General features: G+C 48.1%; 1 protein-coding gene across 2 annotated transcripts; it reads right to left on the reverse strand.

The window, feature by feature from the left end:
- Positions 1-27,533: 27,533 nt before the first annotated feature.
- On the reverse strand, positions 27,534-93,402 carry FUBP3 (far upstream element binding protein 3). 2 transcript variants are annotated; one of them, XM_054997595.1, is made up of 19 exons: positions 93,185-93,402; positions 81,175-81,280; positions 70,301-70,351; positions 69,736-69,769; positions 67,343-67,392; positions 65,837-65,908; positions 63,548-63,605; positions 60,604-60,766; positions 59,916-60,014; positions 58,738-58,842; positions 57,031-57,133; positions 56,186-56,286; positions 53,852-53,993; positions 46,867-47,027; positions 46,555-46,625; positions 43,116-43,192; positions 35,884-35,955; positions 34,503-34,630; positions 27,534-29,066 (listed from the first exon to the last, which is right to left on the reverse strand). In XM_054997595.1, the coding sequence occupies exons 1-19, from the start codon at positions 93,272-93,274 to the stop codon at positions 29,058-29,060; spliced, it is 1,692 nt and encodes a 563-aa protein (XP_054853570.1). In that variant the 5' UTR covers positions 93,275-93,402; the 3' UTR covers positions 27,534-29,057. The 2 variants fall into 2 exon arrangements, with proteins under 2 accessions (XP_054853570.1, XP_054853571.1); XM_054997596.1 differs by lacking the exon at positions 70,301-70,351.
- Positions 93,403-102,601: the final 9,199 nt, after the last annotated feature.

The following is a 102,601-nucleotide window of genomic DNA, read 5'->3' on the forward strand; positions in this document are numbered from 1 at the left end:
TGGGGCCACCTGACATGTGACCTCTTTGTGGAACTGCGGGAACTGCGTTCTTGCACGTTCCCCCTCAAAACGAGTCCTGATAATAACTATACAGAATCATGCAATAAAAATGCATGATCCCAAGTCCTGGCGGTAGAAATACCTGCTCTGTTCATCCTTTATGGAGTTCAGAAAATTAAAATTGGTACTTTCCACTCATACTATTGGGAGGGGGGATGTCATTATAGAAAGTAAACCCTGGGTCCTATTGCATCTTTGCCATTGGCTAAGTTAACCTCAGCAAAGGGCCCTCAGTTACAAACTGATCATGGTTAGATGAGGGGCAGATTTCAGCTTCGTTGTTAGTATTGGGTCTTATCAGGTGCAGGATAAATATCTCCTTCATTCAGAACATAGAGGGCCAGCTATGAAATAACACCACAAAACTACTACTCTACGGGCATCACAAATACACCTTTTGAGAACATCTCTGCTTGGGTCATCTAGTCCAACCCCCTGCACAATGCAGGAAATTCACAAATACCTCCCCCCCACACACACACACCCAGTGCCCCTTGCTCCATGCCCAGAAGATGGCAAAACACCATCGGGATCCCTAAGCAACCTGGTTTGGGGGAAATTGCTTCTCGACCCCAAACTGGCAATTGGCCTTGCCCTGGGCATGTAAGAAGGGGCCACAAGAACAAAGCACTGATGTAACCCTTCCTGCCCTCCCTCTCATGGTCTGCCCAGGTTGACAGGACCATCATTGCTGATTCCATTTTTAAAGGTGCCATCACAGTCCATAACCTCAGGTTGGAGCTCTCCACACCCCTTCCTTTTCAACCCTTTACCCTGGTTCCATCCTCCCCTCTGCTCAGCCAATGGGATAAGGCCAGCATGTCCACAATGCCTGTAAATTTGGAGCAGACCCAACAGGCTGTGAATCAGCCTTGATCAGCCTTCATGTGTGGCCTGTGGAATTCTGATCTATGCTTGTGGTGCTGAACCATACATGTGACTGGGTCAACTGCAATGCTCTTTGAGCATGGATTGAAAACAAGGGGTGCACGAATCAGGTCTCCCTCTGGTGTAGCGCCTCCCACCCCCCAAAAGTTGCTGGTTCTGGAATCTCTCTTTGGTTTGTACGGACCATTCCCCCCCCCCCTGTATCTAGTTTCAAGTGGGTAGCTGTCATGTTCTGCAGCATAACAGTCGGATTCATGTCCAGCCGCACCTTCAAGAGCAACAAGATCCTTCGTACCTAATGAAGGAAGCTTTGGCTCTTGCAAGCTTATGTGCCGCTGGACTCGAATCCTGCTGTTCCCTGTATCTGGGTGACCTTTTAAACCTGTGGCCCAAATTTGCGCACTCCCTCTTTCTGTCTCCCACTCCAACCTCTCTGCCTGTTCTTTCATCCCCCACCCCTCCTTAGCTCTTCCTTTCTCCAAAGATTTCGGAGGAAACCAGTTTAATATTCATGGCCCTTAATAGAGCAGCCGTTTTCTTGGGAGCTCATTGTTTGCTTGCTATTTTCCTGTCTATAGTAGTTCTTTCTGAAGGACTTTAATATTCATGGGTGTTAATAAAGAGCCCCTGAGTATATTGGGCCATTGTCCAAAGGTGTACATATTGCGAAGGACTCAATAGCCACAGTTCCCCTTTTTCTTTTCTTTTTTCCCCCCTCCTGCCTTTTTTTCGCTCTGGATTTTGATGGACCTCCCGCCTCCCGTTCTCCTCTTTTCTCCTATAGAAAGAAAACATCTTTATTCCATCTTTAGACTTTCTGGTTTCCTATTCAGAAGCCCTCTGAAATAATGCCAAGGAGAAGAACAGTGGAGCAAATCAATCTTGCATGGTCTTTTGGCGAGCAATTTGACATTCGGGGAGTCGCCTCTCTCTCTCTCTCTCTCTCTCTCCACCCCCTGCCCTACAAGAGGATGGGCAGAGGGAGGGGGGAGGCTAGGGGGAAAATGGACACATTTGGGGGGTGACGTGGAAGAGAAGGATGCGAGGGAAAAGAGTGAGAGACCAGGGATGGAGGGATGGGGGAGGAAAATGAGGAGAGATGTCAGTGCAAGAAAGGAGATTAGCCCCCAACAGCTGCTTTTAGGGGGGGTGAGCTGAGAGGGGAGGGGTCCTTTGCAAGCTCCTTTCAGCCCCCTGGTGCATGAATAGGGGTGGAAGAGAGGGAAGATTGATTTATGGCTCTTGTGCCTGAACATTTATTGCGCTTAAAGAGCACAGGGGAGACAAGAGAAAAGAGGGCCACGGAAAGCCCCCTTTTGTATTAAAGGGGTATCAAATGAAGACCGCAGAGATAATCTACACAGGCCGATGAGGATTTGATTGGCTGCAAAAAAAATTTTTTTTTCAGCTCCTGTGTGTGTGTGGGGGGGGGGGGGGGAAGGGGGCAGAGCTGGTTGGTTCGGCAGCTGAGGGACACGTTTAGAAATGGAACACTGGGGGGAAGTGGGCGCTTTTCTTCCTCTCCGCTCTTGTTTTGGGAGGGGGAAGTCCTCAATAGCTCTTGAACGTCTCTCCCTGGCTACAATGGCCATTTTGTGAATGGGGAGGAAAGAAGGGGGAAGGGGGGGGGTGCCTGGACTGCCCCCTCCCGATCCATAAAACACCATCTGAACGATGCCAGATTAACTTTTGCTAGCCAGTGGCAGCTTGGGCAGACGAGCTCCCCAAAGGGGAACAGAGAAAATACAAGAAAGAAAGAAAGAAAGAAAGAAAGAAAGAAAGAAAGAAAGAAAGAAAGAAAGAAAGAAAGAAAGAAAGAAAGAAAGAAAGAAAGAAAGAAAGAAAGAAAGAAAGAAAGAAAGAAAGAAAGAAAGACAGGCTTTCGTTCCCGCTTTCCTCTGCCTGTCCTCCACTTGTTTAGGAAATTAACAGTGCCCTCCTGGGTAGATACACCATTCCGTTTAAGTTAATGGGCTTTAGCATGGGGCTGGTCTATCCAGAATCTTTCTCAGGTCTATTTAGTGGGGCTCTCTTGGAGGAAAGCGATTTTAGGATTGCGCCGGCAGTCCTGCAAGATCTGTAGGAAAATTGCCTCTGGAGAGCAAGAAAAGCCGTTCCAAGCAGGTCTGCAGGCAGTGAGGTCTGCGGGCATCTCTGGACAGGAGCTGCGTGCGAAGGAGCCAGGCCAGGGGTCCAGCAGCCCACTTCCTACGGCTGGTCCCGATTTCAGAGGTCTCCCTCACCCTCAACCGCGGGACAGGCTAGACACGTGAACTGGAGCATATGCGCCACAGTAACCTTATTCTCGCGGGGCTTCTGAGGTCAGCGCGGTTTACTCCCGAGCAAGGGAATGAAGGAGCCTAGGCGGGCCTCGAATGGGCATCAGCGCAGCCTTGACTCGCAAGCGGCCGTCGCCAGAGTCTTTCATTCCCACATAGTAAAAAGTCCAGTAGCACCTTTAAGACTAACCAACTTTATTGTTGCATAAGTTTTCGAGAACCACCGCTCTCTTCGTCAGATGCATCTGACCAAGAGAGCTGTGGTTCTCGAAAATTACAGTAAAGTTGGTTAGTCTCGAAGGTGTTACTGGACTCTTTACTATTTTACAACTACAGACTAACATGGCTAACCGGATCTACTTTCATTCCCACATTACGCGTGTTCCTGTAACTCCTCAGCCATAAGCCAGGAGGGCCACGTGCATGTTGGAAATACATTCCTGTAGCCCTGACTAAAAAGTCCCCCTTTCTGGTATTCTCTTTGGGTCGAGACGGGAGCGAAGAAGCGGTTCAGACCGGAGCAAATTCAAGCGGGTGGAGGCGGCGGCGCAGGAAGCCCCCTCTGCGGCCGGGCTGGTTTGGAAGCCCCCCGGCAGAGTTTGGTGCCTTTTGCTTCCCCGAAATCGATCGTGTCCCGGGTCAGAAGGAGGCTCATTGTTAAGAAGGCAGGAATACGTTTTTAAGCAGCGCCTGAAAGCCTCCTTTGAACTCCCCCCCCCCCCGCCGCCGCCCCCCCGGTCCCGCGGCCCGGCCGGCGCTGCCCTCGCAACATCTGCCGGCGAAATCCAGGCTGGAGGGCAGCTCGGAGGCGCGCTAAGCTCCCAAGTCATTAAAAAGATATTAGGCGGGGCGTCGGCGAGCGGAGGGGGCGACCTGGGCGCCGCTTCGGGGGCTGCTCGGGGCCGCGGCGGGGCAGGAAATTCCGGGTTCGGCCCCTTTCCAGCTCCCGCGCGCCTGAAAAGGAAGGGGGCGTTGCTGGGGACGCCCACGCGGGAAGGGACCCCCGCGCACGTCTGGATGCCGGCGACGCGTGTCGGGCGCGGCCCACTCCGGACAAATGCCCGCTTCTCTCCCGAGCCGGATTCGAACCCCGAACTCCCGCCCCTCCGTTCCCGCAAGAGCCTCCCAGAGGCCCCGGCCGCCCCGCCCTGCAAGCGCACCAAGGGCCCAGCCGCTCGGGGAGCCTTTGCTGCCTGCGAGAGCCCCCAAACGACGGAGCCCCCCCCCCCCCCGCCTTGCCAGTCCAGCTGCCCGGCGGCTCCCGCGGAAGGCGCTCCGGACGAGGCCGCCCAGGCAGACGCGCTGCGCTCCGGCTCCGATCCGAAGCGCGTTTGGAGAGGGAAAAGGCGCGCGGGGAGGGCCCGCCGGGGAGCGGCACGCGGGGCAGCGCCAGGCCCGCCGGAGGACGCCGAGCGCCTGCAGGGGCGCGGCCAACTGTTGGGCCGCCGCGACGCCCGGCGGGGACAAAGCCTGCCCGGGGAAGGGGCGCGCGAGGGCGCGCGCGCCTCGGACGACGCCGGGAGTCGAGCCCGGGCAGGGGAGCGCGGCCGGGGCGCCCCCGCACAGCCCTGCAGCTCCGGCTGCTAGGGCGCGCGGCCACGACTCGAGCAAGGGCGCCTGAGCATGTGCAAAACTCCTGCCGCGGGCCCCAGGAGGCAGCATCCGGCCCAGGCTGCCCCGACCTCAGGCTGGGGGCTTCCAGCCCCTTCCCAGTCCCTAACAAACGGCCCATGCTTCGTGAAGCCCACCAAGGATCCCCAAACGGATGGCATTGCCCCTCACTCCTGAAAGTTAGGTGCCTGGGCTGTGGGTTCTTCTAGCAAGATTCATCGCCCACCCACCAACCCAATATGGGGAGTTTTGGGGACAAGTGAACCAGGAGTAAAAATACACCAGAACATGTGCAGAGTGTTGACCACTTAGAGCCAAACTACAAGTGACATCTTACACAGGTTGGACACTAGTCGGCTTCCCTCAAGTTTTGATGGGAAATGTAGGCATCCTGGTCTTGCAGCTGTAATGGAGAGCCAAGCTGTAAAACCAGGACGCCTACATTTCCCATCAAAACTTGAGGGAAGCTGACAAGTGTCCAACCTGTGTAAGGCGTCACTTGTAGTTTGGCTCTGAGTAATCGTAGCCTCATGCATAGGATGAACCATATATAGATTTTAAAAGAAAAATTGGTATCTAAAGTCACAAAACATCCATATGGGGGAAAAAAGAGAAAACACTGGTGGATTTATTCTTGGCAATCAACAGAGTTAGAAATGTGCAGAACTGAACGAAGCCCAGTTCAAATGATGAGTAGCCCACTGCAAGATCCTTAGCTGTGAAGCTGAAGAGCCAGGGCTTTTTTCCAGCAGGGACGCAGTGGAATGGAGTTCCAGCACCTCTTGAAAATGGTCCCATGGCTGGTGGCCCCGCCCCCTGATCTCCAGACAGAGGAGAGTTTAGATTGCCCGCTGCGCTACGGCACGGACGGCAATCTAAACTCCCCTCTGTCTGGAGATCAGGGGGCGGGGCTGCCGGCCATGTGACCATTTTTGCCTAGGGTGATTTAAACTTTAAAAAACTGTTCCAGCTGGCCCAAAGTGACGTCATTGTGCAGTCCTGAGAGTATGCACACACTTTGCGTGCGTGCGTGTGGTACCGGGGGCACCACCTTCCGCCAGGAGTTGCCCCCTGTGCTGGCAATCCACTGAGTTCCACCACCTCTTTTCCCAGAAAAAAAGCCCTGTTGAGAGCCAAATCCTAGACTCTCCAGAATCCCTATGCACCCATACGGTTTCAAAGGTCAATGCTATGCTAGAGATCATTAGGAAAGGGACCGATGATAAAGCAGCCAGTACTATCATGCTCTATAGTGTGGCCACGTTCAGAATCCTTTCAGTCAATCCAACTACAACATGTTAGCTTGAAAAGGCACAGAAACGGGGAACTGAAATAATCAACAGGCAGAAATACCTTCCCCGCAAGAAAGTCTAACGAGGATTTTTAAATCTAGAAAAAAGGGCAGGGGAGGGAGACGACAGACGTTTATAACATGATGCACGGTTTGGAGAAAGTTGATAGAGAATGCTTTTTCCTCCTATTATACGAGAAGTTGGAAGCTCCCAATAAAATTGATGGGTAATAGATTCAGGAGAGGTAAAAGTAAACACGTCTTTACACAATGAATTTGTAGGACTCTCTGACACAGGATGCAGTGAAGGTTTGCAATTTAAATGGTTTTGAAAGGAGCTAGAGAAGTTCATGGACATTGAGTCCATCTGCGGCTATGAGAACTAAGTAGAACCTCTAGATTCAGGGGCAATAAACCAGTTCCTAGACAGCAGGAATCTAGAATCTATACTATATTGCAAATAGCATAAGGGAAATCCTAAAATACAGGCCAGTTCAAACACTCCCCACTCACGCACACACTGCAGAACTATTGCAGCTGGTTCCAAATGAAATAACAACATTCGATTTATATACCACCCTTCAGGACAACTCAATGCCCACTTAAATGGGTTTACAAAATATGTTGTTATTATCCCCACAACAATCACCCCATGAGGTGGGTGGGGCTGAGAAAGCACTTAGAGAGCTGTGACTGACCCAAAGTCACCCAGCTGGCTTCAAGTGGAGAAGTGGGGAGTCAAACCTGGCTCTCCAGATTAGATTCCTGCCTCTCTTAACTGCTACACCAAACTGGCTCTACAAAGACTCCACTCTAGGACTCGTGGAGAGGGAATTTCAGAGAGCTCTTACCAGTGCCGAGAAAATCCTGAATCTCAAACACCACCGCCACTACTACAACCTGGACATTCTGAGATTTGCAATAGGGCCACTCCAAGAGATCTGATTATCCCCAGACCCCCCCATTAAATGTTGCCCCCCCCCATTCCTCAACTAATGCTTTTGATCTGAGATGGCCTCTATTTCATCAAATGGTGCTCTGATCTCCAAATAGTGCCTCAAGGAACAGGCATCTGTACTGACTGCAAAGAGAGCCTCTTCAAAAGTATTCTTTAATCAAATGAAATATGACCCCACTTTCTGCCATTTTGTTCCTTATGGTATCTTAAAAGTAAAACGATAGAAAATATTTGCCTTAGCAGTCTTATATCATCCTAAATGCAGATTTACTCAGTAACAAGTTGGGTACAAAACGGCAGGCATCCCTTGACATGTAACTCTAACAGTTGCAAAATTGACAGGTTTGAGAGTCCCATAATCTGGCTGTCAGCATTCAAAAGGCCCTACTTGCCCCATCACTGAAGGGGGAACACAGGGCAGACGGCTCCCCACAAGCAGGGCTTTTTTTCTGGGAAAAGAGGTGGTGGGACTCAGTGGGTTGCCAGCACAAGGGGCAACTCTTGGCGGGAGGTGGTTCCCCTGGTACCACATGCATGTGTGCAAAGGGCGCGCGTGATCCCAGGACCGCACAATGATGTCACTTTGGGTCAGCTGGAACAAGGGGGGAGTTCTTTAAAGTTTAAATCACCTCGGCAAAAAATGGTTTAGATTGCCCTCTGCACCGCTCCAGTAGCACGGGGGACAATCTAAACTCCCCTCTATCTGGAGACAAGGGGGCGGGGGCACCGGCCATGTGACCATTTTTAAGAGGTGCCAGAACTCCGTTCCACTGCATTCCAGCTGAAAAAACGCCCTGCCCACAAGTGACCTCAATGGGATAGGCAGATCAGAAAAGGCTTCAGATATCCTGGTGCTAAGTCAAATGCAGTCGTACTTGAAAACAAACCATAAGCCAACAAGGATTCTTCAGTGTCGTCATCACAGTAAAGCTCCAGTTCGTAAACTGGCTGCCATATTTGGAACCCACACACTTCTCAGGAGCAATCGTGTGTGTCTATAAGGGAGTCTTGCCTCCACTCCACAAGTAATGTGATGGATGAAGGAGACAGTATTCTATCAACAGCCTTATCCACCTTGTCTGGAGATAGACTAACATGGCTACCCATCTTGATCTGTCTGTATCAGTAGAAAAGCGCAAGAGTCCAGTAGCACCTGTAAGACTAACAAAATTTGTAGTAGGGTATGAGCTTTCATGAGTCACAGCTCACTTATTCAGATACAGCTAGAATGTGAGTCCATCTGTCCTTAGAGAGGAGTGATTGCAGAAGCGGAATGATATGCAGCGGGGTAGTGGGTGTGGAGAAATCAGCACTGGTAATAACGAAGCTCAAGGCAATGCATCTACCTGGACTGAATCAAGACATTGGCTTCCGGGTTCATTACCAATACTGATTTCTCAACAACACCCACTACCCCTCTGCATACCCCACCCTATTCAATCACACCTGCTATTGTCATTCATCAGCTATTATCATTCAGCTTCTATAATCATTCCGTTCTCCAAGATATAAGGACAGATCAGGGCCAAATCTAGTGCTCCCGGCACCCGGGGCAACGCTTGCCGGCCCTTGCGCACACAGCGCGCACGCACTCCTGACGCGGCGTGATGACGTCATTTTGATGACGTCATCATGCCTCACGCCGGAGGCAGCGCGGGGGGCTGGGAAGCCGCCCGCACCATTCACTTCAGAAGCGAATGGCGCGGTCGGCTTTGCAGCCCCCCAAGCTGTCTTTCGCCTGCCCCGTGGGACAGGGGGCGACCGGCTTGCCGCGCGCCCTCTGTCCTGCGAAGCAAGCAAAAGGCAGTGCGGGGGGCTGTGAGGCTGCCCACGCCATGCGCCTGCCCCGTGGGACAGGGGCCGGCCGGCTGCCCCCTCTCCTGTGGGGCAAGCGAGTGGCGTGGGCGGCCGCGCTGCCCTTTTCCTGCCCTGCAAGACAGGAGGTGCGCGGCAAGCTGGCAGCCCCCTGTCCCGCGGGGCAAGCAAAAGGCAGCATGGGAGCCTGTGAGGCTGCCCACGCCATGCACCTGCCCCGCGGGACAGGGGGCGGCCGGCTGCCCCCTCTCCTGCAGGGCAAGCAAAAGGCAGCGCGGCTGCCCATGCTGCCGCCTGCACGCTCTGGGAGCTGCTTCCGGCGCCCCCTCCCTGGTGGCGCCGGGGGCAGACTACCCCCCTGCCTCCCCCTAGATCCGGCCCTGGGACAGACGGACTACATTCTAGCTGTATCTGAAGAAGTGAGCTGTGGCTCATGAAAGCTTATACCCTACCACGAATGTTGTTAGTCTCATAGGTGCTCCTGGACTCCTGCTCTTTTCCCTCTTGTCTGGATTGAGCTATGGTTCTGTACAACCCGTTCAGCCCCATTATTGACCCCAGCACCTATTCAGGATACCCTGAGCTACACCTGGACCAGGTGAACAGCTGCATCCCATTGTTTCAAGGGTTGGAATAGTTCAACAGGCATTTGGTTGGCCATCCCTGCTTTAACACTGCTGGCCCTCTCTGCCAATCAAAGCCTGTGGCCTTCATGCATACCAAAACTGGGCACGAAAACTTTGCCAATGCAAAGTGTTTTTTAAATCATTTTTTAAAATTAATTGCAGACTTCAAGGACTCAGAAACTCTAACGAGCAGCAAAATAATCGATCGCAAGTTGCATTGTGTGCTAATGGCTTCAGCTTTGAAAGATGGCACTCAAAGGACTTTGAAATGCATCCACGTGGTGCCGGCCATCTAGCAGTCTGGTATCGAAGCCGCTTCGATATCTAAAAGGAGCGCTTTGTTTCCAGGGTCTTGACTTCTCTGCAGTATCACAGCTCCTGTGTAAACACATTCCAGTACTGCCAAATTGTAAACAGTCCAATAATAATAGTTGAACAGGAGTTGTGGCCATTGTGAGTGCCTCTTTGCTCTGCAGGCGTCCCAGTAAGTAGAGTGAGATAGTTACGTTGCCTTTCTCTCTCCAAATGATGTTTTGTACATTACTCTGGCAAATAGTCACATGCGTTAAGATAGCAGCAAGTAGGGAGGGGAAGAAAGAGGTTTGTGCGGAAGATACGAAGCTGCTGTAGCAAAGGACTGTCGACTCGGTCGTGAGATCTTCTGCATGCAGAACAGACGTTCCACCACCGCACCGTGGCCTCTCCCATAAGAAGCTGCCCTGTACCAAGTCCAACTCTTCCGGATCTATCAAGGCCAGTATTGTCTGCTCTGACGAAGAGCTGCTCTCCGGGGTCTCAGGTTGAGGTTTTTCTCATCATCTACTGCCGTCTATCTGGAGATGCCATTATTCAACCTGGGACCTTCTGCGTGCAAACCAGATGTTTTACCACTGAGCCATGACCCAGTCGGACCACTGGTCCATCTAACTCAGTTTTGGCTACAATGACTGGCAGCGGAGCTCGAGGGGAGCAGGCAAAGAAGGTCTCTCCCTGCCACCAGAGATGCCCTAAGTAAAGATGCCAGTGACTGAACCTGGACCCTTCTGCATGCAAACTTCTGCCGCTGAGCTATGGCCCACCTGCATGGTTGCTGTTTCTTTTCAAACTATACAAATGCCTTTTCTTATCAGACAATACCTGTGAATATCACTAGGGACTAAGGTGACATACAGAACACTGGCCAGAATGTTACGGGGAGCACAGCTGGATGTGTGCATGAGCACACGTGTGCAATATATACCCTAAGGCCCGTTGGACCCCACCCTGGGGGAGGTCATGGAAGCAAGAGTCAAGGGCTGATTCCGCACACGTTGGATAATGCACTTCCAGTCCTCTTTAGAGACCATTTGGAACTGAATTTTTCGAGTGTGAAACAAAAAATCCACTTCCAAACGATTGCTGAAGTGCATTGAAAGTGCATTATCCGACGTGTGCGGAATCAGCCCTGGAGGAGCAGGTTGATTTATTTGGAGAAGTAAGATTTGAAAGGTCACTTACTGCCTCAGTCCATGAGATGAGATCATCCAAACAAAGTTGCTTGACTGATTCAGTCAGAGCACAGTGGTCCGAAAGGACTCTTTGGTGTTTTTTCTTCCCCATAGGAGTTCATGCGCTTTCTTTGAATTTCAAGGATGTCTTTCTGAACAGAACTGTAAACTTCTCAGGAACTTCAGGCTTGCTGTGCTAATCAAATCTCAGTTGTTGAGGTAGAGTAAATAGTATAACCACAACAAAGGCGGGAGTGTTGTGCCAGTGTCTACTCAGGACGCCATCTTTTCTCTGCAGGCTTTGTCCCCAGGATATTTATTTATTAAAATATTTATACCCTGCCTTTCCTTATGGCTCCAGGCAGCTCTCAGAGCACAAATTCAAGACATATAGACTCAAGCAAAGCTCCAAATAACACCTTCCACCATAAGAGTTACCTGTAAGCTCTACCTATGTAAAACCCTGGAAAATAGGCCTTACAGAGCATCTAGACATTTTCTAGAGAAAGCACCACCTGAAGGAGACTGTTCCACAGAGTGGGCGCTGCAACAGCGAAAGCTCAAGCTCTAGTTGATGCCAGCCGGGCAACCGTAAGGGGAGGGATAACTAGGAGATGGCAGCCTGAGGCCTGAACCAGAAGGGAGCTGGCACACAAGGCCATATGGTTACACACACAACTTTTTTTTCAGCAGGAACACAGTGGAACGGAGTTCTGGCGCCTCTTGAAAATGGTCACATGGCTGGTGGCCCCGCCCCCTGATCTCCAGACAGAGGGGAGTTGAGATTGCCCTCCGCACTGCTCAGCGGTGCAGAGGGCAATCTCAACTCCCCTCTGTCTGGAGATCAGGGGGCGGGGCCACCAGCCATGTGACCATTTTCTCCGAGGGCAACCCACTGAGTTTCACCACCTCTTTTCCCAGAAAAAAGCCCTGGCTACACATGAACACAAGCATGTCTCTGAGCGCATCCCTTTACCGTCTACCTTCATAGCACTAGTCACCACTCACATACATGGCCAAATTACAAATGGGTACAGCTAAGAGGCAACCTAAATGTGCCCACCTCCTCAGCAAAAGGGGAAGAGAGGAGGTTTGGACCTGATGCCAATTAAATTCTATTTAATTCCTCACATGGAACTTCACGGGAGCCACGGAGGACCAAGGCTGCTCAGGTCTTAATTTGTGTAGGACTTACCAGGCTTTTCCATCTGTTTTCGATTCCTGGTCGTAACCCAGGAACATATGCAGTAAAGAAAAATGAAAAAAAAATCCTTGAACTGGTGCAACATGCATTTCTTGCCCCTCTAACAATGCAATCTTATGCAGTCACTCCAGAGAGTCTCCACCTAGCACAAATTCGGCCTCAGCAACATTTTTTCCAGAAATTAAATACCAAGCCTTCTAATGTGTGCATAAGTTTGTATTTCTTGATCACCTTCAAAGTGCCGAAGAGACTCACAGGTGTTCTACTACTACAGGCTAACATGGCTGCCCACCTGTAACTACCTATTTCTTTTATTTATTGAAATCATTTTGTTCTCTGTGCTCCAAATTTAAAAAAAATTACAGAACTTTTTTTTTTTTTTAGGTAGTGGCTGAATCCCTTCTTCCCTCACCTTCTTCATTCTGTTCTGGCTTGTCTTTTATATGTGGAACCCAGAAAGAAATTCCTGGCCAAGACTCTTAATAAACATACACTCCTTCTACGACTCTGATAAATTAGTTCACGCAGTATCTGATACAGATGCTTCAGTGTCCTATAAAGTGGCGCTTTTTGTCTTGGCCGCTAGGAAAATAAGAGCAAATGCCGCATCTAAGAAAGCATCTCATAATTCAGAGCAGTAAATGTGGGTCTTGCTTATGATTTGAATAATTTTAATGTCTGTCTTTTTAGAATTTTTTAAAAATTTTATGGTTGTAAACAGGGCTTTTTTCCTGGGAAAAGAGGTGGTGGAACTCAGTGGGTGGCCCTCGGAGAAAATGGTCACATGGCTGGTGGCCCCGCCCCCTGATCTCCAGACAGAGGGGGGTTTAGATTGCCCTCCGCGCCGCATGGCGCGGAGGGCAATCTCAACTCCCCTCTGTCTGGAGATCAGGGGGCGGGGCCACCAGCCATGTGACCATTTTCAAGAGGTTCCAGAACTCCGTTCCACTGCGTTCCTGCTGAAAAAAACCCTGGTTGTAAATTGGCTATATACATTTTGTTTTGTAAAGGCCAATGGCCATATACAACACATTTACCTACCTACCATAAATTTACCTACCTACCACTTACAGTGGCGCGCACACACAGCCTGCTATTACATACCAGTGCTGATAACTGGAATATCAATCTCAATAGTACCATAGGAAGAAGCATTGAAGGCCAATATGAGATGTGCAAGGAATCACAAGCAGAATGAGAGATGTTTAACTCCCGCCAGTCCCCCTTCCGGGGTTCAGTTTGCCCCTAACCATCAGAGGACATCTAGGACCAAGGTACACCTGGAACTTGCCCATTAAGTTAAAGGTCCGGTCCGCCCCTCCTGTTAAAAAAATGAGTCTCTGTTTATTTTTTCCAGAGAAAGCATGAAACAGAAAGTCAAAGAAAAAAGTAAGCAAGACCTTCCCAGTAATTTTTACTGCTGACCAGACCCTGGAGATGCAGCTGACATTCTCGCCTTCTGGTGCCATTAGCAATCTCTCTTCCTTTAGAAGTCAGTCAAAATCCATTTCGATACAAAATCAGCTCTGGGGAATCAACAACAGTAATAAAAATAGAAATGAAAGAGGAGATAAAATGGGGGAGGAGTATACAGTGCAATGAGCCCCAATTGTGGGAGATGGAGAGCAAGTGCCTTCCTCCGACAAAGTAAAACTATTGAAGTTCAGCCAGCCACTTCTGTATCCCACACACCCGAAGACAAAATTTAGCAACTTTTTTGGTTATCTCCTGGGAAGAAACTGCAAGAAGGAGGGAGACATGAAGTTGTTCAGATTTTCCTGGTAAAGTTGACCGAATTGGGACTATATATTGAGATCGGATGTCGTTATAGAAAAGTGCAGTGCTGCAGATCACGTTTAATAGATTTTCCCTGTACGACATGGACAGAGCTGCTGGGGGGTGGGTGGGACAAAATGGTATCTGCCTTACAGAACACAAACCTAGCAGAAGGACTTCGGGAAGTCTGCAGCTCTGGCTTGGCTGTGGGTCAGTTTCATACCTCTCCCCCCACCTCCAGTCCAGCAGGGCAGTGCAGATGAGCAAGCAAAGGGCAAGACAATGGGGAGGCCCGGCTTGGCTCAGCACCACAGGGCCCAAACACCTGCATGGGAGCCTGGCTTGGATTAAAGAGGCGGCCCAGGGAGAAGGATAATGAGAGAGATCAGAGGGTTTGTTTTGCTAAAAGTCCTTGAAAGAGGATTTCCTTAAGAGAGAAGGGAAGGAATGAGACGATCATTTCAGCAGCAGGAGGTTCATCACTGGAGAAGGACACTGCAGCCCAGTCCGCTTAATAACCAGCTCTGATTCCCAAGGGGAAGTAAGATCTTGTGTGGATGGCTGGGGCCAGCTCCAAGGCATCAGTGGGCCCGGCTGCAGCTGGCAGGTGCAGCTCAGATCGAGGGCGGCTGCTCTGGCCTGGTGCTTTCGGGATGTCTGTTGCCCTGACTGAATGCGGCGCACTCCACGTCCTCAGCCCCTCCACAGGAAGGTGGTGGAAAAGGTTTGCTCAGAGGTACTGAGGCAGAGCCACAGAAAGGTCCATCGGGATCCATTGCAGGCCAGCTGGGAAACCTGACTTCCAAGATGAAGCATCAGCATACTGTAAAGGATTCTTGGGGCACGTTCTAGGATAGAAGTGGGCTGACTTCTATTTTGCATGGTCAGCCTTTTCAAGTACTAGAACCTCTGTATCCTACCAACATACTTTAAAGTGACAAGCAAGTCAGGATCACTTAACTATTATGGCACAAGTGAGCCACATTCAGTGATGTTGGATATTGCGTTTCATACACTCCAAATGTCCCCTTTTTTCAGGGATTCACCATATTTTCTGGTCCTATCCCAGGTAAATCACTGTCCTTATTTTGTCCTTTTGGGGATGCCTTACTAAAAACATTTACATGCATGAGTTGCTACCTTTGTCATTCTTCAAGGCTGAGGCCCTCTCATCTCATCCCTAGCAGGCAATTCTTTTAATTGGGCTGGAGGTAGAGGTGGAGTAGGTAAAGGTAAAGGTAGTCCCCTGTGCAAGCACTGAGTCATTACTGACCCATGGGGGGACGTCGCATCACGAGGTGGTTTGCCATTGCCTTCCCCAGTCATCTACACTTTACCCCCAGGAAACTGGGTACTCATTTTACCGACCTCAGAAGGATGGAAGGCTGAGTCAACCTTGAGCCGGCTACTTGAACCCGGCTTCCGCCAGGATCGAACTCAGGTCGTGAGCAGAGCGTGGGCTGCAGTACTGCAGCTTACCACTCTGCGCCGCAGGGCTCTTCACAGAGGTGGAGTAGGATGGACTATGCAATCCTCAACCTGCCATTTCACATGCTGATGAGGAATATTTGGAAGGATCACATATTGTAGGATGATTTCATTTTCCCTCTACTGTATCTTTAAGCCAAAGAACAAAGCCCGTCCTGGCAATTAAAGGATAAATTTATACAGCCTTCATCTATTTGGACATGTTTAGGTATTGACATTTCAGTCCTCGAATACCAGTTTCCATGTGCAAGATGCAAGATTCGAGAGCGTGGGCATGAATCAATCAACCCCGTGTCCGCTTTCACTATGACACCACCTCCTTCCTTAGAATCCAGCAGAAGTGGTTCCATTTAATTATAAAGTGCATGAAAGCATTGGTCGAGAAGCAAGTGTTTGTGAATGGGCTGGGTTCTCCCCCCTCCCCAATAAATTATAAATGCAGTGAAGGGAAATCTGTTCCCAATAAATCAGTGTATTGTCAAATAAAGAGGACTTTGGAGTTAAATGCCTGGGCCACCAGCAGCTAATTTCCCTCTGCTAATACAAATTACTGTAAATACACTATAACGAGAGGGAGGGAGGGAGAATAGAAGACTCACCCTGCTGGCGGGGGGAGAGATGCAGCCCTTTGGTTTAAGCAGCAGAGAAGGTGATGTATTTAAATGCTACATCAAGCTTGAGTAGCAACATTTTGCATTATTTTAAGATATCAAAGCTTTGATCCAGAACTAAACAAATGCAACTGTAAGCTGCAGGATCGGTATTGCTGGCAAATCAGTGCGGAAGGAACATTTTTACTGCTTTGGAAGGGTCGAACATCCTTCTCTGAGCTCAGTCCCCAAAACGGAGGAGAAGAGGAAAAAGTGACCCCTGTAAATGGTGAACAGGGCACTGTAAAGAGACCATCACTCATGTGCCCATGAAGACATGACTGTACCACAGAACAGTGGGGCCGTCTGGCCGAGCTTTGGGTGAAAGTCCAGGCCCCCAAGTCACGGGCTCAGCAGGGGTTCAGTGTGGGAGGGCGGTACTTAGCAAACCCTCCAGAGTACAATAGGACTTACCTGAGTAACGTAAGCAGAGAATCAGGTGCAACATAATATGTTTATCTGTGGAAACAGTGGAATGGGATGAAACAAGCTTGTTGGATTTTGATTGGGTTCTTTGCATTTGAAGTATTGAAATTGCCTGACCGCCACTGCCACGGAGCCTATTTCCAAGGAGTCTAACATTGCAGGGGGCAAGAAACAGTGAGGAGGGGAAAGGAGAGACTGGAAGAGCAGAACAGGAGACACAAGAGAGCCAATTGTTAAGAAAAATGCACTTGGAAACAGATCATATGGCGACCAAGAAGTGGGCAGGTTATATTGTCACAAGATACTTTTATTATACAAATGCTGAATATGAATTTGAAACCTAAAAAGTTGACTATAAATGTATTCTAACATAAACAAGTATTATTGTACTCAGATGGTGTCTTAAATTTTTTTGAAAGGGATGCTGAGAAGAAATATTTTTTGTTTAAAATATTTTGTTATATATACATTATTTTGATTCATATAGACATTTTGTATAATTCTCTTTTCCTCTTTTCTGTACCTCCTTGTACTATTACTTTGTCATTTCAGTTTTTTAAAAGTTATTGTTATTGTTATTCAAATTCAAGTCAGTGAAGGACCAAAAAATTCCAGCCCAAACATCACAAAATGATATCCTAGAATGATGACGCAACCAAAGAATAGCATGCAGTAATCGGTAAGGAAGGCTGGCAAGAGAAAACACAAAATATACAAATACAAAAAGCCAGATGTAGGCTTCCCTGTGTCTAAGGAAGCAAACTGACTCACAAATATTCATACTGAAATACATTTTGCTAATTGTTAAGCTGCTACTGAACTTCTGCGTAAAAAACATCATGGCGCTGATGACTAAAAATGTCAGTCCAGTCTGGCTGTAGGATTGCTCACAAACCCATGAGTAGAGATGTGATATTTCTAAAAGTTTTGACTAAGGGCCAAATGAGATGTGATATTGTGACCTAAACCAGATGTGTACAGGAGCTCCAAATTCAGGGCTCCTGGTGTAAATCTGGAGCTTCCAGCAGATTTGAATATCAGAATAAATCTTAACAGAAGTCCAGGTGTATTGAATCTCTTTAAGTCATTTTTGTTTGCAGAAAACATACAGTGGCTGTTTTCACACTGCTTACTGGCCACGGGGCATCGCTCCAAGCTCCCAGAACAACAGTGTCTTCCTGGCGCAGTGTTCATATATGCGATGTTCCTGACACTGTCATTCTGGGAGCTTGGTGCGATGTTCCGTGGTGGGCAAGCAGTGTGAAAATGGCCCTTGTGAAGCAAAAACATCCATCCCTGGGACTCACTGATAAATCAGTGGCAATATTCCAAGGATGGCAAAGGGCAAGGTGGCTCCATAGCATTTCATTCCCTCTTTGCATGGAGCATCCAGGGGAGAACTTCTGAGCTGGTGCACCATGTCTCTTCTTGGTTATGAGGGCCTACCCTGAGTGTGTTGTGCCCCCAAATCTGGGAACTGGCTATGAATTTGGGACCCCACGATGAGTGACAGAGCAGACAGAATGGCCTAACTGTTGGGCTCAACTCATTGAGAAATTCTGAACCCCAATGAAATGAAGAGCTAGCATTGGGGGCCATTTTTACCAAATCGGCCCCTGGTGTGACCCTATGCTTCCGCATCACACCAGGAATGAGATTAGTACCCCGGTGGGGGACCTGCCACCCCCAGCGTCCAACACCTCTCACCTCTCCAACAGGGGAGGGGAAGCTGCGAGAACTTGGGGGGCAACGCAAGCTCCCACATGCTTCAGAGTGCCACCACGTCATGTCAGGAACGACGTCATTCCTGGCATGACACAGAAGTAATGGGTTGTGCTGAGGGCCGACTGAGTAAAAATTACCCCCCACTTTAGTGTTTTGGACCATTTTTACTCAATCAGCCCCTGGCACAAGTCATTACTTCCACCTTGCAGCAGAAATGACGTCATGCCCGGCATGATGGAGGGTGTTCTGGAGCACACGTGAACTCCGTACACACAGGAGATAAGCAACCCCCCCATCTCCCACTTTGGCCCCCAAGGGACCTGGCAACCCTAGACAGAAGCCATGCTGGGCAAGTGCCCCCCCAGCCCCCCCCACACTTGGAGTGCCCCAGGAAAGGTGTCAACAAACACCATGGCACCCTGGGCGCCATGTTGGAGACTCTTAATCTGGCCATTTGGATGTCTGAGTCTTTGTTCCTTGGATCATCGTAGAGTTGCCAGCCTCCAGGTGGGGCCTGGAGATCTTCCAGAATGACGACTGATTTCTAGATGACAGAAGTCGGTTCCCCTGCAGAAAATGGCTGCTTTGGAGGATGGGCTCTATGTCATTATCGCCTGCTGTGCTCCTGCTCTTCCCCAAATCCTGCCCTCCTCTGGCTTCACCCCCCAAATCTCCAGGTATTTCCCAACCTGGAGCTGGCAACCCTACTTGGGTTTGATATTCTTAAAAGGTGTGAGATGGTAAACCTATTATTCTACTTAGGCCAGAGCCACTAACACTTGAAAGCAGGTGTTAATGGAGAGGGCCAGTTTGGTATAGTAGTGAAGAGCAGCAGGACTCTAATCTGGAGAGCCGGGTTTGATTCCCCGCTCCTCCACTTGAAGCCAGCTCAGTGACCTTGGGTCAGTCACAGCTTCTCGGAGCTCTCTCAGCCCCACCCACCTCACAGGGTGATTGTTGTGGGGATAATAATAACATACTTTGTAAACAGCTCTGAGTGGGCATTAAGTTGTCCTGAAGGGTGGTATATAAAACTGTTGTCGTTTGTTTGTTGTTGTTGTTGTTGTGGGGTTTTGTGTTTGTTCTTGTGGTTGTGGGTTGGTGGTTGTGGGTGGTGATTGTTGGTTATGGTGGTTGGTGATTGTTGGGGAGTGTAATGGTTTCAAGTAAATGTGTGCATATATCTTTAAATGCTTGGTGAGATAGGTGAAGAGTGGGGTTGAAAGAGGGATGAGTGAGTGATATAACATAACAGGGTCATAACAGGGTTTTTGTTTGTTACTGTTATTGTTATTGTTATTGTTATTAACAACAACAACAACACATCCTACTCGGGGCTTGATGGCTCATTTTTCCAGCCCCTTCTTTCTGCCCGCTATGAGTTTACAGCCAGTTTGTCTTCATAGGGAGGGACTTGCTAGCGGTGGGGAGTTAAAGGCGAGACCAACTTGGCCGACAGCCTGCAATGACACCCCTTGCTGAGGAGGCAAACAGGAGGCCAGCCCGAGAGGGTGGAGCACCCCTCCCTTTGGCCTAAAGGAGCAACCTCCATTTACCTGGAAGTTTCTAGCTGAAAAGTTATTCAATGAATCCACAGCACAGAACTCCCAAGTCATTCAAAGCAGAACTCAAGAAAATGAACAGTGCTGCAGAATATCAAAACCCAGATGAAGCAGCTAAACACTTAAGAAACAAAGTACAGATGAAGTGAACATATAGCCCAAGAAGCTTGAAACGCTTGCAGGTATTTCTACACAAACACATATAGTTTCTGCCAGACAACACAAACCTAGGGGCAAATAGTGATGCGTAGTACTCTTTGTCCCTTCCCTCATTTCTCTCTCTCTCTCTCTCTCTCTTTCTGGCTGAGGAGATACCAGGAGAGAAAGAGAAGCTCACTTTCGAGGCATAGAAAAGCCTCCACGGAAAAGGAGAGTAAAATTCTCCTACAAAGCTAGTCTGTGAAGTTCTTAGGCTAAGTACAGAAAATTTCTCAAGGCACGAAACAGTCAAACCCAACATTTCTCCAAGTCCCTCCTTTATTATCAGATAAACAAGATATGTGGGAAATGGCCAGCGGGGACAGAATCTGGCCTTGTCAGTGGAAAACTAGCTAGCTAGCAACTTTAGTTTGAGAAATGGCTGGTCATCCCTTTTTTAATCTCCTCAGGAAATATAATAGCACCTCCTAACAAGAGAAACAAGCAATTGCTCCAGAGTTAACCACAACTCAGCCAGTAACTAGTTTAAAAAACCATTGTTGACCAATAATGGATCTAAATTCTGAATTACAGCCAGAGCTTTAGATTTCACACTATAACCTTTCCCTGAGCCTTAAGATAAAAAAAAAACCCTAAATAAAAATAAAATAATGGTACAAACCTTTAATTAAACAAGACAATTTACATTAATAGACTTAGTCAATAACTGAGCAGAATTGCGCATTACGATGACAGGCACTTCAACAATCCTTACTAGAGTAAAAAGAAAAAGAAACCTATTAAAGAAAAGAGAACAAAAGAAACTGAATTTAGCCATGAAAAATTCAAAGAATATGCAAGTCCCAACAAAAGGAGTACTTCCAGAAAGTCCTTTCTCTGGCAAGAATTACCAAATGTACCCAATTTGCAAATGAAAAAGCTACAAAAGCTGAGGTACCAGAATACGACCAAGGCTACACACACACATTAAAAAAGTGTGCATATATGTCTGAGGTAGTTGATCTTGATTTCTAAACATGGGCGTCTTCTCACGAGATTTATTTTAGAATTAATAGTATTTTATGAGCATGGGAAAAGACAGTCCCCCCCCTTCACCTCTGGTAGGCACCAGAGATGGCAAAAAAAGACAATTAGTCCCATGGATAGACCTCCTGAAGATCAGGGCAGGATGTCGGCTGCCCTTTGGCTAGTGGGGTGGCTTTGGGATGCTGGGATCCTGAGAATGAATTTGTACATTGAGCCTGTTAGAGTTAATTTTAAAAATGCAACAAGTGATACGATGACTGATGGTTTCAGATGCAATTAAGCAGTCTCAGGTCATGGAAGCTAGTAGGCCCAAGGGACTAAGAGCTGTGAGCAAGAAAACCCTCCTTCAAATCCAGCCCCTTCCACAGACTCGCCTGGTGGCCCTTAAGCATGCCGTTCTCTCTCTGCCTCCTGCCTGAAGTAATACTCACCTGCCTTACAGTTCTGTCATAAATGTACTTCCTGAAAGTGCTTTATGTGGAGGAATTACCTAATGTAGCCCCATTTGCAAATGGAAAATGTACAAAAGATTTCATTTTCTGACGACTACTCACGTTTTTGCCATGCCAAAGGTCTGTTCCATTCCCAGCATCTCCATTTGAAAGGATCAGGTGTTGTGGAAGACTTTTACCTGAGACCCCCTAGAGAGCTGCTGACCATCTGAGAAGGCAGTACTACTGACCCTGAGGGAGCAAGAGTCTGAGTTAGAGGAAGGCAGGCGCGTGTGTTCACAGGCCTGTTTTCGTCTGAAATGCTGGAAGGTGTGGTGTAGCAGGCTTAAAACAAGCTAATGTAGGGAAACATTGGGAAATTAGAAAAAAGCCCAGTAGCACCTTTAAGACGAACCAACAGATGCATCTGACAAAGAGAACTGTGGTCCTCGAAAGCTTATGCCTCAATAAAGTTGGTTAGTCTTAAAGGTGCTACTGGACTTCTTACTATTTTTGCAACTACAGACTAACACGGCTAACTCCTCTGGATTGGGAAGTTAGACAATCCCTCGAGCAAATTGCATAGTATTCCACTTTTCATTATTGTTCATGTTCTGTTTCTGAAAATTGCCCTGACCAATATGCCCAGTTGTGCTGTTTTCCTGTAGTTGTTCACAAGAAAATCATCCATAAGGAATTTTTTGATACAAGATCCTTTTGGGGTTGTGACATTTTTGCTGTGTATTATGTCAAATCTGTACATTTCTTTCTTGAGCAATAATATTGATTATGGTGCTCCCCATATGTAATTTAACAGTAAACTGTAAAATAAAAAAATATTTTTCAAAACATGAAACTGACATGCATGATGAAATTAAAATAGTTTCTTTCTAGATTTTCTAGGCGTAAAACACTCCACCATACGCACCAACACCACAGTCCCTCTCGCCATTCATAGTCTCATGAACAATGAAAAAGAGTTTATGAAATTACTGTTACATATTCTACACTCCTGAAAAATGCTCGCTTTTGCAACTTGTTTAATAACAGAACCCAGCCTAAGAGTCCTACAAGTTTGCTAATTAAATTATTCCTCCCCCTGCCCCAGGCTCAAGGCCACATAGACTGAGAGGTCAACCCCACAAACAACTGTTATCTTGGTTGTTGTGGGTTTTCCGGGCTGTATTGCCATGGTCTTGGCATTGTAGTTCCTGACGTTTCGCCAGCAGCTGTGGCTGGCATCTTCAGAGGTGTAGTGACACTGAGAGATCTCTGTCTTTTGGTGCTACACCTCTGAAGATGCCAGCCACAGCTGCTGGCGAAACGTCAGGAACTACAATGCCAAGACCACGGCAATACAGCCCGGACAACCCACAACAACCATCGTTCTCCGGCCGTGAAAGCCTTCGACAATACAACTGTTATCTTGCTTCCAAGGAGCTCTGGCCTCGGGTTTGCAGCATATACTATATGCTCTTTGGCTTCCTTGCCAGTTGAAATATCCCCCTAGGCAGCCTAGGCTTTCAATACACACATCTTACCTGCCTGTGGAACATCGCATGGAAGACAGCGTCTTCTCACATGAAATCGCGCCAGGAAGACGCTGTCATCTGGGAGTTTTGCGCAAAATGTGCAAAACTCCCGGATAACAGCGTCTTCCTGGCGTGATTTCGCGCAAGAAGTCGCGGTCTTCCGAGTCTTTCGTGCGAAGTTTCGCAGGCAGGTAAGACGTGTGGAAACGGCCATGGTGGTGTAGGCATTAGAATGTCAGACTAGGATCTGGAAGATCTTGCTGGGTGCTTTTGGGCAAGTCACACTCTCTCAGCCTAAGCTACCTCACAGGGTTGTTGTGAGGCTAAAATGGAGGAGAAGAAACTGACGTAAGCCACTTTAGGTCCTCCCTGTGGAGAAAGGCATATTATAAATGAAGTAAATAAATAGCTCGGCAGCAAGGAGCAATTCGTGTGTGCGCAACACCCAGCTTGCAGTTGTGAGGAAGATAGAAGTTTCAGTGGCATGGTTTTGGGTTAAATATTATGTGTCTCCGTCACTGCTACAGGTCATCTCCCCTATTCCCTCACCCCACCCCAGTGGTGGGCTTGCCCTCTGCTTCCAGAGGCTCCTTTCAAAGGCTATAAACACAGGGCCAATAACTTTATACAATACTTTGATCAAATCGATTTATTGGTAAGGAGGTTGGGCTTTGGAAGTTCGAAGTCAAACCCTTCCGTCCCTCTAATGTGACGGAACAACTGGAACCCCTCCAAACTTCTGAGATGCCGCAGCTGGAGAATCTGCCCCATTAGGGCACCATTGCACCACTATGTCAAGAAAAGCTCTGCTAACTCTTGATGCAACTGAGGACTACAGGGTGGGCCTCTTATGCTTCATGGTGCCATTTGGACTTGCGTTTCCTGCTTTTGTATCCCCTTTTGTTATTTCGCATGTCTTTCTCTGTCCTTTATTCTAAGTCACTTGGGGACTCGTCCTATTGGCTGCAAAGAGGTGTGATGAAAATACCTGCAGCATCTTGTTTCCCAGGTGTGCATGGAGGTCACCACTTCCAGAAGAGCAGACAGCTCACAACCCCTTACGATCTGAAAACAAAGACAAGCTCTAACAAAGGTGGCTAGCCACACTCGCACACCTCCCAGTGAAGACAAATCAGGATGGGTAATGTGTTGGATAAGTATTGTTGCTGAGTAGAATATTTGCACACCAGATTTAAGAATCACAGACACATGTGTGTTCAGCTTCTAGAACAAATGTTTACTACATATAGGGGAAAATAGGGTACATTGGAGATAAAATAAAGAATACTTAACTTAGCTCCTACATCCTTATGATCTAAAGGGAATGGTCTAACTAACTGGATCAATGGTGCCCCAAGAATAGGAAAGAATGTCAAATGCTCCCCAATAAAACTGGTCAGCCAATAATCAATCTTAGTTCCGTTCATTAAGCATTAAGCAATAATCTTTTCATCAGCCATCGGCTGAGGGCTCACAGATTATTCCCTGGTGGGAAGAACAACTTGACATCTAACTGGTCTCAGGCAAACTAGTTGTCTCTAACTAAACAAACAGGTTAACTCTTTCATGACTGAAGAGAATGACACTTGTAAAAATCCCAGCATAATGCTTCCAATGACTGGTGGAAGTAGTTATGAGCAGAAGGGGGCTCCACCCAGCAGCCCAGCACCCTTAAACTGGGCACAGGTCGAGCTCCAGCGAAGTGGCCCATCTTTCCTGTTGGCAACTGTCAGCATCCGACCTGTACCTGTTCCTCTCTGAACAAAGCCAGTTGACGCAAACAGCTCTGGGAGCTGATGTTTTGGCTGAAAACAGGGAAATAGACACAAAAGCACAAGTTCTAGGTGGGTCTCGAAAACAAGATCCTTGTTCCCTTGTGAGCAGCTCGTGGTCATTCTCATCGAAAGGCTTTCCAGCAAGAGCTGCAAAATGCTATCACAGATCACCCAATCCATGTACAGCATCACCGAACATTCGTTTCTGGAAGCCCACGCCAGAGGACCACACCCCCCAGAGTGAATTACACACACCCATCACAGAATCCTCAGCCAAAGCCACCAACGTTCTATCCCGAAACCATGCTGGGATTTCCATCTTTCACAACTTCAGCCTGGAGTGCTTGATCTACGGTTTGTCATGCACATACCCGTCAGAAGACGTAAATGAGTGATGGGTGATCTTGCTTTTACCTCTGCATCAAAAAAGGTTAAAACAGCAGGCTAGATTCCCCTCCCCGCCATCCATGCTGCTAGTAGAGATGTCTTCTGGCTGAAGCCTCCCTTCTGACTCTAGAGAAAGTCATCTCTGCTACTGGAATGGATGCCAGGAACCAAACCTTGCTTAGCTTCTGAGATCTGATGAGATCAGGCTCACCTGGGCTATCCAGGTCAGGGCACCCTATAGCAGTAGACATGGTGAATTCATTGCATCAGCCATTGGGCAACACACACTATGGCCATTTTCAACCGAATTAATTCAAACTCATAGTAACCAACCCTATGACTATTAGCCACAAGTGCTAGGGGGCCTCCATATTCAGCAGCAGTATACCTCTGAATGCCTGCTGCTGCCACCGTCACACTCTGTGCCTGAGCTTCCCAGAGGCATTTAGCTTGGTGGCGATTCTGTGTCCAGTGTTGGACTTGAAAGCAGCAGTCTTGGCTTCTATGCCCCCTTTGTTTGGTCCTCAAGGGCAACTAGTTGGCCATTGCGTGAACCAGGATGCTGGGCCAGACGGACCACTGGCCTGATTCAGATGGCTTGGGAATTTTTGTTTCATGCAATGGGACAATTTCTTTCCTTAGTAGGGGAGGAGGAGTTGGGCACCTGAGCACTGGCTGAAGATGTCGAGTGAAAAGACAGAGGGGGGCAATGAGGTGTAGGGCTAAATATAGTTAACTTCCAGCAAACTGGATCGAGCGCACAACCGATCTTGAGTGTGAGTCAACAGCAATTCTGGTAATGACAAAGCCTGTTCTACGTATCTGGCTGTTATCCAAAGAGCCAACACAGATGGAAAGATACAGCGCTGCAGAAGAAACCCAGATTGCTTTCGGACTCCCCATGCTTTCTGCCAATAATTCTGCAGGTCTAATGCGAGAGGGGGTGGCGGGAAAGAAGCGGGGGCAGGGAATCAATTGCTAGATTTGGTAACTTTTCAAGCACTTAAGACTTCTTCCCCGACACCAGACTGCTGATGAAAAAACCAGCTTTGCAAGGCGCCATTCCTTAATGGCTGGCCCAGTTTCAAGGGCCTTTGCGAACTCTGATGCCCCACCCACTCAATATTAAAAACAAACAAACAAACGAAGGTTGCATCAGAGTCGAGCTCCATAATTCATATTACGGGTATTTCACTAGGGAGTCACTCATCTGTACTTACAGATACATTTAAGAAAATGCATCCTCTCCTCTTCTCTCCCGCACCATTTATGGCTCTTGGTCTGATGGGCAACAATACTCTGTCTTCAATTAAGGGACACCTTAGGGTTCATCATCACACAATTGCTCCCAGAGACCCATGCCAAATGCTCTTTTGGCACCGAGCTCGGAAGATGAATTAGAAGGAAGTCTTCTCCGTAATGCCCCCTCCCTAATTCCCATCCCCATCATCAGCATTTATACCTCCTCTGCCTCTTCCATTTTTCCCCCCTCTTCTCTGCCCAAGTGGCTTTTACCATCCCATCTTTCATGCGTGTGCCTGTCTTGATTCTCTGGAGGTGTATTTAAGAGATGCCATATCCCCCCTTCTTCTTCCGGCTTTCAATAGGCCTTCAAGTCGCCACTTTTGCAGATGGGGTCGTCTTTGAAAAAAAAGTTCCAGCAGATGCCAGGGTGTTCAGGGGGGTAAATGGGTGGAGGTGGTGGGTGGGAAAGGAACCTAGATTGTAGACTGCACCGTTATCACAGGGTATGAATGAGATCAGGTTGGGAGCAACTACTGAAAGTTTCTTTGCATGGGGGAGGAGACAGAAAACACATAAGGAAGGGATTTGCACAATATATTGGTTGACTATTGAGTCCGAGACATGGATTTGGCAGAGGGGAAATAATTGGAAAGAGGACAAGAGAAACCTAATTCCTGCCCCCTCAAAAGGACTACACCATGAGAAGTTTGTGGAGGCAAAAATATTGTTAGGAGCATAGTGGATTAAAAAAAAAACATGGGAAAGAGTCATAATCCAAGAGTGTGAAGGATTGAGATGCAACAGAACCAAGAGAGCAGGCCAGCAGAGGAAGCCCTAGGAGATTCCTTTCACTGGATGATCTTTTGGCCCCGGATTGTTATTTAACTATCACAGCACCTCACTTGGGGGGGGGGGAGGCTCTTTGCAGTGACACAGAGGGAGCACTTTGACACGACATAATAGGGTTCAACAGAGGCAGACTGGGCAACAATGGAAACTGTGAGCCACACCGTCCAATAAAACTTTGCAAGTGAATCTGCCCAAACCAACCAAGCTAGCTGAGAACACATTCGTTTCAAGGCTGCTTCTTCTACGGGCTGTCTCGAAGGAAAAGGAGTAGGGACCAAACAGATTTAATACTTAAACCCACAAGACACCTTGTGGGATTTTTTTTATTATAGAGAGAGTGTAAAATGCAACTGTCAGTCAAATAAAAAGAACAATTTCTTTGTTTAAAACACATCATGCTCAACATTATCCAATTGTGTCTCTGTATAGTTAGACATTTCAAGCATTATAAAGAAATAAAGGGGGGGGAGGATCTTAGAACAGTCACTTCAGTACATTTCAAAACGGAATGTCCCAGGAGGTCAATTAAAAATGTCAAGAAAAAATAGCTTTACTTCTGGGTTTTTTTTCTCCTTTAAAAATACACTGTTATCTGTACAAGAAAACACTACAGTAAACATTGGAAACCATATTATCCCTTTTATTAAATCAAAAAAATTATTTAGCGCATACCTGTGGTTAATACTAGATTTTCATTTTATTTCTCTAGGTAAATTTTGACAAATATTAAGGTAAGAAAATACTTAAAAAGAAAAAAAAACAAAACTGAAACAAATGATGGGGGGAGAAAGCCAACACACACCCTGGAATTAAAAAATAGCTACTACTATTTTATATGTTTTAATGTTCCACAGTGTTTGTTAAAGGTACTAATAGCAGTTTCTTCTTAATATTAAAAATAACAGTATTTATTTCTGAAATAGACAAAAGGTATTTTGTTTGTTTTTTTTCTATTTTTTAAGACGAGCTTGGAGGTCTTAGATACACAAATGCAACCAACAACGGAGACATGGAAAAAAATAGTATCGCTAAAAAATTAAACAGTTTTTTATATTAACCCTTTAGATCTCTAGAAATTATACAACCCCTACAAAATTCCCCCCCTCAATAACCTGCCTGACAGCAAGACAGCAACTGCCTTGATAAAGTCACATAATTACAATACATACCATAATTCAGTTTTTTTTAAAAAATGCAATAAAATCAAAAGACAGCCAAGATACAAGAAATTAGAAGTAAAATATTTAATGAATTTACATATTTAAGAATATTTAAATACTGTTTTTTAAAAATTTATCTTTTTTTAGAATTTGTTACATACCACCTAAGACTTCCAAGCCTCTTTCTGTTACAACAGAAAAGATTTAAAATTAAAAACACAAGGAAGGGGGAAAAACACACAAAACCCACTTGTTGAAATGTCACAGCTCTGGGGTACATTTTGGTGCCGGCTGTACTCTGGCTTCCCTCCAAAAAGAATCCCAGAGATTTGCTTTGTTTTTCTCTCTTTTTTTCCTTACAAATTTGGAAACAAAAAAGCCAAAGGGGGGGGGGGAGAAGAAAATTAGCCCCCCAAATTACCCAGCATGTCCATGAAGTTTAGTACATTACTAATTGTTCCTGATTCTTAGAAAAGTTCAGTATAGATTATCCTAACAACTAGTGTTTCACAAAAAAACAAACAAAAAGTCTTCATCAAAATGCTGCAAATCTAGAAACCTCTGTTACAAAAAGGTTTACTTCCACATTGATTCCAAGAGAAAGAGAAGGGGGTGAGGAGGAAAAAAAAAGTCACACAGACGTTGTCCTACTGCTCCTGCAAGAGAAAGGAGAAAGAAAATCAGTTAACATTTCTCAGCAAAGCTCTATAATGGAAGAGCAGCCTAGTGGAATCGGACCTCTGCATTTCCTATTGTGGTTAACCAGGGACACCCAAAAACTGGTCATGAAGAAAACTGCCCCCCCCTTTATCTTTGCTCCCCAGCATCTGGTATCTAGGCATAGAACCTCCTTGTGCAGAAGCAGAATACCTTTACAAAGTCAGACAACAGCATGCTTTGAGTCTTCCCAGAGTTATCTGGCTGGTCATTCTCGGAAGCAGGATGTTGGACTAGGTGGCCTCCTCTGTTCTGGTCTAGCACAGGTCTTGTATTCTTTCAAAAATCATTAGATGAATTCACAGATAACAGGACTCAATAGCTATTCACCACGAACCCCCTGCCAAACAAACTCCCAAGCGCAGGGGCGGTCTATTTTCTTATCGTGGCTAACAGCCATTTATGGGCCTTGCCCTCCATGCACAGGTCTAATGCGTTTAACACAAGCACCCCGCCCCCGCCCCAGATCAGACCGAGCCCCCCATCCTGCTTCCATCAGTGGCCTGTCAGGGACCTTCCAAGGTCACAGGTGTGCTGGCCAGAAGCCAATCACCCCACACCCCACATACATCTGAGGGGAGCAAGCGCCTGACCCATCTGGCATGGTGCTGCTAACCCCACGCCCCTTTTGTGAAAGACAATTTCCCTAGTCCATGTGTCTGGAGTTAAAAATAATAATGGTGATGTTGTCGTTGTTATCATCATCATCATCATCATCATCATCATCATCATCATCATCATCATCAACAACAACAGCACATATATACCGCTCTTGTAGACAGATTAGTGCCTCACCCAGAGCAGTGAACAAGTTAGGTGTGATTATTATCCCCACAATGCAGCTGGGGCTAAGAAAAGTGGCTGACCCAAGGCCACGTACTGAGCTCAAGGCAGTCATGGGATTCGAACCAGCAGAGTGCTAATTCGCAGCCCAACCACTTAACCACTGTGCTACAGCAGTTGTGTGTATGCAATTCAGCAAGAGCCCAGAAACACTGGGAGAACGCAAAATTTGTACTCTGTGTCTCCAAGAAGGATGTCATATGCTCAGGGCTCATTTCAAGGGGGAACCCATCGGAATGGCATTCTGGCAGTTCCCAAAGTCAAGTGGCCCTGACCATCTAACTTTAGGGTCATTTAGGCCTCAACTGGGGCCCAAACAGCCCAAATCTGGGCCAAAACGGCTGGGGCTGGGTTAGTGCTTGGCAGGGGAGGCTTCACCCACCCAGCACCGATCTGATCCCAGCCATTTCGTCCCCAATCCGGGCATAAACGGGCCCAAAATGGCCATTTTTGGCCATTTTGGGGCAGAAACAGCCCTGATCGGGTCGGTGACAGGTGGGTGAAGCCTCCTCCGCCCAGCACCAACCTGGTCCTGGCTGCTTCGGCTCTGATGCAGGCCAAAACAGGTCCCAAATGACCATTTTCGGCAATTTTGGGCCCGTTTCAGGGCAGAAAGGGCCCGGATCGGGGCCAAAAAGGCCCAGATCTGGCCAGTGCCAGGCAGGGGAAGGACCCCCTCCCAGAACCAATTCGGTCCCAGCCATTTCGGCCCATACTAGGGGTGAAACGGGCCGCAAATGGCCATTTGGGGCCCGTTTCGGGGCCAGAAAAGCCCGTATCGGGCTGGTGCTGGGCGGGGGAAGCCTCCCCCACCCAGCGCAAACCCGGTCCCAGCCATTTCAGCCCTGATACGGGCTGAAACTGCCCCAAATGGCCATTTTAGGCTCGCTTCGTGGCCGAAGTGGCCTGGATCGGGGCCAAAACGGCCCGGATTGGGTTGGTGCCAGGTGGGGGAAACCTTCCCCGCCAGGTACTGACCCGGTCCTGGACATTTCGGTCCTGATTTGGGCCGATATGGGCCCCAAATGGCAATTTATCTCCCGTTTCGGCCTGGATAAGGCAAGACACAGTCCAGATCGTAGGTGAAATGGCCAGGATCGGGCTGGTGCCGGATGGTGAACCCTCCCTCACCCAGCACCGACCAGGTCCCAGCCATTTTGGCCCCAAAATGGCCATTTTTGGCCCATTTCGGCTCAGATAGTGGCCGTAACGGCTGGGATCGGGTTGGTGCCGGGTGGGGGAACCTTCCCTCACCCAGCACCGATGCGATCCCGGCTGCTCCGTCCCCAAACTGGGGCAAAACGAGCCTCAAATGGCCATTTTGTCCCTGTTTTGGCCTGGATAAGGGCCGACACGGCCTGGATCGGGGCCAAAACGGCCAGGTTCAGGTTGGTGCCGGGTGGGGGAAGCCTCACCTACTGGGCACCAACTAAGTCCTAGCCATTGCCGAAATGGGCCCAATATGGCCATCTGGGGGCATTTTGGGCCTGTTTCGGGGCTGAACGGGCCCATTTCAGGGCCAAATGGGCCCAGATTGGGTCATTGTAAGGTGGGAAAAGCCTCTCCCGCCCAGCAGTGACCCAGCCCCGGTCATTTCAGCTCAATTGTGGCCCAAAAGGGTCATTTTCAGCCATTTTGGGCCCGGGTCAGGGCCAAAACAGCCCGGGCCGGGTCAGTACCAGGCAGGGAAGGTTTCCCCCACCCGACTCCGACCCAATCCAGGCCATTTCGGCCTGGATCTGGGCCTGAAAGGCCCCAAATGACCACTTTCGGCTATTTTGGCCCCATTGCCGCTGGGATCGGTGCAGGAACAGCCGGGATCAGGTTGGTGCCGGGTGGGGGAATCCTTCCCTGCCTGGCACTGACCTGGTCCTGGCTCTTTCCGCCCTAATCCAGGCCCAAATGCACCCCAAATGGCCACTTTTGGCCCTTTTCGGCCGGGATCAGGACTGAAACCACCAGGATTGGGTCAGTGCCTGGTGGAGGACCCCTCCCCTGCCCAGCAATGACCCGATGTGGGCCGTTTTTTTGCCCAATCCAGGCCAAAACGTGCCCAAAATGGCCATTTTGAGCCATTCTGGGCCTGTTTCGGCCTGGATTGGGGCCAAAAGGGCCCTGATCGGGCCACTGCCAGGAGGGGGAACACTCCCCCATCTGGCAGCAGCCAATTCCTGGCCATTTTGGCCCACTCAAGGGGTGTGGCATATGCTAATGAGTTATGCTAATGAGTTCCTGCAGCTCTTTTTCTACTAAATGACCCCTCCATATGCTAAATTAAATCAAAAGTCTGTGCTAAGGGTAAGCCAGAGTTGGTAGCAATAAAACTTTACAACAAGAATCAAGCATCTCTCATTTTCTTTGATTTTTCTTAAATTTTCTGTCTCTAGAAACTGCCAGAGGGGGCTGCAGGGCCATCTTATTTGCCAGGGCTTCGAATGGGGTATAAGCTACAGGCATCTTTTGGGTCGAGGAGGCACATATTCGGTGTTTTATTTTGTTGCTTTTAAATTGTGATTCTTTAAAATTATGATTTGTAACCCACCTTGAGCTTCAAGAAAAGGCAGGATATAATTGATGTGATACATAAATACATTTTTGGTTTTTGCTAACCACAGAACTGCTGACTCTCTGAACACCCTTGAAGTCGCCTTCTATGGAACAAGATCCCTTGGCCCATCCAAATTAGTCTGCTCTTCTCTACTGGCGGCAACTCTCCAGGGTCTCAGGCTGAGGTTTTCCACACATCACCCCCTGCTGGAGCCTTTTTTCACTCGGAAGATGCCGGGGATTGAATTCAGGGCGGTTTGCACGCCAGGCAGGTCCTCTCTACCACTTGGCCATGCCCCCTTCCCGGTCTGCTGTTGGACCATCAGAAGTCGCATTCAAGCACTCTCGATATTTTGATCACCCACATGCTTTGGAGCGCATTGGCACCTTCATACAGGTGAGAAGCTTGTACTTTCTGGGATATTTTTAAAGCAAAGCAGAGATTTTTTGCTTGTATTTTGGAATCAACAAGGCGGCTGCTGTTCACGAGCCACACGGAAACACTCCCTTTTCAAACGGCTCGCCGCTACAGAGCAGACGTATCAAAACCACAAGCCTGGCCCTTCTCTAGGGTCACTTTCAACTTCCTCGCCAAGGCTATATTGGGTCAGGAAGCCGATGCACTTTGGGCTTCTGAATTTGTGTACACGTAAGGCGGGGGGGGGGGGGGGCGGGGAGCTCTGAAGGGCTGCTATCCCTCTTATTTGCTTGTTGGCGCAGCTGATTTATTTGAGAAGGCAAATCTACAGAAACCCTTCAGCCTAACACCTGCAAGTGCACCGGGTTCCAGAAAACTAGCCACAGTGCCAGCTACTAACCTACTCAAGGGCAACGGTAGTATCGTTATGCCACAGCATAGGGATGGCAACTGGCAGCTTGTCAATGCCCTGCGAAACTGATTGAGAAGACACGGAGGCAGATGTCAGAGCAGGAAACCTCCTCTCCTCTAAGCCTTCCCAACAGTTGCTGGGGCAGGTTGGAAAAGGAAGTCAAAACTTAAGCCTCCTGCCTCCGTCATGGCCAGGATCAAAAAGCTGGGAAGGCTGAAGATTCAGAATCTGCATCACGTCAGATCATCATTTACGCAATTCAAGGCTTGAGGGGAGGCTGCTGGAGGGTAGGCACCATGCTCCGACGTCTCTGTAGAAGGCCAAGGAACGCACAAAAGCTATGTATGCTTTTTTAAAAAAAAAACTGCAAGTGGTGATGAGGGCCCAGCTTTCTAAAATATATATTTCAATTATTTATGAATGTGTGGTTATACGGATTTGACCTCTGGTTAGCGATTTTGTCGGTCGGGAGCTCCAACAGTGGTTCGCCAAACCTCTCTGCAAGCAGGTTAGAAAGATAACAACCACCCTCTGCTTCCAGCATCTGAGACTTAGACTTCAGAACTGCATGCCAGAACACAGTAGTGTGGCTTGCGAGAACGGCTAATGCTCCGTAAGACATAAAAGCTCCTGTGAACGTGAGGCGAGTTTGCCGATTTACTGATCTTGACCTCTCAGAGAGCCGCTGCTGGAAGACGACAGAGGATAAGTCCTATTGTGCAGACAAGGCAAAGTTGCCTCTCAGAGCACAATGCCTCTTGCATGTCTACACGGGTCACTTCCAAAGGTATCTGATTAAGATGATTCACGCAGGGTGCAGAGGGCGGGGGCTCCTGCGATGGTGGGTAATTCAAAAATAAAATACACGGCTAGGATTATGAGTAACTCCATGAAATATTATCATCATTTCTGTGCTGTGCTAGCAGCTAGCCAACCCACCATGGATAAGCGACATCCGCTTGCCTAGGTTGATTTAGATCACTACTAAGTAACTAGGCAGGGAAACGTTTGGGAAACGAGAGTTGGGTCTTTTTCCCTTTCAGTTCAAATGTCTGGACATTCCGGGAGACACCTGTGAGACTGAACAGAGAACACAGGACAGTCGGCCAGGAAAGCAGGCTGTGGTAGGGATGGAGGCAAGAGCAGAAGACCTACCTGGCTGTGGGCCTGAGCTTGCCCTAATGTCTGCCCGTAATATGCCGCTTGCTGTCTGTAATACTCTGCCCAGGCCATTGTGTAGTCTGGCTGGGAGCTTGCTTGAGAAGCAGCAGTAGCGGCGTGACCTGGAGAAAGAGAAACACACACGAAGAATCAAGAGACAGGAAGCTTGCTCACAGCCACCAAGCCCGCTCCCAATACAGACACAACTTTCAACCGTGATTAGTGCTAATTGGGGCTTATTGCCTTAACCCTGGCTAATAACGTATGCACGTTATGTCCCTTATGGGTGTGTGGGCTCCAGAGGCCTGCTGAGCTCCTTGTCATCGGCAGGCTGGACAGGAAAGGATTCTGCCTTAGTCATGGATGCTTGGTGTAGATTCACTACTTAACTACACTTAAGGCAGACGGGTCATAAGCTGGCTGCCGACAACAATTTCACATCCTGCAGCCGACCCCTAATCATGGTTTAGGCATTCAGCTGCGGCGCTTAACCTTGGTCAAGAAGAAACCACAGTTAACCATTATGCTAGCACAGAGCGAGGGACTGTCTAATTGACAGAAGGCACAAGAAGACTTGATGTCTCAAGTGTCTGGGAGAAAAAAGAAGCTTCTGAAGCCTCCTCCTCCTTGCATCAAACTCTCGCTGCCGTACAAAGCTAGAAGGCCAGGAAGGGGGGGATATTCTAGTCTAGGGTTTCCCTACACAGCAGAAACTTCAGGCCAAAAGGGCTTGTCGTGAACGTTGTGACCAACTGAACACGGGGTGGGGGTTTTGCAGCAGTGACTCTTCTGGGGGGACAGCCTGATCTGCAGGCACAAGCCACACTCTATCTAGCCTTGGCAAGATAGGGAAATGGGTGAAGCCAAGACGCAGCAAGCCGAAATGGCTGCTTTGCACTGGCCCCCCTCCGAAGATCAGACCCCCCCCGTTCCAATATGCAAAGTGGCTTTTCCCCTTCTACCAGGGCAACTCGTAGCGTCCCACTTGTGGGCCCTGGTAACTGCCCACTTCTGTTCCCTACTTAAGACCCGGCCCATGACACCCCGTGCCTTTTAACTTGACTCCCCCTGCCTCGACCATGCTCTCTCTGCACACAACCACATTTTTTTATCTGAAATTACAGAATCGGAAGACCCCTCCCCCTTTGGAGCAAACAAAGAATGGGGGCAGCAGCCCCCAATCCGGTCCCCCAAGGATGTCAATGCTTGTGATGCCAAAAAGATAACTGTGGGGAGAAACCGATGTGGGTGACAAACAGAATTTGCTGGCCAGCCCTCGCCCAGGCGTGGAGCCGACTCATCAGGCCTCCACTCCGCTGTCCAGGAAACACGGTCTCTGCTCACTCTTCCGCTCCCGCAGCTCAGTTCGACTCACTCTGTTTCTTGTAATAATCCTCCCACGCCTTGCTGTAATCCGGTTGGCTGTTCTGCGGCTGGGTCTGTTGACCTACACAAAGACAACACAGGAAAGATGGCCACCGGGGCAGGGAACTGTTTTGCCCAACGACCAACGACTCTGCAGGATAGTGGAGCAGATGCCCTGATCTACGCTGCCCTTCCCCTGGCATCGCTCTCGCTCCTGAATGAGCTGCGGGAGGCAAGGCATCTCTTTGTGGTAAGGAGCCGACTGGTCCGGACTGCAGCTTCCTCTGTTCAAGCTGTAGCGGGAAAGCCACGGCGGAAGCAGAGACAGAACAGCACTTGGGAGAAGAAGGCGGCAGGGTGATCTTGGCACCGGGCTCTCCGAAGCAGATTCCTCTATGCTCACAAGGCCAAGGGAAAAGGGATCAGGACAAACAAGCACGTTTCTGGACGTGGAACTCCAGGAACACCTATGGCTGCTTCTCCCATCTCCCCTCCCCACCACACACACTCCATTTATTTCTCTTTCCGGTTTGCCCCCCAGTTCTGCAGCAGCACCGGGGACCACTTCTGCCTAATTTCCACTCTGCAAAGGAAAAAGAGGCTCCTGCCGAGCTCCACACAACTGGTAGCAGGGATGGCAGCGGTCTGGCACGTCTCCCAACATCAGCTGTGCATGCACCCGTCCCATTTGCATCCCTTGCTGAAGTGCTCTGGAGACAAAAAGGGAAGCTTCAATCACCTTTGAAGGTGGGAAACACCCACAGTCTTTTAGGGGAGAGCTCTTCGGGTCCCATCACAGGCCTGGGCGCAGATTGCTTTAACACCATGCTCAGAGGTTGCAGGGCTACAAGTTTGTCAACCTTCAAAGGACTCCCCATATCCAGAGAGCTACCATGTCAGAAAGAAGGGTGCTAACCTAACCTTCTACCCTCCTCCTGGCACCTGCATCTTGTGTGTGGAGGGAACTTGGCTGGTCCTTAGAACTGTATCACTCAAGCCTCTGTCTGCAAATCCCAGACTTACCAGCCTGGAGGGAATTAGGCCACAGTTTGGTAAGAAAGCTTTCAGCAACCTTTCCTCTTCTGCCCCGTGTGGCTCCTCGTGGATCCTAAGCAGGTTTCTGAACAGCCACAAACACACTTCTTTCTAACACAGCCTTCACAGCCCATGAAGGCTTAGCAACTCAGTTCTGTGTCAAAAAGGCCATTTTCCAAGCCTAGGCAAGGGCAAGAGCAGGATACGCTCAGCACCACCTCTAACTTAGGGTTCAGAAGTTGGTATCAACCTCAGGTATGTTCGTCAAGGTTTTCAATTCCATCCCTCTAATAACAGAAGATGCATTAGTCTTCTGCTAATGGTGACAGTTCCCCCTGCTGCCCCCTCCAAAGCCTTCCACTGATGTAAGAGGCTCTGATTTACAGGATCCAACCTAACAGCAGCTCAGTCTTCCAAGCATCTCCTCCTTCGATCAAAAGTGGGGCAACATTTCACTTCTCTACCAGAAAAACCTTATGGCAACACACCAGAGTGAGATTTACTCATTCTCTTCCATGTTTCTGAGCAAGTCACTGGTGCAGTTCAAACCCTCCTGGTTTGTTGTGATGTGCTTGGGGGACCCTGTGCCCCCTCCCTCCCCTCGTGCATGGCTCAAAAAATTTGAACACTTCTGCAGCAAGCTCATTTTGTCTGAATCAAAACAACTGTTGAGTTCTTCTCTCTCCAAACTGGAATTCCAAAGCACAGGTCCATTTTACTTAAAACATTTCCACCCCACCCCAGAAATGCTCAAGGCAGTTTACACTCACGTATTGAGATGACATTTCAAAATGAACAGAAAACCTGGGTACAAGCAAGGCCTTTTAGCCTGTGCCTGAAATTTTGCATCTTCCGCACCAGCTGAGTATTGGTGGGACGTGTTCCATAACTGAGCTGCCATCAGAGAAAAAGCCCCACCTTACATGGCCACCCACCTTATTTCAGATACAGATGGCATATGGAATAGGGCTTCAGGTGATGATCACAGCAATCAGGTATGTCTACACAGGAGCAGGCAGGCCTTCATATACCCTGGACCCAGACCACGCAGGGCCAAGTCATAATAAGCACTATGAATTCAGCCCAGAAGCCGATCAGTAGCCAATGCAGATTCTTTAGCAGAAGGGAGAGGGGGCACCGTAAATATATACCCAAGGTTTCATCCTGGTACGGAGGGAAGAGAACAGGCCACAGCTTGTGACCGTCACAGAATGATGGTTTGCCAAAAAAGCAAAAGTGCTCCAGAGTTTCAGCCCTGCACAAGGGGAGGCCGGAGGGGCTCAAGGATCCTCCAGACTCCATCATGTAATGAAAAGCCAAGGCCAGAGACGGTGTTGCATCTGAACTGCACCAGTGGCCTGTACAGAAGCTCAGCCAAGGTCGTGCTCTTCGGAGAATACCTTACATGGGTAGTGAGGTCTGAACCCAGACTGCTGTAGGCATGCTTCCTGACTGGGGGGCGGGAAGGACACTGGGGGAGGGCTGCTTCCGGGTTTTCGGGCCACAGTCAGCAGGAGGCTAGTTCTGTCTCTGCACTGGGATGCACGAGAGCGAGAGGCTTCTCCCCCCACTTGAAAAAAGAACCACGTAATAAAAATTATAAGCCAGGAGACAGAGATTCAGGGGAGGGCAAATGAAAATGCACACGAGGAAAGTAACACACGTTTAAGGAAAGTGGGGGGGGGGCAGAAATGCAAAGCAGGAACACTATGAAGGAGAAGAGCCTTCTGACCATCCGGGGAGACCGACTGCAAGAGCCGCTCTGGAGAGGGTGTTTTGAAGCAAGGACAGCTGGGAGGAAAGGAGCAAAGATCACGCGCTGCAAGTGTGAAGTGGGTGGAGGAGGGCATCGGAGGCCTGGCTGGGGGAGGCGTTGGAGGCACTTAAAAGGCTCGACCAAGGCTAGAAGTCAGGAACTTGCCTTGCGAGGGGTCAGGGCCAGCATGGCAGCTCCGCCTGCTAAGGCCAACAAAGGCCTCCTTCAAGGCCTTTTCTTCCAAGCAGAATCAGAGGCTCCAAGTAGGCCAGGCCGAAAGGACACAGTGGGGGGGGAAAGGGGTCTCAAGGCGAAGTGTTTTCACCCTGGGGGCGGCTAATTTATTGAAGGTGGGGAAGTAATTAAAAACTAAGATGACATTGGGGGGGGGAGTAAGAAGAGAAAACAGACTGCTCCTCTCTCCCCACGAGCAAAATGGGAAGAGGACGTCGCTAGAAATTATTGGGAGAAGGGTAATGGGAAACCATACACTTTCTAAGGAGAACAGTCCTCCTTCAGAGCGAACTTGATTTTTTGGCACATGCTCACATTCCTTCTGTCGCAAGAGATTTAATTTGCAAAGAAAACCCAGCTCTGTTACACATGGGTTCATGCACACTCAGTTGGGTGTTTTTAAGATCACAAGTTTCATGCCAATCCTATACCCAGTGTAAATGATGGCATTAGGTCAGGTTGCCCTCTTCTTGCACCTTTCAGAGACTCGTTTTACTCTTTCCTTCTGATTTTGCTGATCACAGGGAAGGACAAGGAACAATTCATCTCACATGGGAGTCTATCCCCCCAACAACTCTGGCTGCTGAGATTCCAGCATGCGCCACTCAACATGTTTTCAGGGATAAGGGCAGGAACTGGCTCATGACTTTAAACACCAAACCCAAGAAGCAGCACTGTGCGGAGAGGGCATGGCGTCATGCAGGTGTTCCGGAACCGCACAAAGCGCGCAGCACCCCGAGCTACACGGCACAATGGAAGGTGGAAGTGCTGAAGGTGCGCAAAAGTCTCAAGCCATATGAAATGGAGCCTGACGGCGTGTATTTGTGATGAAAAATAAAGCGAATAAATGAACAAAGGCCATGAGGAGGTTTGTAGGAGTTAGGTTATTTACCTAGTTTCTTATAATAATCCTCCCATGCTTTGGTAAACTCCACCTGGCCTGACTGGGTGCCATTGTGATCTGCAGCGGGAGGAGAAGAAACCCATGAACCCCACCTGAAGCCCAGGTGCCTTGGGCTCGTCCCTTTGCCCTGCCCCCCCCCCCCCACCAAGTCCATGACCACCACAGGAGCCTGTAGTTTGGCTGCAGCGAAGAACAGCCAAGAGGATGCCAAGAGGCAGCAGCCCCCCCCCCCCCCCGATCATCATCAGTAGGGTCAAAGACACCAGCATCAAAAACTTCTTACGCCACTGGCTGCCAATTTCATTGCATCAATGTCATTTGCAGTACTCACCCATGGGCCAAGAGGAGCGTGGTTTATTTTAAGGGCTATTTAGGGATATTTAGATTGGTGGGTGTTCAGAAGGTTTTGAACCCCCAATCCTGCTATTACGTAAGAAGCGATTTTCAGTCTGCAGTCTACAGAAAATCGAAGCGTGGCACAACCACTGTCGCAGGACACAGCAAGTCCTGAGCGCCTGCCTATGGCTCAGAGAGGAACTACCTTCAGTCCTAAGCACGGATTTCAGAGTAATGTTGCTCAGAGACACACAGCAAGGCACAGGCACTGCCTGGCTCGCTGCAACATGCAATGGCACAGGCAGGTCTTCAAACCCCTGGGTTGGGGTGAGCCACAAAGCCCCTCTGCTGCCCAGAGAAAGGGATGTCACGCCTCCTGCCCCTCTGTGCTCGCATGCTGGGGGAAGCAGCAGGACCACAAGGTGAAATCACTCAGCGGGGGAGCGGATTCCTCCTTGGCTTCCAGACTACAGCTGCTGGTATCCTGACTACAGCTTGAGCTTCCGGCCCTGACCGCTTTTGGTCTGCTGGCCTTGACAATGAAGGAAGCATAACTAGGAGGGTGGCGTTGGCTATTCCAACCTGATAAAATGCCAGGTATTTCTGGTATCAGATCAGCCATATCAAAGTTTGCAGGAACCCCTCCTCCTGATAATTCCCGATTCTGATATTTCCACTCCCAATGATATTGGAATCAGGAATTGTGTCAGGGAGGCAGGTGGTGTGGGGTGTGGGGCGCTGCGTGCGCATGTAGGGCCAGCTCTTCCACCTGCAAGGAATAGCCGAGGGTTAGGGCATGCTTCCTCGCCCTCTCTGCACCCTTGGGGGCGGAGTGTAAGGAGGCCCTTCAAAAACTGTTTTAATTTCCTTTAGAAAGAGCATGATTACCATTTTACACTAAATGGAAGTTTTACTCCAATACCTATTAAAACAAACTTTTCTCAACACGACTTTTTGGAACAATAACAATACTCCCAATATTTAATGAAAAGGATAATCATGCTCTTCCTGACGTGTGGATATGAAATGAAAATCAAAATGTTTGAACTGTGCACCTGTGTCATAACTTCTCCTCCCTTCCCGCCACGTAACACTGGCTTGCAATTCAGTGGGTTCCAGATCGGGAAAGGTTGGAAGGAGCACGGCACTAGATCACAGCCATCTCTCACAGCCCTGCTGGGATCTGTCCAACAGACAGGCAGGCGCTTTCCAAAAAGCCACGAGCAGGAGAGGATAGCCTCGCCCCTCCCACGGGTCTTCCAGATAACTGTTACTCAGAGATATACTGCATCTGTACATGGAAGCTGTACTTAACTATCTTGGCTCATCGCCCTCAATAGCTGTACCCTCCTTGAATTGGCCCTGATGTTTTAAAAAAGCCATCTTCCAATCTAATCTACATTTTGGACTTGCCTCATGGTGGTGGCAGCCTGCCCGTCTGGCAAGAGCCGAACACCGTCACAACAGCACCTTAACAAGAAGCATGTATCGAACTGGGAGTTCAGTGTTGCTTGAGCTCTGGCTGGCAATACTCCCACTTCCACAGCTACCCAGACAGGAAGATCAGCTAAGCGGAAGAGGCCAGCACCAGAAGGAAGAAACAGAAAGAGAGGAAGCCGGGCAGCCACTGGTGCTAGTCTGAAGTCTTGCAAGCTAGTTAGAGGCAGGGCAGCAGAAGGGACCTGGAAGGCAGCACACGAACAGCAGCGCATGGGAGGGAAGATGCTCTGACATGCTGAAAATCGAAGCTAGCTTTGTTTAGAGGAGAGGCGAGAAGCAGCAAAGTGGGGCTCAACAAGACTATGTTGCTGCACCTTCTCAGTCTGAGAGCTGGCACAGGGCAGTTAAGAGCAAGCTGCGTGCCAGGGAGCTCTGGGCTCCACCACGCTGGCTCAAGCATGCTCCTCAGCCACCCCATGGCTTGTCTCCCATCTGGCAGCAATACTGGCCTAATTTACAGCAGGGTTACTGGGAGGGCACGTATGATAGCACCCAGCAAGGGCGGCCTTTATCCTTGGCCAGAACCTTGCCCTCTGTTTGCACCACGGAGACCTCACAGCCCAACTAGGTGTGGTTTGGTGGTGGAATTCCACCCACTGCTGCTAGCAAGCAAACTGCGTATTCAGCCTGCCAGACTGGTGGTCCCCAACTAACGCGTTTCCTAGGGCTTCCGTCTTTCTAAAATGTTGTGATTGCTTCACCAGCTGGAGTAGCCATCTTATGACTGGCACAGCAGAAATTTTGTGGTGCGTTCAGAAAACTAAGCGGATCTGTTTGTTGCTTGCCGTGTACGTCAGCAGCCTCAAGAAGGAGGGGGTCTCTTTTCCTACCCTTTGCATCAGGAACACGGCTCTTTTGCTAAGTGCACACCGTTCTTAGCCGTGCCCCTCTCTCTTCCTCTGGCCCTCAACAGAGTAAGAACATAGCAGCTGCTCTGCAGGATCAGACCCGGCTCTGCCCTGGAGCCCTTTCACCCATCTGGCAGCGTGAGAGGTTGTGACACGGGACGGCACCACTTCAGACGCCGATGAAGTTATCCTAATTGATAATACTCCCAGCATGTTGCAAAGTTAGCACACTGGGAATCATGGAGCAAAAAACAAATGCAGGGACAACAGTCCATATCCCCAAATCTGCAACCGGAAGACCGGAATTCCAGCACTCAGCCTGTGCTGCGTGGGCTTTCCACATTCAGCGGCCAAATGCAAGTGGGATCTCACAAGGGATCTCACAAAGATGACAGAGGTACACAGAGGTAGTGTACATCTGAACAGGGAGATGCCACTGAGCTGCCTAAACCAGTGCTGGAGTTGCTGGATTCCATTCAGCCCAGCAGCCAACAGAGCATCCTGCAGCAGTGAATTCCATGCACTGCAGGGGGGAAAAGGACTTGGCGTAATTTCGTCCAGATTCTGCTCCCGCTCAATAGCTCGCCGCCTCCCTCCCCCCTTAGTTCCATTCCCCCCGAGACACTTACTTGGAACCTGCTGTCCAGGCTGCTGCCACGTCTGATAGGTGCCACCCCAACTCTGCGTCATGAACGCCTGAGGCCCACTGTGGACAACAAAGCAAGAGGGTTGGTGATGCAGGACCAACGGCAGGTGTTACATCTATGCTGGGCTACGCAGCGGATGATCATTAGCTCTCACTGGGGTGGAAGACGGTCACCGTAGCATCCGTGCATAACACAAGCACCACGGTCAGATCTGTTCCAAGCACTGGCTGGGCCAGCAGGAGTACATTGGTCTGGACAGATTATGGAAACAAAGAAGCGCGTCCATCTAAATATAGGAAAGACTCCAGTAGCACCTTTAAGACTAATCAACTTTACTGTAGCATAAGCTTTCAAGAACCACAACTCTCTTCGTCAGATAGTTAGTCTTAAAGGTGCTACTGGACTCTTTACTATTTTGCAACTACAGACTCACACGGCCAACTCCTCTGCATCTAAATATACTCTCTCCCCGCTTCAAGAAAGTCTGCCTGGCAGGAATGAATGCATTTATGTCCGACCTGCACGGCTTGCCTTCCTTCTTTGTCTGCAGATGGGCTCACTTGCTCACTTAGCCTCACGGAGCCCACTCTGCTTAAAAGGCTACGGACAAGAAACAGCAGGCTACCGGTCGGGTTGGCTGAGCCCTATTCCCCGGAGTGACATCATGCAAGTCAGTAAGCGGCACAGAAGGACAGGCAACCAGATGCATTTCTCAGACACTGGTGCAAGAAACAAATCAGATGCCTACCTTGCCCTCCCCGCTCCCAAAAAACTAGGCACAGCTGGAAGCTGCCTGCCCTACGCCCCCTCCCCTGCCCCAGATAGGCCCGCAGACCATTCACCATAACCACACGGGCAGAAGCTCTACGTTACTGGAGCTTGCACTGAGCTAGCCACGGAGGCGGCATCTATTCTCAGACACCACCCCCCCCGGTGTGGCTTTCACTCTCCATGATCAAGAGGATCTCTCAAACCAACTCTTCCCCATTGCATTTATTTCCCTTAAAAAGAGAGTCTCTCTTACTGTACGGCTCGCAAAAAGTAAACAGTGATATTAACAAACACAACACACCAGCAATAACATACATCCACCCCACTTATCAAAGACCAGCCACACTGGAAGGATTCAGACCAAAACACAGAAACAATTAAAGTCTCAGACCTGTCAGCCCTTCAGAGGCCATCATGGTGTATCTCCCCCCCCCCACCTCGCCAAATTCCATGCTCTGTTTCCAGCCTCACATTCACCTCCTCTGGGGGGGGGGGGGCTACTTTAAAGGGAGAGGGCAGCCACTAAGGCAGCCGTGGATCTCAAATGTCAGGTAAGCCTCCAGAAAAGAAGGTACCTAAAGCAGGTGGTGACACGCTGATCTCAGCTGGCTATCCACCATAATCCTACCTTGAGCAAAGCCCATCTCTCAGCAAAGGTGGCCTCTCCCCTTTTCACTCCAGTCCTCTGTCTTGTCCCTACCCCAGATTATCGTAGACCTTTCTGTTTCTACATCCCATTCTTTGAATGTCTGCTTGCAGTATGGTAATTTGTGAATGGAGCCAGTTGTGTGCAAGATCCCTCCAGGGCTGGTCACAGGAGACTCTCGTTTCTGTGTCTGCATGTGAGGTTGTTCAGAGATTCCACTTCCTGGCTCTTAAGCACAGGGGAGTTTCAACTAGAACGTTATTCTCCAAGCACGATCTGTTAAAATTCACATGCACTTGGTTCATACAGTATCCTCCCACATGGATTAAACACAAATTAAACCCTCATGTATTGGTGCACCCCAGTCCAACTAAGAGGGCCGTGTTAAATTCCTGCATAATTCAAAAGCTAGTTTTTTAAAAAAACCTACAGGTTGCTCACACAAGGGTAGGGTGCAAACCTATATGGAGCAAGGAATCTTCAAGGTTACCACTGGCTCACCCAGCCCTCAGAAAAACATTTCTCCGTGTTCCTCAAATATGGGTACCAAGTAGACAGAGCCAAAAGCACCCCTCCCCATCCAATTCTCTTCAGAATTTTAATGGTGGACACTCCCTAAGCAGTCCAGAGACACAATGCAAATAGTGGCTATTCAATATCAGCACTTGATACGAAATGATTTCAAGCTATACGCAATGTTGTTCACTTGCAATAATATTGAGTAAATTTGTGCACTAGCTACATTCCTTTTCCAAACCAGGAAACACCTCTCTGAACATGTTAACATTTTTATAAAAATCTAGCTTTGATGTCAAATTCCAAACATGCAATTGAGACAACAATTTTAAAATAGTAAACTGCCTGTGTTAGAGTCCAAGCAGGAGCAAAACTGACTGTTAGCCCACAGCCGGTAACCAAAAAGATTCAGGTGAACTGCCACCTGGAAATTAGGCAGCGATATGTCATTATCTTCAAGCCCTCTCCCCTCAATATCATTTCTTCAGCGCCACTACTCTCAGATGACTGAAGCTCTCCTGCTTTCTTAAATAACTCCACACCTTTCCCTTACTGCCTCTTATGGTTAAAACTCTCGCCCAGAACATCGATGTGGTGCCATCTCTCTCTGCCCATCTGCCAATCTCACCCCTTTTCAGCACTAACCCTTTATCCCCACCCACTGCTGAAATTAAGTCTCCATCCTAGGGGAGAGGCTGTGGCTCTGAAGAGTACACACTCTTCGAGCAGTAAGGTCTCAGGTTCATTCTCTGGCATCTCCAGTTAAAGGATCGCCAGTAATGGTGGCTGGAGAAGACCGTTCTCTGCCCAAGACCCTGCTGCTACCAGTAAGAGCAGAAAATACCAAGCTAGGTGAACCCACTCAGAATACTGGACAGTATGCCCATAGATTACGGCCCTTGGTTTAGTGAATGCAGAAGGTCCTAAGTTCAATTCCCATGTTCTCAGTTAACAAGCACTAGGGAAGACCCCTCTATTCCTCAGCAGCTGCCAGTCAGAGTAGACAATACTGAGCTAGATGGACTAATTGTCTGAAATGATATAAAGAAGCTTCTTATGTTTTTTAAAGAAGGAACTATGTCCAGATGCACGGGAGGGTGCGCAGTTTAAGAGCAGAACCCACCTGCTCTGCATTCGGGAATCCTTAGGTTCAATACCCAGCCAGCACCTCTAGTTAAAGGATTCCAGGTCTGCCCGAGATCTACTTCCAGTTAAGAGTAGACACTGCTAATTTCGATGAAGCAATGAACTGAATGCACAGTTTCCCCCTATTTACTCTGCTTCTCTCCCCTCTCCCGTAGTTCCCCTCTTGAAATGGTACATTGTAAACCCTATTCCAAGGCAGAGACTGCTTGGCTTATTTGTTATACTGTAAGCCACCAGGCACAAGGAAAATGCTACGAAAAAGCTAACAAAAAAATTGGTGGGGTGGGGGGTGGGGGGGACAACTGCATTACACTGCGTAAGAAGCCAAGCAAGAAAGCTTACTTTTGATGAGTAGCAGGTGGCTGGCTGAAGGGGCTCTGACCAAAGCCTCCAGGACCCCCCAGGCTGGTACCCTGTAAAAAGAAAGGTGGGAGGGATTATGCTTTGAGGAATGGTCCCAATATCCATTTTTTTAAAATCCAAAAGGTGATCTGGGGTTTTGGATTTCTCTCAGACCCAGCCTTTGCTGAAACTCTTCCCATCTTTGCTCCCCAAAGCATCAAGGAGAGGCGTTTGCTCTCTAGCAGCAGTTTCGGGAGTTAAGACGTCAGAACTGGGTGGGCTGAGAAACCTGAGTGCGCTTGTCGTACTCACACCAACTTTCTCATCTATGAGATGTCTTGCAAGCTCGATCTGCTGGGGAACTCCCCGAATGGTGAATACCCGTACATTGGGGTCTGTGTTGGGAGGTGGATTCCTTTGGAGTTCCACATGGGCTCCAGACTGCTGGTTTATGCTCTTGATGTTCTCGCCACCTGCAGAAGAAGAGAGAAAAGGGCAAGGAAAGAAAAGAGAGCGAGAATTAAAATTTGCTTTGGCCGTTTGTTTTGTTTTACGTTTAGTCGATCATCGTTTGGAGGAGGAGGACCTATTGTGGTGTGAGCCAGATGCTGCTGCCTCCCACAAAGACATCAAGAAAGGACTGGAAAGGAAGGAACTGGAACAGCTGCCTTGTAGCTCACCCTCTGCATTCTTCTTGCAGGTAACCTTTCAGAGCCTGAACTGGCTCCGAGGCACAACGAGCTCTCTGGCTTGGAGCTGGGAAGATGATCTGCTGGCAGAGAGGAAAAGACCCACTTCCACTGGGGAGAAAAGTGGTACCTATATGAGTCTGACCCTACAAGTCTGATCTGCCACCTCATGTAGATTTTACGCACGCGTGCACAGGTGATAAAGTCCTTAGTAAAAAGTTAGACAAGACCACTTCAGTTTGGCAGTCGATGATCATATTTTAACGGTCCTAAACGGAAAAAAACCCTTACCAGGTAAAAAATAATAGCACAATACCAAGAGGGATGGGGCTAGAACATCCTCCCCAATGTGCTAGTTCTAATCGCAGGCAGAGTGCACGGTCAAAAGTAGTATGCCTCGACCTCTGTATCATTTTCTCTGCATCCTTCTACAGCACGAGCAGACCCACAGTAAACAAGTGAAATGAGCAGTGTGTGAACAAGCACAAGAGTTATGCGAGAAAAAGGGTGCTTCATTTGGAACACTTCAGTAGGAGTGTCACCACAGAACTTTCAGTGGCCATGAGTAAACAAACTGCTGGGAGGAAGGAAATGCCCTCCACGGTCCTCCACCACAATCTTACCAAAGGGGTTATCACTGAACGACTGCAGCAGTGCTTCCCATCTTCTGATGGGTGGAGAGTAGAGATGGGCACAAAACGAACTACGGAACAAAATTCTGTATGGAACGGCTGGTTTGTAGTCAAAGAACCATGTGTTCCATGGGACCACGTTTTTCTGAACCAAACAAACTTATCTTACCATTCCATTGCCGGTTCGGACACTTTTGGCACCAAACACTCCCTCGCCCAGGCAACGGTGGCAGTCTTTAGCTTGCCCCCAATCTGAGGCCTCCAGGTTTGATTGGCAGATGTCCCTGCCAACTAGAGAGCTCCCACTCTGGCCTATCCAGCCAGGAAAAGGGGGGGAGGGTTAGAATCTCCAAGGCAACTGAGGAGATGGGCCTTCAGCAGCCATGGTAACACCAATCTCTTCCTTCCAAAACCATGTTAGGCAGGTTTTTCTGCCAACCAGAGTGCTTCTGAGTTGTTCAGTCTCTTGGCTTTTTCCATAAATAGGGGAAGCCATGTAATTCCTGGTTTCAGTTTCTCTAGAGTGGGAGAGGGAGGAGAGCTTGGCGGCTGGCTGTGGTGTTGGGATTGGGATTGAAACTTGGATCTTTGGCCTGCACTTCTGGCTGCTGGAAAAGGGGCTGAAAAGCCTCTTTTCTTCTTGCTTTCTTGTTTTTCTTACTGACTGGGGCCTGGGGAGGTTTTTTGGAAAAGGGTGCTTTTTTCCTTTCTTCCCCCTCCCCATCCTAGTTTTAGCTTTTCACACACACACACCCAAGCTTTGGGGCTCTATAACTCAAGAGATCCATATTGCAATCTTCTTCATGAAACGGAGGGTGGCTGGAGGAGAACCTACTGAAAACTCGCTGTGAGTTTGGGCTCTCTGAGCATGAAGAGGGCCGTCCTGCCATCCTGCCCCCCAAACCGGATCGGAAATTGGGTAAGTTCTTTAAGTTCGTGTTCAGTGGAAATTAACGAACCACGAACTGAGCAGTTCTTTTTTTTCCATTCCGTGCCCATCTCTAGTGGAGAGTGAGAATTGCCTAAGTTAAAACTGGAGGCACGTTTCACTCCTACCTTGCTTGCTGCTGGAATGTGTGCAACTGTGGAAATTACTAACCTCAGCAGAGCACACCCCCTGGGCATGCATTCAAATTGGAACGGGGCAGACTTAGAGCCTTAGCATGACTTTGTATAGACACACAACAGGTAGCATTCTCAAGAGGGAAGACAGTTCTGTTGCGTCTACATTGGGAAAAACTGGAAGGGATAGGATGCAAGTGGATCACTATGCGGAGTCACACATCAACACATAAAGAGGCCTTCCACTGGCCAGACCCCTGGTCCATCAGGGTCAGTATTGTCTAAGATAGGCAGCAGTTCTCCAGGTAAAGGTCTTCCACATCACCCAATCCTTTTAAATGGACACTGAGACCTGAACCTGGGACTTTCTGCATACCAAACAGATGGCCTGCCACTGAGCCATGACACTACCCGAGTCTCTGCATGAAATGAGCATCACCAGTGAACTGAGTAGACGTGAGGCGGGTATCCTTCTAGGATGTTTGGGAGAGGGCATTCTAAGACTGCAGGAAACATTAACAGTTTCAATCATTTCTCACAGGACAATAATATGCCCCCTCCCCCCCCCCCCCGAGTTTAGTCCACCAGCTTCAAAGAAAACTGGCATGCATCTGCTTTGAACAAGACCCCTGCCTCCAGCAATGTGCTTTAAAATGAGCACGCAGGAGCAGTTCGTAATAGAGAGTAGCAAGACTCATTAAAAACTGACTTGGTTTGAGTTGGCAGCCAAAAAGGGAACAAGCAAAAGACACACACAATGGGTTGTGTGTGAGTGTGTCTTGGTCTCTTAATGAAATTTGCCTAACAAAGGTTCCATAGCAGCTACAATGGCTGAATTCTCTCTCTCTTTCACAATTTCACACATTAGAGGTTAGCCTCCCTGTAGCAGAGCAAAGGGGCGGGGAGCCACCAAACATGGCATGACTCCCCCGCCCAGTCCTCGATGGGGCCACCAGCTGAAATCTAAGACCAGCGGAGCAAAGAGGGCAATCTGTCGAGGGAGTGGACAGAACCAATTAGGAAGCATCTGCAACGACTTGCCTTTCCAGTGGGTATATGTAGGCAAACAATTTAAGATATTCCTTCCTGGTTACTGCTCCCCCTCCCCGCCCCAATGCATTAATAGGCAACAGGCAATTCCTTCTCGTTCAGAACAGACAGCAGTTGCTGACCTGGTCCAGGAGAACATAATCTGGTCTATTCAAAGAGCAAATCACATGGCGGGGGAGGGGGGGGAGAACAGGACACCGACTGACTGTACTGGGAAGAAAAGCAACACCTAAGTAAGTAGCTTGTCTACAATTCTGATCTGCCCTCTCATTTCCCACTGCAGGTACGCACACATGCTCAAACCTCTAACACAGAAATTAGCATGTCAGGGTGGAGGATTCTAGCAAAGCCTCCCCCCCTCCATGCACGTGACAGATTTTCATAGAGAGGATACATTCAAGCATACTGTTTGAAGAGTCACCATCTAGGAGAAAGGTGACCACACAACGAGCCATTTGTCTAGAGGCTAGGAAAAATAGGTTTACTAGAGGATACAAAAGTATTCTCATTGGGCCAACTCTTGTCAATGGGGAAAAAATGAGCTTGAGGACCAAAGTTGAGGATTTGAACCCAGGTCCCTCAAGCTGAACTCTGTAAGTCATGACACCTTACTGGGGCTCAGATATAGGGGAGCGGGGGAAAAAAAAGCTTTAACACAAATGATGATGGAGAATTTATATAGTGCTTTATTCATTCTCCCCCTAGCCCCACCAAGGATCATATTATTTCACAAGTCTCTTCACAGCAACAACCTAAACCATTCAGTAACATGTAATAATGTGAAGCACTTTCAGCAATTAGGACTTATACTGCACAGTTTCTTGAAATGCTCTACAACAAATCATAACACACTATTAAGGATTTGGTTTATCGCTATCTGCGGTGGTGAGGCTGGCCGGCCTTCATGCCAATTGGGAAAGCAGAAAACCAGGTCAATAGAACTCCTTGAAAAAATGACACGCTGTAAATGAACCAGAAACGAGGACGGAGCATGCTCCAGAGAGGCATGAAACACGGAGAGCGGCTGAGAGTCAAAGGATGAAACGGCAAAAGAACCAGGTTGGCCTACTCAACGCCCCCAAGAGCAAACCCAACCCTGGGGCGGGGGGGGGGGGGGAGGTGTTCTTGAGAATGGAATGGGGAACGCACAAACTGTCCCCTCCACAATTAATGCCGTGAAAACTGAAAACATCATACCTGTGAAAAGCTGCCAAAGAAATGCAACACCACTGTATTCTGCGGTTTGAATTATGAATTAAAAATTATTACGCTAGTAGCAATCATTTTTCCAGTCTCATTTATGCTAAAAATGGAACAATGGATTAGCCTGGATTTGAAATATGTTGCCAACAAGGTGCCAATCAGCGGAAAGGAGAAGCTTAAACCTCATTAACCTCTTTGCAGCCAACAAAACATTTTCTACTGAAAGCGAGCAGCGAGTAATCTTCTCTCTCTGGCCCTGGAAAGGTCCAGTTGTCTGTCCTCCAGCCTTGACGCTGAAACCTCTGCCCTCCAAGAAGCATCCAGGAAGAGTCTAAAACCAAGCCATTTCCTTGAGGAATAAGAACAGGGAATTGATAAATAGCTGTTTACTCAACAATTCCTGCTCTTCTAGCGCCACGCCAATTTAATTTTTGGACATGTCTTGCTGAAAGGGAGGTTGTGTGGTCCTGCCCCCACCCTCCAATTATAAGTAAATCCTTACTCGTGACCCCACACAGAAGATCCATCGCTTTGGTTGGAAACAGTCTACAGCTTTGTCCCAGAGATACAAAAGCAGCATCGTTTCCTGCGGTGCAGAATGCGTTCCTTTTGTTGCCACTAGTCAAAACAGGTTTTGCAGGTTTTTTAAGCACTACAAAAAGGAAAACGAGCAAAGCCTCCATGGAGACAATAGCGAGGGCAGCGTTTGCACACCACTGTCTTCTCTCCAGCTCTGGCCCCAACACCCCAAAAGTCCTTTCCTTCTGAACGCAGGGAAATCCCCTTCAGGTTAGGCCTCCAGAGAAGGCAACACGGAAAAGCAGATGTGATGCCAGCCAGCGTCAGAAGACATTTGCCCCTTTCCGTGAACAAGATCACCCGCTCAGCACAAGGCCGCAGGAGTCACTCAACAGGCGCACTCGATTCTTGGAAGGGAGGGGGAAGTGTCTGAACAGGAGGGCCCCAGCTGGATGCAAAATTGTAAAGTAATTAATCAAACAGCACTAAAAGGCAGAGTTGACAAGAGCAGGGCTGGCCACATTATTTGTCAAGATTGGTGCATTTATCATGGAAATCCAACAGGGGCCCAAGGAGGCTGCAGTCTGTTTTCAAGCGCTGGCATGCAAGGAGAGCACAGGAGAACTGCCCCCCCAATCTCACAATCCCCTCTTTCTTAAGAAAGGAAAGCTGCACCCACAGCCATCTCCAGAGTGACTTTGCACAGGGGAGGGGGGAGAATTGGAGACCCACCAACAGTTCAATGAGTCAACCAAAGACTAAAGTTCACTCATTTTGGGGGGGGCAGGCAGAGAAAGCACCTGAGGGTCCAGACTTAGGTTTTTAAGACACAGATCGCTCCTGCACAGGTGTACCAGTCCCATGTGCCAACCGTTTCTGTAAACGACCGAGCGCTCAACAGACATGCAAACTGTGAAGTTCAGTTCACAAGTATGTGACGGCTAGATCATAAAAATCCACTAGCAGAAGTGCTTTTCTGGCGCAGAAGGAGCCTTCCTCTGGCACGAGAGGCAAAGCCACCTTTACCTCTTCGCTTGCCCTCCAGGATTATTTAAACAATTACAACACAAAAAGTCAATGTAACAGTAGGAAGAACATGGTTGGATCAGACCAAAAGACCATTTAATCAGGTACCTTGTTCCCCACAGTAGGCAGGCAGGTCCTTCCGCAAGCAGAACATAAAGCAGCTTTCCCTTGCTGTCCCCCGCCCCTGCGCCTTGCATTCAAAGGTATACTGTTTCGGATCATGGAGGTTCCATTTGAATTTGTATCTCTCCTTTGAAAAAATATTTTTCCAGAGAGATTTCCAACAAATTTAATACTCCATAAAAGTCATACTGAAAAGCAATTGTGGAATAAAGTAGCTGACAAGTGAAAAACTAAGACAGTGAGCAATGTATTGAATAAATAGTTATTTGAGTAAATTATTTATTTGATTTATACCCCACCCTCCCCACAAATGGGCTCAGGGAAGCTCTCAACATCCAATAGCAAAGCAACCACCGTAACAGATCAGAGAATCAAAATGGCTTTCTCCAAAATTCAGGAGAAGGAATTGTCAAACAAGTTTCTTTAGAATCCAAAGTGTCACCGCTGAGCCACCACAGCTGGCAGCTGCTGCCAGACCCATGAATTTGCCAAATGCCCTTTTGAAGCTAAGCCAATGGCTGGTTTTGCATCTAGTGGCTGTGAATTATGCAAAGATTACGTGTTGTGTGAAGAAATATTCTCGTGTCTATCGTGACAAAATTAACACGCTATCCACCACGAGTCCCTGGGATGGGGGGAGCTCTAAACCTACCTGAAGCCTCAAGATGCAGATTACTTTGTGTGTTTTGGGCCCGAGAAATACACAGCAGCATCAGGTAGTGAACCTGCAAACTGGCAGACTAACTAGTGCTGAAGAATTTCTGGCTGCCGAGCACCCACTTGCCAGAGGTTATCGCAAAATCCCGCTAGCAACACGGACTCAGATCAGGGACATGTAAAGGGATTGGGCACGGGAAAGGGATGCGCAAAAGATGTTCCGTGGGAAGAGACCACAGATCAGGTGTGATCCTTCCTAAGTCCTAGAAGTAAGAGCTCAAATAATGTCCCTTAATAGGCTCGCGCGGAGGAGGCTCCAATGCCCACACTGCTCACCTTTGCCAATGACCAGGCCACACTTATCAGCTGGCACCGTGTAGGTGATTTCCTGCACGCCTCCAGGAGTCCCGACACTCCAGTCCCCACGACCACGGCCTCTCCCCCGGGCCACAGCGAGGCTTCCAAAACCATCACGTTCCTTCAAGGGAAAAACATGGCATACATCAACACACGGTCAGGCTCCTGCACTTCCTGTTGGTTGCCTTGCAGGAGATGGCTGCCCAAGGAGCTACAGTGGAAACTAAGACATAGTTAGATCAGAGGGCCAAAGCCCTCTGATCTAACATGACAACACAGCCAGATTCAAGTTTCTATCCGTGAACAAGGGAAGCAACGAAAGAAGAGCCCTTCTGTACTGCTACTAAAAGGCCTGTTTTCTGGAGGATGCATTTTATTTGATAAATTTCACAGAAAACAGGAAGCCAACTAGGGTGCACTGCGCTTCTGTTCTTCAGACAGAATTTTTAGCAGTATTTTAATTATGAGATGCTATACTTGATCAAATCAAGCCTGAATTCTCCCTAGAAGCTAAAATGCCAAAAGTGAGGCTATCGTACTTTGGTCACATTATGAGAAGACAAGATTCTCTGGAAAAGTCAACAACGCTAGGAAAAGTAGAAGGCAGTAGGAAAAAAGGAAGACCTAAAACGAGGCGGCTTGACTCAATCAAAGAAGCCACGTCCTCCAGTTTGCAGGATCTGAGCAAGTGTGTTAACGAGAGGACGTTTTGGATGTCTCTCATTCATAGGGTTGCCATAGGTCGGAGGCGACTTGACGGCACGTAACACACTCACATACTATGAATATATGAAACCAATTTATACAGAGTCAGACAACTGGCCCGTCCAGCTCAGGATGGTTTACTCTGACAGGCAGCAGACAAAACAGGTCTGTCTCAACACTTGCCACCTTGGACCAGAGCCACAGCCACCCTCCAATGCATCGCCCCACTGACAGCCAGCTCAATCAGTAAATTCCTTTAACTTAAAGAGAACTCATGGCAAGTGGGCAGTACACAGAATAGATACTGAACCTTCATCCCCCAAACTCTCCCTGCAAGGTAAGTCAAAGCATGGAGGCAGATCAACACAGACACCCATTCAGTGGGGTGAGAACCTCATCACTAAAACCACAGAGGTGCATCATTACCACCATCACAAAATATACGGGGCTGGAACCCAGGGACTGCTCTGCCTATACTGGTGCTTTCCAGTACTTCAAGGAGTGTTCCCCCACCACAGAAGGCTGCCTCCTGCACCAAAGGGAGTCAGGGAAAGGCATCCATCAGATCCAACCCCAACATTAAACCCTAAGAAGAATTATCCTAAGGTGCAACTTACTTAGGCCTGCACCACCAGTCTCTCCTCAGGCTCACTCTCTTGATGGGAGTTGCTTAGCTTGCTTGCAATTTGGTGAGAGGAAGGGGGCTCCCATCCACAAAGCTTCAGAAACCCTGGCCTGGACAAGGCTGTTTTGGGGAGCTAGCTGGTTTATTAGGGAAGGGAAGAAAAAGTAGCTGCAGCCACTGCCCATCAACCCGCCACCCTTTCTGGGAGTAGCAGATCTCTGAAGACAGAGCTGCTCAAGAGGATGGGATGATGCAGCTGCTTCTTTTACTTCCTCTCTTTGCAAGCTCAAGCAGATGCAAGGCCAGCGCAGCTAAAGCCAGGCCACATGGAATGTCTGCTTTATGATCACGGGGGAAGTTTTAGAGTGTAGCATTGCAGGGAGGGAACCTAAATTGCTTTTCCTTTTTAAAACAGTTTCTCCTCTAGCACAGAACCCCCCACCACTGAAAGAGAAACTGCTTGAGAAGTTTTTGGGGGTGGGTGGGAAGTTGTGAGCGGAGAGAGGGCTCAGCTCCTCTTCTCTCCCCGTCCCCGTCCAGCAGGGACTTAGTAGCCACCTGATTCTATCAAGACAGGTCTTGCAGCCACCACGTCTAGCTTGGGATATCCACAAAGCAACCCCCAAGGCACTCCCTGCAATGCAAATTGATGGCTCGACCCTGCCCTCATTCCAAACAAGCCACAAGGATCTCCATCCTGGGCCGCCCAAAGTGCATCCGGACAAAGCTGATGGGCAACGAGTGCCATCACAGTCTGCACTGTGGCCTTCTCTGGCTCTCTCAGAGCAAGCCCAAGCAGTGTGTCTTGATGGGTGGCAGACGCTGCAACACTTAGAGGAGACACCGATTCTGCACACTGGCACAAGCTCTTCCAGCAGCTGACACAAGCCATGCAAAGGTGCAGCCCCAGGGCCGTGCCCCCGGCTTCCGCTGGAGCACTTCAGCCCACACACTGTGGAGATGCTGGAGGTCACCCCGCTCACCTGTGCGGTGAGAATGAGCTCATTGATTATGTGAGCTGCGTGTTGACACCGATCCGGAAGACCCATAACCTGTGCGATTCGTTCTGGACTAATCCCATCATCTGTGGAGCAAGAGGAGACAGGCAAAACTGAAGCAGAAGCGGTCATGCTACAGGCTCCCCTGTATAAGAAAAGTGCCCTGCAGCTCTACTGGAAGGAGGAAAGGCATCTTTACGGTGCTTTGCAAAAGACTCAAATGCTAAAGGGTAAAGGTCTCCAATCAGACCACCCGTATCTGCATAACCACAGGAGGAAGCGAAGCTGTATCTGAGCTGACAGTGAGAAGGGCAGAGTCCAGGGAAGGGCCTGCCCCCCACCCCCAAGTGTCTTCCTGAGACTTACCCTGAATTTTTGGCTTTCATTTTTTTTTTTAAAGTCCATAGGTTTACAGCTACAATAAAATTGGTTAGTCTTAAAGGTGCTACTGGACTCTTTTTGATTTTGCTACTACAGACTAACACGGCTAACTCCTCTGGATCAGAGACACACACAGGTACTGCTCTTCCAAGACGTCGTACCCCCACCTTCCAGTACTGTGTCCAATTAATGCAAGGACCTGGAGATGACTGAAAGATACTTGCGAATCTGGCCCCTGATTTCTAAGTGTATCGTTTTATTCTTATTACGTTTAATAGATTTCTTATTTTGATGTGTACATGCATTCACATTTCTGCCAATTTACACTGATTTGTGGTGCTTCTTCCCCCCAAACATACCCTTCTGCTCCCCCCGACCCATTTATTATGGGTTTGCATCAAAAAGAAAGAGACCAAGACTGCTACCGGCCAACCACAAGGTCTACAAACCTGGTTTAAACTGAATTCTAACGCCAGCATCATTCTGGATTTTTTTAATCATTTCTCCATTTCTTCCTATTACGATTCCCACAGCAAACCTGGGCACAGACACCTGCCAAGGAAGGGAAAGCAGTGAGAGGGGGGGGGGGCAACTGGAGAGGTGGTACAGAGACTAGCTAAGTAAGCAAGTGTGCCACCAAGGCAGAAACACAAAGCCCAGTAGCACGCACTGGGACTCAAAGGTTGCCCTCCAATCTGAGGTGGCGGCATCCAATCTGACATATTTCTCAGAGGCTGCACTACAAAGTAAGTAGGGATTAAGTAAGATTTTTCCCCCTACCCTCGTCAAGTTTGAAGGGGAAGAAACAAAACAGCCCAAGTGATGCCTGAACTGGTTGCTCTAGTTCCCAAACAGAAACAGATCAACTGTCTCCAGTCTCCCATCAAGCTTCTTCATACACAAGAGATAAAGTGCCAAACTGTTGGTACCTGGTGGACCACGTTGCCATGATTTAACCTTTTCTCTGTTGTATGTTACCTGCATGCTATTTTTATGATTTTCAGGACTGGCTTTGGTTACATCATACTAGATAGATGCATATAATTAGGAAGTCAATAAAACTGGTCCTTGGTTATGTTTTCCAGTGCTCTCTCTGGTTTTGTTAGCACAGCCCTTTCTGCCAACCAAGACCTCACTGCTCCCCATGCATAGGTAAGCTCACTGGCTGAACAGGGCATGGCAGCTAAACCCCCACCCCCACCGCAGCTGTACTCCTCCAACAGTATTGCACAGTTGCCCAAGATCAAGTACTTGCTTGTTTTATTAATTTCCTAGGTTGCTTTCCATCACATAGTAGTTGAAGCCAGTATTACATATTGGTTAGAGCATCTGACTAGGATCTGAAAGAGCCAAGTTCGAATCCCCACTGTGCCATGGAAGCCAACTGGATCACCGTTCACGCACTCTCAGTCTAACCTATCTCAGGGGGTTGTTCTGGGGATAAAATGGAGGACAGAAGAATGGTGTAAACCACTTTGCGTCCCCATTGGAGAAAAAGGCGCAGTATAAATGAAGGAAATAGAAAAGAACCACATAATAATTCCATCAGAGAAAGCGGGAGGGAACGAGGGAACCACTGGCCACTTTTCTTTATCCATCATTCATTTGGACTTTGCTTGTCCTTTCTTTCGCTACTTACCTTACCCTTCGGGTTGGGGAAGGAGCCAGGGTGCTTTTGGGCACAGTGACACCTAGATCACATTGCCACGGGGGCCAACCATTTATTTATTCTTCCTCTAAATTGTATTAAAAAGGGCCATCTTCTTGCAGCTACAGGATCTCAACTTTCATGTCCAGAGGCAGAACACAAGGTTCAGCCCTGGCATTGCTAGTCAAAGTAACCCCAGGTTATATGGAAAAGGCCCTGAAGAGCCACTGCTGGAGAAAGCAGTTATGAGGATGAGCCAGAACTCTGTGTCAGCACGCATGTGTTGTATGCAAAACGCTCCAGGTTCACCTGTTGAAAGAACCTTTGGCAACTGGGAAGTCCCTTGCCCTTGGGCCTGGAGAACCTCTGCCATTCAGAGCAGATGGGGGCAAGAGGTCTGACTCCAAATCCTGACTGCCCTTCTGCTATTGTTTAACTAGACGCAACACAATGCCCACCCATGCCCCCTCCATTAAAAATTCATGCACAGGAAATAAACAGTACACACCTCTATGCTGCCTCCTCCCATCCTGGAGGTGAAGTCATTGCGTACACCGCGGAAATCTGCCTGATCTTTCTCTCGGATGATTTCCAGTACCATCTCTCTCGCTTGCTATATGTGTGTGAGGATGAAAGATGGTTTGAAATGAGAATTAAGCAGTACTGCTGCCCCCATATCCTTTTGCCTGGGGTGACACTGCCATCTTTTCCACCTGCTAAGCTCCACCCCTTTAACTCCTCACGCCTTTGAAAGGACCTGCAACCTGGAGGGGCTGGGGGCACTATATCATTTAATAGTTAATTATTTGATGTATTATTATAATTGGATGTTTCGTATTTGTTAGCTGCCTCAGATGCTGAACAGAAAGACGGGGTATAAAATAAATAAAAATCCACCAGAGGCATCAAGCCTCTGGCAAACTTGATTTGAACCTGGTATCTGGCCAGAAATACAGCCTCCTGAACTTTCATAGGTTTCATTTTCATAGACTGACAAAAGGCAAACTTTTAGATTTGGCAAAGGCAGGTTTTAAAATAAACACAGCATCTTATAAAACAAACACAAAACGTGCAGTGTTTAGGAATGGAACCCATGAGACCTTCTGTCATAACTCCCTGTTCCACCTTTCTACTACTAACATGTCCCTAATTCCTTTTTGTACCTTGCTTCCGAGTTAAAAAAATAAAAGGACTCCAAAATACAACATGTCAATTATGCTAACTTTCCAAAGTATGAAGAATGTTTGCTAATGAAGGCATAATCTGAATACAGCATTTACTTCCACCAGAATGCCCACTTTACTTTAAGAGTAATCTATGGGCTGCCTTGTATTCCCTCCTTCAAAAATGTCCTCCACCAAGTGAAGACAGCTTCCATTTTATTGTGATTTTAAGAAGCACCGAGTAGATAGCTTCACTTTCTTTTCTTTTTCCCCAATATAGGAATTTGCACGCCTTTCTGGTTTCCTTTACTTGGCAGAACTCAGTTGGGGAGGGGGCTAACGTCGGGGAACCAGATGTGAATAAGGAGAGGACTGTTCGGCCTGCAGACTTCAGCGTCTCCCCCCCCCCCCCAAAACACGCACGCACAAGAGAGTGGCTCACGACCACCGCCAACTGTGCCATTGTTCCAAATCCCCCTAAAACTCTTTATCAGCACGACTGCATATCTTCTTTGATACACACCTGTACTTTAAAAGCATCTCCAGTAATCCGAAGAGGTTTATCCGCTCCAGTCGGTAAAGGGCCATCTTGGATCATAATCATTTTCACGCCTGTTCGTTCCTGCACATGCACCATGCAGACAATGGAAAGCAAGAATAAATGGAATGCCAAAACAGGCAGAAGGCCATGGAAAGGAGAGGGGGGGGGTGGAATACAGGAGCCCGAAAGTGCTGGTCAATAATCTGTTAAGCAGCTTGATCCATTTAGTTTTTCCTGACAGCTCCATAAAGACAGGCAAAAATCAGAAGAGAGCTAGCAAGATGTTTGTGCACACCATGTTGCTTTATACAAATAACCTCTTAGTGCACTTGGGGGCGGGGGGGGGATCTTTGACCCAAAAAGCCATCCACCAGAAGACTGCTGCAACTCTCTGGGCGTGCAGATCAAAAGTGGTACTAGCCAGAGGTTTCAGCTTGCCAACTGCAGCACTAAACATTAAACAAAACACAGGGCCTCTATTTCTCTAGGAGAGATGCAGAAATGCATATAATTAGGAAGACTTCCACTGCAGGAAACTGCCTATCCTAATGAAAAAGACCCATGTGCCTCAACCCTCTGGCTGCAACCGCCACTGAGCATAAAGCATCCTCATCTGCCACAAGGTGGAAGCGGAGGTGAGCGATGCAGGGAGACGTGGTATTCCACCCACCTGCAGCTGCTTTATCGTCTCTCCACCTTTGCCGATGACCAGGCCCACTTTGGATGCCGGGATGAGGATCTCCTGGATTGTGCTGTTGCCATCCACGTCATTGTGGAAGCCAGGCCCGTTCCGACAGCGGTCCACAATCTGTCCCAGTAGCCGTTTCGCTTGTCTTTGAGAGGGGGAAAAAGCCGTAAAGAGAAAACTCAAGGAAAAACAGCTATTGGACTGCACTCTTCCCATCTGGATGGGTCCAGGCGAAACAGTATCACTGGGGGTGCAGGAAGTTTGGGGAAGAAGAAAGAGAGAAAGGAGGAGAGAGAGAAACAAGAAGGTAACCGGCAGTCTCTATGGCAACTCTGCATTTGGGATCAGGCTTCCTTGCACGTTTTAACTCTGGAGTAAGGGAGTGGGGGGAAGAGGGTAACAAAGATGCCGTGAGCAGCTCATATGCCTTGTCCTCACTTGGTGTTTTGGAAAGGCTCTTTCCACTCAGCCCCTCCCTCACCCCCCCATCAGGCTTTTCCCTTGCCAATGTCATTCCCCCGCTCCCTCCAACACATGTACAGTTTTCAGAAACCTGCAGGGTCCTGCTTGGATGGAGGCTGGCTACCACCCTCTGCAAACAGGGGGAAGGGAACACACCCATCTGGTCTGCTGCTAGGTCCAGACGGACTACGTAACGCCCAACGCGAGCATCAGGGCAGCATCGCTGTAAAGCCTGCTGCAGGACCGCTCTCTTTGTACTTCCTGTTCACTCGCTGACGACTGGCTGGTGCAAGGTCAGGAAATGCCTTTCGTTTATCCTCTGACGACATTAACTAGACTTGAGGGCCAGCGCACCAAGGAAGACCCAGGTTCAAATTCCCGCTCAGCCACTTACTGGCCAGGGGCTGCTCAGCCACTCAGGTCAGTATCCTGCAGAGTTGTTGTAAGGATGAAAAGGGAGAAGGGGAAAACACGTACACCACCCCAAACCCTTTTAAGGAAGGGAAGAAAATAAAAAACACTCAGCTGGAACTAATGGGGACAAGGTTTCTGGCTGAAGCACCACAAATCTATGAAGTATGAGGCCACCCTCAAGATGTAGGACAGGACCTATGTGGGCCTACAGCGCCCTGGGCTACTGCTGCAGGTGAGGCCAGCAAGAATGCAAAGTCCAGGCTTTGTGCTATAGCAAGCCCCACCGGTTCTCCTGCTCCTGTGCAGGAACCTCCCACCCTCCCAGATGACTGTACCACTTGTACTTCCTGCAGCTGAGGTTAATAGCGGACTAACCAGTGCCTTCCCTCAGACACTCCTGTGCACAGCAATATTTTATTTTAAGTATCTACCAATGCACGTGTAGAACAGCATAAAGCCAAGCGTCACCCTGAACGTTAAGATGGACCATCAGGCAACAAAGCTGTCCCTTTCCCTGCCTTGGGGTCCTACCTGGCTCAAAAGAGCCTGGTTTTTAAGCAGAAGCCAGCCAGGAGGCCCAATGCCACTGTACAAGGCAGGGACAGAAATGTAAGCATCCCCTCCCCCACCAGCAGGCGCACACATAAAAAAAAAAAGATCTTACAGCTTTTCATTATTTTCTTTCTTGCTCCAAAACATCCATTTACAGCAAAAGGAGGGGGAGAAGCCCACCTCAATACTAGCAAAAACCCTCATATTGCTTGCCCTATAACATGCACCTGTCAATCATACTTATTCTGCTTCAATGGTTGCAGAATGATGGCCCTACAAGACCTTCAAATACAGAAACAAAGAAGCTTTTTTTTTTAAAAGCACAAACTCCAAGGCCTGGGCGAGAATTTTAAGGGTTCTTCCTTGATGTTTCTGCAAACCATCAAAATGCAACTCTTTACGAAAAAAAAGAAGAAGATTCTGGGATGGATTTGGAAAAAACCCACCTACCCCAAAGGCTGGGGGACAGAAAGAGCCGCTCCGTTTTGTTAAGTGGGTTCCTGTAAGCCTGAGGCTCGTGGCTCCAAGTCCGAGCAGGGAGGTCCTCAAAATGGCTTGGGAGAGGCAAACTCAGCTCCTGGGAAGGGGGAGGGAGGAAAGACTGTCCCTAAAGTTTCTACAGGGCTAGAGAGAGAGCGCACAGAAACCCCCCACTGGGCTGTCATGTGGTAGAATCTTACAAGGAGCTTGGGGAGAGCCGCCAGCACTTGGGTGAGGTTATGCCAAACTGAGGGCGGTGATAGGAAAACTCACTGACATGCATGGATCCAATGAAAAGATCTGGGTAAGGCTCAGGTCTGTAGGGGGGCTTTCTGCTGCACCACCACCCAAGTTTATTCAGGTGTCGCTGATAAGACTTGGGACAGCCTTCTCAAGCAATCCTCGCTCATACTGAAGTGGAAGGGACGGTCAGCTCAAAAGATTTGGGAAGACTGTAAGGGGTGGGGGCGGGGAGAGGGCACTGGAGACATTCTGAGCAGTTGGGAAACCCAGTCTTGTAAACAGCCACCAGCAAGTTCACCTGTGGTGACTTAAGTACTTATACCAGGCAACCAAAATATGGAAGATTCTACAAAGCGCAGGAGAGCTCTTGTTTTGGACTGTCAGGGTGTCACTGATGACTAACATACGTGGATGTCGGTAGGCAGGATTTCTTTGGGGTGTGTCCATTTGGTGCTGTTATTTACAAGGCTGGGGTAATCAGACAGGCCTCAGGTGCCCTCAAAAGATACTTCTGTACAGGAGACCCGTCTAAATTAGGAAAGGGGGGGGGGAGGTAAAATTGAACGCAGCCTTGGGACAGGTAAACTCAGAATAAGAGGCTCTGGAGAAGACTGTGGCTGGGCAAGGGTCAGCCCTCATTTGGAGTGGCTAAAAACAGAAGCAGCAACAGAGAAGAAAAAGCATTAAGGTGGGGGGGGGGTGAATGGAAGAGGAAAGAGGACAGAAGGGAAGGGAGGGGTTTAAAGCAAATAATACATTTTAATAAAGGACTCACTCAATGCTCTCTGGTGTCCCAGTGAGCACACAGGGTCTCTCAGCCATCCCGCCACTATCTACAAAGATAAAGAAGAAGATGACACGCGTATGGGGGCCATCCCACAGTTCTCAACCTGCTGTCCTTCACCAAGCTTGCGAATTTTGTTTTAATTCAGATTTGCAGCCAGGAACAAGGTTTGCTATCTGCACCATTAAAAAGTTTGATTCTGCACCTGGTTCAGATTGCACAAGACAACAACATTAGCATAACTGCGCATACTTTGCATAATTCATTCCTGCTTCTTGTAGCTATACGGGAGGAGGAGCTACACGGGGCACTGCATTCCCCCCCCCGCCCCAATCTCAACCAGAAACCTTTCTGCATTCAGAGATCTCAGCAGGCATTAGCCACCTGCTACTTCACCAACTGCGCAAGGCCTAGAAAACAGATTTTTATGAGTTCAGAGTGCACCAGGTTGCTCAGTTCTGCATCTAACGCAATGCACTGGTGCCTGCCTGGAACTGCAGGATATAGTTATTATTATTATTATTAATTAAATTTATTTATATACAGCCCCTGAATATCAGAAAACCAATGGGAGCCAAACAGTGCTAGGAATTCAATGTTAACAAGGCTCAAAAGTTCGTATGCCACCCAGCTCCTCAGACATGGTTTCTGGGGAGAGCTTTCAGACACACAGCTTAACCCCAGGGCTGGAGATTTAAGAAAGGGGACATGTAAATATGACCTCTTGAGTGCTGTGGAGGAAGAGTGGAATATATAGGAAGACCACCGGTCCCTCAACCTCAGCAGTGTCTATCCTGACTGGCAGCAGCTCCCCAGGGTCAAGGGTCTTCTAAAAGCTGAGAGATCCTTTAACTGGGGATATCAGGGACGTTCTGCAAGCAATACAGGTGCTCAGCACCCGAGCCACAGTCCCTCTCTTCCTCCTCCCTCCTATTATTTAATTAACCACTGAATGTGTGTGTTTTTATCAATTAAGTGTGTGTGTAAAAGTTAAACACTAATTTAAACGCAAAAAAGCATCGTTATTAGATAATCTTACAAATCTTGAGATTTGGGAGAACCAACATGCTACAGCAGTCGGTGTCAGACTAGGCTGCCAAGTGGCCAGGATCAAATCCCCAGCTAGGCATGGAAGCTCAGGGGATAACCCTGGGCCAATCACACTTGCTCTCAGCACATCTACTCTGCAGAGTTGTTGTAAAAATTAAAAGGCAGCTTCCAGGAGGACGTGGAGGGAGGGGCAGGATAAAAATCGAGCAAAGATAGGAAAGGGTCACCATAGCAATGGCCTTTCTGAAGTCACTAAGGGAATATCATCTCAGCCACAACAGCAGCAGCAGAGAGCTTGGAATATCAGGAAGGAAGAAAAGGAGCAGCTAAGAGGGCTGTAAAGTGCTTTGAGGACCTTACAGTCAAAAGGCAGGTTATAAAAAACCAACCAAATAAGCGATGCACTCATGTGACATAGCAGGTACCCACACGGAAGAGGCGTTCGTTTGTGTGACAGAAGAGGAAATGCCTCTTCCGTGACGGAGCTTGCTGTCAGCTGCTTGTATCAGTTTAAAAAAATGTTAAGAAAAATTGCTGCCCAGTAAGTCAGAAGGCATCATTTTGGTTGATCGCAAGTTTTTAAAAAACAGATTAAACCCTGCAGCCCTTTAATAGGCATATTCCCCCCGCCCCCCCCACCCCAGAAACCACCCAGCTCTTTAGGCGTTGAGCTTTCAACCTCCCTTATGTACCTGCATCAGGAATCTATACACTCATCAATAAAAAGGAGCAGCTTGGCCATTTAAATATCCCAGCAGGCTGTTGCCCAGGAGGGCCACTGTTGGCTAGTTTGTAGCACGGTCAGGCCACTCAACTTTGCTTGCTCCAAGGCCATTTTAACTTTCCCGCCCACTCTGGCCAACAATTTATTGTAATGGAAACTATTGCATTCTATGAACACCGCAGGTTGATTTCAGAACACAGAAATGATGTTTGCAGCAATCAATTGAGAGACACATTCTGTTAGGAAAGAGCCAGTGTGCCCATTTCAGCCAAACCGAGGGCAAATCTTTTCCTGGGTTATACACCTTTTTGGGCTGAAGGCAGCTGACGTTCATGCTTGAATTACCTGGGAGTACACAGAAGTTAAGCTTTCCCAGTCTGCCTGGGGGCCTTCTCAACTGAGCTTCCAGGCAACAAAATGTGTATTGCTCAGCCAAAGGCCGACAGTCACACTGCAACAGCAATCTGCTCCACAGGCAGGCAACGGAAGAGGAAAATATCTCATACCTGGAGCAATCTGAATTTTGCAGCCTGACTCTGCCTGGATCCGGGAGATCTGCTCACCGCCCCTGCCAATAACTGAAACAAAATGTAGGATTTAACTACTGTTTGTCTCGAGAAGATCAGAACGAGTTTGGCTTTCAAGAGCAGGCTGGCATGTTCCAGATTAAAGGTTAGCATGGAATGTGGGTGCAGTGTAACCAACCCTGGCTTTGAGGAAGGAGTAAGAGGAGGAGAGGCATCCTGACCAGCGAGTTCCCTGAACTGTCCAAAAACACCCCACCACACTCAATGCAATGGTTGCTGTGGATTAACTGCAACAGGTAAGCACATCCTCATCTCTACAGGTAGAAAGGAGGGCTCAAGCACTCTCCCCGGGGCAGCCTTTCCATTCTGGACTACTGGCCTCTGCTTTGGCCATGCCCCACCTAACTGCAATACAAGCACAGAGAGATGCCAACCAGTACGTTCTATAGTGTATAAGGTGTGCTTCTTGGCATTGTTGTTGTCTGGATCACCGTGGCATCTGGAGTACTGAAGATGGCAGCCCAAAGCAGGGAAACCAACAGGTGGGGGTAGCAGCACAAGAGCAACTGGTGCAGCCAAGAGGAAAAAAATGTCTCACGTGAGGGCAAAGGGGAAGCAACGCATCGAAGACAGGGCACGCAGAGAGTGCTTTTAGGGAAGGGAAGGCAGCAGCAACGAAACCTAATGGTTAACAAGCCCAGACAAAATTTGGTGTATACCAAAAAATTAAGTGGCTTGGGGGAAGGGGGAACCCACGGAACATTAGGACAACTTGTCAAGGTGAACGATGTACTATGAAGGTCACAAACCCTGGCCAAGGAAAGAGCTACTAAAACAGGAAGCAAGGCCAGAAGCCACCAGGTACAGAGACCACCATTTCCGATCCAGCCAAGGAGCAAAATGCAGAGTGGCGGTTCCACTAGTGCCCTTCTTTCTGGAATTCCTGAAGTGACCATGCTGTGCCTCTTGTACTGAGCAAGCAGCTTGGTCCAGCCAGTGCCGCCTCTAACCAGGCACTGGTTCTCTGCCACCTGAGCAGCATCTCTCTCTTTGACAAGCCACCAGGGTCCTTTTATTTGGAGCTGACAAGGATTGAAGCAGAAGCTTGGGACGTGCAAAGGAATGCCAGGGGCTCTCTCTTTAAATGGGATACGCTCCCTCACCCACATACTGGCCTCCACACCACTGTTTTCCATACACTCACCACCTAGGCACAGTTATCAGTAAAGTTTGCCATCTGGCCCTTTACAACAGGCTGCTGTAGCAGGCAGGAAATAACTAAATTATCCTCGATTTTAAAGTTCACAGAGGGAAAAAAATGCGTTTTCCCCACCCAAATTGCCTCGTTTTTAACAGCACTAATCGGACTCGTGCTGTTACACCCAACAACTGCCTATCATAATACAGATTAGGCTGAAGCAGGGTAACTATTCACCGAGCCACGAATGCAGCGAAATGAACAATCACCTAAGCTGGAATACTTACTGAATCCAACCATCTTGTCAGGCACTTTAAATTCTTCAGTTATTACTGCCCTGAAAAAGAAGAGAAAGGAAGACTCATTATCATGGGCTTAAATTCTAGCCTTTCCTCAGATATCAACGGTCATGGAATATGACAATTTGGAAGCTCGTTTAGTTCCAAGACAGTGAACCGGGGAGAGAAAACTGCAGCACCACAGTCATTCCTATAATGACAAACGGGGCTTTTGGCCAGCGAGCCAATCTTGTTCTCGGAGGCCAGACTTTGTTTTCAAACACACTTGCTAAAAAGAATATGGTTTCTAATGGAACTCACATTCGCATCACTTCAAGTAAGGATTCCTTACAGGAAATGAGCTTGTTGGGATGCTGTCAATCAACACCACCTTATGATGTGGGGCAAAGGAAGGCAGGGAAGGTCATTTGGAGAGCTGGGCACTTCCTGCCCTTATCTGTAGGGCTGCAGTAAAGGCAGTAAACAGAAGATTTCAAAGCAAGTCTACAGCTGATCTTCTAGTCTGCCAAAAGGTGGGTTCTGATTACCCACATCCCCCTCTCTCACACAATTTTCCCCTCTCATAAATCTAGGCCTCAGGGATACTCAGTGAAGCTGACGCACGTATAGAAGTTGTATTTCACAAAGCACATAAATATCTTCTAGAATTCACCACCGAGACAGGCAGCAAAGGCTACCAGCTTAGACAAGCCAACACAATTTTATCTCATCTATAGCTATTCCCCCATGAATGCAAAATAGAGCCTCCATGGTCAGAAGCAGTACACCTGCAATGCTGGGGACAAACAGAGCGGCTTCTGCACCCAGTTTGTATGCTTTCCATAGTCATATAGGTGGCCTCTATTGTAACAGAACACTGGACAAGAGAAAACCCCTCAGTTTCCCCCCAGGTAGACAATTGTTGCATTCCAGGTCACTGCCTCGATACCGTTGGTATCCCAGGAATCCTGCTGCTGTTGTTGAGGACGCTGGACAATGATCCTGAAAAGGAACATAGACTTCAAGGGTACCCACAAGCAGTTAGGGGACACAACACATTTCACAGCCTGTAAGAAGTCAGAGTTCCAAGAAGTTTCCTGCTTCCATCTTTCAACCTCAGCTCACTGAGTTCTCCAAAAAGCTGCTCCTGGGAGCTAGGGTACCCTCAGAACATCGCCGGAGGATACAGTGGGAAATTAGCTGATATCCCCCACTCCACACTTTATGCGCATGGAAAATGACCTTTGGATCCAACTCCATGTTGGATATTCTTGTACTTGACAATGACGGCACCTCACCATCAATTCAAGCCCCGTGAAAATTGGACAGCAGAGAACCAACCCACAAAACTGAGCTGTGAGCCACAAGTTCCAGGTTCAAACCCTGCCCCAGACAGGATGGTCGCCAGGGTGGCCTCAGGCCACTGGGCAGATGGGGGAGGAGGCACACCAACAAGGCTCTTCCTTTACAGGACTGCTCCCAGCCGGGTTTTTTATAGTTTATAAACCACCACGGGCAGGTTCCATGGACAGGCAGCACATACATTAAACAAGCTGCTGCCCTGAGAGCTGCCCTGACCCAACAGACCAAACAAAAGCGCCATCCAGACGGGCATCCCCCTTCTCAGCGGCCAAGGTGACTCCAAGAAGCCCCAAAGCAGGCAAGAAGGCAGCAGCTCTCCCCTTATTGCCTGCAAGAGGGCTCCAGTGCCCCGGAACGTGACGTGATGAATCCATTAATCTGCCGTGGCTAAAGAGTATGTGCCTGCCACAATGGCCCTTCAGTTACCTGTTCCAGGGGCAGGGCAAATGAATGGGGCAGATGATCCTAGGCATTCAAAGGGGCTGGCTGCAAAACACCACCACAAGCTGCTTTGGGGACTAGGAAAGGCAAGCCGTGATAAGATGCAAGGATCTGCTGCTCAAAAAAAGAAAAACGCACGGCTGTCCAAAGTAGATCTTCAGATCCTGGCCTAAGATGTTGGAAGAGATCTGCGGGATCCAGCCTACTGACAGGAGAAGGAGGCTTTCCCTGTCACAAGACGATCAGGAAGGTTCCTTCCACCAGAGGAATGGACCTTTGCTAGCAGAACGGAGCCACAGAATCCAACCCACCAGCTTAATTCAGCCCAGCCTCCCACCCCACTTAAGCATAACCGGTATTCACACTGGGCCTGGCAGCCCCTGCCTCTTTTCCTGGAAATGCAGCCACTCTCTAGGAGCACAGGCCAAGAACTTCTGCCTGCAAAGAGGACTCGGGGGGGGTGTGGGGGGGAGAGAAAGTGAGTCTTCAGAGTTTCACCACGTCCTCAACCTCTGACTTCCTAACACTCCAGTACAGATGGCGGATCAATAAACAATTAGAAGTGATCAATAAATAATAAAACATAACCCACTGCTTACCTTTGATGTACCAGGGCCCCTAACTGGTTACCTACTGTGGCAGAGAAGAGAGAAAAAAGAAAAATCAAAGCATTAGCACGGATAAACTAACTTCGCCTCTATAGAAGAGTTCTTACCATTTTCATCAAGGGGAGAGAGAAAAAACCAAAACACAAACAAAAGGAGAAAAGAAGCGGCGGCGGCGGCAGCAGAGGAGCACAAACAGCAATTTAGGTTCAGTGGCTGAAATGAATGTGTTACGTGGGACGAGAACAGGAGGGGATTTCTTGATCAACAACAGCCTAGAAGCAGTGTCCAGCTGAACACAGGATAGGAAATTGATCCGGCTCACCCTCATGCTGAGAGGCACGGGAGAGAACCCTGCCTGCCCCCTCCCCATCCCTGGAACGTGTTGCCATCCACTCCCCCCCCGCATCCCAACTGCCACAAAGCAACCCCCCCAAATTAAACCAGATGTAAAAGATCAAGCGGATTGGTATTCATTTTAAAAAAAGAAGCCAAAACACAGAGATTTGGGGAGATTTAGTTTAATCAACAAAGCATTGAGAGAGGGCTGATGACATACTTCTCTGGGTCTCTCTTATCTGTGCTCCATGGAGCCAACTTAAACGAAGACCTGTTAAAGGAATAGGTCTGTTAAAAACTGTGTGCCGCCAAGTTGCAGGTGTAATCATATTTCTACTCAACAAGACCAGATTACTGGATGGCATTGCAGTCCCCCCCCCCATCCGAATGCTTCCATTTGCAGGGTGTGCTTGGTCCTCCCCTCCCCGAGGCATGTTAACCTCTCTTGTGCTAGGAAACTTAAGTACAATTGGGGGGGACGGGGACAAAAGAAGAGGCTACACATGACATCCTTCTGAACTGTGTGCCCAGTGAAATGGGACACACACTTTGAAACGTTTCGTGCCCCTACCAGGTCAAACCTTTCACTTTTTTCTGGTGTGCAAATTCAGAGTGTTGTGGAGGGATGTCTTCAGCTTATTACATGCCAACATGATGCCAAAATCGGGGGGGGGGGGGTTCCTAAGTTTTACTTCTACAACAAAGGGATAGTGAGAGGGGTAATGAAGGCCAAGGGAATCCAGTCAGCTGGCTTGAACTAGCAAAACAGAATAAATCTCATGCACCTTAAAAGACTGACAACTTTTATTTCAATATGAGTTTCGCGGGTCAAAGCCTATTTTGTCAGAAAGCAGCCATCTTGAAATTAGCTAGGGGATAACATGAACTGCTTGAGAGGTTGTACTTTGAATGTTTTCTTGAATAGGAATCATTGACCTTGGTCTGAGAAGTTTGGTTATTCACCTCTTAGAAGCCCCTGGTCTTGGGTACCAGAGCCCATATTACCTTTATGGCCCACGAGTGGAGGACCAGGTAGCAGAGGGGAAAAAATGAGTGTATGCGGCAAGAACCCATGCAAATGATGAAGCTGTAGAGTACATAGAAGATACATCTTTGATTCAGAAAAACCTTTCCAACCGGAAATTGATTCCGTAGATTTTTCAGAGTCCAAGTTTAAGCTAGGATCTAGGAGACCTCGGTTCAAGTCTCCACGCTGCCATGACAGCTTGCTGGGTGACCATGGTCCAGGCATATTCTCTTAGCCTAGCCTAGCCTTAAGGTGTTGCTGTGAAGATATAATGACAGATGGGAGAACAAATGTATACCCCTTGATCACCTTCGGAAAAGTGGGGGGAGGGAGGAGAGACAGTAAATATTGCTTTTCTATACCGCAACTTGCCAACATGACGACGACATTGGATCTTGCAGATCTGTTGTAGTTAACAGCAGAACTTACCCTAGAGCAGCGAGCCTTCCGCTCTGAAGCCCATCGTCAGAAAGCGCTGCCATTCGCATAACACATCCACAGGATCCAGCATTATGCTCTCAGCATGACCAGATCATGAAAGGGCAGGGGCCCATCCCAGTGACAAGGGATGTAGCGAAACAAAAGGGCTTCAGCAACTCGAGACTGCCTGGTCCGGCCGATGGCGGATGCTGCCAAAAATACTGCCACTTCTTTTGAAAGCTGCACTGGAGTCGCACACGTCCATGGCGCAAGGACTCCTCCAGCACATACAGCGCTGTGCAAACAGTGGAAGACGCTCGGCTCACAAAGAACCGCCACGGAACTACCTAGTGCAACTCACTTTGCCCGTGCAAGCTGGAGCTGAACATTATACAAAAATGAGCCATTCAGATCTAACAACCAGTTGAAACCCATTTCAATTACCTCATATTGCTGAGGGGCAGAGAAGGCAAGCGTCACGGGAAAATGAGCAAGCAGCTATAAGAGAACGTTTTTCTGAGCTCTGCTCTGAGCCACCTACAGATTTCTTTTTGACCTGAAACAGAAGTAGCCACTCCAGGATGGAGTCAACACGGGGAACCAAAATGAGGGACGCAGTAAGAACCACAAGCCCCCCAACATGCCTTGTAGAGAAATAAACACAGACGAAGAGGGCTAATCTATTTCTGTTCTACATCAATAGCTTCATAATGACCCAGGCCCTAAAGTATTGACCGATGACTTATGTTTTTATTACTCTCCACCCCAGAGAAGGGGACTGCTGCTTTGCTACGGATGCCCAGATCCCCCCCCCCCCCCGGTCATGTTTTTGCTAGGAGGAGGAGCAGTCCCGTATTGGCAACGGTTATCAGTACAGAAGAATGGGTGTGGGCCAGAAAGAGGCACACAAGTGGCCATCGCTTGGGGAGCCGGGCAAACCCAATACAGCCTTGAAAGCTGGCAGGGAAGGAGAAGGGTGGAGCTCAGTGGGGAGTGAGGCACATTCACGGCACATACATTATTAGTCACCTGCTGCTCCGTGGTTTCTCCCTGGATGTCAGAAGACCCCGCTGTCCCCTCCTTGGCTTAACTCCTCCTGCTTAGGCCCTTTTGCTTTTTCTACAGTCCGTTATGCTGCCCAACTCACAAGCTCCTCCCCCCCCCCCCGCCACTCCGCTGCCCAGCCAACCAGTTTTCAAAGTCCATTCTGGCTGCTGTGGTCCTCCTCCCACCCAGTGGTAGGGCCAATAATAAAACCTGCCATCCCGTTACGGCAATCCAAATGGAGACACCCAATACACTGCTCTCCCCAAATTATTCTTTGGAGGCAGGGGGCGAATAGATATTCTGAAGTTTGGCATATACGTGCTTTTCACAATGGGTCATATCCAAAGGCAGCTCATCACATGGTGAAAGGTATTTATTATGCCGATGGGGGGGGGCAGCAGTGGTGTTCTTTATGAATTCCCATATTCCACAGTGGGCGCGTACACTGAAATGCTGGCCTGAGAGCGTTCTGAGCAGGCAGCAGGGGAGGGGAGGTGGGAACGTTCCACTTTGTTTCTGCTGGGCTGGACACCACCCCATCTATCATGTGTTTTATCCTACCCTTCCGCTTCCAAGGTTTTCCCCTCATCCATTCTATTTATGAGAATACTCATGAGACAGCAAGCTTGTTCTTGAAAAAACAAAGTTCCTTGTCATACTTTCAATATGATTCCATTTATATCGCCCCCATCCATGCCACTATTTGATGCTGACCTGTTGTTCTGAACCAATGTTTCATGCTATAACTTGATGTCATACTGCCAATGCCATAACTGTTTCCTTTCACAGGCTTATTGAGGCTCCAGGTGCCTTATCTAACGGACTGTAGAAACTTTGTATACTGCTCACTTCCATGCACTGCTGTGTCTCAACTCTGATCTCTTGCTTTCTCAGTGTCTCGACTTGAGAGTACAAATATGTGAGACGCTCTCAGGACGAGTTCGCGCCAAAAGTCCTGTTTTACTGTTGGGAGGGGGAAGGAGCAAATGTGTGTGTTAAGAGGAAGGATTTTCCCACATGTTACTATTCCTGTCAATTTGCTCTTACTGCTTAGATGCTTACCTTGCTTCTGATCTGTGGAAATGATCTGATTTCTGAATAAAGCCATTTAACCAAGAGCCTGGATTTCTTGCTGCAATGGTACAGGGATCTATCTGCCATAGCCTGTCATCCATAGCCTGACACCACCCAGCCACTTTGTCCTCCTATAGTCCTGTTAAGCAGAGTAGGTGCTAACCAGAAGGTTTTACAGCTAACTGGGGATCTGAACTCAGGGCTCCTTAGTCCAAGTCCAAAGCAGAGCCTGCCTGGTGGGGAGGGCGGACTAAAAATCTAATATAATAAATAAATAAATAAATAAATACAAGGCACTAGCTCTTCCACACAGAAAAATGTAGCGCAAGTATGCTGTAGTGCACAAGATCTTGCAAAGGAATGGGCAGTATTATTCAGGCAAGAAAAATATTCACTCTCCTTCAAGGCACCCAACTCTTTTATATGATGCCATGTAAACCATGCACAACCAGGGTTTTTTCCCTAGTCATGGTTAAATGGTATGCTCCGATACTGAAACCATGGATAAGGACTGCCTGCAAACCAAGGTGTGAAGTTTTGCACTGCACCAATAAGCCAACAAGCACACTTATGTATTTGCAGAGACTGCTAACCATCTCCCTGTGTAGCCACTATGAATACAGCGAGATCAGCTCAGCCAAGCTCAAGATGAAACCGCCTGTGTGTTTGATATCTTAACCAGGGTTAAATCATCTACAGACAACACCAGCCATGGTTAAGTGTTTTGTTTGCATGGGGATGTAGCAATGTAATCTCCCCATGACATCTTAAATCAGGTTAAATCAGGTTAGGCAAGGCTGCTAAGAACACACACACACACAAAATTACAGGGTGTCAATTCAGGATTTCCTGAAGGATGCAGAGTCTCTTCAGAACAAAACAGAAATGAGGTTTGAATACCACACAGCACCCCAAAACACCACTTATGGGTATGCAATAGGCAATAGCAACTGTGGACGGAAGGGCATTCTGAAAAAGAGCTCCAGGCACTGGGGCTAGTATACTGGAGAATATACTATACTAATACACTGGGATTAGTATACTGGGGAAGTCACACAGCCACGGTTGATACTTTTACAGGTCAGTGTAATACGCGTTTACTTGGGCACAAATCCCACTAAATTCACTGCAGCTTACTCCCAGGTAAGTATGCTTAAGAATCTGTTTTAAAAATATTACCCCTTCCCTCTCCTAAACAGCACAAAACCGAGACAGATGCATGGCAAGTTATCTGAACAGAAATTAAGACCCCTTTCCCCAGAAGCCCAAGGCTGCCGCACACAATTTCAAACCCCATTCGTTGTCAAACAAGCCCATTTTGCTCTGAAACAGGAGCGCTAATGGAGAGGCGAACCTGAGGGCAAGAACGTGAAGGCAGCAAGAATACACACAGCCACTTACAGTCCAGGCAGAAAAACTTCCCATCAGCCTGAAATAGAAGAGGAGGGGCGGCTGAACTCAGAGGCCACGCTTCCACTACCCTCCTCCCTACATCTATTGAACACAATTTAAGTGTAACGGCAGTGATTTTACTGCAAAATAAGGAAAAGTGTTGCATAAAATCAGCCCTATTTCCCGTTAACGGCCTTTGCCCCTCAGGAAAAAAGCTCCTAGTCTATCTCACTGCTGGCTTTTCCTTAACTGAGCTTGGCCCTAACAAAGGAGGGAAAAAACAAGGCAGATCTATTTTGTCCAGATAAGAAAACAGCAATACTGTCATTACAATTCTCAGGCACTGAACGTGGTCCACCATCTAACACATTTGGGGTAGAAAATCCAAATGCGGCACAATCCACTGCAAAGCTGCCCCGAGTTTGTTGCAGGAAGGGAGAGACAAAAACAAGACAGAAAAAAGTGTGACAGACAGAAGTGGCATCATGGGAAAAGCAGGCCTGTGAGCAGCCGTACCCAAACTTGAAGCACGGTCGACATTCCGGAGCCCCTGCATCCAGACACTGCAACTGGGGGGGGGGGGCTGAACCTGAAGTGCAACAGGCAGAAAGCCATGACCTGTTGTCATCTGTGGCAGCCCCCACCCTATGGAATGGCCCGCCTGAGGAGGTCAGGAAAGCTCCCCTCCTCCTGGCTTTCTGCACACTATGCAAAACTGAGTTATTCAGGAGGGCTCTCTGCCCAGGTTATAGCGCTGTGTCGAAAGAAGTAGCTCCGAGAGATGCTTCACTAAGGCCATGGACTACACGCTTCTCTGCTGGTAACTGTCTGCTGATGTAGACACATGCCTATTGGGGAGTTTTCCACATTGCTAAACATGCCATGTTAATTAATTACACTTTGTTTCAGTAAGATTTCGTCTCTCTGCTCAGCTTTATGCTTGTTTTTCAGATTTTCTGCTACCACACCCTACTGTCTCTCTCTCTTGCACTGCTGTTCATTACTGTACTTTACTCAGTGAATGTCTTGTATTTTCACCAGCACTGTGGATTGCAGGGAGAAAGGTGGAACAACAACAACAACAACAACAACAACAACAACGAGAAGGCGTTGGCGGCAGCCAGGCTCATTTCTACCAACCCAAAGAATGTGTCAGAGTTGCAGTGATAGAAACAGCACAAGTGTATCACCTTCAGTTCCTGAAGAGGGCTTCTCCGGTCCGAGAACACCAAGTCCTGAATAGCTTAATAGATTATGTCCATCACAGGCTCTAATGTTCCTGCCTCAGGATGTGAAGTCCCATCCAAGGACCCACCCTCGACCGCATCCTTGACTATGTCACCACTCTCTACCATCCTCATTTGCAATATTCAAAGTACAAGCTTGCTAAGCCAACATGCACTGTAAAGCCGCCATGGGCAGTGCCCTCATTCCCTCTAAGCTCCACAGAACATCTGTGAAAAACACTCAGCCAACACCAGTGGGGGTAGCCATTTATGTGGCCTCCACCATCTTGGCTAGGACTGCACATATTCAGCACTTTACGTCGCTGGCTGCAAACATGACGGCGCCCATAGGAGACAGCACCCAGTTAGGCATACAAGGCAGTCTCGTAAAGAGGCTCTCGGGGGCATCTACAGTGAGGCAGAATTAACTCCAGGTGGGATGCAGTGGAAGCATTATCAAGATGGTTGTTCCATTCCCCCCTCACCTATTTCAGGTCATAAACATATGCAGAAGCAGATGGGCTACTAAGATGTGAAAGCCAATAACTTTGCAGATTTGTTGGCAAATATAAAATTGGAAGGGGAAGAGAAATAAACATTAACACGAGACAGCTCGGGCTTGCTAGATGAAGGACGGAGCCTTCAATATGAAAATATGGAGCCGCTTCTACAGAGTAAGATCACTGGTGCTTCTAGCTCAGTACTGTCTTCTCTGACTGGCAGGTGCTCTCCATGACCTCAGGCAGAAGAAGATCTTTTCTAGCATCTTTAGCTGGAAATGATGAGGGCTAAATCAGGGACCTTCTGTATGACCAACACTGGGCCCGCTCCTTGCCACAGCCCCTCACCAGGTCCTTACTCTTTAAAAATATCATCACGGAAGTGCAAGAGAGCGCCTTTTGAGCGAGACAATTACAACTGAGTTTGGATGATTGTTTCAAGGAAAGGCAGGCGCGCTTTGCAACAAATAATTGAAACGGAGGCAGGAGAGAGAATCAACTCTGCATTTCAAGCTCCGTTTCATGCTCATTGCCCAGGTCAGTTCAGCAAATTCCAACAGCTGCAAGACACAGATTAAGGCTACCTGAAAGGAGCAAGGGGAGTCAGACAGCTTTTTCAATATGCCACACGCCTCCTCCCCGCAGGAAAGCTCCAAAAACTTGCTATGATCAGTCCTCCACTACCACGCCTCAGATCCATAATCCTCTATCAATCAGCTGTCCGTTTACAGAGATAGATAGGCACAGGGTCATCCTGGATGCTGAAGCTTGTTGACATTCCAGGCTGTTAGAAAGCAGAATTGAGAACACACAAAAGTGACAGACACAAGAGGAGAAAGAGCTTTAAAGATTTGCAAGGCAAAGCTTCCCTTGCCCTCCGTCCCCAAATGCCAACCAAACAAGGCAAGTTGTACTTCCCACCTCCGTTGCAAAGGCAGCCCAAGACAACCCTCTGTAGAGAAGATGGCTGAGCCTGGATTACAGCCAGGTTTGTGCGTCCGGGATCAGCAACTAGAGACTTTGGGACACAAACTGGCTCACAGTATTACCTGATCCCGACAACACTCCGTCTCACCGTTATGCTCCTCAGGCACTTTCTCCTGCAGGAAATTGTTTCTTTTTTAAACTCACCCCCTACTGTGAGAAAGAAATAGACTTCTCTACTAGAGTTCTTCCACTATTAGACCTCAGCTGATCAAGTCAAGATCCGGGGCACAGCTGCACTGCTCGAGGAGGCTTTAAGCTACCACAGTCAGTCAAATAATCACATTCAGCCAGAGCCTCTGCTGCTGATCAGCGTTAAGGAGCCCTCCGCCTAGGACTTGATTTGGTTGGAACAAGCACGGCCAGGCTTCAAGCCTTTGTGAGACACAAAATACGGCCCCAGTTGTTCTCTTTAAAATGAACTGCTGACGAGAGGTATAAGCCTCTAGACCGTAAGAATTTATTCTAGTTTTCCTGACACTTGGGTGTCAGGGTCATCAGAACCGTAAGCACAAGTGTAAAGGTGTAATCTTGGAAGGGCCTGTGAAGTTGGAAGAAGGCAAGCCCAATGTCACAAATGGGCCTCACAGGAGAATCTGAGGCATTCAGCTTTGCAGAAAAAGCCAAGTAGGGCTCAAAGCCATTGGGAATGAACTTCTGGGGGACCCCTGTCCCTGAATTCCATGGTGCTCCGCATGGACTGGCAAATGCCTCCTCAAAACCATGAAACTTTGGTCTATGGGCCTGGGGAGGCAAGCCTGGGACACTGGCCATTGGGCCCTCCGCCTCTTGTCTCCAGCTGTGGGAGGCCACGGGACCCTGTTCTGCCCATACAAGTCTTTCATGAGCTGTACCTCTGGGACTCTTCACACAGAAGCCCCAACACAGGGCGATCCCTCCAGGAGCCCAATCTGGTAACAAACACCTCAACCAGCTGACCCTCCCCCCAAACTGAAGAACAACACGCATCTTGTTCTTGCACATCCCAAGCCTTGCATCTCTGTAGAAGGTGTCAGTTCACAACTTCAGCATCCAAGTATTATCCACAGCCAATCCTGCTTAGCTCCAAGATCTCACGAACTCGGGTTAGTCTGGGCTATCCGGGCGGCTGAATATTTAATTAGTATTTAAATTTAAGAGGGCTATTTAATGGGTGTATTTCACACTGATTTAATCTAAACTTTAATTCACATAGACAGACAAGCTCAGCATGTTGCTTCTTTTGAGCCTCACTGCCACAGGGGTGCAACAGGGTGGCAGAACAAGTAGTAGGGAGAGACCTGAGTTCAAATCATGAACACTGTATGGCCTTGGATCTTCTCAGGCTAACCTACCTCACAGAGATTGCATGAGGATAAAGACAGGGAAGGAAGGCAGGTTTGCATGGCACCCTGAGTTCTTTAGAGGAAGAGCAGTTACTCATTTTTTAGAAATTAAAGAAAGCAGTAATTGTGAATATATGGAGATACAAGCTGCTGCCATAATGTACTTAGACGTCTGTTCGTTGGCAAACAGAAAACTGAGAACAGAACACATCCACACTATGGTAAGAAAAAAGCCAAACAATCATATTACTTGTGTATAAAAATACTTATGACTCCACACTGCCAAGCAGAAAGAGACAAAATACCTGCGTGCTTCTAGCAAAGCAGCTCAGAAAATTCACTTAACCTATAAAGGAACTACCGCCTCACACTCTAAAGGGTTAGGAATACACTTGTGTATTTAGCCAAATATTGCAATAACGCACACAAGTCAGAGGCCGTTTCACAGCCCAGAGCTCCAGCTAATATGTCTACAGTGAGCAGAAAATATACAGCAGTTTTACATAAAACACCTTAAGACTGTCTACTTGGAGAAAGGATAAAGAGCTGCTGTAATATTTACATTTAAATACATTCTGGATGGACAATACATTTTGTAAGAGGTATTTTTTAATTTTTCTAAGTTTCCATGTCAAAACTCAGGGTGAAAAAAAATCACACACACACACACACACTTGCAGGAACCTAAGAACACTGTGCCTGATCCTAAAAGGAAGGCTTTCTGTACATGCCCAGGAATTCAGCCAAGTTGTTTCTAATTTCAGCCCCTTGCATGGGACTGGATGTTACTCCAGAGGGCCCCACAATCCTCCAGAGAGGCTCTGCTTCTCAGATGCTTCTGCGGGTAAGGAAGGGCATTAAAAAATTCTAACATGTACGAGTCTTCAAATCATAGCTGGGGAGGGCCTGAATTTTAGCTCCCCTGACCAACTTCCTTCAACATCCTGAAGTTGGTTCAAGTTTCTGGCCCTCAGGGGTTCAATGAAGCGTCTGAAAATACGACCACCTACAGCTCTCGAACTAGACCACATAGGTTGGGCTTATTCGTTGTTCTCAGCATTGTGCCCCTCAAGAACTGCCTTTCCACCTTTCCCTCATCAACTCGTCCTGAAACTAAGTTCCCACAACAGGAATGGACCAAGCAGCCATGCTCTATTTGCCTGCAAGAGACTTTCCTGCCACAGAGCATGTGAGGCCAAAGCATGTTGCAGATTACTTGCAGAGGAAAAAAAAGGGGTGATAAACAGAACACACCATCTCAACAGCATGAGGGAACATATCTGAAGACTCCCTGCTGCCTTCTGGCTTAGAATGAGCTGGCAGAATACAGCAGGCACAAGGGCAGACGGGTAACTACACCTCCAACCCCTGAAGACTTCCCATGTTTCAGGTGCGCAGCCTACAAAAGTAGGCTCAGCGTGAATAACATCTAGTCCACCAGTGGTGCCTCATAGTCTCCCAAATCCTGCAGGATGCGGACATTAGGTCACGCATGCCTAACTCGGCATAGGATCGAAGCCACCATCTCTCTGGGCCCCTACATGCTCTTTAGACTTTCAGATCACCCTTCCTGTGGAATTTTATGGATTACTTTATTAGTAGGTCCTACGGTCCTTTTCCTGCTTTCAATGAATGCTCGTTTAAGTTGTTCTGTTGCATTTTTTTCTGATTCCACTGACAACTCTGTACCATTAGCTTGTTGTTTTATTGTTTTTTTCCCCTTAATTTTTATTGTCTTAAGCTGCCTTACAAATGTATATATGGAGAGGCAGGGTATAAATATTTTAAACAATTAATAACACTTCCACCCAACTTCGCTTTCAGTAAATTCAAGGTCCATAATCAGGTATCATCAGCAATGCTGACACCTATCTGTCACCTGACAGGTGTTCTCAGTGCTGTTCAACAGCTACAGTTTGCTTCATCTGATGAAGCCCAAGCAGCACTGCTGTATACAAGGTTACTCTTCTAACCAGGAATCCCTTCTAGGTTTCCAGATTCCATTCTTTCACATTCAGCACCCTAGCTTCCTGTGGCCTTTCCCATCCCCTACAAAAACAGCATCGGGGGAGGGGGGGAGGAGAGAATAAGTAACTTACTTCCATCATCCAGGGGCCGTTTTTGTACTCCGTAACCGTAGACTGAGGGATCCACAAGTGGCGTGGAATTATTCAAATGGGGAATATCTCCAATTTTAGCAGCAATCTGTTAAAAAAAAAGCATTTAACACATTAACATGGATACCAGTTATATGTCCAGACTGAGTGGGGAGCTGCTTTTCCAATATAATGTGCGTGCATGAGTTTTCATACACAAGTCCGTTCCAAACATTCCATAACACACCAGATCATGATATGCAAATGAGGCTGCGGAACAATTTTAGCGCCCCCCCCCCCCCGCGAAGTGTACGCCTTTACCTTCCTTCCTTGTCACTGAATAGTTATCACTCCCTCCTTGGAAACTGAATTTGGGAGCACTGGTGTAGTAATGGCAAAACTGATATTGGATGGCCAACTCAACACCAATGAGATTCCATACTGGGTTGCATTTTCCTTTTCACTGCATGTGCGCTCCCCACCCCCACCCGTCATGTCACAGGCTAGGATCACATCAAGAGCAACTTAACCCTTGTCAGTGCCTCTCACACAGATACCTCAAGAGCCTGTAAGGCTACAGTCAAGCCCACAGCCAGGCCACACTCAAGCAGAAGCGTGTCTGTGTGAACCATCTCTACAGGAGGATGAGCGAGGGGCAGCAGATGTCATCAGTGCAATTCCGGCCGCTCACATACGTGTAGACACTCCCTTTTATTCACAACTTTAAAGGTGCCAGCAGTGCTCCTTTTTGCCACAGCGGGGGGAAGGCTTGCTTCAAACAATGCCGCATGGCTGCCTTAGAGCCCAGAGAATTCTGCAACAGCCTGGGCAGCAGTACTGGGCACTGGCTTGGATTTGATCTCCCGGGGCATCTGAGCCTCAGTTCCCCACCTATAACAAGGAAGCAGTCACTGTTCAGTGCTACTGTGAGAATTATTGAGGTACAGATTAGGCTGAGCAAAAGGATTTACACTCTTAAGTGTGCCAGTGCTGCTTAGACAGTGCTGGCAACTCACAAAAGAACTGCATGACTGTCTATGTAACCACCAAACCCACTGCTCTGCAAGAGTCCATTCATATCCCTGTTGCAGAGAGATATTAACCCCTTCATAAGAAGCCATTAATCATTTCTAGGATTACTGCTGCCAGAGAGTTTATGGGCATGATCCAGCCAAAGACTCCAAGCCTGATCATAAATCCGTCTCACCGACATATGTGGGGTTTTAAAGAACTCAGTTATGGCTCTATTCCATTATCTATGTTCTCAACTGCTTATTTTACCACCATTCCCAAAGTATGTGTGTAACAGGAGAGGAGGGAGAAGAGAAGGAAGAGTAGCTTTCCTCTGTAGAAGAATGATGTAAGTATCCAAGCGCAATATTCCTACGGAATTACCTAGGAGCAGAAAATCAAAAAAGGCAGCTAGGAGTGCCCCAGCCATGGCTACCAGGAATGCTGATGCTTTGGCACCACACACATGCTCTTCTCCAGCAGTTCTAGGCAGCATATGCTGCTGCTGGCAGAAGAGGTAACAAAGCACTTATAAGCGACCTCAGGAAGGGTTGTGAGTACAGGCATCAGAGGAGACGTGTGAGCAGGGAGTCAGCAGCAGCAGGCTCCACCAGATGCCACAGGCCCTGGCGGCAGCTGCCCCACCTCACCATGTGCTGATGCTGGATCAGCCCCTGGTTTAAAAAGAAATCTCAGCCTCCATCTCTACTACAAGGATAGCATTACTGGCCTACCTTACAGGGATGCTGTAAGGATCACCATATGTGAAGAACTCTGAATACTTAAAATATGCTAGATAAACGTCAAAAATTGCTATTAGTGATGGCCAAATGCCCCTAGGTGCAAATCATAAGTAAGCTGACTATCATGTAGGTAATTTACCTCCAAACAGTTGAGAAAAAAGTTGCTTCATCCACTCCCACCAAGACTCACTGCCAGACTCAGAAGACAGGATGTTGTTGTTGTTATAATTCTCCAAAGTTTTGGTTAAATTTCAGTAAATCAATGGGAATTGGCAGGTAGGGTGGGAGAGAATTTAAGTAATCTATGCAAACAACAGCGATCACTTTCAGCACTCGGCCACACAGGCATTCATAACACATGTTTTCAGTAGGCTTTCGTTTTATAATAGACGGTACCGACTAGAGGTTAAAATGGGTAAACGTAAACAATGCATGCACCAATGAAATGGCGCTGTGGCTGAGCGGTAGAGCATCTGGTCGGTGTGCAGAGGTCTCAGGTTCAATCCTCAGCACCTCCAGTAATGAGCAATGCAAAAGATCTCTACACAGAGAGCTGCCATCAGTATGAGTAAACAATACTGACCTTGATGGACCAACGGTGTGATTCAGTATAAGGAAGCCTCGTATGTGTGATAGAGGAGAACTTCATCTATTAACGATGGCTTCTTGGCAACTGAACTGATAACCCCATTGGGGTGTGTGGTCTTCAGAGCAACCTTTTGGAAGGGGGAGGTAGTTGTGAATTTCCTGCATTGTGCAAGGGATTGGACTAGATGACGCTGGAGGTCCCTTCCAACCCTATGATTCTATGCAATGGATGGTACAAAATTATAATAAATGCCCTCAGCACTGTCCATTTTAAAAGGGCTTTGTAGCCAACAAACTGCTGCAGCCCTTGGATCGTAGGTCAGAACCATGGCCCCTGTATTGCAGACTGGGGTACCAAGACTAGGAGAGAGAATATTTCACCTAATGCCAAGCAAGTTTGTGGCAGAGGAGAGATTTAAACCAGCAACTTTGCAGAACACACCTCATTCTCTTAGCCACTATGCTATACCAGTTCCCACTGTCAAATTATGGCCATCACAGCAGATTAACAGATTAGTCTATCAGTTTACAGGAGAAGTGCAAGCAGGGTGAGAATTTCAGGGCAAAGGAGTTCAGCTCAAGAGCCCTGTGAGCTAAGAAAATGGTTGTTGCAAGTTCTTTATATCGGAAATTTGGCAAAAGATTACCAGTCACGTATCTGGGACATCTCCGGTTCTGGAGGTAGGGGTTTATCAAAGTAATAGACAAACAAAGCCTTCCCCTTCCATCTAGAAGCCTTTCCAGCTGCTTATTGTACCAACTCCCCTCCCTCCACAAAATTTCTTGTATTCCCCCGGTGCTGGGATCAAGTTGTATTCCCCTGGTGCTAGGATCAAGTTAATCTCAGATTATCAGAGTTCAATAGCATATCACAGAAGTCTCTCTCACTCAGTACATTTATAGGCAACAAAGCCAAAATAAATGTTTACAATTACCCAGTTAAAATTTAAGGCCACCGTTGTTCAAATTACCATAGGTTATGGGATGGGGGGGGGCGACTTTCTAATTTCTGCAGGGGGAGAAAAGCAAGCAGCATAAGCCGCCAAGACAGGCTTGACAATGCCTCCTTCCAGACTTTGCTTCTCCTTACCTTTGTTTTTAAAAAGGATTTCTATCCTGATTAATCTTAGAAGCAGACAACTATCTAAACAATTTGACGGCCAGAGTATCTCAGGGACTGCACGTATCTATAGGAAACCCCTATATTATTCACAGGTCACTAAATAAGGCCCCTCTTTTATCTGACACAAGACTGGTGGCCGTGAGGAGCGGGGCCCTTTCTGTAGGGGCCCCGTGCTGAGGAATCCCCTCCCAAGAGAGGGACATTAGGTCAATATCCCTTTCAGAACAAACAGGAGTCAGGCAAAAGTGGCCTGCATCAAAGTAAAGTACCATCATTAGCAGAGGATTGGGCTGCAGGATCCAACCCAACATGCACCAATGAAATCATTCCAGCTTTCTTAATGAGCACGATCATCAAACTCACTGATAAGCAAAGTATTTTTTATTATTCAAGGAAGTTAATGCATTAAAAAATACTTCCCCCAGTGCTGAATGCTCACATGGCCAAATCTTCTTTGACCAATGGCTATCCCAAGATGAGGCTATTTCTGAAGGCTTGATACGGTCAGTGGACCACACACTGGGCACCCCAGCTTGAAACATTTTTTACTTCTTAAGTCATCAGAAAGAGGCTGATTCTATTTCTAGGCTAGCTGGGATAACCACAACTGCAGTTGCCACCGTGAGCTCCTTGGAGGAAGGATGTGATATATAGGCATTTTTAACTTGGATATTATGTTGCATGCTTTCAACCTGTCCATTACTTAGTAGTCCTCTTTTCTCACCCAAGTAATGGGAAACTACACAGCTTGAATGCAATTTGTTAGATTACAGACTTATCGCTCTGTTCGGGCCCTTGAGCCATGCATGCCTTCTCTCCCCTCTACTATTGCTAGCAGCTGCTCAGCAAACACTTCAAATCCAGCTTATGTAACACAATCCACTTGCTACAAGATAAGAAAACGGAGGAGTGGGCAGAAGAATGGCTGCTGAGGTCGGGGGGGGGGGGCAACGTTAAACTTCCCAAACAGGCAAATTCATTTTTTGAAACCGTACGTTTTGAGACTTGAGAACTCTGATTCTGACACACATCCCATCCCCGCTGCCTACATCTGCTTCAGTACTGGGCAGGCTTTCTATTGCTCTAGCACAAAATCAGCTAAGCCATTTACCTGGTGCCCCCTAGGAGGGGGATGAAAACCAAGGTCTAGTGGACTCAAACCATTTTCTATTTACTGGATAACACACCACTTGCTGATTATCTAGGCCCGAGCAAGTTACTGTTAAATATCCCAGAGATTCTTCAGGTTTATCAACAGCCCCTTGCAGAAAGCAAAAACTGTGATGGGGAGGGGCAAGGCTTTGTCACCGGACTCCTTTGCCACGAGCAAGCTGAACGTTTCTCATGAGCTTCTGGACTTGCCACCCTCGCTATCCGTGTGGTGGGAAAGCAGGCTTCTCTGAGTAAGGATATTGGGGGGGAGGGAGGGGAGAGTAAACATACCCAAGAACAGCCAACTATCCTTCTGCATGGAAAATGTTCCATCCTGCCTTGATGACAAGTGGGGCCAAAAGCCATCACAGCCCTCCCCCCCGCCCCGCCCCGCACAAATGTTCCTCGGGACCTCCCTCCTACCTCCCAGCCCAAACATCTCATAATCCACTTTGGGCCCTGCTAGGAAGAAAACGGTGGGCTATTTTCCTAACAGAACTAAAATATGTTTAATAAAAATAGTGAAACACATGGTTTACACACCTTCAGAGTCCCTCGGAATTTTGTCCCCTACCTCCCTATCTCCGGGCAATGAGATCCAGAATCAAGACATGCTTCGTTCTGAGAATTTCTAAGCAGTTCTACCGGCAACAACAGTGAAAATAACAGTGCCTTCCACAAAAGACCTCCCTGAAGTAGATCAGTGAAGAGCAGCAACCTTTCTGGGTGTATGCTAAGATTTAGGGCTTGGATCACATTGATCATTTCTACTGACAAGAGACAGACCCCAGGAACAGAATTGAGGGGGGGGGCATTTGGGGCAAGGAAGTTATACTTTGCTATCTGAAATCCTTCCACCCTTCCACCTTAATATTTCCCCTCTTCACATCTGAACAATGTGAAGGAAGTGAACCTCACCACGTTGTCACATCTTAAAATATGTAGAAATAGTCCAGTCAAAACAAATCTCCAAGTAAAGACTTGTATGTGCTTGAATATAACATTTAAGATACATTACTAGGTTCCACAACCCCAGCAATCATCTCAATTCAATTAAATTTGGCTATTAAGAAAGACTATTTATGAAGTATGTATAATTAATGAGACGTTTATTAATCCAACAAGCGTACTGAACAAAACCCTAATTAAAGGTATTGGAAACGCTGTTCCTATAAAAATCCCTGGAAAGGCCATATCAATGCTAAGCAGGTGGCATCCAGGAGTCAGGCTTGCCATCAAATCTACTGAGGCTTCCATGAGATCTTGCAAGATCCTTTAAATGTTTTGCAAAGGTCTACATCATGCAACTTTTAAAAACTTTCCCTGATTTTGTGTTATTGTTGGGAAATTAATGCAGTCTTGACTATCTGGCAATAGAGAGCCAGTCTGGTGTAGTGGTTAAGCGCGATGGGACTGTAATCTGGAGAACTGGGTTTGATTCCCCACTCCTCCGCTTGAAGCCAGCTGGGTGACTTTGGGTCAGTCACTGCTCTTCCAGTCCCACCCACCTCAGAGGGTGATTGTTGTGGGGATAACAACAACATACTTCGTAAAACGCTCTGAGTGGGCGTTAAGTTGTCCTGAAGGGTGGTATATAAATCTAATGTTATTTATTATTATTTCACCAGTCAAGTCACAATTTTAATCAAATCAGCCTATTGGCAGTTGTGGGAAAGTAATCTTGATGGGATGGCTAGGATTGGGGGCGGGGAGGTCCTTAAGCCTACTCCAGCAATGATTTCCCTACTCAATATTGTGCCTTCTCCTCTTTCTGGAGTTCTTCCCACAGAGGAAGGGATTCTGAGTGAACAAACAGCGGCCGGGGGTGGGTGTTCAGGCACCTAATTCACACTTTCCTTTTCCTCTGCCCCGATTTCAGCCGTACACCATGGCATTAAATCAAGGGAAACCTGAATATCAGATAAATTCATGCAGTAAGATCATCCCTCACAGGCCTATTTCTCTTGATGGCTAAATGGAAAAGTCCATCATCAGAGGTCTTATTCCCCTGAATATCAGATGCCCACCCCCCCCGGGGGGGGGAGCATTCTAACCTTGCGGGAGGGTTGTTGCTTTCACTGTTGGAAATGAGACACTGGACCAGAAGGACCCTTGGTCTGATCCAGTAGGACCCTTCCTCACACAATGGCAGGGAACTCATGGGTTAGTTTTGCTCATATGCTGTGCTAGATTATAATGAGCCCTCCATATTTTGATTAGAAACTCACAACTTAACCAAGCAGACAGATCTCCCCCCGAATGAAAAACATGGCTTTCTACACACCTCATTCTACTAAACTTTGCAGCAGTCAAGCCAAAAACATGAACTCCTTTTTAGAAGTACCAATCCCAAAGCCAAGCCACAAAATGTGTTAATTTTTAGATACACACAGGTGACCATGCGCTCACTTTTTCTCAGTACTGCAAGCTGTGCAATGAAACGATTTGGAGAAGTAAATGTAACGTGCTTTTGTTCATGCTTGTTAACATTGTACAGCTGCAGGGTAGATATCTCACATGCATCCCTGACACAGCTTTGATCAAGCTTTACAGATGCTCTGTAGTTCTATCAAGCGTGGATTGTCATCTCAACATGTCGTATGGAGAGCAATACCATATGGACACACAGAACTAATGCTGGGACATGAGTCCAATACGTATTCTCAGCACTTTGCCTAGCAAATAACACACATGGAAGTCTAGGTGAACAAGCAAGACCTCCTTAGCCAGCTCATAGGATCACTTTTCAGAGCCACTGTCTTAACAGGTAGGCTCAGGAGACACATGCACAGTGACTATGACCCATATGCTTAACAAAAATCAATTCAATCACTCGAGTTTTACATGTGGGTTAATGTACTGTGTGATTTTGTAACATGAGGGACTGAGCCCACAAATTCAAAGCTACACAGAGTAATACACAAACCCACCTGGAAATCAAACCAACCCATTACAAAACTCATACTATACTTACCATACACAGACACACAATGATTCTAACGCTCACTACCAGTTCGCACACTCCTGTCTCCAGCCTCATCACACAGTGCTGCCTATCTTCAAACCAACCTTCTCCAAAGAGAGTGAAATCTCTATTTCTACCAACTGCTCACATGTTTGAAAAGAGGTTCTGATTGTACGCCAACAGTCCCAGAAAGAGCTCTAAAGAATCACTTAACTATTCAGGTAAGAGACTCTGAGTGAGCTTTTCTCCATGCTACTTCTGGAATGGGATGTGCATGTATGCGTGCATGACCTTTCAGATTCAATATGTATGGTAGGAGGACCTGCAGTTTAGGCACAACCCCCCCCCCCCCCGCCACAAGCCTGTACAAATCCAGGGAAGCACTGCAAAATTTATATTATAATGGTGGACCCCATTCCCACTGACCAGGAAGACACCTCTGGGCTTCCTGTAACTAAGGATTTTCTAATATGGTTGTTGAGTACATAATCAGCAGAACAGTCATGCAAGGAAATCCGAGGTGCTCCCTTGAGAACCAAGATATCTCTCCCTCATCTTGGTGAACCATCCCACTACCAAAGAAAGTTACGTGGTGAGACTGAGCTGCAGGGCAGGGGGAGGAGAGGCAGTGCACAGGTCCACTGACAGCAACACATAGTGAAGGAGGAGTCCTCAAGAGTACACCCTGGACTGAAGTTATTTGCAAAGACTAATATAGCCTAGCAAGTCTGGAAATCTATACTTTAACTGTCAATACTTCCTTCTCCTAAACTGATGTTCAGCTGTTAAGAGACAGTACCATACATATAACAATATGTGCTGACATAATGGACACCACACTGCCACACACACAGAGCAAAAGGATCAAGTAATGTTATCTGTTATGATCTCCACTGGGGAACGTGACACCAGATTTTACAGAACAGGAAACTTGATACACATGAAGATTCAGATTTTGCAGTCTTTAGAAACTGCTTGAAAATCCTGGCAAACAAGACGACAATGGAGAGATTCTTCATTCAGAAGACCCAGGATATGAAGCACCAGGTGCCCTCCTTGCATTCAAAGGTGGATTTAAAGAAGTGGTAATGAGGCAAATCTCTAAAGCCTACCAAGACTAAAGGCCAAAAACAAGGATTCAGCTCACAGCCGAAAGTCTCTCAGCATTATTTAGAAAACTTTTATGCCACCCCTCCATAGCCTTGCTCAGGACCATGATAGCAATTGTTTTTGAAAGGAGCTACTAAGCCAAAGAATCCCAAACTAGGCTTGTTTCAGAGTGACTTGCCCTACGGCCATACCCAAATGCTTGCTCAAGCAACAGAGGTGAACAAAGATGATGCAACTTCCTTTTCCCTTTCTACTGCAGGAAGCTGAATTCAGACACTGCCAGGAACAGGGAGGGCAAAATGCAGAGTTCTGCATCTGCTAAGAAAAGGAGAAGGACCATGGAGATGAAGGACCATGGAGAGCCAGTTTGGTTTGGAGAGCCAGCTACAGTCAGATGAATGTTTCTGACCACATGGAAGCTTGCTCTGGGAACAAGGCTTGAGATTTCCAAGACCAGAACGAGGGGGGGGAGGGGGAATCAGTAGCATCAGTCCGTAGGAGCTAGCAGAAAAGTTGGATTATCTGACAGAGATACACTACCGTGTTAATCACTCAAGGATGGTTTGGTTCACTGAACTGTGGAACAATAACCCTCCAGATTTAGAGATGAGCTCCATTCCAATTTATGACAAAGAAAATGACTAAGAAGCTGAGTTATATTCCTTTTATAGTCAAGGGGAATCTACACAAGCACTGTCCCAGATTAGGAGATGACAGCCATTATTACAAACCGCAAGAGGGATTATTCCAAACTGGGCTCCTTAGAGCAAATGTGTGTCCTTCCCTCCTGCAGCAAGGCATTCTCACTGCGCCCCCAAGCCACATGTCTGGGTAGTTGGCAGGGACAAACATGCAAAAAAGCAAGACAAAACTACTGGGTATTTCAGAAGAGCCTTCTGAGGAAATTTCAAACATGGGCATAGAATCTCCACGAAGAGACAGCCCCCAGGAAACAAGAACACCCTGCAAAGACAGTATGCAGATGACGTAGCATTCCTGTGAAAATCACAACTCAAGAAAAGAGAAAGGTGGATGAGCAGGAGCGAGCATGCCTGCACTCTCTGCAGCCACATTCCACTAATGGCAAAGACTTCCTCTGGAGCAAGGAGTCTTCTCCTGACATCACTCTCTTGTGAAAGGCTTCTCATACCAGAGGAAAGCACTACCATAAGTGGAACAGATTGCCAACTCATTGAATCCCTGGCCTTCCAAAACGATAATTACTGTAAAAGAGCAACGGTCCTTCCCGAGGAAATTAAAGTCACAGCTTCCTCTGACAGCAGTATTTCAAAAAAGCTGGGGGAGGGGGATTGCAATTTTCCCAAACTTGTTGAGGTAGGTTTGATGTCATTGATGTCTAACATAATCTGCAAATAGAATCATGCTGCTATTTGTGCAGGGCTTTAGAGTGTTCAAAGTATACAACTGATCAAAGTTCCCTTATCCAAACCTTGTAAGGTGAGCAAGTATTACCATTCCTATACTGGGGAGGGGGGCAGAGCCTGAGAGCAGCTAATCTAAGGCCATTTAATGAGATCATGGCTGAAGCAAGATTTTAATTCAAGAGCTTCTTGTTCACAGCTTTCTCTTGCCTCTAATTTGGAGGCATGACATGCCATAGACCAAGAGCAGGCAACCTTCGTAAGGCAGGTTGAACAGCATCATGCCAGACCTTTTTGCTCAGCATGCAGGACCAGATGTCCATCCAAACAACCAAGGCAAATTCCATGAGGTCCTGGTGCTGTTGTTACAACCACCATCACTGGAGAATGTTGCAGGACCTTCCAGTCCCGGGCAGCCTTAGGCATGCCCCAATATAATCCTCTGAAGAGGGAAGGAATTTCCTCTTCTAGCACCTGGGCCAAAAAAAGTGTCTATCTCCATCATACAGTGCCACATGATCAATAAAGATTTTCTTACTTTCTTTTCCCTTCCCAAGCAGGAAAACTCCCAAGGGAAACAAGGCTGTAGCTCAGGGACACAGCATGCTAAAATCCCATCATTTCCCTGTTAAGGGATCTAACACTTCATGGCTTTGCCTTATCCCAAGTCAGATGGTCTATCAGGATCAGTGACGTTTACTTTGACTGGCAGAGATTCTCCAGGGTCTTGGGTAAAGTCTTAGCTGGTACACCTTTTCTATTCAGGTAGCAGATATTGGAGAAGACTCATATATTCGATGCTGAAGAAACCCTTTCACATTAGGCAACCCTAAGCTTGACAGGCAAAGCATTTTTCTGTTTGAGGTCCCAGAAAGCTGCTGCCAGTTGGAGAAGGCAATTGTGAGCTCGATGGACCTGTGGTCTGACTATATAATACAGAAAAGTATTGAGAGTTCAGTGGTATAGATATCAAAGTACTTGATGTTTTGCATTCAACTCTCAGCTTTAATCTACAGCATCTCCTCCTAAAGGATCTCATGCAGCAGAAGTCAGGAACAGCCTTTCTGTGCCAGCAACAGCAATGTTGGACTAGATGGACCAACAGCCAGATTCGCTGTAAAACAAACTCACCGAAGAGCCGTGAGAGCACTTGCTCTGCACGTAGGAGACTGCAGCTTTAGTTTCTTGGAAGCCAATTCAAAAGATGCCAGGAAGGCCTTTTTAACACCCAAGACAACTGCTAGCAACCAGAGCAGACAATTCTAAGTGGAATTTTAAGGTAAGTTAGGTGTGCGTCTCCGAAGTAACAACAATCGTGACAGCACTTTGACTGGCTGAAGAACTCATCATGTGATTTGGAACCAGTGCAGTGCCATTCCTACAGTGTCAGACTAGCATCTAGAAGACTCTATTCAACCCCTTGCTCCACTGCCACGGGTGTCCTTGCGCCAGTTGCTCTCCCTTAATGCAGCTTTGTTGCGATGTGGTTAAAATCGGGGAGGGGAGAGCCAAGTCCACCCCCTCCCCCGGCATTTCTGAAAAGTTGAGTGGGGTAAAAGAAACAGTTGAAGAAAGAAACACTCCGCCCTCTTGATGTGCCCCTCATGACACCCCTAAGAGGTAGGCCAGCACTACTAGAAAGACGAAGGCCGAGAGGCGGGATCTAGCCTGCGGCCACCGAGAGAAAGAACAGGGCAAAGGCGAGAGGGCTAGAAGCTCATTCTCTCGGGCCCACAGGCGCTCCTGCAGAGAAAGGTAAGGCGAAGCTGCCTTGCCAAAGCCACGGACCGGCAAGCGGCCCACGGGAGAGAAAAACAGGCAGCGTCTCGCCAAGCCCGCTCCTGGCCTGGTCTCTCGCGGCTCCAGGGCCTGGACGCCCGAAGGAGGCGGCCCGGCCTGCCTTCCCCGCCCCTCCCCGGCCTTGCGGCCTCCGCCTCACCTGGCGGACGCGGTGCAGCGCGTCGGCGAAGCCTTCGGCCTTCATCCCCCCGACGGGCGCCGCGTTCGGGCCCTGCGCCAGCTCCGCCATGACACGCGCCGCCGCCGCTCCTTCCTCCCGCCGCCGCCCTCACTCAGCCGCCGCCGCCACCCGTCGTTCCCTCAGTCCTGCGCCCGGGGGCTCAAGCGCTCTCGCTCTCCCTCCGCCTGGGGACCCGTACCCGGAAAAGGAAATGCCTCCCTCGCTTCCGGCGGAAAAGGGAAGCGGTGGGGCAAAGGGGGCGGAGGGGAAATCACCTCCCAGGGCCGGGATAGAGGACTTTCAGAGTGACGTCGACAACAGGCCGGAAGGAGGCCGGAGGTGCGTACCGCCGCTTCCGGGGGAGGGGAGGCTGGCGCGATCACGTGAGCAGGGCGGCTCCGCGTGGCTCCCTAAGAAGGCCAAGGGGGAGGGGCGCGAGTGGGGAGCGGGCGCTGCAGGCGGGGTGCGTTGCGCGGCTGCGCCGGCGGCAGAAGTGGCGCGGGTTCGAGGCCCTCAATGGCCCCTATGGTTGAAAATGCATACGTTGAACATTAAATATGAACCGTACAATGACTAGTGATGGATGTTCATAGTACCACGGAAATGTAAGACTCGAATTTGGTTCTGCTGTGACAGCCTAAGACGGCTCCCCAGCTGAAACAGCAGGTTACTACTTCTAACATCATCTTACACCATGAATTGCAATTGATATTATCACTACTGATAATAGCAATTAGAGAACCAGTATATCCATCTCTTCGTCATCATCACCATCGGCTTTTTAGTGTTCATATACATCAGGGCTCCTCAACTTTTTAAAGCCTGTGAGCTAGGGTTGCCAGCTCCAAGTTGGGAAATTCTTGGAGGTCTGAGGGGTGAAACCTGGAGAAAGTGGGGTTAGAGGAGGGAAAGGACCTTGGCATGGCATAATTCCATAGAGTCCACCCCCCCCCCCCAAAGTAGCCATTTTCTCTGTGGCCTGGAGACCAATTGTAATTCCAGGAGATCTCCAGCCACTACCTGGAGGCTGGCAACCCTACTGTGGGCACATGTGGAATTCCCCCCCCCCTTTTTATTTCTTTCCTCTTGCCTTTTCTCTCCATCTTTCTTTCTCTGCTCCTTCCTCTTCCTTTCTGTCTGCAGTCTCATTCCCCCTTCCTTTCTCTTCCCCTTCCTTTGTCTGTCCAGTACTGCTCATAAATCTATTGCCTTCAGCAGAAATTAAAATGGGAAGAACCTTGCTTAATGTCATTTTGCTGATGTTTAATGATTGCCCTATATATATTGCCACAGAAAGAGTAACAGAATCATTTGTATCCGATAAGAACCATGTCACCTGCGCTCTCGTATTAGGTAGTTCTGTATTTTTAAGTAGAGGGATGATTAAGCTAGCCCTCTATTAAATATGGGACAGTCTATAATCATATATTCAATTGTTTCAATTTTATCATGTGGGCATCTGTATGTTCTCTTAACATATGGTACTTTCTTGTATCTACTCTCCAAAACTGCCGAGGGAAGAGATTTATTCTTGCCAGAGTAAAAGGTCTTCTGAGCTTTGGTATTGTCAAATGATAAAAATACTTTGGCAGTTGCCAGGGCTTTTTTTCTGGGAAAAGAGGTGGTGGAACTCAGCGGGTTGCCCCTGGAGAAAATGGTCACATGGCTGGTGGCCCCACCCCCTGATCTCCAGGCAGAGGGGAGTTGAGATTGGGTGCGGAGGGCAATCTCAACTCCCCTCTGTCTGGAGATCAGGGAGCGGGGCCACCGGCCATGTGACCATTTTCAAGAGGTTCCAGAACTCCATTTCCCCGCGTTCCAGCTGAAAAAAAGCCCTGGCAGTTGCATCAAGAGGGCAATATCTAAATAGAGAGTCGAACCAGTATGTCGTAATGGTTATAGCATAGTGGTTAAGTAGTTGGGCTGCAAATTAGCACTCTGCGCCCACAACTGCCAGGAGCTCAGTTGGTGGCCTTGGGTAAGCTGCTCCTCTCAGCCCCAGTCCGTTGTGGGATAACATTGACTCTGAGTGGGGCACTAATCTGTCTAGAAGAGCTGTATATAAGCCCACTGTTTTTGTTGTTATTGTGTCATATTTAGAGGGAGAAGAACAGAGTTCAAATCCCCCCTGGGCCACGAAATTCCCTGGATGACCCTGGCCAGTAGATCATAGAATCATAGAGTTGGAAGGGGCCATACAGACCATCTAGTCCAACCCCCTGCCCAGTGCAGGATCAGCCTAAAGCATCTCTGATGTTTAACCCACCTCACAGGAGTGGTTGTGAGGGAAGGCAGAGCTGCGCTCTTTTCTTTTTCAGGAATGAGATAGTCATCTGAACTTTGGTCTCGTTTTGCTGCCATGGATAGGGCTTGTGTATAGTTGAATAAAAATTCAGTGTTCAATCGGAGTCTAATTTCTGTACCTTTCTTTGGATGTGTCTTTCAGAATCTAAATTCAACCATATTGTAGGCATATAAATTAGTTGTTAAGGCAGAGTAGAGAATCTGGTGAGGTTCTAGCAATCCATACGCAAAGAACTCATCCAGGGGGCGGATATGAGTCTTTAGTTTGACTGTTTGTTCTAGCCACAATCAGGATTTATTTATGTACTTACTTATTTGATCTATTTTGATCTACAAGCTCCCTAGAACATTACTCCCTATACTAACGTGATCAAATTGCAGACAGTGAACAGCAAAAATCCAACTACAACATAAGATGCAGTTTAAAAGTGCACCAAAGCATAAAAACAGCACAGAAGTACATAAAAACAGAACAATCCAACAACAGTGCAATTGAGGAAGTTGTGAGGCCCTAAAAATTAACAATTTATAAGTTCCTGTAAACTGCAGTAATCTATGGTATCAGTGGTGAGGGTTTTGTGGAGGCTGGGCAAGATGCCTCTCCATGTCCCCTCACTACCTGCTATGCCTCAGCCTTCTCCAATCCTTCTACCTCTACACACACAGACAACCTACCTTCTTCTCTAGGTTGGTAAGCTAGAGAATCACTGCTCTACTTCCACCAGCATCTAGGAAATGAGAAACACTGCGAACCAGCATTGCTTGGGCTATCCATTCCCACCACAAGATGGGAAATAGCTAAAGATCTCCCTCTTCCTGGAAACGGGAGATTATGATACTGCAAGGGTCTCACCTCTTTCCTGTTGGAGAAACACCTGGAGAGAGCAGAGCATGAGATAGCCATGTCCTAAAGGTGCCTCTTCAATCAGGGAATGGGAGAGGGCCCACAATGTTTATGGGGCCTCTGGGACACGCTTCCATTTTCTGGTGAGAGAGAAGGGAACAAGCTTCTCTGGTTGGTGGTTGGATTTTTGAGAGACTGTGATCCCCAACAGCTGCCCCACCTCAATGACCCTGTGAAGGGGTCCTACGAAGGGATTTATGCACTGCTGTCAAGCTTATTTTTGAAGATACAAAACGAATATAGCTGGTGGGTCTTTCAGAACCGTGCAAAAGGAGGAACTCTAGATGTATGCAAGGTTCTCGGAGTTAGTGGATAAATGCACTGGGGCTATACCTTCCGGAGTCATGAGATGCTTCCTTTTATCTGATTTTGGGTGAGGCCTGATTTAAACTGCTCCAGGTAGTCTGCAGATGAGGCAACAGCAGTCACAGCTAGGGCTGACTCACATGTATACATGCATCCTTTGGGGACTGCAGCCATATGATGACCTGCATGCATGAATGGGCTACTGTAAATACAACATGGTAGACAGAACATGCATAGATTGGTTTGGGCGAAACACCAACCTTACCAGTTACCAAAGTGTGGGAGGAAGCATGCATTCCCACAGGTTGGCACAAGGGGTAGGTGGGGAGGTCAGGCGCATGGCTTAAGGTTCAGGCATCCTCCAAGTTAGTCATCTGCCTCCACGCATGTCATCCCACCACCATGTTTTGTCAGTGGAGTCAGTTCACCCAGTGAGCTGCCATTCATCAAGTGTACAGTGATTGAGCCACAAAATTCAAGAGCGGCAGATTTGAACCAGATCGCATTTTTTTAATTTATTTATTATTTCGATTTATAAAGCGCCCATCCTCAGGGGCTCTGGGCAGTGAGCAACAGTTAAAATCAATAAAAATAAGAAAACAATAATTCTAAAATCAACATACAATAAGCAATAATAAAATTAATTAACCAAATACATTAAGGTGCAATGGTGGGGACAACCCCCCACCCCAAAGGTGGGAGGCCGACATGGCACCGCTCCCTTCAACCACTGAACGCCTGATGGAACAGCTCTCTTACAGGCCCGGTGGAACGATGATATGTCCCGCTGGGCCCGGGTCTCTATTGACAAGAGCATTCCACCAGGCTGGGGCCAGGACTGAAAAGGCCCTGCCCTGGTTGAAGTGAGGCGGGCTTCCTTAGGGCTGGGTTTCTTAAAGAAACTTTGCCATTCCGGTGATGTGTGGCAATGCAAAGACTACTTGGGGGTTGTTTTTCCAGTGGGCCCTTTCTGGATGGGCACCCTCATCTGATGGAGAGTCACCAAGTGATGAACTCACACGGACTCTACTTCAAGCGAAACAGAAGTTGTAGCATTTTAACCACGGGTTGCCATAAGTGAGCTATGACACCACCGCCACTCAGAAGTAAGCCCTGTTCATTGCAATGGGATTTTCTTCCAGGCAGCAAGGCTCAGAGTTCCTGCTTATGTCTTAGAACAGCTAGTGTTGACGGACAAATGTTTCTTCTCATGACACTCTGCAGGGCTTTTTTCCAGCTGAAACACAGTGGAACGGAGTTCCGGAACCTCTTTGTCACATGGCTGGTGGTCCCGCCCCCTGATCTCCAGACACTCCCCTCTGTCTGGAGATCAGGGGGCGGGGCCACCAGCCATGTGACCATTTTCTCTGAGGGCAACCCACTGAGTTCCACCACCTCTTTTCCCAGAAAAAAAAGCCCTGACATTCTGTAAAGTAGACCAGTACTCTTCAACTTGGACCCGAGCAGCCCCAAACAACAAACTATGGTTATTTTAAATATATAGTTCAGTTCAGTTCAGAGTTGATTGTATATAGCCATAGGCCACCACAAAATTACGAAGACCCCATTAAATAAGATAAAAATTAGGTAAAATACAACTATATACAATACAGGTTTACCAAAATTCCATCAAAACAGACGTCGATGAAAACCATCAATCAATACGTTAACTACGAGTTCAAGTAACGCCCTCTTTCTTTGCTGCATTAGACCTTCTCTCCATAGCAGCAGAGGCAAAAAGTGAAACTCTGTATGAAACGTACACATCAGCATCAGAAAGCAAAAATGAAATTTTCTCTGCATTTGTGTATAAGCTGAAACCAGATAAAAATCCCACCAGAAACTTTGATCTGGGATCAGAATATAAAGGACAAAAAATAGGATAAAATGAGGTAAATCCTCTAGTGTATGAGACACACAGATACAGACCCTTTGAGCTATAGGGGTTTGAGAATAACATCCAGACAATATTGCTGAGGCCATGGATTACAGATGTTGGCAAGATAAGGAGTGTTATAGGTTAAAATAGGGACACTCTGGTGCAGGGATCATTTTGAGGGGGAACGCGCAGGAACGCAGTTCCGGCAGTTCCTCAAAGAGGTCACATGTCAGGTGGCCCTGCCCACCTGACTCTCGGCCATTTTGGGCCCGTTTCATCCTGGATTGGGGCCAAAACAGCCTGGATCAGGCCTCTGACAGGTGGTGGATCACTCTCCCGCTCAGCAGTGGCCCGATCCCGACCATTTTGGGCCCATTTTCAGCCCCCTTTTGCCATTTTGGACCCAATTTCGGTCCTTAATGGCCAGGTTCGGGTCCAAAACAGCCAGGATAGGTGATGTCAGGGGGTGTGGCATATGCAGATCAGTTATGCTAATAACACACTTCCGGTGATGGCAAGGGGCGTGGCATATGCTAATGAGTTATGCTGATGAGTTATGCTAATGAGTTCCTCCAGCTCTTTTTCTGCGAAATGACCCTTGCTCTTGTGTACTTCTAACACCCCTATTCTCAGATCAAGCGTCGTCGCCCAAGGATCCTGGCTTCAGAGACTCTTGTATAATGTCGCTGAAGGTCGGTCTGTCTCCTGGGCACTGTGCTCACTTCCAGAAATGCTGTGGTGTCGGGGCCCAAGTGAACATGAATGTGCAGGTGTGAATCAACACAAAAAAGCTTAAATTCCTATATCCTGATATGTTAAAAGTTACTTAATATTATCCAGTACTAACAAAATAACATAAAATGGTAAAGATGCTCATTGCTTGACAGATATTTCTGTGTCTTTCCATTCATTGGCCGGGCAAACGGAAGGCAGAGGAAGCTTTTCTTCTTGGTGAGAAATTGGGCAAAGTATCTTTCTTCTTATTTCCACAAATAAGTGGCTGTGGATTTTCACAATAAGCAGCCAAACATTCAAGGAAAAAGCAGGGAATATACTGCTAATTCACTCTGCAGTGACGAGGGTGGTGTTTTGTTTGGTTAACATCAGGGCTTTTTTTCAACAGGAACTAGGGTTGCCAGCCTCCAGGTATTGGCTGGAGATCTCCTGGAATTACACCTGGTCTCTAGGCCACAGAGACCACTTCACCTGGAGAAAATGCCTACTTTTGGGGGTGGACTCTATGGAATTATGCCATGCCAAGGTCCTTTCCTCTCCAAACCCCACTTTCTCCAGGTTTCTCCAGGTTTCACCGCCAAGATCTCCAGGAATTTCCCAACTTGGAGCTGGCAACCCTAGCGGGAACACAGTGGAACGGAGTTCTGGCACCTCTTAAAAATGGTCACATGGCCGGTGGCCCCGCCCCCTGATCTCCAGACAGAGGGGAGTTTCGATTGCCCTCCGCGCTGCTTGGCAGAGCGGAGGGCAATCTAAACTCCCCTCTGTCTGGAGATCAGGGGGCGAGGCCACTGGCCATGTGACTATTCTCGCCGAGGGCAATTTAAACTTTTAAAAACTCCCCCCTTGTTCCAGCTGACCCAAAGTGACATCATTGTGCGGTCTTCAGTTCTACCACCTCTTTTTCCAGAAAAAAAGCCCTGGTTAACACTATACTTGGAAAACATCATTATCCTAAAATAAGTGAGCCTTAATAGTTCAGAGCAGGGCTTTTTTTCTGGGAAAAAAGATGGTGGAACTCAGAGCCAAAACACATGAGAAGAAATACCCAGATTCAGCACGTGTTCTCTTACCTCAAGGTTTGCCGGGATCTGTAGGTGTCCTGGAAGCTTAAAGTTTAGCATTTACAGAGCAGCAGGAAGGGAAATACAGGCGCCTGCATTTCCCTTCCCCTTCCTGCTGCTCTGTAAATGCTAAACTTGTTCTCTTACCTCAAGGTTTGTTGGGAAGTGTAGGTGTCTTGGCAGCTTAAAGTTTAGCATTTACAGAGCAGCAGGAAGGGGAAGGGAAATACAGGCGCCTGTATTTCCCTTCCTGCTGCTCTGTAAATGCTAAACTTTAAGCTTCCAGGACGCCTACAGATCCCGGCAAACCTTGAGGTAAGAGAACACGTGCTGAACCTAGGTATTTCTTCTCGTGTGTTTTGGCTCTCAGTGGGTTGCCCTCGGAGAAAATGGTCACATGGCTGGCGGCCCCGCCCCCTGATCTCCAGACAGAGGGGAGTTTATCTCCAGACAGAGTTTAGATTGCCAATCTCAACTCCCCTCTGTCTGGAGATCAGGGGTGGGGCCCCCAGCCATGTGACCATTTTCAAGAGGTTCCGGAACTCCGTTCCACCGTGTTCCAGCTTAAAAAAGCCATGGTTCAGAGTGAATCTCTTTAGTTGTGGTAGGTGCGAAATAGCAGGTGATGTGCTATATTGGGGCCTTGGTGTTAATGCTTTTACGTATATGACTATGGGGAAGGGAAGAACATCAGTGGAGTATACTGCTAGAGTCCACCATTTTAAGCAGCCATTTTCTTCAGGGGAACTAATCTCTATTGCCTGGAGATCTGTTATGATTCTGGGAGAACTCCGGCCCCACGTGGAGTTTAGTTCAGAAACATAAAATATATTCTCACAGTCAGGGGAGATTTGTGTTATTATTGGAAAACTGATTTTATTTCAGTCTTCTCCAGGCTTAGGGTTGCCAGGCCTCCTCAAGCTCCCAGCGGGGGATTGGGGCCCAGCTCTTACCTCTGCCCTGCTTGGGGGGGGGGGTGCGCGCAAAGCGCCCTCCTGCAAAGTGTGATGACATCACTTCCAGGAAGTGACATCACGCTGTGCATGCCCCCCCCCCGTGCACCCATGCTCTGCAGGGTCTCGCGGTGGAAGCTGCTGTGGGGCACAGGAATGCTCCTGCACTCCACAGTGGCCCAAAATGCACCCACGGATCGGGCCCATTTTGAGGCGCCGTGGAGTGCTGGAGTGCTCCTGTGCTCCGCAGTGCCTCAAAATGGGCCCGTTTTGGCCCGGATTGGGCTCTTTTTGAGGCGCTGTGGAGTGCGAGACCGGGGGTCTCGCACCCCTATCCAGGCTCCACCCCCCAAATCCCCAGGAATTTCCCAACTACGTTTGCTAGTCCCCTGCTAGGGATGGGGGGATCCCCTGTTCCTACCCTCCACCCCCCACCCACACTTACCTGGCCAGCAGAGGGGAACAGCCTAATTCGAGCCACTGTGGAGCACAGGAACATTTCAAGGCGTGCTGCAGCAGCCCGATTCTGGCCCCGATTGGGCTGAATTTGGGCCACTGCAGAGCACAGCAGCACTCCTGTGTTCCACACTGGCCCAATTTAGGTCCCTGTGGTGCGCAATAGCGCTCCGAGGGCAGCACCTGGCATGCGTGATGATGTCACTTCTCATAAGTGCACACACAAGCAGACATCAAAAGGTGTCCACCCTTCCACCCGGGGCTAGGGGGACCTGGCAACCCTAATAGGGTTGCCTGGTTCCCCGCTGGGGGTGGGGGATCCCCCGCTCCTACCCTTCACTCCCCACCCCTGCTTACCTGTCTGAAAGGGGGGACGCACCTCCCGGGGTGCGCTCCTAGACCACCTGGTGTGCTCCCGCATAATACAGCGGCCTAATCTGGGCCCAAATTGGCCTGGATTAGGCCGCTGCGGAGCGTAGTAGCACAGGAGCGCTCTGCAGTGGCTCAATTTGGGCTGAATCAGCTGAATCTGGGCCCAATTCAGCACAGATCGGGCCCGAATTGGGCCCCTGCATAGCGCGGGAGCACTCCCAGGGTAGCCCGTGGACCACACGATGGCATCACTTCCCGGAAGTGATATAATCATGCAAACGTGTACGTGACCAGGGAATGGAAGGTAGGTGTCAGGCCCCCTACCTCCCACCTGGGGGGTAGGGGGACCTGGCAACCCTTAGGTGTAACGCAGCTTTCCAGAACATGGACATTCAAACCACAATGCCAAAATATTGTTGCTGA

This window comes from Eublepharis macularius, chromosome 14, assembly GCF_028583425.1.
Source record: "Eublepharis macularius isolate TG4126 chromosome 14, MPM_Emac_v1.0, whole genome shotgun sequence".
In the NCBI taxonomy this organism is placed as follows: domain Eukaryota; kingdom Metazoa; phylum Chordata; class Lepidosauria; order Squamata; family Eublepharidae; genus Eublepharis; species Eublepharis macularius.

What these genes read in the sequence shown, in the direction of transcription:
- FUBP3 (XM_054997595.1), bottom strand. Translation starts at nt 93,274, where the DNA reads ATGGCGGAGCTGGCGCAGGGCCCGAACGCGGCGCCCGTCGGGGGGATG. An exon ending in TGACAAGATGGTTGGATTCA is followed by an intron (nt 65,909 to 67,342) that starts GTAAGTATTCCA and finishes ATTTTGTTTCAG; the next exon opens with TTATTGGCAGGGGCGGTGAG. An exon ending in GGGACACCAGAGAGCATTGA is followed by an intron (nt 60,767 to 63,547) that starts GTGAGTCCTTTA and finishes CCCCTCTCAAAG; the next exon opens with ACAAGCGAAACGGCTACTGG.